The sequence below is a fragment of the Hyperoodon ampullatus genome (genome assembly GCF_949752795.1).
Source record: "Hyperoodon ampullatus genome assembly, chromosome: 5".
NCBI lineage: Eukaryota > Metazoa > Chordata > Mammalia > Artiodactyla > Ziphiidae > Hyperoodon > Hyperoodon ampullatus.
Window position 1 is genome coordinate 43,344,951 of NC_136918.1, and position 144,179 is coordinate 43,489,129.

Below are 144,179 nucleotides of genomic sequence, written 5' to 3' on the forward strand. Positions count from 1 at the left end.
TTTTCTCCCTGGTTGGACCAATTTCCGGGATCACTAGACAACTTTCATTAGTAACATCTGGTAACAGTGAACAGACAGTTTTAATTTCCAATGCCTGCTTTGAGTTTCTAGGTCTTCTTCATTTTTAAAAATGGATGTCAGGTAGCATGTTATATTTGTCACCCGCTTTGTGATCATGACAGTATTGCCACTTTTGTGTGTCATTGCATTCATTTTTCAAGGGAGGAAACTTTGGCAGGGTCAAATTGACTCTATAGAGGTGGTTCTGGCACTTCTGGTTACCCTAAGTGGTATAATTGATTAATTCTGGAATTCAAGAAACATCTACTATGTGACAGAAACTGAGCTAGGGTCAGCAAGAATGAAACACTGGCACTTCCTGCAAGCCATTCCTAAACTCTTAATATGTAGTGAAGTCACTCTGATTCAAAGTAGACTGGGATAAGGGTCAGGGAGGCATGCAAACTAAGGGCTGATGGTGGGAGCCTGGGGAAAGGAGGTTAATTACAAGTCAAGGATGCAAGGAGAAGTCAGAGATTGTTAAGGATGTGTTAGGTAAATATACATAGGCAGGACATGGTATTCTAGACAGAAGAAACAGCTTGAGCAAAGACCTGGCGTTGTACAAAATCAAGTGTGCTGTGGCACCAGCGAGTAAACCAGGGTGGTTGGAGACCAGGGGAGGAGGTGTTGAATGAGAGAAGGAGAGATGAGCAGAACACAGTAAACCTCAAAAAGGGCTATGGCAGACTTCGAGTGACAGACTGAAGGATTTGATCAATACCTAGTAGGTAAGAGAGAGCCACCTAAAGCTTCTGAGCAAAGGCATGACAGACACTGCTGTTTTTGGAAGATAATTTGAGCTGCGGTGTCACAGGGCCTGGGCCCCCGGAAGTGGTTGTCAGAATGGCGTGGAGGACTGACACACTCTACTGACCCCGCACGTTCGGCCACCCTGTTAAGTGGGGGACACTAGGGACAGAGATGCAAATCACATTGTCTCGTTTCAAGAAGTTCACAGTGGACTAAAGGCCATGTCTAACCTGCCTTTCTTTCAGGGACTTCTTATATAACTGATGACTGTTTCTCTATAGCTAAGAACTAATCCTCAGAGAAAAAGTGAAAAATTCTGACAGTCACCCAGAATTGGAAATTCTGGATAGATTGACATTTTGGAAAGCACCAAAAGAGACTATGATTTTTCTTCTTTTCAAATATTCGCTAAAAACAAACATCAAAACCCATTTTTAAAGAGGGGATATCACCTTTATCGCCAATAATTTGGATTCAGGAAATCTGGGTTCTAATCCTGTGATTTATCTGCTCTGGACTTCATTTTCCTTACTTGTAAGGGATAATATACAGTCTTCCCTCTTCAAATGAGATGATGGATATTAAAGTATTGTGTCAACAATGGATATTAAAGAATTATTGTAAATGGTTAAATTTTTGGTAAAATCAAAGCTGCACTGGAAGATGCCTGTAGCAGGTGATGAATTGAGTTCTCCCATTCCCTTGCCACACTGTTCAGAAGCTCAGAACTTGATACTTGTGACCACCCTATATATTTTCAACAATTTGTATCTCCCCAAACAGATTGTAAGTTCCACACTGATAAAGGAACCATGCCTGTTATTCATCAGTATATCACAAGATACCTAGAACATTTCCTGGCACAGAGTAGGTACTCAATAGAGAGTGGCTGAATGAAATAAAATAATTAATGATTATGAGTGCCTTTCCTTTCCTATTAGATGGAGTCCTTTCATTTCTGGCCACTTAATTATCAGCCTACATTTACAATATCTTTTTTTCCACTAAAAAATTTGCTAAATATCTACTATGTGCTGGATATTATTTTAAGCCCTGAAGATAAAATGGTGAGGAAAAAAATGACTGGGTGCCTGCTTTTATGGCGTTTGTAATGAATGCATTTTTATTACAATCAGCTTCACAAATCCTATCTTTTCCAAACTATTTCTATACATTATTATTTCTATTAAAATTATTTAAAGTTAAATAATTTTATGTCCTTGGGATCATTTGAAACATCTTAGAGTATCTCAAGTCCAAGCAAAAGAGAACTTTGTCATAAGGAATGATAACTGAGTTTTAAAAAAATTATATAGTACAACAATAATCAATTTCCACACTACTGATATTTAAAAAATAATTATATCAAAGTTTTTTTTGGAGTGAATTTCAATTACTGAAAGAGTCTTTTTTTTTTTTTTTTTGCGATACGTGGGCCTCTCACTGTTGTGGACTCTCCCGTTGCGGAGCACAGGCTCCGGATGCACAGGCTCAGCAGCCATGGCTCACAGGCCCAGCCACTCCATGGCATGTGGGATCTTCCCGGACCGGGGCATGAACCTGTGTCCCCTGCATTGGCAGGTGGACTCTCAACCACTGCGCCACCAGGGAAGCCCCTGACAGAGTCTTTAATGTCTGGGCTGGCATAGAGGACTGAATTTTTTAAATTCAGCTTGTTTTTAAAATTTAATTATGTCAAACAACCAAAGAGTAAGCACATACACTTACATGCACATGTGTGTAAGACATGACACTAGAGAACCAATATACAGACTGTTCATGCTTCAACCAAATATTTTGTACATTAAAGAAAAAAACCAGACGGAGGATTCCAGAAAATGATGAGATATTAATTTATCAAAATTGTCAAGCAGCAAAGCCTAAAAGAAAATAAATTAATTTAAAATTGAAGTATGGTTGGTTTACAATGTTTCAGGTGTACAGCAAAGTGATTCAGTTTCATATATATATATATATATATATATATATATATATATATATATTCTTTTTCAGATTCTTTCCATTATAGGTTATTACAAGATATTGAATATAGTTCCCTGTGCTATACAGTAGGTCCTTGTTGTTTACCTATTTTATATATAGTAGTGTGTATATGTGAATCCCAAACATCTAATTTATCCCTCCCTCCGCCTTTCCCCTTTGATAACCATATGTTTGTTTTCTGTATCTGTGAGTCTATTTCTGTTTTGGAAATAAGTACATTTATATCATTTGTTTAGATTCCACATATAAGTGATATCTTTTAATATTTGTCTTTGTCGGACTTACTTCACTTAGTATGATAATATCTAGGTTCATCCATGTTGCTTCAAATGACATTATTTCATTCTTTTTTATGGCTGAGTAGTACTCCATTGTGTATATATACCACATCTTCTTTATCCATTCATCTGTTGATGGACATTTCGGTTGCTTCCATGTCTTGGATATTGTAAATAGTGCTGCTATGAACATTGGGGTGCATGTATCTTTTTGAGTTAGAATTTTCATCTTTTCCAGATATATACCCAGGAGTGAAATTGCTGGATCATATGGTAACTCTGTTTTTAGTTTCTAAAAGAAAAATTTGAGATAAACTTGTCATTGAAAGAGTTCTTGCCTCCATTGATCTATATTTGCCTCTTTCTTTTTTAAAATACTTTGTTCCCCTTAAAACTTATTGGAAATTCTCTGGTCCAACTTGAGGCTACTTTTCTGCAAAGATTCCATGTGGGCTCAAAAATGGTATGTATTCTCCTATTGCTGGATGCTGTATGTATGTTGGCAAGTTTAGAATTATTTCCTTAGAGAATTAAAGCTTTATTAATATTTACTAATCGTCTTTATCTCTAGCAGTACTTTTAATACTGTCTCCCCTGTTTGACTTTTTCCTAGAATTTCTTTTTCCATGAGTTTATCCTAACATCTTTCTGCCTTTATGCTTTAGTTGTATCTTTTTGTATATACCATATAGGCTGAGTTTGTTTCTAAATCCATCTAAAAACCCCATCTTCTAACTGGAGTTTAGTTCATCTGCATTGACTGAGATAAACAATATGTTTGAAATCATTTCTTTTATCTTATTTCATTTTTTTACCATTTTTGTGCCTTTTCAGTGTTCTTTTTTTTATTTTTATTTATTTTTTATTTTTTTATTTTTTGGTATGCGGGCCTCTCACTGTTGTGGCCTCTCCCGTTGCGGAGCACAGGCTCCAGACGCACAGGCTCAGCGGCCATGGCTCACAGGCCCAGCCGCTCCGCGGTATGTGGGATCTTCCCAGACTGGGGCACGAACCCGCGTCCCCTGCATCGGCAGGCGGACTCTCAACCACTGCGCCACCAGGGAAGCCCCCTCAGTGTTCTTTTTTAATTCCCTTTTCTTTCCATCTTTTGGATCGACTCTGCTCCCTACGCACACCCCAATCAGTTTATTTTCCTCCACCAGTTTGGAAGTTTTACATTCCACTTTTTTGGCTACGTTTAAAATTTTAACATGCCCGTTTAACTTAACAAAGTCCAAAGCAAACTGACATATTTATCTTCCTTCTCAACAAAAAGATAAAATTAAAATGCTTGAGACCAGTCACTAACTTCACCCCACATGTCATTGTTTTCCAAGATATAAATTTTATCTTTATTTTTTAACACCACAAATTGAATTATATTGTTAATTTGTTTTACAGTCAATATTTGTTTAGTTTTACCCATAAGTCCACACTGTCCTTTATTTGGTAGTTTTATTTCTCAGCTCTTCCTTCTGGGATTCTTTTCTTTTTCTGAAGAACATCACCCAGACATTCTTTTAGTTAAGAGTTTGTTGGAAGTGAAGTGGTTTTTTGTTTTTGTTTTTGTCTAAAAATGTCTCTAATTCACTGTTGTTCTTGATAGATGGTTTCACTATGTATGCTATACTATTTTGACAATTATTTTCTCTTAGCACTTTAAAGATGTGTCTTCTAACTTTGATTGTTGCAGTTGAGAAGTAAATTATCAGTTGTGTAAATCTTTCTTTTCAACTGCTTTTAAGATTTCTTTTTGCTGTTCAGAGTTCTACAGTTCCTCTACAATGTTCCTCAGTGTGGATTTCTTTTCCTTTATTCTGCTTGGGATTCACTGGGCATTCTGAACCCAAGTGCTGGTGTCTTTCATCAATTCCATTAGCTCCTCAAGTGTTTTCTCTCTTCCATTCTCTCCTTCTGAAATTCTGACGAGCACATTAGAGATTTGTACTCTGTCATCTGTGTGTCTAAATTTTTTAACATGTCCATCCTTTTCTGTCTTTCTATTCTATTTTCCATATAATTTCTTCAAATATATCTCAGAGTTTAATAACTCTAATTTCTGCTGTGCCTATTATACTATTTAACCCATCCATTAATTTTCTAATGTCAATTTATATATTTTTAATAAATAAACATTCTATAGTTAGGTTTTCCTTCAATTCTGCCTGGTTAAATTTTACAGTCTTTTTTAAAATTTTATTTCAATACCCTCTTTGATTACTTTAGACATTTTAATAATATTTGTTTTATATTCCATTTCTAGTAATTTCAGTCAGCCACATGGATAAAACTCAGTAATTTGTTGTTTTTGCTGTTTCTCATATACAGGCTAACTGTGTGTATACTAGTTTTTGCATGTGAGTTCATGTTCCTTGAGTGTTCTGGGTGGAAATCCTTTGAGGCCTGGCTTTGAAGTGTGTTTTTCGGGAGAAGACTTGTGTTTGCTCCTTATAGCCATCAAGAGGCACTGCCACCCAAGACCACTTTAAACTTAATTTTTAGCTTGGGTTTTTTTGGTGCCATGCAAGCAAGATAGATTCTGGCTTCAAATCCTCAAACACTGCCTGGGTTTAGGAATTCTCAGAGGAAACTTTTGTTTTTCTTTCTTTCTTTTCTTTTTTTTTTTTCCTGCTCCACCCAGAGTCAAAATCAAATCAAGTATATTGTCCATTTTCTTCCTCTACCAGTTGTGGGTGTTCCTCCTTAGAGGAATCCAGCTTTATATAGTCTCTAATCTTAACCCCACGCTGCCCAGGCTCACACTTTGTCTCTAGTTAGAAGCCAGACGCTAGACCACCCACGATCAGAGCTCACACAAGCGCAAACTATCCCCAGGGATCCATACTTTCTTTTATGTCTGGTTTCTTTTACTTTCCCAGCAGTTCATCCATGCAGGGACAAAAAATACGATTTTTACATTTTAAGTGGGTTATATATCATGAGAGGTTTATCTAAGCATCTTTTTACCATCTTGCTGCTCAGTCTTTTCCTTAAAACCTTCTTCTCCTTTTGTTCCCCTCTCTTCAAAAAGCCACTATAAAGGAAAAACAAAATATTAAATAATTGTGTTTATTATAACACTGTTAATCTGTTTGCCATTTGTTGGACAAAAAATGTCTATTTTATGGATGTTTTTAAATTGATGTTCTATCCAAGGTTAAGACTACATTTAGAGTGTCCACTGACATGTGTTTACCCTGCAAGCTATTTTCTTTGGCTAACCTCAATAAGTAAGTCTATGGTGTAATGCCATGTACGTAAAAGGCATTGTCATTTAAGACAAACAATAGTGTTTCTTGGTAAATATGCAGCCTTAGGATATATAAAGCCATTCTTAATCCCAGTTCTATCACTACTCTAATATTTCTATTTGTTAGAAGATTTCAAATACTAATTAGGTGCTGTAGAATGAGTTGGGGACCTAAAGAAGGAACAAACAAGAATTTGTGGAAAGGCTGCTCTTAGCAAGAAGTCATGCTTTGTGTTGTGAGCATCAGGAATGAGTGATAAACAGTCTCTGCTCTTAAGTAACTTACAGACATGAGAGCTAGAAAACATGGTTTTTAAAACCTCTTGGATCCATATTTACTCACCTCTCAGGTCCTATAGGAGGGAGTATGTGAGGGATGGATATTGGTTATAAAATCAACAGTGTCTACTACCAGGGATTGCAGCTGGGCTATCTGGTATATCAGAGGAGGCTCTGGCAAAAGCCAGATTGCAATGAAGGATGGTGGGGTCATGAGTACAGAAAAATCACTGCTAAATAGAGCCGAGCATGGAGGCTCACACTCAGTAGCAAGTACAAAAGGGAAGAAATCAGATATCTGACAAAAATTCATGATGCTGTCTGTACTTTACACCCTTGTTCAAAATGTGGTCACACCCCAGAACCATTGATTCCAAATCTGCATGTTAACAAGATCCCCAGGGAATTTGCATGCCCATTAAAGTTTGAGATGCTGTCATAGAGTAGCCAGCTGGCCTGATTTACTCTGGACTGAGCTGGGGGGATTTCAGTGCTAAAACTAGACCGTCTCAGGCAAACAGGGGTTCTGGTCACCCTAGAAGCACTACATTAAATGGTCCCAAGTAGTTTCCTCAGGGGTCCTATGCACTGGGTAAGAGAGAACTACAAGTGAAAATATAGAGAATTCTATTCCTGGGGGTCCGAGTGGCACACTGGAAGGAGAAAGTGTATCCCTATTTATAGAAGAGAGCTTTGGATATGGGAGGTAAGCAGGGAGGCAATGGCAGAGCTCTAGGTGGTAGGAGTGGAGAGAGCAGCTTTCTCAAGCACCGTTTGTCACCAGAGTGTTACTCATGGCTACATTGTGGAAAGCTCGAGTGGCATGAGGACATGGTGGGCGCAGAACCACAACAGGCAACCAGCAGTGGTGCAGGGCCCCAGCCCCTGGTCTGGAGAACAACAGGAGCACCTGTGTGCGGCAGAGGGGTCAGAGGTTCAGGGGTGGTCAGCAGGGAGGCAGTTCATACAGACAGATGATGGCCCAGAGAGGGTAGCAGCATTCAGAGCAGAAATATCCAGAAGAACAAGGGGAATGTGACTGATAGGTGAGAGTTGACATCCCCTTTTTGGTTACTAGGAGGTTGTAATATCAGAGAAAGGCTGAGGACTTGATGCATGAAAGGTAGGAATTCAGGGCTTCTCTCGGGCTCCAAAGCCAATCATGAAGGGAAGAGTTGTTACCCAGATTTTCTACCACCCAGAAGTCACCGTTGGGAATAAGGTGTGCTTATACCTTCCATCTGTTCCCTCAAATGTAATTTTTCTACTGAAAAAGCTTGGGGTTTTTGTAAGAGCAAATACAAATTAAAAATTAAAGTCTTGGTTCTTCCTGTTGAAAATAAAGATTTCCCTCCCTTCCTTTTTCGTAGAGCATTTACCTTAGAAAATTTGTACTTTTTCATCCCTCTGACATGCACCTCTCATCAGTTTTATGACCCAAGGATGTCTTTTTGGAAACCATCTTTTTGAAATGTGAACATCAAGGGAGATGGCGCTCCTATTTCCCAGTTCCCAGGGGAGGGTAAAGCCTAATTTCAATGGGTGCCTTGCTCCAATTTGCAAAACTATCTCTTGTCATAAAGAGAGAAGTTTGTTTCTCTTCTGGATAAAGCCAATTAGCTAACAACATGGGTGGTCTCCCCAGTTCCCATGGTAAAGTTAGAATGAACTATTTGTGACAAAGGTGCTGTTAAGAGCTCTTACTTGAGGATTAGTGATTGTTTATCCATGTGTCTAATGACTTGTATCCGCCTGGCCCCGCCTGTATAAGGGAGTGAGAATCCTTTCTGCCTTTGCAATCACTTAGCAAATTGCCTGTGAAGCACATCACATGGTTTAATGCTTCTTCAATAATAAAAGTGTTTTCCTTCTTTTCTACCTTTGTGGAAAGATTTTCTGGGCTGGGAAAAGGTTTTGTTTTTAATTCTATTCTCCCAACACTTTTCAGTAGAATGATACCCAACTAAAGTTCTTAAACATGTCTGGACCTGTTGGTTTCCTCCACTGAGCTCCAGTGTCCTGGTATTACGTCCTCAACAGTAATGCCCTGTGTTAACAACGCCCTTGCCTTCCAGGGGCATAAGCACTACCCCTGAGATGCCATTCACAGGCTAAAGCGGACAAGGTAGAGTTTGAGCTGATATATGGCTTGCATCCCATCACTCTTGCAGGTAGGTTTCATTCAACAAAAGATGTATTGTCATGGACTACCCCGGTGGCGCAGTGGTTAAGAATCCGCCTGCCAATGCAGGGGATACAGGTTCGAGCCCTGGTCCAGGAAGATTCCACATGCCCTGGAGCAACTAAGCCCGTGCACCACAACTACTGAGCCTGCGCTCTAGAGCCCACAAGCCACAACAACTGAGCCTACGCGGTCGCAACTACTGAAGCCCACATGCCTAGAGCCCGTGCTCCGCAACAAGAGAAGCCACTGTATTGAGGAGCCCATGCACCGCAACGAAGAGTAGCCCCTGCTCGCCGCAACTAGAGAAAGCCCGCGTGCAGCAATGAAGACCCAACACAGCCAAAAATAAATTAAATAAATAAATAAATAAAGATGTATTGTCATATGTGTACCTGACAGTGCTAAAACTCAAATATGGTCCAGTCTACAGGTTTGCTAATTCTTAATCCTAAGGTATTTTTTTTCTTTTGCTATTTAACAAAGACAGTATCTCTAAATATTTGTGTCCATGTGGCCTACATAAGCAATACAAGTTAAACAGATTGGCCATCAGCTCTATTTATTTCTCTATATTTATATAGTGATTTTTTTCCTTTTATCACATTTATTTCCATGCATTATCTCATTTGAGTTTTACAAACATCCTGTAGTCAGGGTGGGTGCTATTATCCCTATATTTCAAGTAAATACACAGCTTCAAAGAGAATAACTTTCTCACGGGTAAACAGTGAGTTCAAAGTCCATCATGCAGGTTTACTGATTCTGGTTCCAGGGCTCATTCCACATAGCCAACAGCACCTAAATTTTCAAGCGTGTTTCAGGAGCAACACTTTAAAAGTTAGGAGCAGCTCACTAATGAATGTGTTGTGTCTCCATAATGACAGATCAGAAGGATGGAAAATCCCAGGGCATTTGAGCTGTTGACAAGGTGGAGCTTTGGTCTGCTGGCAAGCAGTGATAGGTTTCTCAGGCTTTTCAGCGGTGGTGAGATAGCATCCAAGGTGATGCTTCTATGTTTCTTTTATCTTGGCTGAGACCTTGGGAAGAAGTTAAAAAGCTGGAGGAAGATTTGTTATTCGAAGAGGAGACTTTTCTCAAGAATCTGGCATCCAACTTTGTTTTGCTAAGCTTTCAGGAAATTAATAGTCAGGCTGTACTGCAGCCTTTGGAACTGGGCTGGTAGCCGCTATTGGATATTTAGTCTGTCGATTAAAAACACTACTGTTTGAAACCTTTTGCAAATTAAGACAAGCACCATGTTTGTTTCTGCTCTGCTGAAGGAAACACATTTGCCTTTTCAGCTAGAGCTAATTAACCACACCTGAGAAAATTGCTCTTCCTGATCATGATCTGCCTGCCTCTGTGAACGGCCTTCTAGAACTTTCTGTTCTTAGGTGTCTTTATACCTGGGAAAACTCAAAGAACTTTTACATTGAATGGAAGACCAAGATGTGAAAGAACAACTTTCCTTTTTATGTGTGGCTCATAACTCATCCACTGGGTTGCTGTATTGTGTTCTACTGATGATCTATCCCAGAGCTTTTGTAAAATTGCTTCTCTAGGTGATGGGTTGGAACCTCACTGCACTGGACAGATATGGTGGGCAGAGCTGATCCTCTGAATCAAGGAGGTTTGTTTTGCTTCATTAAAAACTATTCTAGAACTGAACCTTAAAATAAGAATTGACAGAGTTGGATGGTCCAAGGATGTCATAAAAGTTTGAACCAGAAGAAAATTTGTTTCCTAAAAATAAAGGCTGTTTTGGTTCACTGAGTGCTTTTTTTTTTTTTTTGGGGTGGTATGTGGGCCTCTCACTGTTGTGGCCTCTCCCGTTGCGGAGCACAGGCTCCGGACGCGCAGGCTCAACGGCCATGGCTCACGGGCCCAGCCGCTCCGCGACATGTGGGATCTTCCCGGACTGTCCCCTGCATCAGCAGGCGGACTCTCAACCACTGTGCCACCAGGGAAGCCCCACTGAGTGCTTCTTGAGTGCAGGATCTAGGTTCTATTTATCTCTGTATGCCTAGCCCTGGCACACAGTATACCTCAATATGTATTCCTTGTTGAACGTTTACTGACCTGGGAATGTGTTCATGGAAGCTGGTTTTGGATGACACAGTAGAGAGAGAGAACCCCTTGGTAAGACTAGGACCACTGTAATGTTCTTAGAAAAATGCATTGGAATTCCATTCACAGTTTGACTGTTACTTTATAGAGTGAGTGGTTGATGTCCAGGGATCAGGCTTGATGGTAAGTGGAGAATCAGAATGATAGAGCACACAATGGAGCAGATGTTAGGCGTAGGATGGAAGCTAATATTGATGTTCCCCCCAACTTGCAATAATTTCTGAAAACTTTTGTTCAGACACTGGAGGTAAGGCAGTCTATTTTAGCAATGATGGCTATTCACATCCTTATGTGAAAACTTGGAGACCTTCTGCTTATTTACTCTTTTAGCTAGTTTGACCAGATAACTGTGTTAACAATGCAAGACTCACTGGATTGCACAGAAGGCTTTGCTCAGGGGGATACTTGATTTCCTGGCAAAGCTGCCTGGAGCCCTCTCCAGCAGCCCTGACAGTCTGTAACCTTGGGTCTCAAAGAGGTACTGCATAAGAATGCACGGAACACAAGGGAACCCATGACTACCTCTGAAAACAGTGCACCTATTCAGAGCCAAGGGCTTGAGCAGCCCTTAGGTGGCAGGTCCTGGGAGAGGGTAGGGATCAGAGAGATGGGCAAGGAGGTTATAGCCTAGTAGGGAGTACTGTATAAGACAGGGAGTATAATAAACACAAGACACGTAGAAAGCAATGAGTGCCATGAGAAATATACAAGCAAAATTACTGTGAAATGGTAGCAGAGGGAGAGAGTACTTCTGAGGATTCTTAGGGAATGTCATATTTTAGAGAGGCTTTAAACGATGTGTAGAATTTGGACAAATAGCTTTGGGAGTAAGAAGCGAGGAGATTCCAGATGGAGGAAAGAGACTGAGTGCAATTACTGAAGTGAGAAAGCACTGACTGTGCTTGGGGATAAGTGAGTGGTTCCATTTGGCTGGAACATATGTAGGATGAGAGAGGGTATTGAGAGATAAAATTAGAGGGCTTTAAACACCAGATGAAGGCAGTGAGGCATTATTTGGAGTCAAAATGAAAGGTATATATGGGAATAGTGGCAGGACAGCATTTTTATCCATAGATAGAGGATTATTGGAGCTTCTAAGGAACTCACAGCACTTTACCAATCAGATTTTCACCAGCCTCCCTGATTCTTTGCAAAGAGCAGAGACTGTGATTAAACTTTTCTCATTTCAGATATAAAAGAAGTAAGGTAGTATTGGAGCATGAAACATTAGATCCCAGTTAATTGTCAAAGCAGAGCTTAGCAGTCAAACTTCACAGCCCCCTTCCAAATTATATCCTATTCTTAAGGGAAGCGTAGCCCTGATATCAGATATCCAGGCCACACAAACAACCACTTTGTTCCTAGAGTAACACTAGCACTGAAATTCAAATCTGATGTCTGACTATTTTTAGGGCAAGGTTTTGGGCAATGGAACTAAGGCAGCCTGTCCTAGGACCATGGCAGTGAAATTGGAGAAAAGGAAGTAACTTCAAAACAGAGTTTGAGGATACACTCAATGAAACTTGGGGACTAAAGTGATGGGAAGAGAGTGCCAGGGGTACCTGTCAATTCAGGTTCTCCGGGAACCAAATGTCAAGACAGAGTTAGAAGTGCAAGAGATGTATTGAGAGGAATGCCTATAAAAATAAAGAGAGCAGAAGTGGGTTGGGAAAGCCTTCAGACCATGATGCATGTCTGATACCCATGAAAGAAAGAAGAAGGATGATTAGAAAGAAGAGCCTCATTTTGGTGAAGCTTTGTGAACATTTTGACCAATGCTTTGGACACCTCTAATCCCAGGATTGCCTGGTGGGAATCCCTCATTGGACAGAAACAGTGAGGCTCATTCACTGACTAGGAGATGCAAGAGAATGGATTTAGCTCAAATGATGTGATGGATCTAAAAACAGTGCAGGCAGAGGCTGTCAGCTGACTCTAGGCCTTGCAGCATGCTGTCTCTTCAGGGGAGATCTGGAAGGGTCTCTTCCATGGCTGCCACAAGGAGTGAGGGGAGAGAGGAGTCAAAGATGAATCCAAGGCTCTTGGATGGTGGCTAGACATTTCCTGATATTATGAACACAGTTTAGAGAAATGGACTGTGGAACAGCTATCTTCTCCAAACATTTCTACACAAACTTTGCTTGGAGGCAGAGCATGTGACAAGGTGACACTTTTAAGCCTGTAATTTAATATTCTTTCTTCTAATACTCTGCTCAAGAATCATGTGTCATATTGCAGCCTACACTCTAAAACCACTGCTTTAAGCCTCTTTTCAGATTATCTCTTCCATAAAGCCAGTCTGGATCAACCTGGGCTTAAAATGTGGTTGATAGAATGCTGTCAACTCAGAGTCCATTTCCTAATATATTATTGCTTTTTCTTGCATTTTCGTTCCACCAGTTCCTCAATGTCTTTTCCTCTTCTATGCTTTTCTCACTGAAGATTCTGTCAAGCTCCCTGTGATAAAATTTTTGTCTTTCTTCCTTTCCTCTTTTCTTTAAAAAATTATTTGCAACTTTGTTGAGGTATGGTAGGTGTACAACAAACTGTAACCACACCATGTATCTTCATGTGGATCTAATTCTGTACTCCATTCTGTTACATTGATAGATTTCTCTATCTTTATCCCAATTCTGTACTGTCTTGATTGTTATAGATTTATAAATTTGAAATCAGTAAGTATGAGTTCAGCAACTTTGTTCTTTTCAAACTATTTTGACCACTGTAGGTCCTTTGTATTGTCATGTATATTTTGCAAACAGCTTGAAAATTTATATTTGTATAAAAATTGAATTTTAATTGAAATTGCACTGAATCTATAGATCAATTTAGGAAGAATTAGCTTCTCAAAAATATGGAGTCTTCCAATCTATGAATGTGGTATATCCCATTTCTTTAGGTGTTCTTTCACATCTCTCATTAATATTTTGTAGTTTTCAATGTATAAGCTTTACACATCTTTTGGCAAATTCATCACTAATTATCTCATAGTTTGATGACATTATAAGTTGTTTTTAATTCTATTTATGATAGTTTATTGCTTGTATAAAATATTTTTATTGCTTATAAATAATTTTTATGTATTCACCATGTATTCTGCAAACTTGATAAGCTCATTTATTCGTTCTTGTAGCTGGTTTAGAGGCTTCTTAGGATTTTCTACAAATATATTATGCCATCATCTGATAATAACAATTTCATTTCTTATTTTTCAATTTGTATTAAAATTTTTCTTGCTTTATTGCAGTGGCTAAAACTTCTAGTACAATGCTGAAAAGAGCGTTGAGAACAGGTGTTCATGACTTCTTACCCAATCTAACAGGGAAAACAGTCAATCTTTATTGTTAAGTATAATATGAGCTGTAAGTTTTTAATAGATGCTTTTTATCAGGTTAAACAAGTTCCTTCTATTTCTAGATTGCTGGGAGTTTTTAATCATGAATAGACATTGAATTCTATCAAATGTTTTTTCTGTATCTATTGAGATGATCATGTGGGTTTTCTCTTTTGGTCTTTTAATGTGGTAAATTCCACTGACTGATTTTCAAATGTTAAAGGAAACATATTTCCATGATAAACCTCACTTATTCATGATGTGCTAACCTCTTTCTATATTATTAAATTTCTTAAATTTTGTTAGGAATTTTTGCATCAGGAGGGATAATTACTTTTTGTTTCCTTTTTTATGCAATATATTTGTCTAGTTTGGGTATCAAGTACAATGCTGTCCTCAGAGAATGAGATAAAAAGTGTTCCTTCTGCTTTTATTTTCTGGAAGAGATTATGGAGAATTAGTATCATTTCTTCTTTCAGTGCTTGGTAGAATCCACCAGTGAAACTATCTAGGTATGGTGATTTCTCTTTTTCTGAAAGGTTATTAATTATTTATTTAATTTCTATAATAAATATGGGCATATTAGGGTTATCTTTTTTTTTTAGTGAACTTGGGAATTTGTGTTCTTCAAGGCACTTGTCTATTTCAAATAATGTGTAGAATTTATTGGCATAAAGTTCGTAATATTCACTTTTTATCTTTTTAATACCAGTGAAATCTATAACGATGCCTTTTTTTCATTCCCAATATTGGTAATTTCTGTCTTCTTTCTTTTTTGTTTCCTGATCAGTATGGCTACAGGTTTACCAATTTTAGTAATCTCCTCAAATCATTGATTTTCTCTATTATTATTCTGTTTTCTATTTCAAATGTTGCTATTTTGATCTTTATTATTTTCTTTCTTTGGCTTATTTTGTCTTTTTTTTTTTTTTTTTTTTTTGCGGTATGTGGGCCTCTCACTGTTGTGGCCTCTCCCGTTGCGGAGCACAGGCTCCGGACACGCAGGCTCAATGGCCATGGCTCATGGGCCAAGCCGCTCCGCGGCATGTGGGATCCTCCCAGACCGGGGCACGAACCCGTGTCCCCTGCATCGGCAGGCGGACTCTCAACCACTGCGCCACCAGGGAAGCCCCTTTATTTTGTCTTTTTTTCTTAAGTTGTGTGAGATGGAAGGGCAACTAAGTCCTATGACTCCGTCATGGCCCCAAACAAAAGATTCCGTGTTCAAATTTGCACTGAAATCATCCTCCCTTCTCCCACCTCTTTTGCAATTACTGAAGAGTTGATCAGTAATAACACTCTAATTTGAAAGTGTGAGATACGTTGGGTGTGGGCAGAGGAATGAGGGAGTTGAAAGCAGGTCCAAACAAAGAACCAGAGAGGTGATTGGAAATTTAGAGAAGATTCTCAGAATAAGGGTCATAAAAGCCAATCCTCCCTTATCTATAGAACTATTTTCTAGAATACATGTTACACTTCTTGTTGGTCTTGCAACATTATTGGATCAATGAGTACAAGCTATACTCTGTCAGTTTTATTCTGTCACAATCAGAGTATCCCCAACTGGTGTCATCTCTGTGGAGATGGATGTGAAGTCTTAGTCCCTGGAAGAACTGGACAGTACTACTATTTGAACATTTGTTGACCTTGTAATTTCCATCTTTGAAGTCAGACCGGGAGATGTTCAGATCCCACTGTCACCAGTGTCACAACTGACACACCAATTGTGTGACTCTGAGCTAGTTACTTAACCTGAGTTCCAGCTTTCTCATATGCAAAGGGCAGTGACAAACATGCCTACTTTATAGGGCTGTAAAGATTGAATGAGATACCTCGTGGGGAAAAGAAAAAGTTTTGCATAGCATCTGGTATATAGTATGCACTCCATACATTTATTTATTTATTCATTTATTCATTTATTTGATATTAGCATTTACTGAAATCGTAGCTATATAGCTTTGGTACTAGGAGGAGTCTTACAGGTCATTCAGTCTAAACCCGTTATTTCACGGATGGGGGAGGTGAAGCAAGGAAAAGTGACTTGCCCAAATTTGCACAGATGGCAGTTTGATAAAATCTGAAGGTCAGGTATTCAGACTCTCTGATCCACTGACCTTCCCCCTCTCCACATCACCCAGGAGACAGGAAACTTAATTCTAGATTCTGGCTTTTCCATTTGTGTGCTGTGTGATTTGGGGGTCAGTCGTTATTCCTCTCCGGGTCTCAGTTTCCTTGTCCATAAATTGGGAATGTGGCAATATTTCTAACGGCCTTTCTAGGTTCAGTGTTTTATGTCTTAAACAGGTCATTTAAGCTAATGTGGAAGGAACTGGTGTGTTGGAATTGTTTTCCTTCACAGGCACTTCCATTGCTTTGCCCGTAGTGACAACAACAATAAAAAAAAGCTTTTGTTTCGTGTTCTATTTTAAAAGGAAATCAATCATTCATTTCTAATCTTGTTTGTTTGCAGCTGTGTTGAGTTAAATAGCACACCAGGCTTAAGGCAAGCAAGCCGGCTTCCCTGGAAAGCAGAGAGAGTTGCTACTTTGTTTTCTTTATCTCCCTTGGGGTGCTGATCACAGAGCTTGCCACCTGCCCCATCCCTGTCATGGGCTTAGGGATTTGCAGAGATCACACTGCTCCTCCCACTCCTGGGACCCTCGCCACCAACTTAGGATAATTACTCATTCTGCCTATTCTCAAGTTGGTGGGGAGCGGGCTCCACTTGTCTGCCTCACGAATGCCGGCGTTCATCCACAAAAGAGAAGTAATATTCTGAAAAGATATGTCAATTAACAAACCTTGTTAACAATTAACAAGCCTGCCTCCCAACTTCCTTTGACTACAGTGAAAGAGGAAAGTATTTCCTTTTCTTGTCATGCTCATTTTGCAAGGTTTTCTTTGTTGTCACTTTGAATGGATATGCAGCCCGTCAGAGACATGTGTCTTCCTTCCAGAATGTACTCACTGAGCACCCACTCTGCCCAGTGCTCTGCTGAGACCTGGTGCCTGCCCTCAAGGAATGCATAAACTACTAGGGGTGATGGGGAAATGAGCGACTCGTGGGCTTAAGTCAGTATTTTAATTAATATAAACTCAGTGCTTGGAGAATACTATGTAAGGGAGATATGAACTCTGCCTGGGACTCAGGAAAGCCCCCCTGGAAGTGGTAGAATTTAGGACTGAAAGATAGGTAGAATGTAGAAGAGCAGAAAGGACAGCTTGAGCAACTAATTTCTTTAACGAACTTTAAAACTAGTATTAATTTAATGTCAACTCAGCAGCATGTCCTATGCTAATTAGATGTTGGAAATTTACTTTCGAGAGAGAAAAGATGTATCTGGTGGTCAAAGACAGCATATTTCTTGGATGGAAAGTGACTACTTGTTTGACAGAGAAACTGAGGCCATCTAGGAAAACTGGCTTATGTAAGGTTTTCCAGTGGCCCAGAGGAAGAGTAAAGAAAGCAGGAGGAGTAACCTTCCTTTGCAAGTGCTACTAGAGGGTTTCGACTTCAGCACTCTTGACATCTTCGGCCAGATAATTCTTTGTTGTGGGAGATTGTCCTGTGTATTGTAGGATGTTTAGCAGCATCCCTGGCTTGTACTTACTGCCAGTAGCAATCTCTCCACAGTTAAGACAACTAAAAATCTCTCCAGACATTGTCAAATGTCCCCTGGTGGGCAAAATCACCTTGGTTGACAACCACTTGGAGATGCTGGAAAGATCATAAAAGTGGGGATCAGGAGAACAGAACAGTCTCCTCTTTGTAATTTTGGACAAGTCACTTTCAATTTGTGACTTCAGTGTCTTCATTTTATAAAGAAAGAAGTTGTGCTAGATTCCTTCATTCTTTCACTCCTTAAATCACTCAGTAAATTTTTTATAAGCTCCTGTTATGTGCCAGGCACTCTTGTAGGTATAGCTAGGGGTTAGCAGGAACCAAGAAAAGCAAGGTCCCTGCCCTCATGATGCTTGCATGCAAGTTGTGAGAGGCAGGCAATAAACAAATAGACATTAAAAATGTTATAAAATCCCAAGAAATAATAATTTCTATGAAGAAAATAAAGGAGAGCTGCCTTGTAGAAAGCATCTGAAGGTAGGAGGCTGCTCTGAAGAATTAATCTGAGATGACATTTGAGCTGAAACCCAAATGATGAAGGAGCCATCTATGTGAAACTCGGAGGAAATAAGGTTCCAGGCAGAGAGGACAGGAAATACAAAGGCTCTGAGGTGGGAATGAGGTAGGCCTGTCTAGAAGGTGGTGAATAATGGGGGGAGAACCAAGAAATGAGGTCTGAGGGGTAGACGAGCCAGTTCCCGTATGGCCATGTCAACTGTATAAAGGACTTTGAATTCTACTTGCTACAGGATGTCACTGGAGGGTTTGAAGCAGGAGAGTGGTGTGAAACAATCTGAATTACTTTCATAAAGGTCATTCTGACTACTTTGGGAATAATGAATTTTAAGGGAGCAAGAATGGAAGCAGGAAACCAAGGGATGAAGTGGGTACAGTAGACCAGGAAAGAGATGGCAATGGCTTAGCCTAGAGATATGGCAATGGAGATAGAAAAGGATAGAGTTAGGATAGCTTTTGGAGGTAGAGCCACCTGGATTTGCTGATGGATTGGATATGAGAGCTAAGGGAGAGAGGGTGATCAAGGATGATGCCTAGGCTTTTGGCCAGAAGAATCGGGCAGATCATTTTACCATTTACTTATATGAGAAAAGTAGATTTGGGAGTGAAAGGCAATAGTTCAAGATGAGTCTAAAGTAATTTCCAACCAGAAAATTCAGTTCTATAATAGAATTCAGTATTGCTCTTTTTGAAATTTTCTCCAGAGACCTCAGTCTGCCCTCTTCCACCTCCACAACACATGTACACAACAGATGCACACACAAAAAGCTATAACAAAAACAAATGTATGAGATAATGGCACAGCAGGAAACCACTGTGGTTTCCAAACTACCTCATGCATGTGGAGATGGTGTTGTGCCTGACAAGCAACAAGACATTTGGAAAATCATGTTGGATGAGATCTTGTCCATGGGAGGTTTTGCTATCAAGAAATCTAATGAGGCTTAAAGAAAACAGATAATTCATTAGCATTCTTGAACATGCCCCCACTTTGCTGTGTGGTAATTATTGAGTAGCTACAGAGCGACTCAGTAATATAGTGACAAGACAGACTGCTCCGTCCATCAAATCCCAACAGCTATAATCATCTAATGAATGCTACATGAATCAAACAGTGGAAAATAATAATAATATCTCTGCTTCCCCCTGAGTCCTTCAGCAAGGTTTCCAGAGCCTATGGCAAATAGATTTACTGAAAAGTGTAGCTCCCTCTAGGGTGCAAGGCCACAGTTGTCTAACAGCTACAGGACAACGGTACTCCTTAGTACTCCTTAGACACAAGGCAGAAAGTGGGAGAGATGATCCTTTAGCCTAGGAGAAAGTAATCCTTCCACTTGGATCCTAGTAGGATAGTAAGAAACTGAGAGAAGGCCTGGCTCTAACATGAATCTTGGGATTGTCAGGACTCTAAAACATGAAGGAACTTCTCTCTAGGGCTGGCATCAGGGAGATAGCCCAGGAAGCCTGAGATCCAGCCCACCTAGCACTGAAATGGAGAGCCCACATGCAATGGCAGCAGGTGAAAACTGCACAACTCTTGGCACAAACGACTTCATCTACTTCCCCTGCCCACCCACTAGGAGACTTGAACAAACTCTAGCATGACTTCTATCAGCTCGAGGTTGTGTCCCTAGGGTGACGACTCCAAGCCTCCTTGAAGAGCCTGCCTGAGAAAGCTTAATGCTACCAAAGGAAGGTAATGTTTGTTCCAGCTAAAACCTGACTATAAGCCTCTGACTTCCCTTTTCTTAGAGCGTATACTTAGAAAAGTTACAGTGGTAAATCCTTTTTCAGTGCTTTTGAAACATATCTCCTACAACCCAGGCATTTCTTTTTCAAGGACTTGGGAGCCATCCCTTTGAAATGTAATCGCCAAGAAAGAGTCAAGGTCTCCCAGTCTCTGAGGGAGAGTGGGAGCCTAACTTTGAAAAGCACCAATTAACAAACACAGATGGCCTAATCACACTGACTGACTGCCCACCCCTTAACAGCCCTCAGTACTTTTCCTTCAGCATCCTCCAGAATTTAAAAAGCCTCCTGCTTGTTCAGTGAAGTTGAGCTCAGTTGATACACTGAAGTCTCTTCCCTACTGCAGTTATCTCAAATAAAATCAGTCTTGTCATTTTTAACAAGTGTCTGGAACAAAATTTTTCTTTTACACAAGCCCAGGGTCTGAGACTCAGAAGATACAGGAGCAAGTCTGGGCTCAAACTCTTCTACTGACAACTGATAACTCTGGACAGTGACTCCATTGTCTGAAGTTAACTGTAACTGTCAAATGGGGATACTAAAATATACTCTGTATCTCTAAATTTGTGATCATAAAACTGCATAATGCTTCCAAAATATTCAAGTGCTAGAAAATTTGAGAAGTTTCCATAATGGTTACTTTTTAGATCAGGAAAATCTTTGAGAAGGATGTAAGGCTGACTCACAACTAGCCCACAACACAAAAATCCCCAAACCTATCCCCCAATTTATTTTCTTCCCTCTTCTTCCTTATAAGCCAAGCATCAGAGCCCAAAATTTATACCATCCTAGAAAATATACTGATGTTAGGTTTAGGAACTACATTTTTTTGACCTTGGATATGTCTTTATTAAGTACAAATATGTTACTTAGTGGGGGCAACACACTGACCTGATTGCAGCCATCTCACTCAAAAGAGGTGAGTTTCTTAGTACCTGACAGGTCCGCTAATTGGAGGTGATGGAAAGAGGCCCAGACATCAAGGCAGAAGAATGGTACCTGCGTTCTCTGTCTGCCAGAAATTAACTACATGTCCTTCTATGATGCTATAGCTACAGTGTAGATGAGCAGTGGCCTCCAAAGCACAAGCGCCAGTCGCTGACTTCCAGACTTTGTGTGGTGTTGGGCATCGAGGCCTCTACCTCTCTTCCCCAAGTCAAGCTTGGAGACCTGGAGTACACTTGAGCACATCTACCAGGAGAGGCCTAGGGTAGTTTCTGCTTCTTGGGCTTGGAAGTCACTACACCGAGTTGGGCTCTGGCCTGGCATGCTCCCTCATCCAAGCTACAGGCTTCATCTACTTCCTGCTATGTTTGGTCAGTCAATATGAATAGTCGTTTCTTCCACATTTTCCTGCTGAGACTGTAGTGTTTATAAATACTAGACATTTAACCAGGCCCAGGTGCTCTACCTGTGTGTGGCCATTCTCTTCTTGGGCACTGGATCCTATTTCTCCTTCCCAACTCCCAGTGAGTCCTGGGGTCCTGCTCAAAAAAGCAGTTCATCTGGACTATGCCGCCGTGTTGTTGCACTTATCTGTGTCCACGTCACCTTTGCCTGGGCACTCCTGCCTTACGTCCCACCTGTCAGACTGGATCTCCCTTCTGGCTCTACCAGCTCACATGAGCTGAGTTCCCACACTCCTGTGGATGATGCAGTTTGAATTGATGGCCACCACACTCAGAGTCAGCTTGTAAGTCAGAGACGTTCCCAGAGTCTTGGTCCTGACTGTGTCCTCCACCACTAGCTTCTCACAGGGACCTCTGTGTGGGATCTCAAAATATCTTACTCAAAATCTGGCTTTGGGAATCATTCTGACTCTTGGAAATTTTCTGAAACTCTACTCTGAGAATTGCCATGCAAATAAATTATTCTTGCTGCTCTTCTATGATGGAGAAGAAGTGTCTTTGTTTTGTCAGCCCACATCTCCCTTTTGCACTTTTCTCATAAGCATGGGAGAACTTGAATTTGAAGGGCAATTCAATACATGATCAATTCTGAGACATTCTGTCATCATTGTTGAACAAGCTTGAATTGTATTTAAAATAGCTAACTAAATGCTAATTTGATCTTGGTCAATCCTTTTTTTGGATGGAACTGAACAACTTCAGTAAGTTTAACACTGTTAAATATATTCTTCAAAATACTGATAATAACAAAGTCATAAGCTGTGATTGCAAAGAACTATAGTGTCATCTGCATTAATGCCCTGGAGATGAAGGGGTTTCCTGCAGAACATTCAGCTGGAAGATGTACCCAGTGGGTGTAGAAGCAAAGACTGCTCACGTCTTCACAGAGAGCAGGTGATGTTGCAATTCAGATTTCAGTTCTTCTTTTGTGTGGAATGCAGTAATTCAGGAAAACCCATCAACCATCAAGCTTTGTGACATGAAGTTTTCTTAATTATAACACAGGATGGTAATAACCATATGGGGTATTTTCACCAAAAGTATCTTTGTTGGGCATCTTTGCTGCAAGCATTCTTGCTGCAAACATTTTCATGGCATAACTGATTGGTCATAATGCAATTTTGCCATAAAAGATAAAATCATGAAAAATGAAAGAGGGACATTAAGAAGGACATAATAAGACATGAAAAATGAATAACAAAAATACTTTATTACAAAATACAAAATATTTGAATACATTTAAATGTGTGTAGAATCATAGCAATCCTGTGCAGATAAATGATATTTTGTGGTTTGTACCTAAGCGTTTGTCTTCCAAGTCTTTTATTCATAGTGTTTATACATTTTTTTTTTTTGCTTGTTGATTAGTCTCTTGGTTCGACATTGCAATTTTTCTTTTTTGCTAAAATTTCTTCCTTCATTAAGAGGTATCAGCTTCCAAATACAGTACTAGGATGCATATTTGTAACCGAGCTTTGTATCGCATTGTGAAAGCCTCTATACTTTTGTTTGTTCTTGGCATCTTGTCACATGTTCACTGATAGACATTCCAAAGTTCTATGGGAAATGTGGATTCAACTCTGCACCATCAGGGCCCTCAGACTCTTTCTCCTCCAATGTAGTGTGTTTCCAAATATACCAACTCTTGATGTAAATCATTGTCCACTCCATAAAGCCATCAATAACATCTCTGACTGGAAGAACCACTAATGCATTTCAACCAGTTGAATCCAAACTGGCAAACCAAAAACTGTCAACCAGTTATTTTACCTTCCAAGACAGAATTGCCTTAAAGCCAGTTAGTTGTGTGGTCAAAATGTTTGCAGTAAAAATTCTTACAGCAGAGATATTTATAGCAAAGAAACTCACCGTAAAAATACCTACAACAGCTCACAGTACTGTCCTGTGACTGAGTTACCATGCAACTGGACCCTCTCCCAGCCTGAGTTCACTCATGCAAAATGAAGACATTGGGTAATATGATATCCCATGTCCTTCCCACTTTAAGATTTTTTCTTTTTTTCAAGGGGTAGGGGAGGGGGTGGGGGTGAGGGGCATTCCATTGGCCTGATCACTGAGCATCCTCAAAACTGGCTTAACTCCAAATCAGAGCTAGTCTCTAAGTTAGATGAAGACATGCCTTCAGGTTTCTCTTGTCTACAAGTTTCCCAAACTCTAAACTTTCCATTTTTTCCTAAAAATTATTAGGCTCCTAATATATACAAGACACTAAATTTGCTGCAGTTGTAAGAGAGTTACTGTGGGACTGAATATAATTTGCTTCAAGCCTCCAAGATTGCGCCAGCCCCCTCCTTCATAGGACACCCCTCAGACTTGAACGCAGTGCCGCTGCCTCTCCAGAGAGAACCACAGAAAGCAGAAGTCAAGGGAGACAAGAGTCTTATTAAACTCTGATCTGTCCTGCTGGATACACACTCTTCTCAAGCTGAAGCAGATTTTTGAAGTCCTGTGATCTATCTCACCCCCTTATTTTACAGTAAGGAAAACAAGACTCAGAAGGAAGAAGTGAAGAAGGAAAAATATTGGTTGTTAGAAATCAGCTTTAGGGGCAGACAGACCTGGGTTTGAGAACTGGTTCCTCCACTTGTTGTGTGACCATCAAATTGTTTAATTTTTCACGCCTCAGTTTCCTCACTTGTAAAATAGTTGTAATTGCCAATTTCATAGAGCTTTCTAAGGATGGATAAGAAAATGAATATAAGCATGTAGTAGGAGCCTAGCATATCTTAAACTGTCAAAAAATGTCAAATATATTTATGACAGTGTTTTGGGACCAAACCCTTCTGCTCCCTTTGATTATACAGTCAGAGCCTTTGTTTCATGGATCTAGAAGAAAAAGCTAAGTGAAAAATGCCAGTGTCTTAAGTGTCAGGAATGGTTCATTTTCTTGAGACAAAACGTGGAAAAAAAAAAAAAAAAGGTGAGACCATTGGCTAGACTTTGATATAAACAAACAGTCCGAGTGTGAAGATTGCTGACAAATTACTGGTAATTGCAGAGGTTGCTGGAGGAGACATCGGGATAACCTTGCAGAAACAGTTGCAGAGGACAGGAGAGGGCTGTGGTAAATGCAGCAGAGGATGTACAGGGTGTGGAGAGAGATGGTGGCCCTGGCATGTGATTGGGGAAGGGGAGTGGTAAGGGAGGTGTCTGGGAGAGGCAAGCAATTGTGGTGACATTGGTCAGCAGTCTCAGGACCTTGGATGTAGAAATGGAGAGAGGACTGGAGAGAGAAGGCAGAGCTTCAGTCCTAAAGGCATGCAAGACCTCAAGGGCTTGTTTAGAAGTTCCAGTGGGAAAACACCCACTGGCCATTGACTGAGAAGAGGCCCTCTCCCATAGAGGAGGTCATCTTCTATGTCCAAGCATTGGAGGGACATACTCAAAGTAGTGAGAGGGGAAGAGTACCTGGAAGAGTGCATTGAGCCTTGGTCTTGGATGAGAACTGAAATATTACAGCCAGATCCCTTTCTCATCCACCAGAAACAGAGAGAAATTAGTGTACTTTCCAAAGAGCCCAAGCAGGGGCCAAGGCAGAAGTGGAATTTACTGGACCAGTGATATGACATGGAGTTGGTCAGAAGATTAAGGCAGAAGACACCCATTTAGAGAGCAGGGGCCTAAGCAGGACCAGAAACCAGACTGTCCTCATGCCAGTGCCCTGCCCTCCTGGCATAGGAAGCTTGGAATCCCCCCTCACAGTGATAAGGTTGGTCTCTGAGTCAGATATAGGACTAGGTCAGTAGGAAGCTAGTGAGAATAGGGTGCGAGGAGGTCAGGGTTACAGCTGGCAGGACAGAAGTGCTGGGCAGTTCAGCTTGTTTAAATTTCCATAGTACTTTGCACATGTCTCTATTACAACAGTCATGCTCTATCATGTCTATATGTTGGTCTGGCCCTCTGGATTACAGTTTATTTAGGGCAGAGATTTTGAAGGACAGTGGTTACAAACATTTACTCGGAAATTATGGAGCATGGATTCAAATTCCAGTTCTAATGGTCACTAGCTATGTGACCTCAGGCAAGTTTCTTGACTTTTCTATGTTTCAATGTTCTTATCTGTGAAATGGAGATGATAATATCCTTCTTATTGTTGGAGTGAGGATTAAATTAGTAATAAAGCAGTTAGACCAGTGCCTAGTATATAGTGAATGTTATATAAGTTAATATATAAATTAATTTATAATAAGTTAAATAAAATATAAAATAAGTTATAATAAATGGGAGTCTACTTCTGTTCCCAGCTCTTGGTATGGTGCTCATTTTCAGTGGACGATAAATGATTGTTAAAGATAAAAATTAAATGACAAGGCTGGGCATTCTTGCCAACTGGTGGTTAGAACCCTAAAGTCCTGACCCACAATCTGTGACCTCACCTTGCCCCAAGATACCAGCACCATAGGGTGCAGGATTGAGTGAGATGGCTCCAGCACCCAGGCATGGATGTGGCAGAGCTGTCACTGTGACTTAAGAGGATACCTGCATGTTTTACCCACACCTTTCAGGCTGTGCATCCTGTGAATTATTCCACCCTATCAGGCTGCTACGGGAGACAATGGCCATTGCTCTCTCAGCTCCCACACCATCCGCCCTCTTTCCTTATCAGGCCCCAGAGTGTGGATGCAGATAGAATTACAATGTCCCTGTGAGGAGACTGTCTGCGTGCACAGCCTCTTGAGCACATAAAGGGTTCACAGTGAAGAAGTATAAATCTGGAAAGTGAGAAGGACGGATGTCAGTGAAGCCTGAAGCACAAAGCAAAAGAAAGCCTCATCTTGATCCCGGGGCCACTCAAAGCGAGCTTTCTCCTTGCTTCGAGGACTTTGCCCTCTGAGCCACTCTTCACCCCTTGCGTTTTTCTTCCACCCCACTCCCTACCCTTTATGTTTTTCCTTCCCACTTCCCTTCCAGCATGTACCACCCACCAGCACTAACAGCATGGCTTCTTGTCAAAAGATGGCTAATGTGACTTAGTCCCAGGAGACAGAGCCTCAGCTTCCCTGCTGTGTCAAATGCAGATCTGGTGAGGATCAAAAGAGACTGTAGGGGAGAAAGCATTCTGAAGAGTGTTTAGTGTTGTACAAATGCAGCACAAACCGTTTAAAATTGCACCCTGCCAACGGTTAACTTTTTTTTTGTAATGAACATCCACCCATACACACCATGAATTATATTTTGGTGGGTTTATATGAAAAGGTCAATTGCATTTTGAATCAGAGTATGTACATCTAGACATTAAGTGAGTCAACATAAAGCACTTTTAATGGTTTCTTCTGCTGGTAAACACTATGTAAGTGAAGGTTAATGGGTATGTGGAAATGACAGTGTAGGGGAAGTTCTGGAGTCAAGGCTCCTAAACAAGACGCTAGATCTGAACCTATCTTTCTGTTTTCTCATTTTAAAAATGCTGCTATTTGTACTTATTCTGCCTACTTCATACATGGGGTAGTGTTGAGAGTCACAGTAGAGATATTCATGGGTGAAAGCGCTTTATAAGTTATAGTATACTTTATACAGTTGAGAGATTATTTATGTTGTGTATGTGTCTGTTGATATGCCACTCTACCTGTTCATGTCTTTTCAAATATCTCTATTCCCCATTCTCCTTTTTTTGCAACTGGAACACAGGATATCAATCAGGATTATTAACCAATTTCTAGACAACTTTTATAATATTTACTTTAAAACTTATCTTGTAATTACTAGGGCTTGGAAACAGTGTACATGCACACACACACACACACACACACAAACACACACATTTGGAAGCTCTAATACTTGCTGTCCAAAAGGAATAAAATATTTAGCCTGAGCAAAAGCAAAACAGTGACATATTTGACCTAGAGTGTTTATTCTGACTGGCAGTGTAATTGAACTTTATCAGCTGAGTTGGGAATAGGAGTTAGCCCTTAATAGGATTAGAAAGATTATCTAAGACTCTTTGCTTAGTAACCTGAATGTTGAAATCTATATTGGATTTTCAGACACTGAACCTACCATGACTTTTTACTGCCCACCAGAATGGCTTCCTCAAGTTTATCTTTTCAGAGTAGAGTCAGATTATATTTAAAAACAGCAGTTTGTACCTAACCTGGTTTCTTTTTCTAGGAGAAATGAATAAGATTCAAGGTTTAAGGATTCAGGGTTGAATGATAAAATGTGACTGTGATCACAGGATGTTGGCATGAGTCAGTCCTTAATGCACAGCATGATATTGAACTGGACAACAGAGTACACAGGTGTCATCCCAGTGACAGCATTATTTAGCTGTGTGAACTTGGATAATTCAAGTATACTCTCTGAGCCTCAGTTTCTTCATCTGTGAAATGGAAAAAATAGTATCAGCCCAGCCAACTCCAGGTTTGCTATGTGTCTTATGAGTAATCCTTTTCTTTGTTAATCAGGCCCTGTAGGCAAATCCAAAGGTCTGTGAAAACACCCTGACTTTCTAATAAAGAAAGTGATGGCTTTGAAAAACTATCCTACTTGTGGAGGGAATATTCATAATGTGTAATTCAGTTTTCAGAGAAATTGAGGTCAGTTATTGATCAGCTTTGGTCTTGTTATCAGCTAGAATTATTGCCTGAAAAGAGAAGCATGCTTCCACTTTTCTTAAACTTTGCCTAAGGATCAAAAAAATAAAGGTTCTGTTTGAGATTTTCCATGCATTTCATGATTTGAAAGTAGCTACAGGTTAACAGATGTTTCTTGACACAATTATGAGCAACAAGGAAAGTTTCCTGAAGCTTGAAAGATACAGTAGTCATTGCCCCCAGACTTTGATGGAGCTGCTGAAAGTCCCATAGAGGTATTTTCTTGACTCTGCCTAGATTAGAAAAGGGAGGATGCTATGCAGATTTTATCCTGAGACGGATTCGGGTTGGCACAGCTACCAGGTAGACTGGGATTCTGGGTGGGTCCTTCCCTGTTTTCTGCCCTCTGAGTCAGATGCCCTGGCCATGCCCTCTGGTAAACCCAAAAAGGAAGCTGCTTTCCTGCAGGACCCACAAAGATTCCTTCCCTGAACTTCCATCTGTATGGCACTGCCCTCAAGGCACCTCCTCTCTACACTGCGTTTGCTCCTCTGGGTCTGGATGCTTCACTGAGTGTATGTGCCCAGTGTGTACCCTCTCGGAGCTCACATCACATGAGGAGGAACTGGCCAACAGCCAAGTGTGGCGTTCCAGCTACAGTGACAAATGTTTATATAGGCACAGTGGCGGTCACAGGAAGGGTTGACAGGCGGTGAGCATGATGAATAATAAACCACAGTCACTCTTCCCTTTCAACTTGTCTCAAAGTCCTTTCTTAATCACTCTCTCTGCTCCCCTGCTTTGGCCCCAAAACAACTCCCTAGAAGAGAAGCAACATAATGGATGGTAACTCACTTTGGGAATCAAAAGAAGCGCATTTGAATCCTGGCTCTACACATTGCCAGCTCTGTAACCACAAACAATTCCCCCCAAGTCCTCTGTCTCAAATTCTTCAGCCACAAAATGTCAGGCATAAAGATTAAATATGAACACGTAGTAAAACTCCTGGCTCATGGTAGGAACTCAGTAAAGCTTAAAACAACAATAATAAAGCGGTCCTCCAGAATCCCATCATTGGAGTCTAACAACCCTTTCCACATGCAGAAATAATAGGAGCAGCTCACCCATCGTCTATACAAGGTGGATTGATGCTTGCATCAGCCCTTCGCAAATAGACTGATCGATGGAGCCAGTGATCAGGAAAATTGAATTCCACTGAATACACATTGCTGTCTGCCTGGCATCATCATATTTCAATGAAGTGAAACTGTAAATAGTGGCTGGCATTTCTGATGAGCTATGTGTTTGGGAATAGGGGATTTTGAAATGTCATTTTGAGCTCGAATTAATCAAATTTTGAGTAACAGTGTTTAGAGAAAGAAGTTCAATAGTGTTTAAATGGTGAATGAAAGTAAATTCAGTCTTAGCCACAAAATAGCCACAGACAGAAGACTAGTGCTTCCTTTGATCTTAGGATAAAGTCTATATTAATGCTGCCTGTATTGTTCATATTCCAAACACTTATTTAGAGCATCTCATGTGCCAAGAATTGGGCTGGGCACTAGGAGAACTCGGATATAGTGGAGATAGGCCCTACCATTAGAAAACTCACAGTTCAGTGGGCATAGAGAATGTTCGAATGTAATGCAGATATCCTTTGAGACCTCTGTGTTCCTTGGATGTCTGGTTAAACCTAGCCTTAATCTGCAACCCACATCCTGTGATATTCCAAATCTCTCTCTAAGATTTCTGTTAGAGCTCTCTGTTTACTGTTTGTCTCTAAGCCGGTGTCCATGTGACCTGTCTTTCCTTACAATACCCTGGACTCAGACCCTTTAGCAGTGCCCCGAGAAATCTACCTTTATCGAATATTTTGTAATGCATATACAGCTTACTCAGGATTTTGAAGAAATCATGGTGTGCATCACATCACAGAGTGGTTGTCCTCTTATATTCCTCCTGGAGTAATAAATAATCCTTCATGGACTTTGAGCAAAGTAGTACTGATCTGTTTTACATCCCTCTTGGTATAAACTTCTACCCCAAACGCTCATAATTTTTCCCAACATGTACAGTTCCTTTCCCACAAGAAGTTCTGGTGGTTACCGTTACCTTAGCACCTTCCCCTCTCAATATATAGATATAATGTCATAACACATGATGTAGATGCTTATTAGTGAAGTCAAGAGTAGGGATCGTTCTACCTTGGCATGGGATAGGTAGAGGTGGCTTCACAGAGGAGGAGAACTTGGCATGAGTTCTCACAGGACAAGTAGGCAAGAGTGGGGAAAACACTCTATTGGGAGGAAATGGCAAAAAATGTTTGAAAGATGGTTGCATGTTTCCATCTGATCCCCTCTGAAGGTAGAGCTTTCCTAGAGCAACAGTGTTGTGTCTGGCGAGTGTGAACAGAGTGGTGAATAGAACATCAATGCCAAATGCAGCCAGGTTAAGAGGCATCAGTGGATCAGGAAAAACAACAATAAAATGAGGAAACTTGTTGAGTGAACATAGACAAAAGCTTTGAAAAAGAGGAAATACCCTAATATCAGGCATGCGGTGGAAACTAGGTGAGGGAGAAGATTTGAAGGGAAGATGGGAAAGTGGATCTACAGCAGTGATTCTCAACTTAGATATACATTGAAATCACCTGGCAAGCTTCCAAAACCTTTATGCCTAAGGCCACCCAGAGATCCTCATTAATTGGTCTGGGGTGTGGCCCGGGCATCGGGATGGTTGCAAGCTCTCCAACTGATTATTGTATGCTGCCAATGTTGAGTGCTGCTGCACTTGGAAATACCCAAAGGTGATGCTAATAACAGTAACAGCTTGTTTTAAACACCTTCTACCTCCTTTGTGCTTGGGGTTGGAGGGGAGGGTAAGGAAGAAGAGTTGGAAATCTTAAGGATATAAGCCTAACCTGGACAGATTTGAGCCATGAACCCAGAGTAGTCATATTTTAAACTTAAAATATAACTCTATGGCAATATTTTTCAAAGGGTGGTCAGAAGCACCTGGGGATGCATGTTTCAGAGCTCCATCTCAGAATCTCTCGGAGTGGGATGGGACTGAGAATCCACACTTTTAACAAACTCCATAGATGATTCTTAAGCACATTTGAGTTTAGGAATCACTGTTCTATAGCAGGTAATTAGTATATTTTATAGCAGGTAATTAGTATATTTTATAATATGTAGGATAACAAATGGCACCAGGAGTAATGGCACTTTTCACTGAGCACATACTATGTCCGAATGTTGTTTATTTTATCTTACCCTTAGATGAACACTTGGAGGTAGGTATTGTTTATCTCTGCTTTACAGATGAGGAAACTGAGGGTCAGAGAAGTGAGATAACTTTCCTGGAACCATGGAACTAGTAAGGGGCTAACCCAGCCTTCAAACCATCATCTCACTTTGAAGCCACAGTGTTACATGTGTGGTCATATTCAAATCTCTGTCAATAAGACCCTGATAAAAACTTTAGGTCCCGGGGATTAAGGTAAGCTTCCTGGTTGGTGAACACATTGATGTTTCAGGAAGGTGATTGTCCCGATTCCTCTTTTATGGATACTTTGCCTATAATAACCCCACATTCCCACCAGTATATGAGACACGTTTATGTCCACTCTCAAATGCGGTGTGAGCAGATCAGACACTTATGGAGTGCCTGCTGAAGGTGTAGGGATGCAGAAACTCCCATATCATTTGGATTTTCTGAAAGAGCCTGTTTCTCCCTCCAGGTAAGGAGAGCTGGAGGTCTGTTTTCAATTCAGGGCAATATCTTTCATATAGCAACCCAGAGCACACCAGTAGATTCCCTGAAGCCTTGGTGGATTAGCTGGAGAAGGCAGCCCCAGGTGGGTTAGCTGCCAGAGCCCTCTGACATTGTCACACTGGCTCAGGGGCTGCTTCTGCATTGTCTGCAATCAAACCCCACCTTGGCCTCATCTCCTGACCTCTGTCTCTGGGCCTTCTTAGAAAATCAACCTGGTCCCCTTCTCTCTGCTTAGGCCCTTGCTGTGCTCTTTCCATTTCCCTCTGTCCTGCCCTCTCCTGAAAGACAGGGATTTCATCTTTTATGCTCCGCCTTTTCCCAGGTGTTCTGCCCACCTGCTATGACCCATCACACAGGTGCCTATTACCCTGGCAGCTGTGGTGAAATGTGAAGAACCCCAGACTTGGAGTCAGAAGCTCTATTTGGGCCTTAGATCTACAGTGTGGCATTGGGTGAGCCACTTTGCTCATTTGAGCACTTACTCAGAAATCAGAATATAATTCACCGTATTCTCCAGATACAGTTCTTTGCCCACTTTCATGAACTTGCTCACATAACCTGAAGTGCGGTTGAGTGCACTCCTCCATCCTGAATTTGTCATTAGCAATGTCTTTTATCCAGGACCCTGTTAGAGGAGGGAGTGCTTTTGCTCTTCCCATAAACTCATGTAAGCTACATCAGGTCAGTACCTCCTCCTGAACTGATGGGGAGTGGGGGTAGTAGGGAGCATTCCCTCTCCAGCTACTCCCCCTTCAAAGGCAGAAGAATTTACTAATTGTCCAGAGCCAGGACATTCAGTAAGCCCAGTTTACTTGTGGCCTGGCTTACTGTACCTTATACAAGCATACAAGCAGCATGCTGTGCTATGTTCTCTCTTGCTTTTTTGCCTGAAACCCAGGTAAAGCCTGGCCCCAGGCCAGATTGGTTATCCTTTTGGCCTTTGACTTCCATTCATGGCTGAGTAAGCACGTTCAAGGTCCCTCTGGGGCCAATTCTCTTTCTTTCCCTTTGCACGGATATGCCTGAATGTATGAATCCCAAGATAGAGATTTGGTGCTTAGAAAGGCAGTTAATAGGCTTAACTCATGTTTTCTAAACCAGCTTTTAACAGACAGCCCTTTATCAGGGATTATCAGGCTGGGCCTCAGTGCCAAGGTGGCAGTTTTCTCTGCTGCTGCAGTTTACTGTGTATTCAGTAACACCCAAGAACTCTTTCCTAAGGCAAGAGTCAGGCATTCCCGGGTCTTGGGCCAAAATACCACTGTTATGCCTCCAAAGCTTCCTTCTTTACTTTTAACCATGCCGACATGCTCTCACCCACCAAGCACCCAAATCCCATTCCAACTACAGACACTAGAAATTGCTCCCTTTTTTCTCTCTTCCATCTCCATCTACCCAGCCAATGCTGGTACACAGCAGGTGTTCAGTGCTACTTAATGAGTTAAATAATGCCCAATCCCACTAACAACTTTGGCAAATACCACACACACACACACACACACACACACGCACTCACACACACCATCAAAAGCAAAACAAAAGATTTGATGCTAGGGGAATTTGTTTTTCATGCTGTCATTTCCTAAATGGCTGATCTGGGATGATTAAAATCATGAGGAGTCCAAAAGTGGAAGAATTCGTCATGTTTGACGTTGGTACATTTTAACCAATTTAAAAAATTGCTTCCGCATCAGCAACATGGCCAATTTACATGTGCTTAGGTAATGAGGAAGAAAATATGCAGACACTGAACGTGAGAAGGAGAATAACCATGAGGGAGGGGAGGAGCCATCCCAAAAGAAGGAGGAGACAGAAACGAGAAAAAGAGAAAAGGAAAATAATTTAAGACATGAAAACAAGAATGAGTAATGAAAGAGAAGACAACAGCATAGATAAACATCCTCCTTATTCAAATCTAGAATGTTAGAGCAGCCAGGGAATTTTAGAGTCCTGATGTGTGGGAGAAGAAACCAAAGCTGAAGGGGAAACAGATGACTCAATGTCACTACTGATGTCAGGGCTGGACCGCAGGTCACCTGGTGAACAGTGTGCCACTCCTTCCCAGAAATCAGGCTGATTCCATGGCTATGTCATGTTTTTCTTTTCAGTGTGATCAATCCCCCATATTTAATAGTTTGTGGAAGGGAGAATACAATGCAACATGTTGACAGAGCCTGAAACCATTTGTATTGCTGTTGGGTTATTGGTTTTCGTTTTTCACAGTGAAGAATTTTGAAGTGTGTATGATTTAATGCCCCTCCATTGAGCCTCCCTACAGTTTGCCTTACCAGGCACCCTTACCCTTATCCATATCACAGCCTTCCTAGCTTCCCAAAGCCCTTATTTTTTTCTTCTTTTATATCTTGTGGTGGTCACTTTTTACGCTGTAGTACTGTCCCCCCATTTTTTGGTCTGTCTTGTCTTCCTTACTAGATTATAAGCACTTTGAGATCGGAGATCTCATCTTGTCTGTGATATGGAGTCAATTGCATTGAATTAGGAGACTGGGTTGAGAGCCAACTCTGACCCTGTTAAACCTGAGGGTCAGTCTCCTCATCTGTAAAATGCTGATAAGTAGTTTCCAGACTCTTCACCTCAGAGGATGCCTATGAGACTCACTTGCACTGTTGTGAACTGTTACAAGAGTTCAGTTGGGCATTATACAAACGTCAGGGGTGTGGCTGCTGTTGATGTCTGTCTCCCTCACAGCACGTGGCATCTAGCCTTGTACAGGGTACTACCCTGCAGACACTTGTCTGTTGAATGAACAACATAGCAATCACATTAGCATTTTCTATTTTAAACTAGCCCTTTCTCCTTCCAAAATTAACAAAATCTTCAGTTTTCCAGATCTTTGGTGATAGAAAACCTTCATTTTATGTTTCTTTTTAAGTCTTCAAAACTTCTTATAAATATTTTTGAGTCCCTCAATTCTCTCTTCACATAATTCTTGGACAAGAATCCTGGGTCAAGACTCTCCAGAGACCATGGGTCTATCTGCAAAGCTAAGGCATATATATATACACACACACACACACACACACACACACACACACACAGGCATTTGACATTCAGCACCTAAAAAATGGAGGCTCACCAACCATAATTCTGTGACAGTAGCATCTTTATTCCTTCCATTTACAGATGAGAAAATTGAGGTGTAGAATTTAATTTACTCGGGGGTGGCCAGAACTGCGGGGGTTTCTGGGAAGCGCCTGAGGCAAACCCCACTGGGCTGCTGGGCTCGGTCTGCATCCCGGAAGCCAAGCCCTCAGGGCTCTCCGGGGTCCAGTGGTCCTGCAACTGCTGTCCCCGTGAGTCAACAATTCTGCAAACATTTGTTCCACCAGTGATTTCTTCCCAAGCTGCCCAGCCCACGTAGCCATCCAAGTGGCTGGAAAGGGCTTTTTCAACCAGGGCTTTCTCTACCTGCCTGCCTGGAACTTTCACTCGAACTGTGAAGAGAGAAGCAGAGCAAACAGATGGATGCCAGATCTGCCATTTGTCTGGATTCGTGTTCTGAAGCCCTTTAGATAAGACCTTCTTATCACCCATCTCAGAAGCATAAAAGTGTGATGGGATTTTCAGTGGACCAACCAAAGAACCCAGGAGGGTAGAGGAAAAAGTCTTCTTCCCCTCCAATATGAAGAAATATCAGGGAAAGATCCCCATCTGCACCCCAAGGAGAGAGGCCTGAAACAAATCCTTCCCTCACAGCTTCAGAAGGAACCAAACCTCCCAGTACCTTGACCTTGAACTTCTAGCCCCCAGAACTATTTCTATTTATAATTCTTTCATATGAGAGTTCAGACAGTTCCACAGTTTCCAAAATTAAGTCCCCAGCTTGCCAACTACAGCTCTTGGGGCTTCTCAGTCTCCATAATCATATTATAGGAGGGACCTTCAAGATGGCAGAGGAGTAAGACATGGAGATCACCTTCTTCCCCACAAATACATCAAAAATACATCTACATGCAGAACAACTCCTACAGAACACCTACTGAATGCTGGCAGAAGACCTCGGACTTCCCAAAAGGCAAGAAACTCCCCACGTACCTGGGTAGGGCAAAAGAAAAAGACAAAAGAATAGGGATGGGACCTGCACCTCTGGGAGGGAGCTGTGAAGAAGGAAAAGTTTCCACACACTAGGAAGCCCCTTCACTGGTGGAGATGTTGGGTGGACGAGGGGGGAAGCTTTGGAGCCACGGAGGAGAGCACAGCAACAGGTGTACAAAGGGCAAAGTGGAGAGATTCCCATACAGGGGATCACTGCCAACCAGCACTCACCAGCCTGAGAAGCTTGTCTGCTCACCAACCAGGGCGGGTGGGGGTTGGGAGCTGAGGCTTGGGCTTCGGAGGTCAGATCTCAGGGAGAGGACTGGGGTTGGCTGTGTGGACACAGCCTGAAGGGGGCTAATGTGCCACAGCTAGCCGTGAGGGAGTCTGGGAAAAAGTCTGAAACTGCCTGAGAAGCAAGAGACCATTGTTTCGGGGTGTGCGAGGAGAGGGGATTCAGAGAACCACCTAAACAAGCTCTAGAAATGGATGCGAGCCACGGCTATCAGTGCGGACACCAGAGACGGGCATGAAACGCTAACACTGCTACTGTAGCCACCAAGAAGCCTGTGTGCAAGCACAGGTCACTATCCACACCTCCCCTCCCAGGAGCCTGTGCAGCCCGCCACTGCCAGGGTCCCGTGATCCGAGAGAACTTCCCCAGGAGAATACACAGGGTACCTCAGGCTGTTGCAGCCTCACACTGGCCTCTGCCACCGGAGGCTCACCCCACATTCTGTACCCCTCTCTCCCCCTGGCCTGAGTGAGCCAGAGCCCCCTAATCAGCCGCTTCTTTAATCCCCTCCTGTCTGGGTGAAGAACAGACGCGCTCAGGTGACCTACATGCAGAGGCGGAACCAAATATAAAGCTGAACCCCAGGAGCTGTGCGAACAAAGAAGAGAAAGGGAAATTTCTCCCAGAAGCCTCGGGAGCAGCGGATTAAATCTCCACAATCAACTTGATATACCCTGCATCTATGGAATACCTGAATAGACAATGAATCATCCCAAAATTGAGGTGGTGGACTTTGGGAGCAACTGTAGACTTGGGGTTGCTTTCTGCATATAATTTGTTTAAGGTTTTATGTTTATTTTAGTTTAGTACTGAGAGCTTATAATCATTGGTAGATATGTTTATTGATTTCATTGCTCTATTCCTCCCTCCCTCCCTCTCTCTGTCTCTGTCTCTCTCTCTATATATATATATATATATTTTTTTTCCTTTTTCTCTTTTTGTGAATGTATATGTGTATGCCTCTTTGTGTGATTTTGTCTGTATAGCTTTGCTTTTGTCCTAGGGTTCTGTCTTTCCTTCTGTTGTTGTTGTTGTTGTTGTTTTGTATAGTTTATAATGCTTATTATCATTGGTAGATTTGTTTTTGGTTTGGTTGCTCTCTTCTTTCTTCCTTTTTTAAATTATTTTTTATTCTTAACATTTTTTTTTTTTACTTTTTATTTTAATAATTATATTTAATTCTATTTTCTTTCTTTCTTTCCTTTTTTTCTCCCTTTTCTTCTGAGCCGAGTAGTGACAGGGTCTTGGTGCTCCAGCCAGGTGTCAGGGCTGAGGCTCTGAGGTGGGAGAGCAGAGTTCAGGACACTGGTGCACCAGAGACCGCCTAGCCCTACATAATATCAAATGGCAAAAGCTCTCCCAGAGATCTCCATCTCAACGCTGAGACCCAGCTCCACTCAACAACCAGCAAGCTATAGTGCCGGACAACCTATGCCAAACAACTAGCAAGACAGGAACACAACCCCACCCATTAGGAGAGAGGCTACCTAAAATCATAGTAAATTCACAGACACCCCAAAACACACCACCGGACAGAGTCCTGTCCACCAGAAAGACAAGATCCAGCCTCATCCACCAGAAAAAATACACCAGTCCCCTCTACCAGGAAGCCTACACAAGCCACTGAACAAACCTTAGCCACTGGGGGCAGACACAAAAGACAATGGGAACTACGAACCTGCAGCCTGTGAAAAGGAGACCCCATACACAGTAAGTTAAACAAAATGAGAAAACAGAGAAATATGCTGCAGATGAAGGAGCAAGGTAAAAACACAACACACCAAACCAGTGAAGAGGAAATAGGAAGTCTACCTGAAAAACAATTCAGAGTAATGATAGTAAAGATGATCCAAGATCTTAGAAATAGAATGGAGAAAATACAAGAAACATTTAACAAGGATCTAGAGGAACTAAAGAGCAAAAAAAAAAAATGATGAACAACACAATAAATGAAATTTAAAATTCTCTAGAAAGAATCAATAGCAGAATAGCTGAGGCAGAAGAACGGATAAGTGACCTGGAAGATGAAATAATGGAAATAACTACCTCCGAGCAGAATAAAGAAAAAGAATGAAAAGAATTGAGGACAGTCTCAGAGACCTCGGGGATAATATTAAATGCACGAATATTTGAATTATAGTGGTCCCAGAAGAAGAAGAGGAAAAGAAAGGGACTGAGAAAATATTTGAAGAGATTATAGTTGAAAACTTCCCTAGTATGGGAAAGGAAATAGTCAATCAAGTCCAGGAAGTGCAGAGAGTCCCATACAGGATAAATCCAAGGAGAAACACACCAAGAGACATATTTATCAAACTATCGAAAATTAAATACAAAGAATATTAAAAGCAGCAAGGGAAAAGCAACAAATAACATACAAGGGAATCCCTATAAGGTTAACAGCTGAGCTTTCAGCAGAAACTGTGCAAGCAAGAAGGGAGTGGCAGGACATACTTAAAGTGATGAAAGGGAAAAATCTACAACCAAGATTACTCTACCCAGCAAGGATCTCATTCAGGTTCAACGGAGAGATTAAAACCTCTACAGACAAGCAAGAGCTAAGAGAATTCAGCACGACCAAACCAGCTTTACAACAAATGCTAAAGGAACTTCTCTAGGCAGGAAACACAAGAGAAGGAAAACACCTAAAATAACAAGCCCAAAATGATTAAGAAAATGGTAATAGAAACATACATATTGATAACTAGCTTAAATGTAAATGGATTAAATGCTCCAACCAAAAGACATAGACTGGCTGAATGGATACAAAACCAAGACCCGAATATATGCTGTCTACAAGAGACCCACTCAGACCTAGGGACACATACAGACTGAAAGTGAGGGGATGAGAAAAGATATTCCATGCAAATGGAAATGAAAGCTGCAGTAGCAGTTCTTATATCAGACAAAATAGACTTTAAAATAAAGACTATTACAAGAAACAAAGAAGAACACTACATAATGATCAAGGGATCAATCCAAGAAGAAGATATAACAACTGTAAATATTTATGCACCCAACATAGGAGCACCTCAATACATAAGGCAAATGCTAACAGCCATAAAGGGTAAATCGACAGTGACACAATAATTGTAGAGGGCTTTAACACCCCAGTTTCACCAATGGACAGATCATCCAAAATGAAAATAAATAAGGAAACACAAGCTTTAAATGATACATTCAACAAGATGGTTATTATTAACTGATATTCATAGGACATTCCATCCAAGACCAACAGAATTCACTTTCTTCTCAAGTGCTCATGGAACATTCTCCAGGATAGATCATATGTTGGGTCACAAATGAAGCCTTGGTAAATTTAAGAAAATTCAAATCATATGAAGTATCTTTCCCGAGCACAACACTATCAGACTAGATATCAATTACAGGAAAAAATCTGTAAAAAATACAAACATATAGGCAGCTAAACAATACACTACTAAGTAACCAAGTGATCACTGAAGAAATCAAAGAGGAAATAAAAAAATACCTAGAAAAAAATGACAATGAAAACATGATGATCCAAAACCTATGGGATGCAGCAAAAGCAGTTCTAGAGGGAAGTTTATAGCAATACAGTCCTACCTCAAGAAAAAAGAGACATCACAAATAAACAACCTAACCTTACACCTAAAGCAATTAGAGAAAGAACCAAACCCCCCCCAAAAAAATTAGCAGAAAGAAAGAAAGATCAGATCAGAAATAAATGAAAAAGAAATGAATGAAACAGTAGCAAAGATCAATAAAACGAAAAGCTGGTTATTTGAGAAGATAAACAAAATTGATAAACCATTGGCCAGACTCATCAAGAGAAAAAGGGAGAAGACTCAAATCAACAGATTTAGAAATGAAAAGGGGGAAGTAACAACTGACACTGCAGAAATAGAAAGGATCATGAGAGATTACTACAAGCAACTCTATGCCAATCAAATGGACACCCTGGAAGAAATGGACAAATTCTTAGAAAAGCACAACCTTCCAAGACTGAACCAGGAAGAAATAGAAAATATAAACAGACAAATCACAGGCACTGAAATTGAAACTGTGATTTAAAATCTTCCAACGAACAAAAGCCAGGGCCAGATGGTTTCACAGGTGAATTCTATCAAACATTTAGAGAAGAGCTAATACCTATCCTTATCAAACTCTTCCAAAATATAGCAGAGGGAGGAATATTCCCAAACTCATTCTACGAGGCCACCATCACCCTGATACTAAAACCAGACAGTGATGTCACCATAAAAGAAAACTACAGGCCAACATCACTGATGAACATAGATGCAAAAATCCTCAACAAAATACTAGCAAACAGAATCCAACAACACATTAAAAGGATCATACAGGGCTTCCCTGGTGATGCAGTGGTTGAGAGTCCACCTGCCGATGCAGGGGACACGGGCTCGTGCCCCAGTCCGGGAAGATCCCACATGCCGCGGAGCGACTGGGCCCGTGAGCCATGGCCGCTGAGCCTGCACGTCCAGAGCCTGTGCTCCGCAACGGGAGAGGCCACAACAGTGAGAGGCCTGCATACCACAAAAAAAAAAAAAAAAAGGATCATACACCATGATCAAGTGGGGTTTATCCCAGAATGCAAGGATTCTTCAATCTACGCAAATCAATCAATGTGATACACCGTATTAACAAACTGAAGGATAAAAACCATATGCTAATCTCAATAGATGCAGAAAAAGCTTTTGAAAAAACTCAACACATATTTATGATAAAAACTCTCCAAAAGCAGGCATAGAGGGAACTTACCTCAACATAATATAGACCATAAATGACAAACCCACAGCCAACATCGTTCTCAATGGTGAAAAACTAAAATCATTTTCTCTAAGATCAGGAACATGACGAGGTTGCCCACTCTCACCACTGTTATTCAACATAGTTTTGGAAGTTTTTGCCACAGCAATCAGAGCAAAATAAAAGGAATCCAAATTGGAAAAGAAGAAGTAAAATTGTCACTCCTTGCAGATGACATGATACTATACCTAGAGAATCCTAAAGATGCTACCAGAAAACTACTAGAACTCATCAATGAATTTTGTAAATTAGCAGGATACAAAATTAATGCACAGAAATCTCTGGCATTCCTATATACTAATGATGAAAATTCTGAAAGAGAAATTAAGGAAATACTCCCATTTACCATTGCAACTTAAAGAATAAAATACCTAGGAATAAACCTATCTAAGGAAACAAAAGACCTGTATGCAGAAAACAATGACACTGATGAAAGAAATTAAAGACGATACAAAGAGATGGAGAGATGTACCATGTTCTTAGGTTAAAAGAATCAACATTGTGAAAATGACTATACTACCCAAAACAATCTACAGATTCAGTGCAGTCCCTATCACACTACCAATGGCATTTTTCACAGAACTAGAAGAAAACATTTCACAGTTTGTATGGAAACAAGACCCCGAATAGACAAAGCAGTCATGAGAAAGAAAAATGGAGCTGGAGGAATTAGGCTCCCCGACTTCAGACTATACTACAAAGCTACAGTAATCAAGACAGTATGGAACTAGCACAAAAACAGAAACATAGATCAATAGAACAGGATAGAAAGCCCACAGATAAACCCACACACATATGGTCACCTTATCTTTGATAAAGGAGGCAAGAATATACAATGGAGAAAAGACAGCCTCTTCAATAAGTGGTGCTGGGAAAACTGGACAGCTACATGTAAAAGAATGAAATTAGAACACTTCCTAACACTGTATACAAAAATAAACTCAAAATGGATTAAAGCCCGAAATTTAAGGCCAGACACTGTAAAACTCTCAGAGGAAAACATAGGAAAAACACTGTATGGTATAAATCACAGGAAGATCCTTTTTGACCCCCCTCCTAGAGAAATGAAAATAAAAACAAAAATAAATGGCGCCTAATGAAACTTAAAAGCTTTTGCACAGCAGAAGAAACCATAAAAAAGACGAAAAGTCAACCCTCACGTGGGTAGAAAATATTTGTAAATGAAGCAACTGACAAAGGATTGATCTCCAAATGATACAAGGAGGTCATGCAACTCACTATCAGAAAAACAAGCCAATCCAAAAATGGGCAGAAGACCTAAATAGACATTTCTCCAAAGAAGATATACAGATTGCCAACAAACACATGAAAGAATGCTCAACATCACTAATCATTAGAGAAATGCAGATCAAAACCACAATGAGGTATCACCTCACACCAGTCAGAATGTCCATCATCAAAAAATCTACAAACAATAAATGCTGTAGAGGGTGTGGAGAAAAAGGAACCCTCTTGCACTGTTGGTGGGAATGTAAATTGATATAGTCACTGTGGAGAACAGCATGGACGTTCCTTAAAAAACTAAAAATAGAACTACCATACGACCCAGCAATCCCACTACTGGGCATATACCCTGAGAAAACCATAATTCAAAAACAGTCATGTACCCCAGTGTTCATTGCAGCACTATTTACAATAGCCAGGACATGGAATTAACCTAAGTGTCCATTGACAGATGAATGGATAAAGAAGGTGTGGCACATATATATAGTGGAAAATTACTCAGCCATAAAAAGAAACGAGTTCTTTGTAGTGAGGTGGATGGACCTAGAGTTTGTCATACAGAGTGAAATAAGTCAGAAAGAGAAAAACAAATACTGTGTGCTAACACATATATACATGGAATCTAAAAAAAAAAAAAAAGTCATGAAGAACCTAGGGGCAACATGGGAATAAAGACACAGACCTACTAGAGAATGGACTTGAGGACACGGGGAGGGGTAAGGGTAAGCTGGGACAAAGTGAGAGAGTGGCATGGACATATATACACTACCAAATGTAAAATAGATAGCTAGTGGGAAGTAGCTGCATAGCACAGGGAGATCAGCTCAGTGCTTTGTGATCACCTAGAGGGGTGGGATAGGGAGGGTGGGAGGGAGACGCAAGAGGGAGGAGAAATGGGGATATATGTATACATATAGCTGATTCACTTTGTTATATGGCAGAAACTAACACACCATTGTAAAGCAATTATACTTCAATAAAGATGTTTTTAAAAAGTTATTATAAAAAAAGAATTTAATTTACCCAACATGCTTTTTCTGTCCATGTGGCAATTTATAAAACACATAGAGTGCAAACCCACTTTCTATCCCCACTACCCTTGACAACTATGATATATCCTCTAGAGTCATTGATTTGGCTTGTAAAAAACGCTCAGAATCATGGAATCATGTCTTTTTTTCCCTGTCTCAAGAATGATTTTCAATCACAGGAGTTATGGAATCTTGTCATTTGACGTCTTCCCAGCCTGACTTGGTGGAAGTGACAACCTCCTAGTTACCAGCCTTTATGGAAAATCCAGTCAAGTTTTCCTGTAGAGACTTTTGAATTACTGCACTCTTAGCCAAAGAGGACTAGAAAAACTCTGCTTACCAGCTATATTCGTTTCCTGTTACTCCTGTAAAAAATTACCACACTTAGTGGCTTGAAAATAACACACATTTATCCTCTTACATTTCTGGAGGTCATTGTCTAAAATCAAGGTGTTGGCAGGGCCATGTTTTCTCCTGAGACTCTAGAGAACAATTCATTTTCTTGCCTTTTCTAGCTTGTAGTTCTGCATTTCTTGAATTCCTTGGTTCATGGCCCTTTCCTTTTTTTTCAAAGAACATCAATCCAGTGTGTGCTTCCATTCTCACATTGACTTCTTTCATCTGTAGTCAAATCTCCCTCTGTCTCCCTCTTATAAGGACACTTGTAATTACATTTAGGGTCCAGTTGGATAATCTAGGATAATCTTCCAATCTCAAAATCCTTAAACCCATTTGCAAAATCCTTCTTGCCATATAAATTAACATTCACAAGTTCCAGGGATTAGGACTTGAATATCTTTGGCAATCATTATTCAGCCTACAACATCAACCCAGGGAGATTATAAAGAGGCTTGTCTCTGTTGGGATTCTGTGTTGAAAAAAAGCCTCCATATGTACATACTATGCAGTGATTTAGAGTAAAAGTATTTCACCTATGTGTTGTAGGAATCCCTATGTGTTCAAGATTTACATTAAAATGTTTCTGAAAAGAAACTCAACATGAAAAGATGTTCAACATCATTATTCATTAGGGCAATGCAAATCAAAACCACAATGAGATCATCTCACCCCTGTCAGAATGGCTATTATCAAATGGACAAGAAATAACAAGTGTTGGTGAGGATGTGGAGAAAAGGGAACTCTTGTGCACTGTTGGTGGGAACATGAATTGGTGCAGCCACTATGGAAAACAGTATGGAGCTTCCTCAAAAAAATTAAAAATAGAACTACCATACGATCAGGACTTCCCTGGTGGTGCAGTGGTTAAGAATCCACCTGCCAATGCATGGGACATGGGTTCGAGCCCTGGTCCGTGAAGATCCCACATGCCATGGAGCAACTATGCCCATGCGCCACAACTACTGAGCCTGTGCTCTAGAGCCCACGAACCACAGCTACTGAGCCTGAGCACCATAACTACTGAATTCCGTGTGCCTAGAGCCCGTGCTCCGCAGCAAGAGAAGCCACCACAATGAGAAGCCCGCACATCGCAATGAAGAGTAGCCCCCACTCACCACAACTAGGGAAAGCCTGCATGCAGCAATGAAGACCCAACACAGCCAAAAAAAAAAAAAAGAAGCAAATGGTACTTCTAGAAATGGAAAAACCAAAATAATTGAAATTGAAAACTTGATGGACAGCTTAGACAGCAGATTAGACATTTGCAGACGGATCTAGTGCCTGGAAGACAGATTTCAGGATATTAACTAGAATGCAGACAGCTCTTTTAATAGGAGTTCATAGGGAAAGAAGGGAGAATGGGAGAGTCAATATTCAATGAGATGACTGAGGATTTTCCACAGTTGAAGAAAGAAATGAACCTTTGGATTGGAGATTTATAATGCATCCAGAGCAGCAAAAAGAAAAATATGAATCCACACCTAACACACTTTGAAGTAAAAATGCAGAATACCAAAACAGGGAGAAGATCTTTAAAGTTACTAAAGAGAAAAGAGAAATTATCCTTAGGACTAAATCGGATTAAAACAACTTACTAGCAGCAAATCTAGAAACCTGAAGACAATGGAATATCATCTTCCATGTGTTAAAGTAGGGATATACAACGAACAATGATGAGAAAACATATGTAAGTAACGTGCCTAAATCTAAATAAGAACAAACTATCCAAAAAAAAAATTAGTGACTGAAAATGTTTAAGGCAGGCAGAACAAAATTGTTGATAACCAGTTACATGGGATTTAGGGTAAGGATTATTTGTGGTTCTGCTTAGGAGGAGGGCAGAAAATCTGATCAATGGAGATCATTTTGAAAAACAAGTAGGCATATTAAAAATGTAAAGGTAATACCTAAAAGACAAGAGATAGAAGGTATGTTTCCAAACCAATAGAGGGGAAAAATAAAATTCAATAAATCCAATAGACAATGAGTACTTCATATGTAATAAAAATATTAACAACAACATAGGAATAATACACACAAACCTCAGGATGGTAGTTATTTATGAGGATGGTCATTTGAGGATTTGGAATTGAGCTGGATTTTAACGTTATATTGATAGAAAGGAAAATAGAATAATATGGCCAAAGATTAACATTTATACTAATTAGGTGGAAGTTTTATGGGAGTCTGATAATTTGTTATATTATGTACTCTATTTTAAAACTATGGTACAACTAAAGGAAAAGAAGCAAATGGGACCAGTTCAGGAATTACAAAGTCTGCATTTGGGTTCAGGCTCTGACTCTAACCTGCTATCTGACCTTGGACATCACTAACCTGCTTTGGGTCTCTTTGTCCTCTATTGAAGAATTAATGTATCGGGGTAGATGATCTCTTAGTCACAACTTTACATTTCTATGACTCTCCAGTTATCTCTCCATTTTGATTTGATTTGCTCTCTGAGCCATAGAACTGAAAGGAAATGGGGATCATCCCATCTAAACCCCTTATTTCACAGCTGGGAAATTGAGGCCCAGAGAGGAGGCATGGCTTTCCCAGAGACATGGCAAACTAAGCCCCAATTCAGGCTGTTTCCATAAACTCTGAGGCTTTATCTGCCTCTCCGTGGTGGTCTGAGGACAAAGGAGAGAATGTCCACAGTTGGGGAAGTCACCAAAATAGATAAGAACAACCTATTAGCATTACACATTGACTAAATGAGACCCAATATTACTCTTTATTAAGTCGAGCCGGGAAGTTGGATGCAGGGGGCATTTTATATGTCAGCACCGTAGCAATTATGAATGACTGATTAATAAGTAAACAAATACTAGGAAATCGGGCCTGCTTTAATGCTTCAAATTCACAGTAACACCCTGTTAACACAAATTTCAAGTGTAAACACTAATAACCACACTGATCACAAAGATGAAAACTCTAATTCAAATGATGCTCACTGCATCCTCACTGCCTGTTCCTTTCCTATCTGTTCAGACCTCCATGCAGTAATTAAATCTATTAAAATGTAAAACCAGCTTTTGTTCTCAAGGGGAAAAATGAAAAGGAAGCTGAATAACATCCTTGGTGATGAAACTTACTTCTCAGAACTTCCATTACATCCAAATTCTTGGCCCTTCTTTTCTGAAACAGCAGCTCTCCTGCACTGGGATCCAGCTGCCAGGCTGGGTCTACAGCATTTCTCGTGGAGAAAGAAGACGTGACTTAAAGACGAGGATGAGCATAGGCCTTAGAGACAGGAGACTTACGCTGAGGTCACGGCTCTGCCTCCTATAGCTCGACGATCTTGGTTTTATAAAACATGTTTCTTCCTCTGGCCTTCATTTTGCTCATTTGCAAAAAGGGAATGATACCTGCTCTCACAGGCTGATTGTTGGAATCAAATGAGATGAAAATGAAAGCAACATTAAAGAACTTTACAAAATGAGATATTACTCTCCATGATGTTCAGAAGCTCAGGAGCTTCAATTTATTCTTTGAGGGAGGTGTGGGAACATAGTGTAGTGTGGGACAATAGGGTCTGAATATTGTTTACACTAAGACCTATTAAAGGATACATTTGAAAGAGGATATAATCATGATTCTCATACACATATAAAATGAATACATGCCAAAGATTTTTTTAACTCATTAATTAATGAGGCAACCAGATGTTAGAGTGAATTCAAGAGCAAACTCACAGTGTCACATGTTTTTAGCCAAATAGGGAATGCTGAAATGAATTTTGCACCCTTACAAAATGGTCCAAAAGTGGTCACTATCTAAAGGGTAATAATAATTGCATTCCATTAGACACAATTCGCATTTCTCTGGACAGGAATTATTTGCATTACTATCAATTTTCTACAACTTAATTTCTATCTGTACTGAGTTGTAAAATAGCTCAGTCAAAGACAAGGAGAGGCAGAGATAACCCAGGTGGAGGAGCTAATCAGGACAACCACTAAAATATCAAGGTCTTTCACAGTTTTTCCCTTACCAGACCCTGGATACAGAGTGAAGTAAGTCAGAAAGAGAAAAACAAATACTGTATGCTAACACATATGTATATATGGAATCTAAAAAAAAATTGGTTCTGAAGAACCTAGGGGAAGGACAGGAATAAAGACGCAGATGTAGAGAATGGACTTGAGGACACGGGGAGGGGGGAAGGGTAAGCTGGGATGAAGTGAGAGAGTGGCATGGACATATATGCACTACCAAATGTAAAATAGATAGCTAGTGGGAAGCAGCCACGTAGCACAGGGAGATCAGCTCTGTGCTTTGTGACCACCTAGCGGGGTGGGATAGGGAGGGTGGGAGGGAGACGCAAGAGGGAGGGGATATGGGGATATATGTATACGTATAGCTGATTCACTTTGTTATACAGCAGAAACTAACACAACATTGTAAAGCAATTATACTCCAGTAAAGGTGTAAAAAAAAAGAATCCCAAACCTACTCAAAGAAGCTGCTTGAATTTTAGTTTCATTACTTGCCAATTAATACAAACTTTAAGTAAGAAGTGGGGAAACCTTGGGCTGGGCTCTGGGCTCAGCTGTCCTAGTTTCCCAACAACTTTATCATGTGGGATTACCTTGGCCGAGCCTCTTCTCCCCTCCAGGTCTTAGTTTCCTTATCTGAAAAATGGGTGCTTTGGACTAGCTGACTTGTCCTCTGTGAGAAACCAGTGAGAGTGTGGACTGAAAAATGCTTTATACAGTTGAGACTATTTTACCCCACTCCCCTCAAGAGGGTATATTACTATTATTCAACCACTCTGGAAAGAGAAACATCATGTGGCTCTCCAACTGCTTTACCTCCTAAAATACACTAGTTTAGAATGTCAGACAAAATTGGAATTGTCAGAGAAAGATAGAGTATTTATACATGCTATCTGTGATGGTTAATTTTATGTCAATTTGGAAGGGTTTTTTTGATGAGATTAACATTTAATCAGCAAACTTTGAATAAGCAGATTACCCTCCATAATGTGAGTGGGTCTCACCCAGTCAGCTGAAAGGCATGAATAGAACCAAAAAACTAGTCTCCTGGAGCAAGAGGGAATTCTCTAGCAGACTGCCTTCAGAATTCATCTGCACCATCAGCCTGTCTGGGTCTCCAGGCTGCCAGCCTTTGGACTGGACTTGCACCATCAGGTCTCCTAGGTCTTAAACCTGTTAGTCCACACTATTTTTCAGACTCACCAGCCTTCATGATTGTGTGAGCCAATTCCTTATAATAAATCTGTTTTTCTATATATACATATCCTATTAGTTCTGTTTCTCTGGAGCACTCTAATATACTACGTATTACCCAAATGGGAGTCTCCAGAGAAGTAGTAGTAGGTGGTTTCAGCTCCATTTGCAGGCACTCCATGCAGCCTTAGGAAGGTACTTTCTAGTGAGAACCCGGGAACCCTGGTTTGTGGCCCCATGGAGGGACCATGGAGGGCACCTGGCATTACCCTCGAGGGGCCTCAGCTCGGGTCCAGAACCAACACCCCCTCTCCAGGGCAGAAGTCATATCAACAGACGTTCCTGGCTTTCGTGACAAGTGAGCTATGAGGAAATGTCAGGGAACTTGGGAACTGGAGGGCAAGGATAGAGGGAAAGTTTTGCCCAAGTCATAAATCTCCTGGGAGAAGAAATAGACTCCTGGGATGAGGTTTAGTACCTACCTTTATTGAGGCTCAAAACAAAGACACAGTAGTACCACTGTAGTATCACTTATTGAGTCCAGCTGATATGCCAGGCACTCTGCTAAGTGCACTTTGCATAAATTATCACATGTGATTATATCAACTATGCTGGGAGTAGAGTTATCATCCCAATTCAGTATATGAAGACGCTGAGCTCAGTGAGGGTAAGTAACTTACCCTAAGTCACTGGAAAAGATGAGATAGATCCCTAGGGAAAGAGTGTGTCTAAAACCAAGGGCCAATGAGGGAGAAACTAAGAACAGCCAGTGAGCACCCACCACAGGAGCTCGGGAGAAGGGGGAAGACAGCAGGAGATTAGGAAGGGGGGTGGGGCAGGCCCTGAGAATGGCTTGGACGGGGGCCAGAATCTCCATCTGTGCTTCCCAAAGACTAGCTGCTGCTCATATGAACATTTTGCTGGTAATCCGTGGTCACCAGCAACACATGACCTCTCCCTAATTAAACTATATCAGAGTCAGCCAAGGAAGGAGTTATGGCTGGCAGGATGCAGCCCTTGTGGACTCAGTTAGCTCCAGCACCACCCAAGAGCAGAGGCCATTTACCAGTTATTGATAACTTTCATTTGCTAACAATTACACCCCATTTCAGAGAGACTGGGGAGCCACTGATGCAAGGTTACATTTCCTCATGCCCAGATTTCTGGATGGAGCTCCTTGGAGACACTAAGTGAGGCATGTGATAGAGAATGGATATTAAGGCAAAAGAGTTTCCTCCATGTTGGCTGGCTTAAAGAGTAATGCAGGTTTATGTGTGGTCAGGAGAGTGGGCTGGAGACTACCAGCTCTGCCATCTGGAAGCTGTGATGTCTTGGACAAGTGGCTTCACTTTTCTGAGCTCCTGAAAATGGAGATGTTACAATAGGCCTATAACGGGAACCAAATGAATGTGCAAATGTGAAGGGGGTTTTATACTTTAAAGCAAGGGTCAGTAAACTTTCTCTATGAAGGGCCAGATAGTAAATAATTCAAACTTTATGGATCATACAGTGACTGTTGCAGCTAATCAATTCTGCCATTGTAGTGTGCAGGCAATTGTAAACAATGAATAACAATGGGTGTGGTTGTGTCATGATAAAACTTTATTTATGGATGCTGAAGTTTAAACTTCATATAATTTTCATATGTCATGAAATATTATTCGTCTTTTGATTTTTTTCAACCATTTAAAATACAAAATCCATTCTTATCTCTAGGCCAGACAAAATGAGAAAGCAAACCAGATTTGGCCACTGGGCCACTTATTGTCAATCTTTGCCCTAAAGAGCTGTATAAATGTAGAAAAGAGTAGGGGAAAAGGTTTTGCAAAAAGGTAGAGATTGTATTTTTTCTATATTAAAGTGAGGCTTTAAAAAAGCAATTACTAAGCTTTGTGGTGCTAAGACAAAGGGACGAGAAGTCTGGGCAAAGAGGCCAGTGTAGACTGGTGCAACCAGAGGAGGAATTCTGGAAGGTGGGGCACTTGGTTTGAGCTGGAAGAAGGGGTGGGATTTTAATAGGTGAGGCCAAGGAGGTGGGTGTTTTTTTAAGGTATTTAAGGAGGGAAGGAAGAGTGAGGGCACAGAGGAGATAAAAGGACACCTAATGGTAGACAACCAGGGAGAGGGATGGGCAGGGCCAGGGCTCCAGCCTGAGGCTTCTGACTCCCACACAAGTGCTCGTGCCACATTCTAGCTGCCTGGTAAATTGTATGGAAAATAGGAAAATCTAGAAGTGCCCTGCTCTAGGAGAACTTATCAGATTGGGAGACATTCTGGAGAAAGTTACTAAAAAAACTAACAGTTGATATGACAGAAACAATAATGAAATAATAGCAACCTTTAATTGAGCACCGACTCAATTGAGCATTACGTATTCTGCAGATATTATCTAATTTGAGACTCATAACAAACCTCTGGTTATTCCCATTATCCCCACTTTACAGACACTGAGAAAAGGTGAGAGAATGTCCCACTGAGCTCAGTGACCACACTTAACAACAATAAACACTTGCATATTATTTTCCAAAGACTCTCAGTGGAGATTGAGAGACACATGGTGAGCAATAACCCAAGGGCTGTGGTCACCTAGCCTTGAAGGTAGATAGGTGGAAACGTACATGGGGCAGCCAGAGTGTTTCAAGGGAGTAGCACAGAGGTGGTCCATGTACATGACTCAATACCAGCCTGACTGTTTGGAGTGGCTGCAGACTTCTTACATCTATTAGCAAGCCTGGAGCTGTTCATAAGTATGTTTACAGATGCCTTGCTGGGGACGGCATGCTCTAGAAGGAGTCATTGTAGCAGCATTGTGGGGGTTAGGAATAATTAAATAACATTTTCAGCTCCCCCAAGAGCCATTAGACTAAAACAGAGAAGCAGGTGAGAAGAGGAAGTTGAGAGTTATTTGCGCTTTGTTAAATGGGCCTTTAATCAACAGACCTCCACTCCGCCACCAGCAGCAGCCGGTCCCTGCAATCTGGGGAGACTGTATTCTCACAAAGCTCCCATTCAAGTGCCATGGAGGCTGGCACAATGCAGCAATCAGACGAGCCCGAGCTTCTCCAAGGCGCTACACCTGCACCTGTTATCACAACAGGAACTTCTTTATCAGCCCTTAGAAACTTACAAAATGGAGGAGGTTGCCTATAATAAGTTCACTTCCAGCCTTTGAGTATAGAGATATATAAGCCAACATCAAGGGCTAATTGGCCTCTTTCTCTGGAGAACCATGAACCCCGGGTGGGTCGGGGCAGCCACAGGTCTACCATAGTAGTGTCAACATGACAGAGTCCATTGGACTGTGAACCAACTCCAGCGGTGAGGGTGGAAGTTGGGTGGGATTGATGGCTATAGCTGGAACCAGGGGGATGGGAGCTGCATTAGCTTCCATCCCACCACTGTTGGAGAGAATGCATGAGCTGGCTTGTCAGGTGCGGAAGGAGGCTGAATGCTTTTTTGATTGCTATAATTGCAGCAAATTGGATGCTTGAGAGTGCCTCTTTAATGAGAAGAATCTCATGGATGAGGCTTAGGGAAGAGGCCCCTCTTCAGATCCCTCTCCTTTGTCCCATGTGTATGAGATAATTCCCCAGCCATTATGGATTGTGAATGGGCTGCTAATTTTAGTTGTGCAAGCCAAATAAAGACCATGGTTGGTAGATCCGGAAGGTGATTCATCTGATATGAGGTTTGTATGGTGAAAGCTAAAGGTCTTGATAAGCACTCCTGATTATTTCAAACTTTTCAACCAAAGAGCTGGAGAATTTTTTAAGTGGTAGTCTCAGCACCGGAAACCAAACATGGCCTCCACTACCTTCTTTTCTGTTCAAGGTCCTTCTGTCTTGGCAGTCCTGGGTGCTTTGAGTATGGGTGTCCTCCTCTAGGTCTTCTTATTTGGGAAGAATCAGAAAGGCAACAGCAAAGCCAAAGTCAGTGAAAAAGCCAAAGTAAAATCCACAGGGACCTAACACAAAACCAAGTCCAATGGGCTTAATACACTGGGGGAAAACAGACAAGAGTTAAAAAGATTTCAGAATCCAAGTGGGAATAGAAGTTCAGGAAGTTCTGAGGAAAGTTGAGGGTAGCTGGAAAGTCTTGATTCCTTTTATTGGCTTGCTAATTGCTTATGAGAGGTTCTTGGGCTTGTTGAGCTTAGAGTTACAGGGTCATAATAGCCAAGAGAAGATTGTACTATACTTGATTCCAAAGCTAGTTTTGCTACTTACCTGTTGTTTCCCTTGGGTAAGTCACTCTTTTGTTGGGCCTTAAGGTGACCAACTCATCCCAGTTTGCTGGAGACTTTCCAGTTTTAGCACTGCATCCTGGAAGCCCCTCAGTTCCAACAAACCATATGTCCTGCTTCACCAGGGCAGAGTATTGAGGGATAAGAGAGTGGAGAAGTAGGAGCTAGACTTTGAACTTTGGATATTAAGCAAAAATCTCTGATGTTATCTTGATATCCCATTTTTCATCAAGCTCCATCCCAAAACACTACCATTGTTTCTCTCTTGAAGCATGTGTCTCTTCAGCCATCTATTGTCTTTACTGATGCTGTTGTCTTCTCTGTGAGCAGTTTGAGGGTAAGGACTCCTCCCTGCCTAGGGACAGAGTACCAGGCACCTAGCAGGCCCTCAGTAAATATATTATTGAATTGGATCCATTACCCCCTTGAGCCTTCTGTCTATAGGTCCAAAGGACATTCAGATGGACATGCTTTTAAGATCTTTGCAGTAACCAGGAGGCTTGAAGGACAGAAGTAGAAAAGAATAGGCCCAGGCCCTTGTCAATCTTCTCCTACAGATTTGCTGTGTGACCTTAAGTTACTTTCTTTCTCTGTCTTCAGTTTTCTGATGAGTAGTAAGATAAATTGATAATGTGATTTGTGTTGTATCAGTTTCTCTAAGTTGAAACTACAAATCATAGAATTCTCATCTCTATATGGTTCCAAGTTAGGGTTAGAATTCCGAGTTACAGTTGGAATTCCCTTCTCTATATGATTCCAAGTTGGAGTTGACCACAAGTTAGTGTTCCAAGTTAGGGTCATGTGAGTTTTGGAAGGGGGACATAAAGGAGGACTTTATTTTTCCCATTCTGAAGGTCAATAAGGCAGGCACTGTTGGAACTCATGCACATTGTCACTGGTCTGCCCGCTTACTTGATTGGTATGGGATACAGTCAGGCCTTCATCCCCTCCAGCTTCTGCCGGATCCCTGCCTTCAGCTTCCCTGAGTCCTGGGCCAAACCCAGGTGTTACTCTGTGATGCCGGGTGCCAGCTCATCATGTAGGTCAACAGCATCATAGGGATTGAAGGAGATGAGAGACAGATGATGTTCCAGCTAATTCTTACAGGTTCTAGTCTGTTCTTGGTATCTCTACTTTATGTCTATCTTTCCTTCTACATTTCTAGCCCTGCTGACTTCAGACCCAGCACCAAATTCAGAAACTGCAGCTTTAAATAACCAACATAATCAGCTCCCACAATTGCGTGTGGCCTAATCTTCGTAATATATTCCTCATTCTATACCGCTTGAAGTGGTTCTGTTTCTCTGAATTGTGAATGATATAAATAACATCCATTGAATGTTTACTACGGGCCAGGCACTTTCTCAATATTTTGCCTATATTAATTTTTTAATCCTCCAGAATCTCTTGTGAGGTATGTAATTATCCCCATTTTATATTATCTCCATTTTATATATGAGAAAATTGAAGCTCAGAGAGTTAAAGTAACTTGCTCCAAATCATAACTGCGTGTAAGAGGCCAAGCCAGGAATTTAACCTGGCAGTTTGGTAGAGTCTGTGCTTTTATCTGTGACATGATGCTGTCTCATTTGTAGAGCAAGAGGTTGTTCTAGCTATCCTTGAAGTCTCTTACAGTTTTAACACCCCATGAAATAGTTTCTGTGTTCAGAATAGTGTATTTCAGAGTGTGGTCTAAGAGCCATCTACATCAGAATCACCTGGGAAACTGGTTAAAACTCAGATCCCCTGATGTCTATAGGTTTGCAGGGTGCAATGGAGGTAGGGGCCCTGCTGTTTATAGTGTTTTCAGGTGATTTTGATGTACACTAAGCTTTGAGAACCAATCTCTACCCTAGAAGAGTAATGATAGTTGGAATAATGAATAAATACAAATGGCGTTTTGGTTTTTGGTTTTCTTTTGAGAAAGGAAAAGAGGAAATGAATGCATTCAGAGATGGCTTCTCCTCCGAGCCTACATTTAAGTGGAGGTTTGTAATGTAGCCTCAGGTCTATAGTCGAGAAAACACACGTGATGGAGTTGGTATCAGAAAGCTCTGTAAGGATTTACCTCTGCTCCTCCTGAAAGCGCCCCTGGAGACAGCTTCCGCGAGGCCTACCCGTGACAGGGCCAGGAAGTGGTGAGAGTGGCAGCAGCCGCAAGGCCGCCCCGTCTGCATCCTGCTTTTCTGCTCAGCCCTGGGTCGTCCGCCCCAAGTTGTTAATGAGAAGTGTCTCTCCTCGCTTGGGAAGGGATTATCGTCATTTACGTTCTCTGGGGCAGTCAGCCACGCTGGCTGGAGGTGGGCAGAGTTTCACTGGGTGACTTTGGCTATTAAGGGCCTCTGGAGCCTGGGCTCCCCGAAGCAGAGCAGCGTAGGCTGCACAAATTGGAGTCAGAAGAAGGCCGTACAGTGGAAATCCTCTTCATGGCTGCTTGCGGTCCTCATTAGCAGGCATCCCGGCCGGATAACGAGGGCCTCCTCCACCCAGTGACGCTGGCCTTCGGGACACCGGCATTCCTGTGCAAAGGGAGGCACCAGGCCCCTCAGGCCTAAGCTGGTCCCTCAGGTGTGGAGGGTACTTAATAGTTGGCAAGGGGCTTTCTTCCTATGCGCCACCTCCTTTGAGCTTCCCACCAATCCTGGGATGAGTAATTTCAGGAACTTCAAACCTGACTGAGGAAAATGTTAATAATAATTTCCTATGTTTTTTGCTAAACTTCTCTCACAAATTGTGAGGAGGAAAAAAAACCCCAGACTTTTAAAAAAAGTATTCTACGTTTCCTAGACGTGATGGTATGAGGCAAGTATTAGGTTCCAGTCAGGTGCCAGGTACTATGTTTGGCAAATTGCTTATGAGGTATCATTTCAATCTTACAGTGCCCTTCAAAAATATCATAGTTTTAGAAATGGGGAAACTGAGGCTCAGAAAGTTTACATAGCAACATGTTAAATTATCTCACAAATAATATCACGAGATTTTGAGAAGGGACTGGTACAATTACATGATGAGGATGGAGGCATAAACTGAAGAAATAAGCTGATTACTGCAAGTGCACCTTGTACTACCATCCTCCTGGTGGTGAACTTCTTTAACATCATTTCTCCTTGTCTGAGTCAGTTACATCACCACGCCTAGTACAAAAAGATACCAGTCTCAACTCTGCTCAATATTATGTAACAACCTAAATGGGAAAAAAATTTGAAGAAGAATAGATACATGTATATGTATAACTGAATCATTTTGCTGTACACCTGAAACTAACACAACATTGCTAATCAACTATACTCCAATATAAAATAAAAATAATAATAAAAAGAAACCAGTCTCATGCTTGCTTGACTTTGCAATCAGGTTAAACCTAAAGGGTGACTTTTTGTTTGTTTGTTTGTTTTTTGGTGAAAGAACTATCACGGTGCTTTGTATTCCTCAGTATTCCTGAGAGGACTTGGCCTATGGTTGCTCTATCCCACATTGTTTTTGCTCCAGAAGAAGGAAGAAAAATATCTCCCTACTTTCTTTTTTGATTCCTTTCAATACCAATCCCAGTAAAAAGTCTCAGGTTCATATGCACACACCTATAAACGTGAATTCTAGATTCTTATGTTTTAGTAGAAATTTGTCAAACTCCTACTAGGTGCAGAACTTGTCTCTAGGTTCAAGGAGATCACTATGTAGTCAAGTATCTTCATCCTTTGCTGGATGTCTTGAATTCTGTAATATCCCATCACCCTAAAATACTGAAATACTGGATAACAACATTAGGATGATTAGTTTAGAAAAGACACTGTAAGTTATTTGAGTACAGGAATTATGTCTGTTTTGTTCACCCCTGGTTTTCAGAGCTTTAACCCACTCAACGCCTAGCACATGGGTGGGCTTTCTCTACATATTTGTTGAGTGAATAAACAAGTAACTGAATGAGGAAAGGGATGAATGAATTTTTCAGATTTTCTGGACAACCTGCCCACTACTTGCGAGAACTAGTGAAATGTCTCCCACTTGGTCTCCCTCCCTCCTGGGTCTCTCTGAGCCATGCTGAGCCATGAGGCCAAGGTTAACACTCTCTCATACCGCTTATCTTCAAGTGACAATTCTGCTAAAAATATTCACTGGCTCCCTCTTGTTGGACTTAGGATGAAAGAAAGATTAAGAATTAAATGTCTGGGCTACAGAATCCAGCATCTTTGAATTCTGTTGCTAAACATTTCTAGGGACTCCCAAGGAAAGTATATGCTAAGCACCATGTGGAGAACTGATTTTTTCCCAGTTCTAGTGGCAAGTAAGCAGGTCAAAGGAGCTAGTCTCTTTTTATATTCTCAATCCCAAATCTAAGTCTCCAGTTTACCATTGCAGTGGTGAGGAAAGGCCAGGCCAGAACTTGTCTAACATCAACAGGAAGAAAGAATTTTCCCTGAACAGGCTTCTCTACATCTCTGGAAATATGGCCCATCAGTGCTCTTGGCCTTGGCCAATCCATAGTAAAAAGCCTTCTTAATTTGTTATTCAAGGCTCTCCATGGTCCAACTCCATCAAAAACTATAGTCAAACTAACACGGAATTCCAAACCAACTTCCACAGCCCCCCAAAATGAGTCCTCCCTCATCTGGCCAGAGTGGTCCTCTCAGTACCTGCTGAGCACACAGCACATTGCTCTCTCCTTATCTTGGTTCTTAAGTCCCTCCCTGTCAGTGTCCCTTCCTGTGCCTCCTTTGCCACTGTTTTTCCAGGACCAGCTCAGTGCTCCCTTCCTCCTTGAATTGAGCCCTGGCTTCTCCTCCTCACATGCAGAAGGTGAGAACAAAGGAGGAAGCTCATGTAATGTTTCTACCCCATATCCCCAGTGCCCAGGACAGGCATGCACTGAGTCGAATGAGAAGAAGAACCTGGGCTCTATCCTTCTTAATTGTAAGAATTTGGCACACTCACTTAACCTCCCCAAATTCCAATTTCCTCATCTAGAAAATGGGGATAATTTTTACTTTGCAGAGTGATATCAATTAAGTGATCCCTTTACTTCACCCAACAGGCATTTACCAAGGGTTTTCTAGATGTCAGATGTGCAGTGACTGATATATAGTAAGTGATTAATAAATATTACTAAATATTATTAAATACTTATTAAATGTATTTGTAGGACTTGTTAGTGAAAATAATTATTAGATTAAATATAGGATCTTTTCCACAGTCTTCTTTCATTCCTGTCTTTTCTGAGTAGGTGCTGGACACAGAAGAAGAGAAATAGAAACAGAATTAGTGATTCAACACTTTATGTTCAGTATCTCATCCACTATCCATATCCTGTGTCTAACATTTTGGATTTCTGCTAAATGCATGACAAATATCTACAATAGAAATAACAGGTGTGAGTTTTTCTCATAAATATATTTTCTTATATTTTTTGGATCAATAAAGTGACATTTGTCAGATAACAATTTATTAAGCCAGCCTCAGTATTTAGCTAAGAGAATAGACTTGTGAAGGACATGGTAATTATCTTTAAATACATGAAAACCTCTCATAAAAATGAACTGTCTGAAACCACTTCTGCCCTCTGGGCCGCATGCCAAGTGTTGCTGTATCTAAGCTGAACCCAGTCACCTCTTTTGAGTAAAGAGCTCTGGGATGTGAAGAAGAGGTGACAACAGTCATACACACAGCCATGTGGCTGACAGGGTCTTGGTGCTCCAGTCTGGTGTCAGGCCTGAGTTTCTGAGGTGGGAGAGCCGAGTTCAGGACATTGGACCACCAGAGACCTCCCAGCCCCACGTAATATCAATTGGCTAGAGCTCTCCCAGAGATCTCTGTCTTAACGCTAAGGCCCAGCTCCACCTAGTGGCCAGCAAGATCCAGTGCTGGACACCACATGCGAAACAACTAGCAAGACAGTAACACAACACCACCCATTAGCAGAGAGGCTGCCTAAAATCATTCAAAGTTCACAGACACCCCAAACACACCACCGGACACAGTCCTGCCACCAGAAAGACAAGATCCAGCCCCACCCACCAGAACACAGGCACCAGTCCCCTCCACCAGGAAACCTACACAACCCACTGAACCAACCTCACCCACTAGGGGCAGACACCAAAAACAATGGGAACTACGAACCCACAACCTGTGTAAAGGAGACCCCAGTCACAGTAAGTTAAACAAAATGAAAAGACAGAGAAATATGCTGTAGATGAAGGAGTAAGGTAAAAATCTACCAGACCAAACAAATGAAAAGGAAATAGGCAGTCTACCTGAAAAAGAATTCAGAGTAATGATAGTAAAGATGATCCAATATCTTGGAAATAGAATGGAGAAAATGCAAGAAATGTTGAACAAGGATCTAGAAGAACTAAAGAGCAAAAAAATAAAAAAATGATGAACAACACAATAAATGAAAGTAAAAATTCTGTAGAAGGAATCAATAGCAGAATAACTGAGGCAGAAGAACGGATAAGTGACCTGGAAGGTGAAATAGTGGAAATAACTACCTCAGAGCAGAATAAAGAAAAAAGAATGAAAAGAATTGAGTACAGTCTCAGAGACCTAGGGGACAACATTAAATGCACCAACATTTGAATTATTGGGATTCCAGAAGAAGAAGAGAAAAAGAAAGGGACTGAGAAAATATTTGTAGAGATTATAGTTGAAAACTTCCCTAATATGGGAAAGGAAATAGTCAATCAAGTCCAGGAAGTACAGACAGTCCCATACAGGGTAAATCCAAGGAGAAACACATATTAATCAAACTATCAAAAAATAAATACAAAGAAAAAATAGTAAAAGTAGCAAGGATAAAGCAACAAATAACATACAAAGGGAATCCCCATAAGGTTAACAGCTGATCTTTCAACAGAATCTCTGCAAGCCAGAAGGGAGTGGCAGGACATATTTAAAGTGATGAAAGGGAAAAACCTACAACGAAGATTACTCTACCCAGCAAGGATCTCATTGAGATTCAACAGAGAAATTAAAACTTTACAGACAAGCAAGAGCTAAGAGAATTCAGCAACATCAAACCAGCTTTACAACAAATGCTAAAGGAACTTCTCCAGGCAGGAAACACAAGAGAAGGAAAACACCTAAAATAACAAACCCAAAACAATTAAGAAAATGGTAATAGGAACATACATATTGATAACTACCTTAAATGTAAATGGATTAAATGCTCCAACCAAAAGACACAGACTGGCTGAATGGATACAAAAGCAAGACCCAAATATATGCTGTCTACAAGAGACCAACTTCAAACCTAGGGACACATACAGACTGAAAGTGAGGGGATGGAAAAATATATTCCATGCAAATGGAAATGAAAAGAAAGCTGGAGTAGCAATTCTTACATCAGACAAAATAGACTTTAAAATAAAGACTATTACAGGAGACAAAGAAGGACACTAAATAATGTTCAAGGGATCAATCCAAGAAGAAGATATAACAATTGTAAATATTTATGCACCCAACATAGGAGCACCTTAATACATAAGGCAAATGCTAACAGCCATAAATGGGGAAATCGACAGTAACACAGTCAAAGTAGGGGAATTTAACACCCCACTTTCACCAATGGACAGATCATCCAAAATGAAAATAAATAAGGAAACACAAGCTTTAAGTGACACATTAAACAAGATGGACTTAATTGATTTTTAAAGGACATTCCATCCAAAAACAACAGAATACACTTTCTTCTCAAGAGCTCATGGAAGGGCTTTCCTGGTGGCGCAGTGGTTGGGGGTCCGCCTGCCGATGCAGAGGACACGGGTTTGTGCCCCGGTCTGGGAGGATCCCACATGCCGTGGAGCGGCTAGGCCTGTGAGCCATGGCCGCTGGGCCTGAGCGTCCGGAGCCTGTGCTCCGCAATGGGAGAGGCCACAACAGTGAGAGGCCCGTGTACTGAAAAAAAAAAAAAACAAAAACTCATGGAACATTCTCCAGGATAGATCATATCTTGGATCACAAATCAAGCCTTGGTAAATTTAAGAAACTTGAAATTGTATCAAATATCTTTTCTGACCATAACGCTATGAGACTAGATATCAATTACAGGAAAAATACTGTAAAACTACAAACACATGGAGGCTAAAGAATACTAAGTAACCAAGAGATCACTGAAGATATCAATGAGGAAATCAAAAAATACCTAGAAACAAACGACAATGAAAACCCAATGACCCAAAACCTATGGGATGCAGCAAAAGCAGTTCTAAGAGGGAAGTTTATAGCAATACAATCCTACCTCAAGAAACAAGAAACATCTCAAATAAACAGCCAAACCTTACACCTAAAGCAATTAGAGAAAGAAGAAAAACAACAACAACAACAAAAAGAACCCCAAAGTTAGCAGAAGGAAAGAAATCATAAAGATCAGATCAGAAATAAAAGAAAAAGAAATGAAGGAAATAGTAGCAAAGATTAATAAAACTAAAATCTGATTCGTTGAGAAGATAAACAAAATTGATAAACCACTAGCCAGACTCATCAAGAAAGAAAGGGAGAAGAATCAAATCAATGGAATTAGAAATGAAGAAGGAAAAGTAACAACTGACACTGCAGAAATAGAAAGGATCATGAGAAATTACTACAAGCAACTATATGCCAATAAAATGGACAACCTGGAAGAAATGGACAAATTCTTAGAAAAGCACAACCTTCCAAGACTGAACCAGGAAGAAATAGAAAATATAAAAAAAATAGACCAAATACAAGCACTGAAATTGAAACTATGATTAAAAATCTTCCAAAAAACAAAAGCCCAGGACTACATGGCTTCACAGGCAAATTCTATCCAACATTTAGAGAAGAGCTAGCACCTATCCTTCTCAAACTCTTCCAAAATATAGCAGAGGGAGGAACGCTCCCAAACTCATTCTACGAGATCACCATCACCCTGATACCAAAACCAGACAAAGATGTCACAATAAAAGAAAACTACAGGCCAATATCACTGATGAACATAGATGCAAAAATCCTCAACAAACTACTAGCAAACAGAATCCAACAAGACATTAAAAGGATCATACACCATGATCAAATGGGGTTTACCCCAGGACTGCAAGGACTCTTCAATATATGCAAATCAATCAATGTGGTACATCATATTAACAAATTGAAGGATAAACACCATATGATAATCTCAATAGATGCAGAAAAAGCTTTTGATAAAATTCTAGACCAATTTATGATAAAAACTCTCCAGAAAGTAGGCATAGAGAGAACCTACATCAACATAATAAAGCTCATATATGACAAACACACAGCCAACATTGTTCCCAATGGTGAAAAACTGAAATCATTTTCTCTACGATCAGGAACAAGACAAGGTTACCCACTCTCACAACTATTATTCAACATAGTTTTGGAAGTTTTAGACATGGAAATCTGAGAAGAAAAAGAAATAAAAGGAATCCAAATTGGAATGAAGAAGTAAAACTGTCACTGTGTGCAGATGACATGATACTATACATAGAGAATCCTAAAGAGGCTACCAGAAAACTACTAGCGCTCATCAATGAATTTTGTAAAGTAGCAGGATACAAAATTAATGCACAGAAATCTCTTGCATTCCTATGCAGTAATGATGAAAAATCTCTTAGAGAAATTAAGGAAACACTCCCATTTACCATTGCAACATAAAGAATAAAATACCTAGGAATAAACCTAACTAAGGAGGCAAAAGACCTATATACAGAAAACTATAAGACACTGATGAAAGAAATTAAAGACGATACAAAGAGATGGAGAGATGTACCATGTTCTTGGATTGAAAGAATCAACATTGAGAAAATGAGTATACTACCCAAAGCAATCTACAGATTCAATGAAATCCCTATCACACTGCCAATGACATTTTTCACAGAACTAGAACAAAACATTTCACAATTTGTATGGAAACACAAAAGACCCCGAATAGCCAAAGCAATCTGGAGAAAGAAAAACAGAGCTGGAGGAATCTGGCTCCCTGACTTCAGACTATACTACAAAGCTACAGTAACCAAGTCAGTATGGTACTGGCACAAAAACAGAAATATAGATCAATGGAACAGGATAGAAAGCCCAGAGATAAACCCACACTCTCTTCACAAGTCACCTTACCTTTGATAAAGGAGGCAAGAATATACAATGGAGAAAAGACAGCCTCTTCAATAAGTGGTGCTGGGAAAGCTGGACAGCTACATGTAAAAGAATGAAATTAGAACACTTTCTAACACCATACATAAAAATAAACTCAAAATGGATTAAAGACCTAAAAGTAAGGCCAGACACTATAAACCTCTCAGAGGAAACATAGGAAGAACACTCTTTGACATAAATCACAGCAAGATCCTTTTTGACCCACCTCCTAGAGAAATGGAAATAAAAACAAAAATAAACAGATGGGGCCTAATGAAACTTAAAATCTTTTGCACAGCAAAGGAGACCATAAACAAGATGGAAAGACAGCCCTCAGAATGGGAGAAAATATTTGCAAATGAAGCAACTGACAAAGGATTAATGTCCAAAATATACAAGCAGCTCATGCAGCTCAATATAACAAAAACAAACAACCCAATCCAAAAGTGGGCAGAAGACCTAAATAGACATTTCTCCACAGAAGATATACAGACTGCCAACAAACAGATGAAAGGATGCTCAACATCACTAATCATTAGAGAAATGCAAATCAAAACTACAAACAGGTATCACCTCACACCATTCAGAATGGCCATCATCAAAAAATCTACAAGCAATAAATGCTGGAGAGGGTGTGGAGAAAAGGGAACCCTCTTACGCTGTTGGTGGGAATGTAAATTGATACAGCCACTGTGGAGAACAGTATGGACGTTCCTTAAAAAACTGAAAATAGAACTACCATATGACCCAGCAATCCCACTACTGGGTATATGCCCTGAGAAAACCATAACTTAAAAAGAAGCATGTGTCACAGTGTTCATTGCAACACTATTTACAATAGCCAGGACATGGAAGCAACCTAAGTGTCCATTGACAGATGAGTGGATAAAGAAGATATGGCACGTATGTACAATGGAAGGTTACCCAGCCATAAAAAGAAACGAGTTATTTGTAGTGAGGTAGATGGACCTAGAGTCTGTCATACAGAGTGAAGTAAGTCAGAAAGAGAAAAACAAATACCGTATGCTAACACATATATATGGACTCTAAAAAAAAATTAAAAGGTTCTGATGAACCTAGGCACAGGACAGGAATAAAGATGCAGACGTAGAAAATGGACTGGAGGACATGCGGAGGGGGAAGGGTAATCTGTGACGAAGTGAGAGAGTAAAATTGACATATATACACTACCAAATGTAAAATAGATAGTGGGAAGCAGCCGCATAGCACAGGGAGATCAGCTCGGTGCTTTGTGACCACCTAAAGGGGTGGGTTAGGTAGGGTGGGAGGGAGATGCAAGAGGGAGGAGATATGGGGATATATGTATATATATAGCTGATTCACTTTGTTATACAGCAGAAACTAACACAACATTGTAAAGCAATTATACTCCAATAAAGGTGTTAAAAAATAATGAATTTTCTGTGTGTCCTCAGGAGAAAAGAAGGTGGATTTCTTCCAATATATAGTAAGAGGGGTCACACATCCCTTCAGAGGTGTGTTTGTGTGCATGTGTGGATGGGGGTAGGGACCACTGAATTAAGAGTCTGGGGCATAGCTATTACGATTCTGGCAGGGACCAAGACTGAGCAGGAGAGAAACCAAATACTTCTCATTTAGTAATGGAGGTTCCACTGATTCCATTTTTTTGTTGTTGTAGTTTTGATTTGTTTTTTGTTGTTGTTGTTGGTTTACCAGTGGTAGATTATTTTTTCAGTATACTTAATGGTGTTTTTTTTTTAATTGAAGTATAGTTGATTTATAGTGTTTTGCTAGTTTCTGGTGTACAGCAAAGTGATTCAGTTTTATATACATATTTAACTGAATATATATGTATATATATATTCTTTTTCATATTCTTTTACATTATGGTTTATTACAGAATACTGAATTAGTTTCCTGTGTTATAGAGAACTCCATTTTTAATTGAGAAAAGACCACTCTACTCAAACCATCCCCAGTCTCCCCACAAACACACTCACGCATGCGTGCGCACGCACACACACACACACACACACACAACTGATGTTTGTTCTTGGGATCTGATCTTATTTCAATAGACCCCTGTCAACAGGAACTGCCAGCCTCAGCCTTCACAAGGGGATGTAAAAAAGGAAACTCCAAAAGGCTACTCCACACTCAACTTCCCCAGGGAACCAGCATCCATCATGTGACTGCCTGTCTATGAAATTTGGCTGATGACCAACTGTAGTGAGGGTTTGGGGTGCTAAGACCATAGGATTAAAGCTTAAGTCATTTTATACGAGGAAAGGGCAAAGAATCTAGGGGGGGAGATCTCTTCCTTCAAAAAGAAGTAAGGTTTCCTAAAAGGAAGTGAAGTGAAGGTGGAAATTTTGGGGTATCGACCTTGGAACCATGAGATACTTGATATGAGGGAAGAGGAAACTCTTGAACCTGAAATAAAGGATCCAGAATGAAAGTCTGAAAAGTGACCACAGGAAATCTCTTCACAAGTCTTTAAGATCCTTCATTTTTGAGATTTAAGGCAATATTCAAATTTGCTGCAATTATACTTTGTTCCTTTCTCTATACTAATTATCTTCCCAAATCATTGAAACCCTTTATAAAATAAATTTTTGTGTATCCATATACCCAGAGATACTGGTCTTGAGAAAATGATGGAACAGAGTGTCAAGAGAGAAAGGGAAAGCACTCGTGCTCCATCTTTCCTTTCTACCTTCTGTACATATACCTTCTGTGTGTTCCAGCAGAAAGAGGGCTGGTAGACTGAAGAACATGCCACAGCCTATCAAGAGGTGGAGGCTGTTTGCCCGTCCTGCATCTGGGCTGCCTTTGTGATTTGCTCTGACCAATAGAAATGTGGCAGAAATAATGTGCTGTTTTCAAGATTAGGCCTTTCACCCCCTGGAAGACTGTCTGAGACCACCACTTAAGAACCCAGTTTATCCTAGTGAAAAAAGAGTGGCCATGTGGAGAACTGAGGAGTCCCAGGCCACTGACAGCACCAACGGTCAGACACAAGAGTTATGCCAACTTGCCCCTTCCAGCCCAGCCATGGGAGCCCAGGAGGTGCCAGCAGAGCAACTCCCCAGCCAACACTCAGAATCATAACAAATAATGATTCTATCTTGTTTTAAGCCACTAAGCTTTGGGGAGACGTATTAAGCGTCAGCCTGTTTACTGGAGCATGAACTCCAGATGACACCCAGGGGAACTGAAGGACAACCATAGAGAAGCCAGAAGCAGTAAGAGAGCTCCCCAGTGCTAGGGAGCCCTCCAGAGAGGGCGGAGCCATGAGCAAAGAGAAGGAGAAACCTCTGCTTTCCTGTACAGAGAATGCTGCTCTCTGAAGGGAGAAAGAAAGTGACTAGCAGATGCCTAATGCTGGGAGGAACTTTCTATCAGAATTCTCTAAGACAGTAATGGACTGCTTTAAGAGGTGCTGAGTTCTCCAACATCAGGAGTGTTCAAGAATGGGCAAGAGATTGAAGGGCAGAATTCGAGCACTATGTGGTTTTCTCTCTGAGGTCACTTCCAACACCAGGCATCTTATTATGTTCTCTAAATCCTATTTGAGAAGACAGCAGTATATGCATGATTATGTCAATAAATCTCATTATCTTAAAAAGAGGCTCTGGTTTATGAAAAGCAGCAGTAAAGTGTATGTGAGCTACACAGTTCCTCTGTGTGCATAGTTTATCAACATGAATCTAGCCAGGCTGGTCAGAGCACGCAGACACATATCCACAACAGGCACCAGAGGACTGTGAGAATGGATTACCGGAAAAATATCTGGCTCAAAAATGAGGCTTCTGGGCAGAGATTACATCTTTTTAGAATCTCTTTTTGGGGCCAGACCCTGTTGTTACCATTAAGTGAATTTGCAACATGATCATAATAATGACAACAACAATACTAATAACAGTAGTAAGCACCATTCCAACTCCCCATTGGTCTCTTACTGCCCGAAGCAGATCTGTTGCTGAGATGAGCTGTCTCTCCCCTCCCTTCAGAAAGGATTCTTGAAATGCCAAGAGGTGTGTTTGGCCACATAGCAAAGTGCTGCTTCCTTCCAGAAGCTGGTAGACCCTCTTGAAATTTCCTTATAAGAAAGGCCACAGGCTTTATGTATGCTCATTACACTGACTTTCTCTGACATTCTAAGGGGAAATTAAACCTTGGGACATGCTTGTCAAAGGTTGTGCTGATTTTCTTTTTTAAAGAAATGCAGTGAAGCTCCCAAGACTGAGTTTGCTCCTTCTAAATTTCCTGTCACCACCCTTATTGGAGTGAAGAGGGCTCTGAAGCAGAAAACACTTGGAAAAGATCAATTAGAAATTGTATCAGCACATTCTTTAGGGTTTAGCTGCATATGTGAGAACCACATTTCAAGCAAATATAAAGGAACACAGCAAATATATTTCCAAGGGAAAACAATGGGTGGCTGGTGAGAAGCATGCAATGAGACCTCCTCAAAGGAATGAAACCTCAGGAGTACATAAATGTAGGGTCTTCTCTTGGGAAATAGAGCCTGTTCAACCAGAGGGCAGCAAATTCTCTCCTCTTTCAATCCGAACTTTATCTAAGAGAAAATCTCTTAACCAGAATCATTGCATCCTCATCTTGGAACTTACCTGAGAAAGGAGAGACACTATGGGAGCAATTGAAAGAGTCTTTGTCCTAGTCCTGCTGCCAGCTCACTGGGTGACCATCTACAAGCTACCTTCTCTCTCAGAATCTTGGATTATGTGTCTGTAAGTGAAAAGTTTCCTTCCAGATTTATGAATTGATAAAATCTGTGCATCACACCCTCTCAACTTCATTCTGTCCTGAAAAGCATTCTAGGGGACACATACTGAGTGAATCCAATTTTGTGATTGGTGATGGAGCATTTAGAGGTTGAGACTAGACAAAGGAAGATGCTCCTTTCCCACAGAAAACATGTGAGGAGTTTAACTATGATCTGCTGTTACTAACTTTACTGTCACTCTTATAGGAAATTTTCTGTTTCATGCTGGAAGCTGGGACATGGAGGAGCCAATGAGAGGATGGCCAAGCTTTCATGTGGGAGGACTGTTGGCTTACAGTGGCCCAAGCTTGGTGTATGACATAGAATTTGGGGTATGTCAGAATCAGATGAACCACTGAAGGAGGCAGCTGAGCTATGATTAAGAAACCATGGTTTCACATTTTTGTTTCTTGCCTGCGAAGGGCTAAAGGGATCATTCTGGCTCCTCAGAGTCCAGAGCTGTAACATAGAATTGGGAAGGCAGGAAACTAGGAGTTGGAATTTGGCAAGGAATGGGGATTATTGTTGTGTCATGGCTGTTTTAATTAGAAGGCAAACCCAGAAAGTCAGCCCACAGGGAGAGGCATATCAGAGATCAACCCAAGTGAGGTATACAGTCAGTGTGATGGCAATGATGATAAAATGGGTACCTTGAAGACCAGGATTTAGTTCTAGCTCTGTTGGGCAAATTCACATCTCTGAGCCTACTTTCTACATCTGTAAAATTAGAAGAATAATCCTAATCCTGTTTGTCTCATAGGGTAATGTTGTAAAGCTTACATGAAAGCATGAGTGGGAAAGTACATTGTCAACTAAAAAATGTTATGAAATAATAGTTATAAGACATGACTGTTGTTCCAATTTTCTCTGGTTTGAATTATTTCTGATGAGACACAAGTGGTAATTCTTATAGTTGTTCCTTTGTCTGTTGGTAATATGTTCCCCATCTCAACTCCATCCAGCTGCTTTTAAGATGTTTTTCTTTATCATTTATTTAACACATAATCAGTTTATAATGATTTGATTACAGTACACTCTGACTGTGGTGTGGGGTGTGTGTGTGTTTATCTTGCTTGAAGTACACTGAGCTTCTTATATCTGTAGGCTTATATTTTTCATGTCACTTAAATTTACAATAGATCCCTTGATATTGTATCACAGGACAATTGTCCCTGAGGCTTTTCTTTCCTCCAGCATTTTATCTCTATGTGCTTCCTTGTACATAATCTCTATTGTTCTGTCTTCAAGTTTATTAGTGTTGTTTGTTTTGGGTTTTTTTGGCTGCATTACATAACTTGTGGGATCTTAGTTTCCTGACCAGATGCCAAACCCACACCCTTGGCAGTGAAAGCACAGAGTCCTAACCTCTGGACCACCAGGGTATTCCCTATTAGCCTTTCTTATGCATTGCCTAATTGATGTTAATCTCATAATTTTAAAATTTCAAATCATGTAACTTTTAATTCTAGAACTTCCATTTTGTTCTAGAATTAAACTTGTCTTAACCTTCTCTTTCTGAAGATTTCCTATTCTTTACTCATTGTGTTAATATTTCCTCTAAATTCTTGAATATAATTATAATAGCTATACTTCACTCATTATGTTAATATTTCCTTTAAATTCTTGAATATAATTATAATAGCTGTTTTAAAGTTCTTGTTTGCAAATTTTATCATCTTTCCCATTTCTTGGTTGTATTCTATTTTTCTGATTTTTATTTGATTATACATCAGGTATTTATGCTCATTTATATACTTAGTAAATTGCATTTTATGGTTGACATTATGGGTACTATATTTTTGAAGGATTTTATCTTTATTCATAACAGAGTTTAGTGCTTTGTTGCAGCAGGCATTTAATTTGCTCATGGACCAACATAGTCCTTTCAGGTTTTCTTTAGAGACTTTTAAATAGTTGGTCTAGAATGACTATTACCCTAGGGTTAGGCTAGTTCTATTCCTAACATGTTGCCTTTATATGGGTTTTATTGAATTTGTGGGATTTTCAGAAAGTCTGTACTGTGACTAGTCAGAATGCAAACATCTTTCAGCCTTATGCAAAATCTAGTATTTGTTTAACTCGCAGTTCCAAGTAGTTGGTTTCCTCTGATAGATATTTTCACTCTAGCTTCATGCAGTTTTTCTCTGCACATACACAGGTTAGTATTCAGCCAAAGACTCAAGGGGATCTTTAAGCACATTTTTAGAGCTCCTTCTGTACATAGCTTCCTTCTCCCTCTTACCCTGTCCCAGAAATTCTAGATGCTTCAGTAACCCCAAATTCTAATCTCTCTCATTTTAGCTCTGCTAAGCAACTGTGCTCTGTTTTGCCTCCCCTTCTCTGTACTAGAGTCTGGAAAGTGCCTTAAAACAGAAAGCCATTACAATATTGGGGATTATCTTGTTTGTTTCCTACCTCTCAGATATCACAGTCCTGCACTGCCTTTGGTGCAACATCAGAAAACAGTTATTTTATATAATTAGTCTAGGTTTATACTAACTTACCAAAAGAGGGCTAAAGTAGTATCTGTTCCACCATCAGGGCAGGAAGTTGAAGTTCCAACATACAGAATATGTGACTACTTGGTACAAAGTTCTGTGTTAGTCTTTGAGACTTCACAGATAAACAGCACACCCTAGGCCTCATTACCTTCTGGAAAAGATAGACAAATAAGTTCAATGACATCAGGGGAGTTTTAGCAGAGAAAAGTACTGAGTGTCATAATAATTCAGAGGAGGGGACATTTAACTGAAGAAATCAGGAAAGACTTCCTAGAGAAGATGGCATTTAAGCAGGAAATTTCTATTTTGCTGGTTGGAGAGTAGAAAGACACATTAAGCAAATGAACAAAGAAAAAAAGTGTGTGTATAGTTAGGAATACTAGATGACTGTTGTATAAGTTGTATGGGTGTGAAAGAAAACTGTTACCATGTGAAACTAGAAAAATAAGGTCCAGCTCTGGAAAGTCCATGAATGTTATGTTAAATAGATCAGCCTATCCTGTACAGGAACCCATAGCATCATAATGATGAAAAGCAAGATCTTTGTGAGAACTTGTCTGTAATTTACTAACTGAGATTTGGGGTAAGTTTATTATAAACTTCAGGGTTTTTTTCTTTTAATTTAAAAAATAAGATAATGTCAGAACTGCCTTATTATATCAATGATGGTTAATTTAGTTAATGTCTGTAAAGCACTCAGCTCAGTGTCTGGCATTTAAGTGTTCAGAATTGTAGCTCCTTATGTTATTGTTGTTATTTCTGTAGGCAAATCGAGGCAGAGTTAGTTTGTGAAGTGGGTTACTTTGTGAGTAGGTATGTATTTTTATATTTAAAAAATGCTGTTGGCTGAATGAGGAATAAACTACACATAGGAGAATGATTACATGAAGACCAGAATGAACAGAATATGGAGTGGGCTGGAAGGTATGCACAGTAGAGACCAAGGAGTTTCGTCCTCCATGGATGGAAACATAGCATAGTCAGGGTCTCAAGCTATGGCCAACTGCTTTGACCCCATTAGTGTGTGTTTTACATGTATCTGTTCTGGAGCAGAGGTGCCCAATTAAGAAATCCCTAGACCCTGAGGCATCATTGCCAGGGGTGATAGGCTCATGCGTTCATTTAAAAGCATTACTGAAATTGTGAGCATTTTGCCCTTTGTGGAGGCTCATATTTTTCCAAATGGCTACAACAATATCTCTGATCCATACATTCTTCCTCGAATGTAGTGTTGACACCGTACCCATTAAGTTTGGGTGGGCTTGTTACTGGAGCAGAAATGAGCTGTGTGACTTTTGAGCCAAGGTCCTAAAAGGTAATACAGGTGACACCTGGTCCTCTTGGGACACTTTCTTTTGTAATTCAATCACCATGCCATGAGAAAGCAAAGAGACCACAGGTGGAGGCCACGTATAGGTTTTGTGGATGACGACCCCAGCTGAGGTCCTATAGTCACTATGGACCTCTGGTCGTGTGAGTTTCTGTGGCCTCCAGTGATTCTGACCCCCAGTCTGTAAGCTGCCTCAGCTCCCCGTGCAGAGCAGAGGTAAGCTGTCCCTTCCAATCCCTGCCCAAATGCCAATTTATGAGCCAAACAAACCAATGTTATTTTAAGCCACTAGATTTGAGGTGGTTTGTTAAGTAGCAATAGATAACTGGAATATTGTTGTATATTTTCTCCCTTTAACAGTTACTAAAAGTACAACTTCCAGTTTTTAAGGTTCTCAATTTTAAAAAATGTATTAAACAGGGTCCTCATATTCACAAAAAAGGTGAAGACACACCGAACTAGAAACTTTAACTGATAAAGAGAAAGTAGAGCAGAAGCCACTGTACCAATGATATTGGTTGGTTTGTTCTAATAAGACTATTCTCTGCCTGTAAGAAACTGAAAAGTGTTTCCTGAAACCGGATTCTATCTCCCACAGCAATTATTTTGACAATATATTTTCCTTTTACCCATGATAACACATTTACTTTCTACTGAGGCATAATTTGTTTTTTAAAAACTAGAAAATTACACCTCTCTTGATGTCGACAAAACCAGGTAAACTTAAGTAACTGGGAAAACAGGCATCTTTTAAAATAATTCCTGCCAATTTGTCTTCTCTCCGCCTCCCCATACTTCTCCACACAGCTCCTTGCACACATTCTCAAATGTGGTCACAACAGTTGTCAATAACAACCAAAGATTAAGCTCTACAAGGAGACAAACATTCAGAAAATTGGAGCCAGAAACACTTCTAGTGGTTGGTTCCATTCTCCCTGCGGTTGACTCATCTCAGAGAGAGCACACAACTCATGGTTTGAGATGACAGCAAATCTCCCAACAGCCTGGATAACCTTTGCTAAGGCCTTACAAATGGGAAAGGACCGTGCAAGTTATTGAGGAATCACAGATAGATACAATAAGCACCTTTCCCAGGACACATTAATCCAATGAATGGTCTGATGGTGAGCAAAACATTTGAATCCAAGACCTGTGATCTGCCTGTTGCTCTGACAAAGGAGAGTGGAGGGGAAATATTCAACAGTAGCCCAATCCATTTAGGGACTATCCCACCCCATTCTAACATACAGCATATATCCATCAAACTAGCCAGAATTTTTAAAAAAATTGTTTCTATTCAAATACAAATACAGTTCCCAGTGGAACCCAGGATTTTTTAAAATCCATTGGTTTTTTTGTTATATCAACTGAATTCTCAAATTTGTATATCACTTACACATTTTGAATTCATATCTCAGAAATTTTAATGAGATACCACTGCACAAAGACTTGGGGTGTTCCCCTAAAAGAGAGATAAGATGATTAATAGGTGTTTGTTGTTTGATCATTAAAACTAGGAAGTAATGATTTCCTTCTATGTTTTAAAACAACTGATAAGACCAGATGTTTAAGACAACATGGCTTAAGGCTTAATCTTTTAGAGAGTCTAAAAATCCAATTAAATCTAAGAGATTCACCCCAGAAAAAGGCACAGGAGCACAGAGTGTACAATTTTTATTACAATTTCAGAGAGTACATGAACTTCAGGTTAAGAATCACTGCCTACTGATGATGTATTCTATATGAGCATGAGCTAACTGCTTTGGATTTGAAATCAATCACCATTTTTTGTACACCTGTGATGTGTCAGACACTTAGCCAGGCACTCCACGTCCACTTCAGCATCATCCTGGGAAGTAGATAGAGACTGCTGTGTATAACAGAGCAGGAATCTTCTTTCCTCTTTCACCTTTTCCCCATAACAATGATTAACATTCCAAAAATGGAATGTTCTTCCAATGAACACATTCTGGGAAATGTTAATGTAGTCAAAATCCTTTAAGTTAAAGGTAAGGTAACTGAAGCAGAGAGAGAGAGTTAAAATGCCTGAAGTAAGATGGTGAGTTGGTACAGGTTGGGCTTAGACACAGGCCTGTCTCCTGGGTCTGTGCTCTTTGACTACATCCATCAACTACAAGAGGTCCCCAGTGCAATAGATAACAAGTTGTTTTGGTTTGGGTTTCCCAGAAGCTGACACTCAGACAAGAATATGATAGCAAAGTAGTTTGATGGGGAGGGAAAATAAACACCAGGAGAGGAAGAAGGAAATACACCATAAAAGGTAGTCAATGTGGTGTGTGTTATCAAGTCAGTTACAACTGTGGGTGACTGGAACTTTATCCTATTGGGGAAACTGGGGGGTCAACATAGGACACACACCTTAGAGTTACTGCACAAAAGGGGCTGAGTAGCTGGGTTATTTATACACCAACTGCAGCCAGTTATTGTTTGAGGGCTGTTGAGGGAATAGGGAGATGCGTTCATTCTAGCCCTTCCAACCTCCTTTATTGGGCAAAACAGGCTTCAGTGGCCAAAGAAGCCTCTTAATCAAAGAAATGCAAGTGATGACAGTTGCAAGTCATTCAGCAGATACAGAAGATGAAGGAATATTTTCAGGCTACTGACAGTGTCTGCTGCATGTGTGTATTAATGTCCATGGTCAGATCTGTGAGCTAGTACATGGCTTATTTGTTTGGGGGTTGGGAGTCTTGGCTCCTCATTTCAATATACTTTAGCTTCTTTTGGCGATATAGAACTGAATACCATTTTGAGACTCAGGGAAGTGATTCTGGAGACAGCAACCAAGATAATGCAAGGTTTGTGAAGCAGGCCAAGTTGGATGATGGCTCTGGGTTTATTTAGTTTATTTACCCTGCAGAAGAGAAAGTTGAAACAGAACTTAATTTTAATCCACTGAATCAAATCATTTTCCAAATTCTGTTAGTTCTATATTCATAGTGACTTTCTTTTTCCCACAGGGCTTTGCCTAGGCTCTCAATATTTATCATCTAAACCAGTCATTTTCAACACTGTTAGATCTAATGCTTTCTTTCCTAAAAAATAAATAAAAGTAAAAAATATTCACGATGACTGTTTAGTATATGGAAATTAAAATTATAGATAATATAATCTATCAAAATAGATCATTCCACAAACAACAAAATAATACCCTGACTTTAATACACAGAGAAATAAACGAAAGTAGTTTATAACAAAATAATAACATATTTCAGTAAACTAGTGTGTGTGATCAAGCAGTCAAATGCTTGCACCTCTTCATAATTTGAGCATAATAGTTATAAATGCAGACCAGTACAGGTGTGTTGTATTAGGGCTCGAATATCATTAGTAGTGTGTATATTGGTAAAACAGTGTTAAATGCCAGGTCCAGACTATTATAGAAAGGAATATTCCATTTTTTATGTGGAATTCAGAACAATTTTTAGTTGTTTGGCCTAAACTGCCTAGATGCCTATCATTCTTGGCTCCTGTTCACTAAACACTAGTAACAAATCATAAGATCCCACAAAATTTCAAAACATGTCTCAGGAACAGTATCACCCCTATTGAGAACCACTGACTCATTAAAGAAAAATCTCAGTTGTTCTCCAGCCTCTAATCTTTATTCTCTCTCATCTGCCCTCCACAGAGCCACCGAGCCAGCTTCCTAGAATGTGGGGCAGACCTTCCTCCCAAACCTTCCATGGCCCTTCAGTCCAAATTTCTTTCTCCTGGTAGGAGACCTAGAGGGTAGCCTAGCTGGCAAAGGTTTCAGAGAGCTGGAGCCAGAGCCGTCACACATAGCCACACTCAATTCCAGGGGTATCTTCTCATACAGAGAACATGTGATGTTTAAAACAAAGAAGTGTGCACAGCCCAGAGTCTATATGTAAAACCTCTGTCTATAAAGCAGGGCCGATGTTCCATTAGCTGTTCTGAGAAGCCCTCGGTAAGCTCCAAGTTGCACAGAAGTATGGGAAGGCTGTCAAGGCCTTATCCCATATCCATTCTCTCTTGGTGACCTAGGCACTGAAGCCAGTGCTGGCATCAGTAAGAACTTGGAAGTTCCTTGTCTACATGTTTATGGACATCCTCTCTGTGGTCCCCGGGTCTGAGTTGTAGGGTATGCAGTGGACCATGGGCTGTTTGTGGGCCTGGTGTGGACAGAAGTGGTGGCAGATGGATAGGATGATGTGAAGGATGGTAAATGAAAGTGTCAAACCACAAGGCTGACAAATTCTGATGGGAAGGGCCCTAAGCAACAGTCCTCCAGGTTCCTCAGGGATAGATGGTGCCCAGAAGTCAAAGAGATTCCAGCGCTGGAAATCACCTCCTGATTCTTGGCACCTGTAGGCACATGCCTTCTCTCAGCCTATCAAACTTATTCATCCAAATGTCCCCATGGCTGAGGAGAATGAATATAGACACCCCACACATGAGTGGGAATAAGTGTGGAGTCGAGGGCAGGAGTTGAAGGAGGCCTAGAAATTTAAAGTAACATGATGCAAACATAAAATTTCTTTGAAATCTCATGCTTTATATTTAAAAAATCTATTACTTTTATATTCTGTAGTACACCATAGTGTTTGTTTTTTACACATATTTAGGTGTCTATACATGTCTCTAGGTGTGTGTATGTATGTGTGTGTGATATAAGTTTAGGCCTAGGAATGTCAGCTTGGATGTCAAGACACCTCTGTCCCTGGTTAGAGTATTTAATGTGGGTCATGGCAGTTGATCAGGGTGAGGACACACCAAAGTGGCGGTCTGCAGCTATGGACTTCTTCAGCCAATATATATTCCACTGAGCAGACTTCTTTACAAGCTACTCCCCACTCTGGCTTCTAGATGAAGGCATCTGCCTGTGGCCCATTCAGCTTCCAGAACTCTACTGAAACTGCATTCTCAAAGGTTACCATAAGCCCCGTACCCCCAAATGTTAGTCTTCATTTTACTTAACTTAGCTGAATTTAACACTGCTAACCATTTCTCAGCTCCTTACCTTGGCTTGGATGGATGACAAAATACCATCCTGTTTTTCCTCCTGCCTCTCTGGTTCTTACTTTTCACTTTCTCCTACTTACCCATTCTCTTCTAGTTGACCTTTAAAATTAACATGCCTGAGGTAAAATTCTAGGCATCTCTTCTTTCCCCTCTATATTTTTTCCCTAATTGTATCCACATACCTGGATTTTATTAACATCTGTTCACTGATGACTACACTTTTTCCCTATATTTCTAGAAAGAACCCCTCGATTGATACAGTTTCTTGCTTCACATATTTGTTTTGAAGATTCATAGGCAGTGGCTTGCTGGAGCTGGCTCCTTCTGGGTCACAAAAGATTGTTAAATTTCCAAGATTTTTTAAGCTGGTTATTAAACAGTTGGTAGCTTGAAATCAGATGTGATAGAAGTATCTACACCATGAAGATCAGAAAATGCTACAAGTCAGGGCTCTCCATCTATTCCCTCTCCCCCTGAAAAATGACTTATAGAACACCACTACCACAGGCACCTTTAACTCAACATTTCAGTACTGTTCTATTAACACTCCTTCCCTCAAACCTGGTTCTGTTCCAGCATTTCTTTCCACAATACTGAGGGGAACCACCATCCATAAAGTTGCTCTGATTGAAACATGAGAGACAACCTTGATAACATTCTCCCTAATGTCTTCATCTCTACCTATTTCTCTGACATTATTTTCAATTCAATTCTATTGAGATATAATTTTTGTGTGATAAAATGTAGCCATTTTAACCATATAGTTTGATGAGTTTTTGACAGTAGTATATACATTTGAAACTTTACCGCTATTAAGAAATAGACTATTTCCACCACCAAGTAAGTTCCTTCATCCACCTTCACAACTGGCCTCAGGTAACCATTGACATGCTTTTTACAATTATTGATTAGTTTTACATATTCAAAAGTTTTATAAAAAATAGAATATACAAATATACTCTTTTGTGTCTGGCTCCTTTTACTCAGTATAATTTTTTTGGATTAATCCATGTTGTTGCATCTATCTGTAATTTATTGCTTTTTATTTCTGAGTAATATTCCACCATGTGTGTGTATCACAATTTGTTTATTCTCTTCTCTTGCTAATGTATATCTAGATTGTTACCAGTTTTTATTTGGTATAAATAAATATCCTTTAAAGATCTGTATACATTTTTATGGCACATGTTTAAGCATTTTTATGAGTAAATGATTTTTATTGCTCTTGGAATTGAAGATACCATAAGGCTCTGTTAAGCAGGCAGGATCCGAACAATGCCGCTGGTGTTTTCTTTTAATGTCTTTGTTTGGTGGAAGAGCGATGTATTATTGCCTTCCCTATTTTCTGAAATATATTGTATAGAACTGTTCTTTTTTCTTCCTTAGATGTTTGAAAGAATTCACCAGAGAAGTCACCTGGGTTGAGATTCTTCTTTGTGGAATATCATTTATAAGAAATCCAATGGTTTTTAATAGATATGGGACTATTTAGAATTTCTATCTTCTCTTAAGTCATTTTTGGTCATTTGTTGTTGTTGTTTTTTTCCAAAGGATTCTTCCATTTCATATCAGATGTTGAATTTATTGGCAGTAGGTTGTTCTTAATAGTCCTTATTATCCTTTTAGTGACTGTAGACTCTGTAATAATGTCCCTTGTTTCATTCTTGATGGTAATTTGTGTCTTTTCCCTTGTTTCTTTGATGAGTTTAGATAGAAGTTATTAGTTTTATTGAAATGTTGGTCACAACAAGCTATTCAAGACGATAACACACCAAAGTGGCACCTCTGCAGTCAGTATATATTCCGTTGAGCAGACCTCCTTTATAAGCTATTCCCACCTCTGGGCTTCTACCTGTAGCCCATGGTGTGACATTTAAAGAATCTTCTTTTTGGTTTAATTTATTTTCTCCATTATTTGTATACTCTTTATTTGATTGATTTTTGCTTTTATTTCTATTTTTTCATTCTTTCACTTACTTTAGGTTTAATTGTCTCAACTTTTTATAGCTTTTTAGTATGCAAGTTTAAATTATTGATTTGATTTTTTTCTAATATAATCATTTGAAGTTATACATCTTCCCTTAGCATTGCTTCAACTGCATCTCACAAGTTTTGATATGTTGTGTTTCTGTTTTCATTCAGTTCATTAAATATTTTTAAATTTCCCTTGGGATTTCTTTTATTACCCAAGACTTACTTAAAACTAAGCTGTTTATTTTTCAGATCTCTTTCTATTTTTATTTCCAATTTAATTCTGTACAATTAGAGAACATACTCTTTCAATCTTTAAAAACTTACTGATTTTAACCAACTGAAGGACTCACCTTGTTTGTTTTCCTACTCCCAGTGATTATGATCTTGTGATGTCTGCTGTTCAATGTCTGAAAGTGGGTTTTTTTCACATATTTTTCTTACTTTTCTACATGTTTACAGTGGTAGTGCAAGTCCAGCATCTGTTACTTTATCATGACCTAAAGCCTCCCTGATTCACTGAATCAGGCTCATAATGATTAACTTCCCTTAGTGTTTTCTATTGTACTTCAGGTTTCAACATTTCCTCCTAGAAGTCTCCCCTTACTGCTCTCCTTCACTGAAAACTTGGTTAGAACACTCTTTTGTGTGTGTGTGTTTTTTTCCCAGAGTGCACAATACTTACTCCTTATGTAGTACATATCCCACTCTACTGTATTTGCCTGTTACTTTTTTACTTACTTCCCTTAAAGTACATATATTTTATAAATTAGGTTGAACCATATGAAAGTTCTGCTATTTGACAATTTTTTGATCTACAAAACTAGCAGTTTCCCCTAGTTCAAAGTAATATGTATTTAAAATGTTATTTATACATCCATAGAGAGGTTGTGGGGATCCAAAATAGCTTTGGTCTCTTATGAAATGTCATTAATGGGAGAGTCCTCAGGTATAATAATCCTTTCCCAAAACTTTTGAAAGTGGCCCTACCACATTTTCTAAATTCTTGTTATAAGGCTGCTGTGAGGATCAAATGAGATAATGTACATAGAATAATTAGAGAAGAGTCTGGTATGAGAGAAGTGCTCTATGAAGTTTGGTTGCCGTTGTTGCTGTTTAGGTTGTCGTGTTGGTTCAGCTTTGTCTTTGCTAGACGCCAGGCAGTTCCCTCAGACCATTGCTCACTCTGTAATATCCCTGCCTTACAGCGGCCCTTTAGGACTCCTTCCCAGCCTTTCCTCCAGCTCCTTGCTTTTAGTTAACCTTCAGGAAAGGCAGTCTTGATCTCTTCCTCTCTCCCCAAAGTTTCTCAGGTCCCTAGAATCAGCTTTTTGACCTTGACCAGCTTCTCTCAGTCCTGAGGTGGAGAGAGGGGACTCATCTCAGGCACATTCAGTATCTCTTTTAGAGTTTTATCTTGTTTGTTTATCTCTTCAGCAAGTTTGGCTTTCTTGGCCAGAGTTTCTTGACTGCACTCTGGACTGGGGTGTCCTAGTAATAAGATGTTACCAGTGTCAGGAACCACTATCCCAGGGACCTGGTGTTTCTATATCTTCCTCTGTCAGAAGCTCCCAGGAGACTGAAGGTAGAAGTGACATCACTCCTCTCCTTCAACCCTCAGTTTAACCAAAGTGAAGAAGGTCCTTGTCTAGAAGTCTTAAGATTTGGCTCTTGCCATCCACTTGCTGGGTGACTTGGCCAAGTCCTATTCCCTCTTTGGATCCCAATTCTCCCATCTGAACAAGGCCCTTTTAGTTCACAGGTTCTGTGACCTACTTGAGTTCTTCTGAAATGAATTTCAGGGATTCCTCTACAGAAGAAATTGGAGGAATCCTTTATTTCTGAACTACTTTTTTCTTGGACAGTACAAGTTGGTAGTTTATTAGCTGAAGTTTTTGCCATAAGTGGCGGCTTAATTTATTCTCTAGGAAAGAACCTTGTGCCCTTAGCATTAAGGAAAGAAATGGATCTCAGTACCAGAGGGACTCATCTTTGCATCCTCCCTCAAACGTCCAAGTGAATGTGTCAACTCCCACCTTGAAGGTATCATTTCTCAAATACTAATGCGGGGGATAGTGATTCTTGGCCACCTACCCACATCAGAATGTTGTCACTACGCATTACTTAAAAGGCACTCTAGCATAGCACTTCTCCTGGGATAACTAAAGTGGGAAATGGCAGTAATCACAGGTGTGTGTACCTCTGTGGACTGCATTAGCCATGGTCCCTTGGAGGCAGTGGGGGCTGCTTAGCTGATAGAGAAATTGTAGGCGTGTGGGCTCAGGTTCTGTGAGGAGCAATTATAGCCCAGAATACAGAGCAATTGTGGGAAGAAGTTGACAGCTGTAATTGAAGAGCATTATATGATGTCAGTGGAGTGAAAAGGAGAGAAAAAAGTGAAATCCACAACAGCAGGATAGCAATGAAGGCCTTGTGTTTGATCATTTTGGTGTCCTGTATCTCCACCTAAAAAGAAGGACTCCATAGAAAGCAGATTAGGATTGAATCCTGATCTTGCCCTTTACTAATGGTACCATCTTGGGCAAATCACCTACTCTCTTAGGCTTAGTTCCTTCCTCTGTGGAAACTAAGGTGGTAATGTTTTACAAAATTGTCCCAAGGAGTAAATGAATTGCATAAGGAAAAGAAGGTGGAGATAACACTCCAAGACAGCAAAAATATTTTCTGAGTTCTCATTGTGTAACAGGCACTGTACTAGCCATAGAGGAGATAGAAATGAGACAATTCCTGATCTTCAGGAGAATAGAGGCTACGGGATGACACAGACATACACACAACTATTCGAGGTCAGAAGGCAAACCATTGATTTACCCTAAGAGAATCCAACTCATTTCAAAAGATTTCTTTCAAGCAGTTTAAAGATCTGTCTGATCCCCTTTCATTATTGAAAAAGACCATTTCCATAATTAAGTAAAAGTGGATTTATGTGCATATTTCATTATTATCAAAATTATCATAAGTACATTGATTCTTTAATAACAACTATCATAACCACAAACCACTGTATTTGCAATGCCTTCCCAAATTCTAAGGATCTGGAAAAATCACTTTTTAAAATTCAGTAGTTAAACTGAATTGTCAAGTAAAGCCAGTATTCTAAATTGTATCATACATAAGCACTAGTCATCTAAAATGAAATTTGGCCCCAAGAAAATCTAAGACCTGATTTAAGCATCTAAGGAACATGTCATTGGGGCCTTACCTGGCTGGACCTGGGCCATTTACAGAACTTGAGACTTAGGACACAAGGTAAGCTCTTCCAAATAAGTGTGGCCCTTGAATTCCCAGCCAGAGATAAATTCTTTCCAAGACCATGATGCAGCCCATGCTGGTGTCAGCTCACTCTTTGACCTCCTGGTTCTCCCAAGAATTGTCATGAAGATCAGCTTCTTCATGCCCTACTTTCCTCATCCTTACCTTTTCATTGTGCTATTCTCTTCTGCCTTAAGTTGCACCTGTTGCCACAGCCATTCCAAGCCAAACCCTACTAGTTTAGTAGGCTCATGTCTTTGTGAAAGTATTGGAGTATGAGGCTAAGATAGATATCAAAGTTTGCCCCAGATGTAAAGAAAAAAGATACTACCCATAGGGCCTCAGAAAAGAAGGCTGCTTGGAGGAGATGGAATTTGAGCAGAGCTTTGAAGAAACATTTTGATTTCAGAAGATGTAAATGGCAAGGACTGGACAAGGTTCTCAAGTAATTTCCCTGGACCCACAGCTATAGGTGCAGTGAGGCCCTCTTCCTTAGTGCTTTGCAAATGGGAGAAATTCTACTCCTGTTTTACTCTCCAAGGAATTCTATGCTTTCCACCACCTAGGGAAAGGGCTTTGGCTCTTTCTTTGCTTTTAGAGGAAAGCAGAATGCAGAATAGGTATCCACCATTGGGATGAGGGGGACCAGTGTCTGACCTACTGCTTCAAAGCCCATATCTTTCCCTACTCACTCCAAATCGTTTCAGTGTCTAAAATCGTTTCAGTGTCTCTCTAGAGAGAGATTTCTTTGCATTTAAAAGCCTTTCTGGGGCTTCCCTGGTGGCTCAGTGGTTAAGAATCCACCTGCCAATGCAGGAGACACGGGTTCGAGCCCTGCTCCGGGGAGATCCCACATGCTGTGGGGCAACTAAGTCCTTGCACCACAACTACTGAGCACACGCTCTAGACCCTGTGAGCCACAACTACTGAAGCCCCACGGGCTTAGAGCCTGAGCTCCACAACAAGAGAAACCACTGCAATGAGAAGCCTGCGCACCGCAACAAACACCCAAAGCAGACAAAAAATTTAAAAAAAAAAAAAGCCTTTCTGTATTCTATAGAACACACTGATGTTCAAAAATATTTAGGGAATAAATATTAATACATGGCTGAATACCTTATAGAAGAGTGTACCTTAAACCTTGACAGGTACTGCTTCATTGATATTAATTTCACAAATAACTGAAAATAAGCTCATGTGGAAATTTAAAAAACTAAGGGTAATAAATTTTTCTGAGTAGGTTACAGTTTCAAAGAAATTTCCACATCCCTTATTTTATTTGATTGACATAACAACCCTGTATATATTAGCTTTTGCTACCTAAGAAACCACCCAGAATCTTAGTGGCTTAAAGACACAATCATTTATTTTCACAGACCAGGGCTCAGTTGGGTGGCTCTGCTCATCTAAGCTGGGCTTGCTCATTGGTCTAGGGGTTGACTATGGGTCAGGGGATGTCAAATGACTCAGCTGGGACAGGTAGGCTCTGCTCCAGCTTGTGGAACCCATGAGCTAGCTTGGGCATGATTTCCTCAGGGTGATGGTGGAAGCTCATGAAAGCAAGTAGAAACACACAAGGCCTCTTGAGAGCTAAGCTCAGAACTGTCATACTGTCACTTTTCTTTTTCATTTTTTTGACCAAAGTAAGTTATATGGCTGAACTCAGAGTCATGGGATGGGGGAATATCCTCTTCCCCTTTTGAGAGAAAAACTACAAATCACATGGCAAAGGGCATAGATTTAGGAATGGATAAAAAATTAGGGACCCTAGTACAATCTTTTCCAAACCCTACAAAATAAAAGAGCAAGAATTACTATCTTTATGCTCATTCTGTGTGCAGAGAACATGTCTCAGAAGTGAAGTGATTTTTCCATGGGATAGAACTAGGTCTTTTGATACCAAATGTTTTTTGTACTACAGACATAGTTGCCTAGAGTTAGATGGAGGGGACTCTAGAAGACTAGCCCTTGAAAGACTGAATATGCAAATGGTCAGTGGGCTGACCACATATAAAAATAGAACTCTGACCCACAACCTTGTCAACAACCAGCCTGGGAAGCCAAACCACACCCTCTGCAGCAATTGGACGCAAAACCGTCAGGACCTGGTCAATAACTTCCAGCTTCCCTAATTTTCCCCCATTGTCATTTTGGGTCCTGTGAGTCTTAAGCAATCAAACACTGACTAAATGTAACCATTAATGCAATCCAAAGGTGGAACCAGTCCATATGGATTGGCTCATCAACTGGTGAATATATTTTTTAAAATGTGATATATCATACAATGGCATACTCTGTGGCAATTGAAAGTAACAAACTACTGATGCATGCTAAGTAAAAGAAGCCAGACACAGCATGCCACATATCACATGCTTCCATTTATATGACATTGTTAGAAAAGGCAAACTTGTAGAGACAGAAGCAGATCAGTGGTTGCTGGGGGCTAGCTGTTGGAATGGGGACTGACCACAATCTGGCATGAGAGACCTTTTTAGGAAGTGTTCATCTGGAACATTTAGAACATTTGGAAATGTTCTAAAATGGGTTGTGGTGATGGTTGCACAACTGTGTAAATTTACTGGAAATCACTTAACTGTGCACTTATAATGGGTGAATTTTATGGTATGTGTTTTATACCTCAATAAAGCTGTTTAAAAAGAAAACATAATGCCTTGGAAGAGAATAAAAACATATCATGGATGAAAAAGAAATGTTGTCAGGCAAATTGCCAGGGAACAAATGTTTGGCACAGCATTAGTTGCTCTGCTTTGTGGAAGCTGGGTACTAAAAAATTCCCTCTTGCATATAACTCCACTAGGGCTGGGAGTATGATTTTCTCAGGAGCCTCCTGCTTGATCCATCGTCTCTTAGCTTTGGCAGCTTTCCGCACACAGAATGTCAACGCTAGTAGGCATGTCAGGTACCTGGCCTTTGGAGTCTGCTAGACTCAGGTTTGAACTCTGGCTCTGCCATTTATCAGAGGTGTAACATGGGTATGTAATTTGGTTTCTTCAAACTTTGGTTCTCTACACATAGATTGGGACTAATAATTCTCATCTCACTGGGCAGTGATGAGGAGTATATGCTACTATTCCAATTATCTATTGCTACATAAAAAACTACCCCAAACTTGATGGATAAAAAACAACCATTTTATTACATCTGATTCTGTGGGTCAGAAATTCTGGAAGGGCTTGATTGGGTGGTCTGTGTCTTAATCTACATGGTATCAGCAGAGCAACTGGGGCTGAAGGATCTACTGCCAAGATGGCTCTTTCACTCACATGTCTGGTACCTCCATGATCCTTATTTTCTCTCTCCACATGGCATGTCATCTGTGAGGGCCTCTCTGTGAGATTTGAGCTTCTCACAACATAGTGGTCTCAGGTAGCTGCACTTCTTACATGGTGGCTGGCTTCCATAGGCAGGAAGCAGAAGCTGCCAGGCAACTTGGGGCCCTACCTGCAATGGCACAGCATCAATTCCATTCTATGTTATTGGTCAAAGCAGCCACTTGACCCACCCACTCAGATACAAGTAGACCCCGCCCCTTGGTGGGGGTGGGATAAGAAGATCACATTTTTTACCAGAGCATGTGGGTTGGGCAGTACCCTTATATTTGTGGGTATATTTGGAAAATACAGTGTACCACAGAGCCAATGACTACATAGTACAGAAGTCGGCAAACTTTTACTCTAACGGCCAGATAGTAATTATTTTAGACTTTACAAGCCATGTGGTGTCTGTCATGATTACTCAACCCTGCTGTGCAACCATGCTGCACAAAGATAAACATAGACAGCACCTAAATGTATAGTTGTAGCTGTTTTCCAATAAAACTTTATTTATAAACCAGAGGGCAGGCAGAGTGGTCCATGGGCCATCATTTGTGACCTCTGTTGTAATGCATGATATGCAGTAAGTGCTCAGTTATAGTAGAGACTATTACTGTGATTGTTATTAAGAGGCTTTGGAAATCACCCAATTCGCTCCTCACCTCTCCTATTGATAAATATAACCTGACTTAGCCAACATTCTCAGTTTGGTGCCGCCAGCCAACTAGATGATCCCTCTTTTCACTTTACTCCATAACTTGCACCTACACTTCAGTAAGTACCATCCTTCAGCCTCTCCCTATCTCACTGCTAGAGGACCACAGGTTTGGTAGGGAGGACCTGAAGCCCGTAAAATATGGTCAGGCCCTCTTTAAGAAAAAGGATACAAAATTAGGAGCAAAAGTGAATATTTATTTGGATGAAAAAAGAAATCGCAACAAATAACAGATTGTAAAATGCTGACAGATACCACAAAATCCAGAAAAATGACATAGCCTCATGTCTCTAAAATACTTTTCCCTAAAACTTTTTTTTTTTTTTTTTTGGCTGAGTCGGGTCTTCGTTACTACGCGTGGGCTTTCTCTAGTTGCTGCAAGTGGGGATACACTTCGTTGCGGTGGCAGACTTCTCGTTGCAGTTGCGGTGGCTTCTCTTGTTGCAGAGCATGGGTTCTAGGTGCACGGGCTTCAGTAGTTGTGGCTCTTGGGCTCTAGAGCACAGGCTCAGTTGTGGCACACGGGCTTAGTTGCCCTGCCGCATGTGGGATCTTCCTGCACCAGGGCTCGAAGCCATGTCCCCTGCATTGGCAGGTGGATTCTTAACCACTCTGCCACGAAAGAAGTCCCTCTCTTCTTCTTAATGAATTACTTCCTTTGGTAATTTTTGTTGTTGTTACAATTTTCCTTTCAATATGAGAAAATTTCTGGCGATTTCCTTGCTTGTCTTTTTTTTTTTTGGTAATTTCCTTGCTTGTCTTGATCACTGTTATTCTGTGTTCCCTTAATTTTTTAAAAGTCCTTGAATTTTTATTATGAAAACTTTCAAACAATCAAAAAAGTTGAAAAGCTGTTGCAATAAATATCCACCAATTTTTATCTGAATTTTCCTTCAATTCTTCAATAAATAATTTTCAAAGGAAAATAAAGTACCCTTCATGTATGTCCAAATCAGTAGTCAGTAAATTCTCATTTGACTTACTGAAATGTTCCAATGTATTTTTCAAATTGCAATTAATATGGTGTATTTAAATGTTACCAACTCTACATAAAATTGTGCATTTTATCCATGTTCAAGATGTGAAATACATCAGTGTGGTCCATTCAGTCCAGGCTAAATATATCTCCAATTCAACTTCCTCATAGCTGGACCTCCAAAAAGCCTACAGCCTATCTGATGCCATCTGACACTAGTAAATTTGAGATGAACACAGATTTAGAGTGGAAAAAGATTGTGATCTTAACTCAATGTAATTAAATTACCTTAATTTGGAAAATTAACAAGAACAAATGAATACACTGCTAACTTCTATCCCCATGCCCAGTTTTTGTTTTGTTTTGATTTGTTTTTTAAGAGAGAGCAGGAAAGACAAACAATGTAATACAGCAAAAATTGTGGGCTGGGGATCAGCAGTCTCTTCTACTAACTGGACTATGAGACTCTGTACATCTCTTCTCCTCTCTGAGCCTGGCTCTGTCTCCAACTCAGTAAGGATTTACCTTAGCCCAGTTATGAGTGTAAAAATATAAGGACTGAAGAGGAATACAAATACCCAGGCCAAAATTATGAGAAATATTTGATTGAAGTGGTTCCCTTGGGTTTTCATTCTTTGGGATGGTTTTTCTCCAAACTTCATCTTTCTTCAAAGCAAAGGACCAGAAGATCTTTACACAGTCTCCATTTTCTGGATCATAAATATACTCAAAACATACCCTTTAGCTAGAAATATACTATCCCAGAAGTTAAAAAAAAATTCACATAATTTCCTACACAATGTCTCAAGAGAATCTTTTGCAGAAAGACAATTGATTTCCACCAACACACTCATTAATTTTTATGACACCCTCCCTAAGTTTTGCAAACAAATGAAGTTATTAATATTTGAAGACAGTAGGCAGTATTTTCTGGGCCATTTCATTAAAAAGGCTCCACTATCAACCAAAGACAAGGAAGGGGGGTCTAGACCCAAAATCTAGCATTAGAGCTAGGCTGATAAAAAGCCAGGGCTCTGCCACTGTGAAGGGTAATTGAGGTTTGGAAACATTGGAGGCATCAAACTGGTTTTCAAAATTCATGTTTCTCAATCCCATGTGAACAGAAAGGAATACACACAGGAGTAGGCAAAAGAGATGGAATTCCAGGCCTGAATCTGAAGTATGACCTGGGTGGGGTGAGATTGGTTTCTACATTTCTAAAATAGAAACAACAATCTCTCCTTCCAGAAAACAATTGTAAGAAAGACCAAGCTATAAAAAAAAATTTTTTTTAACTATAGAGCTGTATCGAAATATGAGTAATTATTGCTTTTAAAATGGCCATTTCTTTAGACACCTTTTTTAGTTACTATCAAATTGCCCAGCTTTTTAGTGAAAAGGAAACCTAAGTAATAAACAAGCAGTTGTCTTTAAGAAAATGATGGGCCGAGTTGCTCAGCTTTCCCCATACACTCAATGGTGATTGTTTAAAGATCACTTTAATAGTAGAACCCTAGGCTGGTTCCTTCTACCTTCTGCCTCAGTTTCCCCTGCTGAAAAAGGAAAATGTGCCTCTCTGAACTTTAATCTTCATTTCAGCTCAGGTATTCCACAATTCCAAGTTAAACAAGGTCAAAGTGATTTCTTCACCTCTCTCACCATTTCTGGGAACTTCTCTGAGAGCCAGGGCTATGGTCTTTCTCAGCACAGCCTGAGAATGGAAGAGGGGGTCCCCCCCTGAACTCAGCTGTGGGGCAGCCCTGTATGACCAAGCACCCAGGGAAGGATAACACTCAGAAGCCATGCTGACAAAGGATTTCATTATGAACACTGAGATGCCCTCACTAATAAACTTCAGCACACTATTCTGCAAACACATTCACTTTCTTGTGATTTCTGGGAATAACTCTGGGCTCAGCTCTGTGGAAGAAGAAACAAAGAAACATACTAGTTCATTTGGCCTTAAGGGACAAGACTCTCACCCAGGATACTTCGAGGTTCTGCATGACAGACATTCTGTGGAGAAGAGAGATCCCAAGGAAGTCTCAGCTGGGGGCAGTAAACAAGGCCCAATGCAAATGGAAAGACTCCCCGTGGGAGGTAAGCTTTGAGCTAGAGCTTGAAAGCTGGGTGGTATTTGGACTCAGACAAGAAAGAGATCCAGGAGTCACAATAAGGCAATAACCAACAGATCAGTTGTCCAGCACACAACCCCAGAAACAATGCCCCAGATTCTCAGGAATCTCTTTAAGTTTTGCCCCAGACTCTTGATTCATGGCATCCTCCTTTGTGTTGGTACCTTTGTTCCTCTCCCATTGCTTCATAACACATTCTGCTACCTTAGCCAGCTCTTTCAGATAACGTTTCCATTGGATTGTCTGCCTAACTCATGATTCAGTCTTCATCCCTGGATTTTGTGTGGCTTAAACAAATGGGAAATTTATTGGCTCCTCTAAGAAAGTCCAGCAGTAAGGCAAACCTTAGAGTGCATATAAGCCTGTGGCCCTGGCTCTCCCTTCCTCTGAGTTTTCATCCTCAACCTACTAGTGAGGCAGCTGTGGACATTCCAGACTTCAAACATGGGCATGGTTTGTCCAGAGAATATACGAGGGTCACTTTTTGGAAATTTTATTTAAAAAGTGAGGAAGGATTTCCCAGAAGCCCTCTGCAAACTTCTCCTTGCATCATATTGACCAACTTTGTGTCGACGTTCTTTTATGAATCAATCACTGTCCAGGGTATGTGATTTCCCTTGGATAAATCAGGCCTTGGGGTTGGGGGTGAAGCAGGTGAGCTTTGCAAGAGAAAGGTAAATACCTGAAAAAAACTGGTGCTCTTTAAGATAGAAAGGAGCTCCGAGGACCTGTACAAAATCAAAGACTTTTAAAGACAGAAGGGAGCAGGACATGGAAGTTAAACTAGCAAAGAATGAATTGGCTGTGGTGAGGTCACCTTCCTTTAGGAGCCAGCAGGGGTCTATCAGGCAGATTTCTTCACTGGTACTGACCAAGTGATTCCAGATTGACTAGTTTAAGATTCCATTCCTGGGAAAGGCTGAAACTGTAATTAAGTTAGGTATTAGGTCTTGGTTTGTTGATCTGGGGCCTAGCACAAGTGACTCCATTCTGGGCTTGTGGTCCTTTTTTTTTTTTTAACACTAACCATAAGAAATTCATTCTTAAAATTTTTTTCTTTTTATCTAGAGGATAAAAAGAATACAAAAGCAAGCCTCAAAATCAGGGCCTTGGGGTAGATGATTCATCCCCATCATGTTATCTTTTGAATGGTTAATAGCTACCCCTTATCTACCTGAATTCCATTTCAGACAAACAAAGTAATTTTGAAAAAGGCAATCTTAAAGAGACACTGGCAAGTCTGATGAACTCTGGTAATGAAATTATTCCAATCTCTGCCACCCACAAAGATCTGGCAGGAACAAAAGGATGGATGTTTGTGTAGATGACTTGTCATTGTTGGTGAGCAGCTCAGTGTTACTTGTCTCAGGCTCCCAAATCTTTTGGCAAATAATAACTCACTTATCCTCGGAGCCCTCCCAAAAGGAAGGACATTAGCATTCACTCTAATGAAGAGCCAAGAAATTAGAGTTATCCTAAAGCCAAAAAATCAATGCCACCTTTGCAAATCCACCTGAGGCTTCCTAGGTTCTATATGCAAGTTCTCAGTCCTATCTTGGGAAAAAAACTATTACAGAATCCTTGAATTTAAGAACTGGGGCGACTTTAATGGATACCTGTGCCAAGTGAGTACATTTAGTCTTAAATCCCTTTAGGTAACATCTCCACCAAGATGTCACTGAGCCTCACTGGAACGCATCTAATGAAGTTTCCAATAGAGGATATGCAGAAAAGGATCCTAGAGACAGTCAAGTATAAGGACTGAGTGTGTGGGTGGGTGGGGGAGGGTGATTAAGGATTCCTGTAGGACACTGGAGGGAAAGAGAGTACTGAGATCATACTTTGTGTTTGGGAAATATGGGGACAAGGAACTAGTCTGGGCGTCCTCACAGGTCAGTGTTTCTTACGCAACACCTTAAGTGAGTGGATAGGTGGGGCAGACCAGAGTAGGGAATATACTACTTCTTCCATTCACAGTTTCGCTCTTGTACATCTGGGTCTTTCTGGATTGTGTGGCAAGGACAACAAAATTGGGTTGAGTATAAAGAGACTTCAAATGTCATCCTACATCTGCTAGCAAACACCAGTGTTATTTTGGACAGGTTTTTAAAAATTTCCTGAAACTTGGAAATAGGCAAAAGAAATCATTGGGTGTTCTTTCAATGCAGACTTTCAATTTATTGGATGACTTTACTTCACTATAAGACAAAAGTTCATTAGGAAAATTTTGTTCAGTGAAGATGCAAATTATTTCTTCCCAGTGGAACTAATAGCCTGAAAGTTTACAGTTTATGATCTGGTTAAACATAAGCCAGTTTTTGGATAGCTTGTAACTCAGCAAGCCATTAAATTGCTTATACATACCTAGCTTCTCAAATGTTCTCTGTGCCGGTTTTAAATCTTGCTTTCCTCATTAATTAATGAGCTCAATAAAATCTTTGAAACCTGTTCATTTAACACCTATATGAGAGACATGATTTTACCTTTTCAAAAATTATACTCTAACAGGCAATCTTATGCCTCTAAAGATTTGGTTTTCTTCTCTGTTAAAAAAAATACATTAGGACTAGAGGGTTTCTAAGAGCCCACTCTAAGGTATCTGAGCCACTAAGCCATCTGAGACCCTCTTTCCCAGCTTCCCAGGGTCTCTGGAGAAAGAACCACACTAACTCTCTAGAGCTGAGAATCAGTGCCTGCCAGCACTGCTCCCAGACATTCAGCCCCCAGAGAGGTGGTCAGATCACACCAGAATGCTGCTTGCCTGCAGCAATTCTAAGATTATTTGGAAGTTTCCAGGACCCAAACTGTGTTGTTTCACCCAATTTACTCTGTTCCCCTGCCTTTGTCTCCTCCAACCATTCCCTACTTCCCACTATAAACCTCAGAAATTCCTAGTTCCACACTGCAGGCTTTTAGTTTAATCCCAAGGGTAAGGCTTCACCCCTGAGTATTCATCTCTTTGACGTCCCTAAGTGGAAATTGATGACATTTGGCCTCTGCTGAGGGACCAGGAGTCAAACAGCTACTCCCTTCCCTCCCACTGCTGCAAAGAGGTGGGTCAGGATTCCTCTCTAAACCCACTTCTGGCTCTGACATCTGATGAATCTGTCCTTCCAAACCTCCAGAGTCTTCCCTCCCTGTGACTTCTTGGCCTGAGGATGTTCAGACATAATGCACAAGCTGAAAGTGCCTTGAATTAACCAGGGGTGAAGACGTAAAGGATAGATGGTAGCACAGAACAAGAAAAGCAGGTCAAGAAAGGTCAGTGGATGCATTTAGCATTCCTTGAAATCCATAGCTTTTGGCTCTGGACTCTCATTAATGAAAAACTTTTCCATTTTAGGGGATGACTGATTTTGTTAACAGGAGTTTTTTGCTGAGTCCTCTCATGTCAGATCTCTGTTTGGCTGAGAATTATCTCTGTGCTTACAGTGTTCATAAAATAAATATATATATATATATTTTGTTTCTGATCCCAGTTTGGCTGCCTGGCCTGACTGATAATACTTCCTCATGGCTTGGTTAGGTGCTGCTGAATTTCTCTCCATTTCTTTCTTCCCTCCAGTAACATCCCAATCCATTATTTCATAATTCAAGTTAATTACCAAGCATGGAGGTAGAATAATGCTTCCTGGGCTGTATAGGAGTGGAAAGATTTCCCTTTCTTTCCTTCTAGGTTCTTTGGCTGGTCTAATAATTAAATTGATATAAGACAGATTAACAAGAGAATGTCAAATAAAAGTATAACATGTATACCTTCATGTATACGTGGGAGAGACCCAGGGAAACCGAGTAACTCCCCAAGGTGGTCAGAATCATCATGTTAGATATTCAGCTAAAGACAAAAGAAGATGTTGAGGGTGAGGAGTCAGTCATGGAAGGTGACCAGGAAAACATAGTAAATAAGAGTAAGGTTGTTATACAGATTTAAGTCCTTACCTTCTCCATTGCAAAGAGTTTCTAGAGATTTAGAATCATCCTTCTCTTCCTGATACAGAGAGGGAGACACTCTCACGCATGGAGATTTCCCTTATAAATGTCTCTTACAAAAGGGTAACTTCTACTCAGTTCTCAGAGCTTCTCCTCTGTCTGCTGTTTCTTAAAAATAGCCAGCTTAAAATAATCCTTATGCTGAAGAGGCATGTTTTAGGATAACAAATTCTGCTCCTCTTCAGTCCTGCCTTTGAAACTTCAAACAAGAAGTTTCACAACCCAGAAGCTAAGTTGATAGATTGCTTCATATCTCATTAAACCAATCTCCATCTTGAGAATAGGTCAGTTCAGTTAAATGGTCGTGTCTCATTTCAGGAGGTTGTCTTGTATTTGAGCTCCCCAAATTAGGCCTATATTGTGTGAGAAATCAGGTATTTAATAAGGCATTTCTATGGAAACAAAAGAAAAACAAAGCTTAATGATTGCAGCAGACTGAAAACCCAGTCTGAGTTCTGAGGGCAGTCAGTCAAGAAGATTTCTAGAGAATTCTCTAGATTTTGGGGTCAAAGCATCTTCTGTAGTTTGAATGTCTCTAATGAGGTCATCATGTGTTCAAGTAAACTTTCTGAGTGGTGCACACAGCAGCAGACACAAAGATGGCCTACACATAAGCTGTTGTGGTGATTTCTCTGAAGTTCGTATCAAGTCGTTCACATTCAGTTTGAAGGGTTTCAGGGAATAGTGCAGCGTTTGTTCTTAGTGATTCCAAGTCAAGAGGGTAAGAGAAAATTGGAAACATTAGTTTGGGGTGTTATAGCCAGATATTGGAGGAAACTAGAAGAATTCAGGATTCAGTTCAGTTTACAGGTAAATAAAAAAACCTCAAAGACAATTAACAGCACTAGAATCTAATATCCACAAAGCTGTGTTATAGAAACATACTTTATCTCTCTAAAATGACCCTCATTTCTATAAAAGAGAGCCAAATTAAGTCTAATATTTTTGCAAAATACATCTAGTTCCAAAAAATTGACCTGATTATTTACATAAGTGCAGCAAGAATAGTGATTGATCACAGAGGCTCTTTTAAATCTGTTTGCTGGAACTTTTCTTAAGAAATATCAGTTTGAACTTTTAAAAGCCTCTTAAGGCCAGGAAGCCAAACCAAGGACTTACCATCAGAAATTTCCTGCAATACATATAGATTTGGGTGAGTTCGTCTCTTCTCAAGGTCCCCAAAGTATCTTGAGGCTCTTGTACCTACCAGGAAGTGACCTTCCTTAGTCACCTGATTAGGTTGCTGGGAACCTTGTAAGCAAGGGCAGGCCGGTATTTCCAAGGGGTTTTATTGGCTTCATAAAGTCAACCTTAGTTCCTTTAAGTTTTCTGGTTATATCTGAGTCTATGCACGTTCTCAAACCTGACATCCTAGTCAAAGCCTTGATAGTATAACCAGTGTTTCCAACTGTGTCCTGTTATAAGAACAGATTCTTATTGAACTTATGCAAATAAATATATTACCATGAAAATAAGAATACTCACTGAGAGTTTATGAATTATAGAAGGATCAAGAAGGGAGAAAAAGATAAATAAGTCATCTTTGTTGATAGTGTAAGAGAAAAGAGGGAGGGTTTCCCTCAAATCTGGAAAAACTAAAACAGTTTTAAAAATCAGCAATGTTTCAAATAAAAATCATAAAATTATAATCATCCTCATCAGTTCATTCAGTCCCATGTTATTCTTGTTCTGCTTGAATCCAGTTTTTCCATGAGTTCTGGAAATTCCTACCCAGTTCAGTTTTATGATCTTAAAGTTATCAGAAACCTGTACTCTAGAGTACTTGTTTGAGCTTGCTCCATGAATCTCTCTGAAAATGAAACATATTTTCAAAAGCATAAAAGTAAAAGAGTAACTCTCTGTAAATGACAAAGACTTTAAAATGGCCATGGTTAAAGATCTCATGACAGTTCATTATAATGCAGTTGGCAAAGAAATTTGCTTATTTCTGTAACACACAACACTTCAAGATAATAATTAGAATTAAAAGTGATAACATACCAGGACATATCAGATTTTATACAATTTCTAGAACACATATAAATAACATGTAGCCACACAAATATAATCTAAGAAGGTTTAGCATCATTTATTTGGCAATGCTTCTCACATAATCCAACATATCAAACAAACCTAATTAGTTCATCATCTCTCCTCTATAAAGAGAGAGAACAAATATGGTAGCACGTATATGTGGAATCTAAAAAATTAATACAAATGAATCTGTATACAAAACAGAAACAGAGTAACAGAGATAGAAAACAAACTTATGGTTACCAAAGGGGAGAGGGGGTGATGGAGGGATAAGTTAGGTATTTGGGATTAGCAGATACAAACTATTATATATAAAATAGATGAACAACAAGGTCCCACTGTATAGCACAGGGAACTATAGTCAACATCCTGTAATAAACCATAATGGAAAAAATATGAAAAAGTATATATATATATAATTAAATCACTCTTCTGTTCACCAGAAACTAACAAAACATTGTAAAACAATTATACTTCAATTTTTTTTTTTTTAAAAAGGAGAGAGAACAAATCTTTTGAGATGTTCCAGGGACCCTCTGGGAAATCCCCAAATTAGTTCGAGGTCAAAAAGACTTTATTTAGAATTTAATTTTGGGAGGTTTGTGAAAAATATCAAAAGGTTTGGATACTTGACTAAATAGGATCCCAGATTATTAATAAACAATACTTAATAATCTGTGTGACAAAGTGACAGTAAAGTGTTTCAAAGGCAAATATAGAATGTTCCATAGTTGTTAATAAAACTTCACTCTTAATATTAAGAAGATTCAGTTTTCTTAAGTTATCAAAGACCTGATTAAGATGACATGAAGCACAGGAAATTATTTTGATAAAGCACAGAACTTCTGTTTTTTAGGAAGGTTATTTAATAGGTAAAGAAAAACCTTTCACAGTCTCTTATCAGGAGCAGACCAACAGTCCAGTAAAACTTTGTCTTTTCAGTATATGAAAAAAAAATCAAGTTTTAGTTTTATGTAAGTACAATATTAATATTAAGGCTTATTTAAAAAACACTTTTAATAATAATTCAATTTTAGCCAGCTTGATTAGACAAGGTAAAATTTCCCATGCTCATGCTTTATCTCCCTCTCTATAGTTACAGATATAGATATGTCCATAATTTGTCCTCTATTTTTCTGTTTTCCTCTTTTCAATTCTGAAATAATCAGTATTACTTTAGGACAAATTTACTTTCTTTTCCATTAACAAAAATGCATCTCCATATCTCATACCTTTTCTTAGCCAAAAACACATCTTACTTTCCTTGCATACAGAATTTTTCCCCTTATTATTTCTAGTAGTTTACATATACAGTTGACACTTGAACAACATGGGTTTGAACAGCATGGGTCCACTTATACACAGATTTTTTTTCAATAAATATGTACTACAGTACTATATGATCTGAGTTGGTCATTTCATTGGAGGAACCCCCTTCCCCGATTTCAGTATATGTATTTTTTTCTCTCTCTTGAGCTGATCAGTTTTCCCAATGAGGAACTGTCCATTCTTTGTGTATTTGAGGGAAGGGTTAGTAGGATATAATGCTGGCTCCTAGATTTGGTAGTGGGCTAAGGGAGTGCCTCTAGTCAGTATGTAGACTTTCACCATCTTTCTGATTGCTGGTTGGTACCCCCTCCCTTAACTATGCCCAAGTTCCTAAGCCCAGAGTCCCTCTGGGTCAATGTCTTCAGAGAATAAACATCCATTCCTCACCCTGGAATGAGTTAAGAGTGGGTACAAGGCTGCATCGAAGTGGGGAAAAGGAACTTTTTCTAAAGGCTTTCAACCAATCCTTCCACTTCAGGCTTCCTAACACCCACATTCAGAGCTACTCGTTGCCTACAGTTTTTGAACTTTTATGAAATTGCGCCACATCAATTGCCTTGCACCTTGGTTTTCCTTTGCCTAACTTGTATTCCAGATCTCTCTGCTAAGTCAGTAACCCATCACTAATCTATCCGTTTTGTAGCTTCCACCCATGCTCTTTGCCTTGTGAATTGATGCCTTTTTCCCCCCTTTTACTGTCATGCAGTGGGATTTCAAGAGTGATCAGAAGGAAATGTATGTGTTCAATCCTCTATGTTTAATTAGAAGTCATTAACCTATTTTACAGATGGAGAAACTGAGGTTCAGGGAGGGATAATGACCTGCACCAGTCATATCTCATAACCAAGCCAGAAATAAAGTCTCTAGTCCTCATGTGTATGTTCTTTATGAAAGAAGCAAAAAGGTATGAAAACAGGAGGAATGCAGACATTTAGTAAAGTGGTTTGAGGATGGGGGCATGTATAAATGGAGAGTGCTGATGGGAGGCAATGAAAAGAGATGGCCAGAAAAAAAAGGAAGTGTTTTCATCCTTGGGTTTTCTGCCATCTTGCATTTCATTGTCTTCAAATTCCTTCAAGATATTTATTGTCTGCAAGAACCCCTCTCTGTGTTTACCACTCTCCTATTTCAAGCCAGAATCCTAACTGGTTCTATCCTATACTCCATTCTTTTCCAGAAAGATATAATATTTTTAAACTGTTATTCTACTCAAATTGCCCATATTCTCAAATGCTTGCAATGACTCCCCACTGTCTATGAGGTAAAATCCAAATCCCCTCATTATTTCAATAATCCAAGTCCCTGAACTGGTTGGGGAGAGGGGTTGATAGGAAAACTTAGTGGCAAGAGATGGGAGCAACTTGACAAAAGAAGGGACAATAAGCATTGGTGAAAAGGAGAAGTTAAAAATGACTCTAAGGTGATAAGCTTGAGTGACTAGGGCAAATTTGAACAAGAAAGTCAGAGATGTTGATGAGCTTGATTTTGAATGTGGGAAGGTAGAGATGGTAGTACGAGAACCATGTAGAAATGCCTAGCAGACAGATGGAAAGAGAGAGTGAAAGATGTAGCTATGCATCACAAGATCTCAGGATTGGCATGTTCTTACATGATTCCCAATCCAATGCTAGAAGGAGTGAGAGAATATGATAGCTCCAAGGGTCACCAAACTACTTAAGCCCACCCAAATACCTCCATTTTAAACAGATTCCCTTTGATTTGATAAAGCTTTAGAAAATCTCTTTAGGATGGGGATATTTGGGTGGGTTTATGTAGGAGAGAAAAAAGAAAAAGAGGGGATGTGTATGTCAATATTTCTAATCTATACTCTTTTTTGTTGTTGTTGTTAAAGCTAAAGCATACCCAAAACATAACTGCCTGATCCCTTCAGTGATACTGATAACTGTATTAATTTCCTTTTGCTGCTGTAACAAATTACCATGGATTTAGTGCCTTAAAACAACACAAATTTACTTTCTCATGGTTTTGGAGGTTAGAAGTCAAATAGCCTCACTTGGCTAAAGTCACGTGTCAGCAGAGCTGGTTCCTTCTGGAGGCTCTAGGGGAGAATATATTTCTTTGCCATTATGAGCTTCTAAAGGCTGCTTGCATTCCTTGGCTCATGACCCCTTCCTCCACCTTCAGAGCACATCACTTCAACCTCTGGTTCTATAGTTAACTTTCCTTTTTCTGACAGTGACCCTCTTGCCTCCCTCCTATAAAAACCCATGTGATTACATTTGGCCATTTGGATAACACAGGATAATCTCCTCATCTCAAGATCCTTAAATTAGTTACATCTGAAAAGTCCCTTTAGCCATGTAAAGTAACATATTAGGACATGGGCATTTTGGGGGAACCATTATTCAGCCTACTACAATAACTTTCTGATGAAACTCAGGACCCTCAGTTCTTGTCAAGATATGGTCTATATATATTGATATCAATGAATGAGTGAATGCATGAGTAAAAATCTTTTAATGATTTAACAAATATTTATTATTGAGTCCATTATCTGCTAGGTCATTTTTTTTTTTTGCGGTATGCGGGCCTCTCACCACTGTGGCCTCTCCTGTTGCGGAGCACAGGCTCCGGACGCGCAGGCTCAGCGGCCATGGCTCATGAGCCCAGCTGCTCCGCGGCATGTGGGATCTTCCTGGACCGGGGCACGAACCCGTGTCCCCTGCATCGGCAGGCGGTCTCAACCACTGCGCCACCAGGGAAGCCCTAGGTCATGTTTTAAACTATCTGCAAAGGAGGTCCAGGAACCAGTTCTTATTCTATAAATTTGCATTGGTCCCAAAGCAAATTCTTTCATATTAAAATGGCAGCCAGTTCATTGATTACCATGGAATTAAGACAAGAGAAGACAAGTCTTGTTTCATCGTTCTACTTATAGGCATTTAGATACCAAAAAAAAGGTAAACAGAGCAACAACATAGACATAGCCCCAACTGAACTGCTGCTCTTGGTTAAGGGAATTTTTTGGTGGCCTACATGTAGTCATGGGGCCTGTTCCCCGTGTGGGCTGTGAGTTTGACCCCAGTGGTGAGGGGCCTGCCCTCCTTGTAGCCTGAGTGTCTGACCTTGATGTGGCCCTTGGGATTGTCCCCCGTGTGGGCTGTGGATCTGTCACCTTTGTGGCCTGACGACCTGCCCCTTGGGTGGCTTGTGCGTCCTGTGTCAACTGCTGGCCTGACATCTTTATAGCCTGAGAATATGTCAACCGGGGGGTCTGTGGTCCTGTCCCCAGTGTGGATTGTGAATGTGCCAACCCTTTAGGTAATGGACCTATTGCTTGTCTGGGCTTTGGGTCTGTCCACCCTGGGGGGAGTGATCCTGCTACTCGGATGGGCTGTGCGCCTGTTCCCTGTGCAGCCTGCCGGTCTGCCCCTGGTGTGAGCAGTCGGCCTGTCTCCCATTTGAGCTGAGGGCCTGCCCCAGGCACTTGGATCCCAGCAGTGGCATGGCTGGGCCCTGGGCCTCTATGGGTGCAGGAATACCCACTTCCCTGAGTCTCCTGTGCCTCAGCTGACTGGTTCCTAGCTTGGTTTTGGCCACACACGTCACCAAGGTGAGGAGAGGAGCTCCCAGTCTTCATGTAGGAGAGAGAGGATCTGGCCGGCTCTGTCATGCAGTTATATAAGTTCTGTATACAGAAACCCAGAGCACATGCCTCACAATTGACCACATCATGGTGCCCATCCAAAGGCACCTCCTGGATCACTGGCTTCTCCAAAACCTTCCTGATGCCATTTCTGTAGAATCTCTCCAGAATACGCTGCACCAGGTTGTTCAGAATCCTCTTGGTGCTATCCAGGGAGAACTCAGGCTTCTCAAATTGAGACTGGGAACACTTCCGGCACCTCTGACCAAAGAGCCGCACAAGTACCTTTCCCTGGGACTTCTGTTGCTCCAGGTACATGTGAAATAGGATCTGCACTTGGGCGGAAGCCCAGCTTCGACGGCATGAGGAACACCGGAACCTACAGAGAGAAGATCATCGTGCCCTCAGCTGATTGTTGACCAAGGCCAGGGAAATGGGCCTGGCTTCAGTCTCTAAGAACCCCTTCAACTTGAAAAAGTGTATGTGATATTGCCAATTTGACAAGAATGAGAGGGACTGCATTTCTAATAAAGCTTTCTCCTGTGGCCCATTGAACTCCCACCTATATGTGGTACCAAGTCTGCCTCTTTGCCAGTAAAACACCTCTGGATGTCTCAGAGGGAAAAACATTTCTGCCATTTGCCAGTGAAATTTGGTCTTCACAAGGTCATAGAAAACTCTTATAAAGTACCTATTTTGAGGCAATGTTTTATAATGTTATCCCATTTTATCTTTAAAGCACTCTTCTGAGGTAGGCATTATTGAGCCCAATATGCAGATAAGGAAACTGAATCATAAAACAATACACAACTTGCTTAAGGACACACAAAGTTAAGTGGTAGAGCCATGTTTCCAATCCCAACATTATCTACCTACTATACCACATCAAATCTATTGAGCAATGTGGTTAGTTTTGTACCTGACTTAGGACCTGGAACCATAATACATGGGCTGGAGACTCAAGTCCATAGTTTACAACAGGGGGAGTTTGGGAAAAACACTACTCTAAGCCTCAACTTTTACATCCATAAAATATTCAAGGGAAAAATATTCAAGGGTTATATTGTCAACATTAAATGAGATAATATATGTGAAAGCATTTTGTAAACTACAAAGTGCTTTTCAAAAGCTGGTTGATATTTTTCTAAAACTATGCTGATCCGTTGCTTTTCCCAACTCAGAATGATTATCAGGTCAATTCATCTGAACAAGAAAAACACCTGTCCATTTGTGGCAGTGCCAAACTGATAGAAGACATCATGAGTCCCTCAAAGAGCTCTGGCTGGTGCAAAGAGAGACTCTTACATAGTTCACCAGGTTCCAAGCAGAACAGAATGACTGCTATGTGGGCTGTGGCCAATGGCTTGAAAACTGTGTAGAGCCCCGGGAAGCTTCATGTAAACAATGGATTCTGCAGCTAAAATTAATTATATATAAATATATATGTTCTGTAGTATGTAATATATGAACATATGTTATTTATAAATGTATTAGAAACATATATATATATATATATATATATAGAGAGAGAGAGAGAGAGAGAGAGAGAGAACCATTCACTATCTTATGGGAATGGAGAAGGAAGAAAGAACACTTACTCTCCCTAGGAAGACCAGGGTACTTGAGTTAGTCCTTGAGGGACAAGTAGGGAGAGAGGGAGGGAGGAAGAAAGGGCCTGCTGAACAGGCAGAACATCATAGACAAGGGTATAGAAGTCTGAAAATTTATGGCATGGCTAATAACCCATAAGGAATGGAACAGAGGACACCTGAGGCAGGATGGGGGCAGGCAGGGAAGCAGGATAACAGGTGAGGTGGAAAGTGAAGCAAAAGTCCCTGCATGCCATATAAAAAGAGAAGACTTGATTGTCCAAGTCTTGTCCAAGTCAGCATTTCTCACCCTTCTGCATGGGCAAGGAAGCTGGTTCCTGCAACTTAGAGGCTCATTGGAAGTTAAAGAGGGAGACAGACAATAAGGGAGGGGCAGTATTTAGGGACGCCAAGAACCAGGTTTTAATTTCTTGCAGCATCAATCCCTCCGATTATCTTCAGGCCTTCAGTAAAGTAATGTTCAAAGCCATTGCTTGGCCTTAATCAATTCTTGGGGCTATAAAGGAAGGCCCCAGTCCTAGGCTGGTACTGACCAGGACAGGGCTCTTAGGGCTCCTGCAGCCGGGGGAAGCCAGACAGGACTGATGGGGGAGAGCAGGTCTCTATATAGAAGCAGTCTAGAATAAATTGTGGTGAGCAAATAGGAGGGCAGATTTATGGTATTCCCTGGGGATTTCCAGAAATACTTAGGGAGGAAGCCTAGTAAAAGAAAAAATTTCCTACCATTAAGCAAAATAGAGGCTTAGAGCCTTATCATTTCCATCTTAAAGAACACTGTGATTACAAAAGCATGAAGAGCCTGTTGACACATATTCTTTTAACAAGCTCTCAGAAGAATCATCAGTGCTTAGCTGAACCTCTTGGCTCAGAAAGGCCCATGGCTGGACAGACTCTCACATACCTGCCAAATGCTCTCTGCTTGTATTGCTTCCACCCTAGGGCTGCGCAGTCTGGCCGAAGGTTCTCATCCATCTTCAGGGTCCATCTTGCCTGGGGTTTCTCCTGCCAGATCAGTCCTTGAAATGTCTGCTCCCATGTCCCAACATCCAAAACCATTCTCTTGCTCTGAAGCCTGGCGTCCATACTGACAATAACTTTCAGTTTCCAGCAGGAAGAAAAAACAGTTTCAGTTTCCCCGTCAGGACACACGTCAACTGCTTTTTTTTTTTTTTTCAACATCTTTATTGGAGTATAATTGCTTTACAATGGTGTGTTAGTTTCTGCTTTATAACAAAGTGAATCAGTTATACATTTACATATACCCCCATATCTCTTCCCTCTTGCGTCTCCCTCCCTCCCACCCTCCCTATCCCACCCCTCCAGGCGGTCACCAAGCCCCGAGCTGATCTCCCTGTGCTATGCAGCTGCTTCCCACTAGCTGTCTACCTTAGGTTTGGTAGTGTATATATGTCCATGCCACTCTCTCACTTTGTCACAGCTTACCCTTCCCCCTCCCCATATCCTCAAGTCCATTCTCTAGTAGGTCTGTGTCTTTATTCCTGTCTTACCCCTAGGTTCTTCATGACCTTTTTTTTTTTCTTAGATTCCATATATATGTGTTAGCATACGGTATTTGTTTTTCTCCTTCTGACTTACTTCACTCTATATGACAGACTCCAGGTTTGACTTTTGTTTCAGACTGTTTGAGTACACAGAGCAAGTTTTTGTTCTGAGGACAGGGGGCAGCAGGGATTTGCTAGTTTGTGAACAGGTTTTGCTAAGGGATGTCTGAGTACAAAACTCTGGTCTGGATTCTGGAGGCACCTATAAGTTAGTTTTTATTTTATTTTTCTCTTATTTTTACACTAGGCAAAGCACTATGCTCGGCATTGGGACAAGTAACATCGACTAAGAATAAGTTACTGCGCCCATAGATGCTCACGCCCTCGTGCAGACACTGGGTGGGGGGGGGTCGGTGCGGAGGAGCACGTGTCCAAGGTTCCTTTCGTGCACCTGATGAGACCTCACCACAGTCCCTTAGGGGGGATTATTCCTGGTATTTTTCAGGTGAGTGGCACAGAGAGTGGAGGTACCTTGTTCAAAGCCACCTGGTTGGTAAGCAGCTAAGTGAGACTTGAACCCCATCCTGTGAGATTCTAAACCTGTGATGTCTCCAGCCACCTCCCTCCCTGAGGAGAGCTCAGAGGGAGCTCAGAATGGTGTTTTGGGTTCCAGGTTGGCACTCTGGAGCCAGTGGGAAGAACCATTGTGAAACCCTGACCTAGTGATTTGGTCTAGTGAGATATCCTGGGTCATGAGGCAGGACTCTAGGCCAAATGAAAGGATTACTTAACTCTGCCTTTCGCTGTGTAAATTATCATGTAACGCAGTATACGAGCAGGTGTGAGAGCCATCTTTGGATGTCACGATAGAGTTCCCATTCCTGGGGTGAGGGATTGGAGCTAGATGGCCTATAAAGTCACTTCTAACTCAAAAGAGTCTGAGATTCTAGAAAGTAAGCTCTGTCCCTCTGGAGTTCAAATTCAAATGGGGGAGGTAAGACAAGCAGGATGCTTATGTCCTTAGAAGCCCCTACAGTTATTGTGTCCCAGACAGGATAAGCCTAAGTCTTCTCGTGCTTTCTGGATTTTAACGTGTTCTATTTGGGAGGCAGAAACCCCCTCCCCTGTCCCCCCACCCCAGGATACTCTGTTCTGTACAAACTCTCTCTGCTTTTATAACTTTACACATTGAGGGTGCTTATGTCTGCATAGACAATATAGGAAACTCTTGTCTGCACAGATAGTTGGAGGAACTTAGAATTAAACCCATGGGATATTAGAACTGGAAATCCCTTAGGAATCAACTTGTCCTCTTTTCTCTCTGATTATTATACATAAGAAAATAGCGACAAAGAGGAAAGAAGTCTCCTGCCCAAGGTCACACAGAAAATTATTGCCAATAGAGGGCCAGAACCCAGACATCCCATGTCCTAGCTCTGAGCTCTGCTCACCTGCTCCAACCATGCCTAGGCTCTTTCCCCACCCTTCCTCTCCTACTTTATGCTGGGTTGAAGAACCCAAGCCCACTCTTTTTGTCCTGTATCTTCAGAGCATCCCTGTCTCCTGACTCCTCAAATGGTCTTTTTTCCCAAAATGTAGCCTTGACTGATCCATTGCACTCCCTGCCATTTCCCTCTGCCTCTGCTTCATGTGCTTCCTTTGACACACACAACTGCTCCAGGCCAGCCTGGTCCAATGGACAAGGGCATGGGGAGACCAGGGGTATGTATTGAGATTTGAGGGCTGGAGGAAGCCCACTACCTTCCTCACCACCATGACGAAAAAAAGAAGAAAGAGAAAGAAATTACAGCCCTTTAAAAACCCCATGGATCGGGCTTCCCTGGTGGCGCGGTGGTTGAGAGTCCGCCTGCCGATGCAGGGGACACGGGTTCATGCCCCGGTCCGGGAAGATCCCACATGCCGCGGAGCGGCTGGGCCCGTGAGCCATGGCCGCTGAGCCTGTGCGTCCGGAGCCTGTGCTCTGCAAGGGGAGAGGCCACAACAGTGAGAGGCCCGCGTAACGCAAAAAAAAAAAAACAAACAAACAAACCCATGGACCCACTCACTGTAAGCCACTTGTTTCCTCGTACCAAGGCATCGTGACTTTAGGATAATCAAATCATGGAACTTGTAGTTGGAAGAACTATATATCATATATCATCTTGTGACCTCCCCCTCCCATGTCATTGATAGCCAAGGTGTCAAAACGACTTACCCAAGTCACGCAGGGTGGTGACCTCTAGGCTTTCGTCAACAGTTGGTGCCTTATCATAGATTGGCTGAAGAGTTCCTGAGAGACAGAAAAGAGGAAGGATCCTCAAAGGACACAAAGCACAGGTCAGTTCTGAAAAAGGAAAATTTAGATTCTCAGCAGTTTTGAGCTGGAATGAAGCTACAGGGTCATCTAATCCTTGGATGATGCATCATGTCACTCTCCTATTCTTTTTCAAGGCAGACATTGCTAATCGATGATTGCACTCTTCTCTCTGGGTCTGGGCATAACTTCAAAATCTCTTTCATCAATGATCTAGGCAGCCACTGCCAACTGATTGATAGATGACAGTTTTTTTGCCATTCCTGCAATAGTCCAGCCTCCTTATTTTACAAGTTGCAGAAACCAAAGCCAAGATAGATTTAATTTAACTAATTTAATTTAAAGTACAGTTTTTGTAATCTTAGGCATGTACCCATTTTCAGAATATCACATGACCTATTACAAATAGGTCTAGCACAAAGTTTAACACAAAGAGATGTATTCTTCTTGGGAACATTTTAGGCAGAGGAAGAAAGGAGGTTAGACATTAGTGATAGGGATTGAGGGGGTGGGACTGAAAAAGGAGATGGAGACCCTATCTATGGAAGTAATCCATTTGATACTTTATTTCCATAATTACTCTAGCTTGCGAGTGGATGGGATGGAGGGATTGGCTTCGTTAAAGGAGAGAAACAAGAAACAAGAGATGTAGTCCTTAATGTGGTAATAATTTTACATTTTAAACATCTCTTTTCTGGAGAAAACTCTAATTCTGAAAGATATATGCACCCCAATGTTCATAGTAGCACTTTTTACAGTAGCCAAGACATGTTAGCAACCTAAATGTCCACTGACAGATGAATGTATAAAGAAGATGTGGTACATATACACAATGGAATATTAGCCGTAAAAAAGAATGCAATAATGCCACTTGTAGCAACATTGATGGACTTAGAGATTATGATATTAAGTAAGTCAGAGAGAGAAAGACAAATATCATATGATATCATTTATATGTGGAATCTAAAAAAAAACAAAATACAAATGGACTTATTTACAAACCAGAAATAGACTCACAAATAGAAAACAAATTTATGGCTACCAAAGGGAAAAGGGAGGGGAGGGATAAATTAGGAGTTTGAGATTAACATATACACATTACTCTATATAAAACAGATAAACAACAAGGACCTATTGTGTAGCACAGAGAACTATATTCATTATTTTGTAATAACTTAAAAAATATCTCTTTGATTAGTTAGCACAAATACTATAGGTATATGGAACATAGATACAAAAAAATTTTAAGGTGATTGATCTGGGGAACAATGAGGCTGGATGATCCCTAACCTAAATCCGTGTCTCCTGCCTCAGTGCTTCAGAGTAGGGAGAGGTGAATTCTGGACTAGGAGTCCCTGCTGTGTTGGTGATGCCAGACAAATATCTTCATCTCTTGGACCCTGGCATGACTTGTCCAGTAAGTTGCAGGACCAGGCCTCAAATTTCTCTGATGCCACACTAAGTCCCATGAAAGAATGGGCATGTCTAAAGAAAGAATGGGTTGCTAATGGTTGAAGAACAGGCAGAAGGTGTGGAGAGCTATTTGGGGGAATCTAAGTGGGGTCTTCATGCTGCTCCTCTAAGGGTTGTGCTCTCTGAGCTGGGGCCCCTGGGCACATCCTAGGAAGAACTGCCATTCCAGTTAGGATGACTTCTCAGCAAAAGGTCAGCCTGAAGGGGAAGGGAGGTGTTGAACTCACATTGCCTGGAATGTAATGGAAGGGGCTGTTTCTACTCTCATCATTGCCCCTTCGCTGCATGTATGGATAGTCACAAACACAACAGGGAACCAGCAAGCTCAAGGGAAAGCAGAATTAGATCATTGCCTTGAAAAGATCAAATAACACATTTATCAAATACCTATAACCTGCTGGTCCTTATCCTCAGGCAGGGAACAGCCCAGCAGGAAAGACAGGTATGTATATAAAAGAGCATCTAGCCTTACTTTACCCTGTCTCACTTTTCTCAGCTTATCCTTCTAGTTAAGAGCGTAGAAGTAGAGCCAGCCTCCCTGTGTTGAGTGCTAGTTCCACCATGTACACCTTGGTGGCCTGGGCAAGTCCCTTTAACTTCTCTGTGCCTCAGTTTCTCCATCAAAAGAAGTAGGGATAATAACACTACCTACCTTATAGGGCTGTTGTGAGGCTTGAATGAGTATAAAAATAGTTATTGTCATTTAGTAAGCAAATAGAAGTGTTCGCTAGTTTTCTATTGTTGCTATGTTGCATGTTTCTTTGTAAGTTACCATAAAGTCTTTCACCTCTCTATCTATCTATCATCTATCTATCTATCTATCTATCTATCTATCTATCTATAGTAGTACAGGGTGAAAAAAACTGCAAATAATTGTGTATATAAGGCCTCCAAGAGCACAGCAGTCACTTAGGAATCCAGTCTGAGCAGAGATATGTATTCCTATCATATCTTATTATCTATCCCCAGCCCCACTCTGTTCCATGCAACTCCCTGGGCGGGGCCAGTGCTCCCCCAGGACTCATGTCCAGCCCCTGTCTGGATAGTCAACTCCCCTGTAAAAGTGAAGTAAGAGTTGTGAAAGGAGCAGGAAGACCAGAGCCTGCTGCCGCTCAGGCCCAGGGCTAGGCCTCCTGGGAACACCATTCCAGACAGCAAAGATCACGTTCAAAGGACAATAAAGTAAACCTTTTAGAAAGAACAAGAAGTAATGTGTAAAATCAAAAGAACTGAAACAAAAGCTCACAAATTTTCAAAGAGGCAGTTTGTTTCACAGTTTCTGTGAAAACCTGTTTGGTGTCAGGCCTCGCACAGTCCATCTGGGAAACTGGGGTTTGCCTTGATAGACAACCATTTGGATATTTTGGGGTGAAAAGACCTTCTGTGAACTTGAAGAAAGCTGACCCCAGAGAGGAGAGTGGCCAACCCCAGGCTGCTCAGCCTACAAATAGAGCCCCAGACTCCCATTCTTGCCATCCACCTTCTCTTTTTCAGCACAGGTTGTTTTAAAACCAGAGTCAGAAATATTTGGACTCTGTCCCAAAGCTGTGGTGAAGACGTGATAAAGCAGAGTCTTTAGACCCCCTTCCCCTGCCACCGCAGGCCAGGCCAGGAAACCAGGAGGCGGAAGCTATACCCACTCATTGGCTTTTCTTTTCTGACTCACTTTACCTAATTCCTCCCTCCTGCCCCCAGGGATCACCCCTCACATTAACCACCTGCACTAAGTTCTTGTCTTGGGCTGTGCTTCTAGAAGAACCCCAGCCAAGACAAAGAGCAACTTAATTTTCCTTCACTTCCTGCCCATGTGTAAAAAAGGCATTTTCCAGTCTGACATGGAAGGAGCCTAGAAGTCATCACTTCCATCCCTACAACAAGAAAAAAGCTGAACAAACTGAAAGTCAACAACCCTTCTTAGATTCATGAGAGAATTTGGGGTCACAGGACAAACCACTGCCCTGAAAACTGGAGGGACAGATGGGTGGATACAGAGGATCACAGCTTACCACAGTCAAATGCTCAGAAGCAGAAGCCCCCACGGGAACCAGTACCAGCAGGAACAGTTTACACTGTCAATGGCCAATTGCTGGAAGCTCAGTGGACAAGCTTGAGAATTAAAAAATCCAGGGGACCCAGTCTTAGGGGGGTTTCCCACCTTTTTGTGAGTTTTACCTCCAGGAAAATCTCACTACAAAGATGGAGAAAAATCTTCCTGTGCTTCTGACGGGGGAAGGAGGAAAAAAAGATTTTTTAAAACACCCAGAACTCTCTCTTCTTAAAGTCTGCCTTTAAGGAAAACTGTTTCACTGGAGCATAACACAGCTGGGTTTTACAGAAGCCTAACTGACCTGGGGGAAAGGAAATACCCAAATGCCAGCCCCTTCTACCCTTCACTGTGAGGGATGGGAATGACTTCACTCCTTTTCTGATCGATAATGAGTACAAAGCCCACCAAACTTGCAGTGACAAGAATGCAGAGCCTGGCATACACTTAAGGGGGCAGGGCTACCCCTGTGCTGCTTTCTGGGAGAGGTGCCAGGTCCCACACAGGTCAAACTAATTCTCAGCTCATCTCATAATATTTGGGGGAGGAATAAAGAATTTAGCTATCAAGATTTCTAAATATACAACTAGAATCATTAAACCACCAAGACTTGGAAGAGATTTTAGAGGCCCTCTAAGTCCTATTCTTTACTTGCTTGCTTTGTAATGGTTACCATTTGAATTATGAGTAAAAATTCAGATACTGTTTCTAGACTGACTCAGGGAGAAATGCATTGGATTTAAAATTAGAAGACAAGGTTATATGTTCCAACTCCAACACTTACTGAGTTACTTAAGATCTTTGAATCTTAATGTCTTCATCTACCAAATGGAAATAATAATACCCATACCATTAGATTTAATGGTATATGTACTAATATGGTATAGATATGAACCATAACTACAAAACATCAGTATTATTTCAAAAAAAGAAAGAATATGTAGAGGCTTGAAATAGTAGCTCTTGGATGGAAAAGAATATTTGAACCAGATATTTAAAGGGTAAAAAAGAGATAAGGACCCTTATATGTAAAGGAGAGAGATATGTAAGACCAAGATCCTAGAAAGCGTTTGTGTCTGTATGTTATGGAGAAGAGAAGCGGAAGATAAAATGCATAACTAAATTTTAGAGCACTTTGTCTCTTAGATATGTTTATCACCATATCTTTGTTGTTCCTACAATAGCCCAAAGGCTTATGACCCTTAATAAACAAGGTTTCAGAACAGATGCATATAATGGAGCTTTGGAAAATACAGAAGTCCAGGCCTACCTTTGGAAATTCTGATTCTACATGTCTGGGGGTAGAGAGGCATGTATTTTTAGAAAACTCCAAGAATGATGCCAAAATACACTCCTGCATAAAAATCACTATAAATTAAAAATCTGAGGCTCAGGAAGCTTGAGCAAATTCTAAGATCTAACATATGAGTGGCAGAGATAGGAGATGAATCCCAGTGCTTTAAATCCCACTTGTGTGCTTTTTTCCACCATGCAGATCTGGAAGGCAAGGTCAGCCTTCATTAGTCTAGTCATTATGGCTGAGTTGACCTGGCACCAGAAAGCAGCTTGCTCTCTGATGGAAGGAGGCCACGAGATGGCCACAGTCCTAATGTACGAATTGAATTAACAGCAGCACACATTGAAACCCAGGGAGGGGAGCTATTGAAAAATGAAGGCAGCTCATCCAGGGCCAAGGCGACGTGAAGCTGGGAGTTGCTGCACAGCCTGCTGATGTTCACACCAATAAGCCAAACTTGGCTTTTCACCTCTGCAGCTTCAGTCTGTCCATGAAAGTGCAGCTTGGGCCTCGGTGAGAGCCCTGTGGCCCCTCCTGATGTCAGTGAGAACTTTCGACTGTGCAAAGAGCAACCAGGGCCCCAGGCCAGTAACAGGAAACAAGCAGGCTCAAAACCACAGACTCACCCAGGGGTGGTTTGGTGAGTGCATTAAAGGTCACTGATCTTGACCTCAATGTAGGTGTTTTGCAAAAATTCAGGATTAACCCCCTAAAGGATAGTTCATGAGATTTATGCTGGAGTTGTTTTACAGTCTGACCTAGAGTCTTGCATTGAAGTTATTGACTTCTCCCGAGTTCATTCTGACAGGCCATTGTGATAGCCTGTTTTGTGTATCTCTCTGTGGGGCATTCTTCATTCTCAGCCACAGACTGAAGATTAGGTTTTCCATTGTTCTTGGGGAAAAAGAGGTCAATGCTATCTCTCTCCCTGCCAACTCTTCAGAGATATTTTTTTTCCATTTTGTTTTAAAAAATCCAGGTACATTATAACCCTGATTCAATGAGGAGGAGCCTGTCTGGCCCTGTGATCACCTTTAATTACTGGGAATCAGTTGAACGTGTCAGGTCTGCAGAGAGAGATCAGTAAGGGCTACTGCTTCAGACCAAAACCTACTGTGCACATGACCTGCTCAGAAAATGGAAAGGCTGGGAGATTATAGGTGATGAATGCTGCTTGAGGCATCAGCACTATTGTACTCTTTTCTCTCCCTGTTCTTCCCTTACAGTCCCATGATTTATAATGCTCTGTCATGTCCAATTTTGGTAGTGGCCTGATGATTGTCATAAGGCTGTAAACACGCTGAGGGTTTACTTTCTTGTGTGTTTTCTCCCACTTTGTATTTGTTATAATCCATGTCACCCAATAATGGATTAATTTTTTTGATCCATTTTTCTGTTCTTGTTAAGCTCCTGAGGTTTGGGAAATGAATATTCAGAGTGTCAATATGTGGAACTGAGCTGAAAAATTATTCTGCCATAGATATTTAGGGAGAAGAAAGTGAGATACTGTTCCAGAGAATTTGATAAGCATAAAGAGGATCAGATTAGGGGCGAGAGGATCTGGATTTGAATCCAGGCTGTGCCACTAGCTGATTGCCATGATCTGGACACGTTGCTTCAACTCCCTGCCTCAGCTTCCCCTTCTGCATAATAAAGCATTGGACTAGACGATCTCCAAGTTCAGTTGCAATTCTGGCATTCTGTGGATGGATCAGGACTCTGGATCTACATTAGGGGATGTGAAAGAGTCCTCCTGTGTCCCATGTTAGTACTATTGACAGCATTAGGTTGTCCCAATGTCCCAAGTGTGCAGTAGAGTAGTGAACTTGAGTGCCATCCTCCAGAAGGTTGTATCTCCTGGTAGGCTTTTCCCTCAGAGAAAACTGGGGAGTCTGTAAGCTAAGGAGGAGATCTGGAATGTACCTGCTGGAAGAGGAGAAAGACAGCATGTATGTACTAGTCAGTGTCTGAGAAGAGGGAAGAAATGGTGAAGTAAATGGGACTACTTACCTTGAGGAAGGGAAGATGCACTAGACAGGTGGCTACCTGGAATGACCAAAGATTTTTCATGTGCAAGAGGAAGCAACCTTCAAGTCATTTAGCACATCACGGGCCATATTCATTTGTAGCCTTCTGAAACATTTCCATTCTTCTCTGCATGATTTCCTTAAGTGTAAGTGCTAGAGAGATTTGAAGTGTAACAAGTACTATTGAGTCTAGATTTAAGGATAAAATCCAATTGAGAACCAAAAACAAAACATTACTTAGAATCTGCACATACCCCAAGAGGCATGATATAGTTTTATTCTGCCAAGACAAGTCAGCTTCAATGAAGAAATTCCATCTTAAGTCCCTGACGCCATTCATTTTCAATGACCTTCACGTCCATTTATTTGTCACCCGATCCCATGGCCATGTACTTGACCTTGTCATGTTCCAGATTATCCATCTGCTTCCTTCTCTTTGACTCTACTATAGCTATTTCAAACTGTGTCCACTCTCCACAAAATTCTAACCCTGCCATTTCACTGGCTCACCCTCAGGAGATGACCTTACCTCATCCATGGGGAAATTTGAAAACTTCAGATGAAAATATCCTCAATTTTCTGCCACCAAAATTATAAACTCTCTTTTGTCTGCATCGATACTTTTGTCCTTCTCTAGTGCTTTGATAGCAGAGACGTCCTTCAACCAAAGTTAAGCAATGACTTCAGTCCTTCCCCCAAGCCTTGACATTTTAATTTCTCTATTCTATATCTCTAATCTTTTTGTCTGCCAACCCCTTCCACTCAGCTTTTAAAGTGTTGAAGTCTTGGGTTTCCCTGGTGGCGCAGTGGTTGAGAGTCTGCCTGCTGATGTAGGGGACGCGGGTTCGTGCCCCGGTCCAGGAAGATCCCACATGCCGCTGAGCAGCTGGGCCCGTGAGCCATGGCCGCTGAGCCTGCGCGTCTGGAGCCTGTGCTCCGCAACGGGAGAGGCCACAACAGTGAGAGGCCCGCATACCGCAAAAAAAAAAAAAGTGTTGAAGTTTTTTTTCTCAAAAAGCCCCCAGTTTGATCCCCACATTCCCTTCCAGCTACCACTGATCTCTCTCTGCCCTGCCATGGCCGAGTCACTTACACTTACTGCACCGACTTCCTTACCTCCCACTTACTCTCCAACCCACTACATCTGACTTCTATCCCCGACACACCACTGAAACTGGTCTCACCATGGTCTCCCTCAAACTCCTGTTGCTAAAGCCATTGGGTAATTCTCAGTCTTCATATTATTTGATCTCTGTGCAAAATTTTCTACTCTTGGCCTCTTTGAAACAATCTTCCTTTGACTTCTATGTTACCACACAGTCCTGTTTTGTGTTGTTTTGTTTTTCTCCTCAACTTTCTGGCTACTCTCTTAGTCTCCTTTGCAAATTCCTTTTTCTATGCCTGTTAGTATCCCTCAGAGTTCTTCCTTCTCATCTCAAGCCTCTCTCCTTAGGTTATCCCAGGAATTCCCATGTACAATTGCCTTATATACTCTGATATCCATCTACAGTTCCAATCTCTCCCGAGTTGCATAACTTTATCTTCAATTATCCCCTGAACATCTCCACTTTGATTTCCACAGGACATTCCATGCATCTAGAATATAATCTCTTATTTTATTTCACAAACCAACTCCCTTACCTTTGTTTCCTACTTCAGTCAATGGCATTACCACCATCCAGCTTCTAGCACAAGCTGGAAGTCTAGATGCCAACCTGCCCCTCTTTCTCCATATTTTCCTGAACTCTGAATCAAACAAATCATCACATTCTGCCAATTGTTCCTCCTAAGTTAATATCTTTCAAATCCCTCCATTTCTTCTCCTGCCATCCTAGTTGGGTCATTGTTATCTCTATCCCCCTGCCTCTTCAATCCTTTTTCTAGGCTGCACCGTAAGTGATCTATCTAAAATTCAGATCTCACCATGCCAATCCCCCATCATGGTTCCTTACTACTCTTAAGAGGAAGGCCAAACTCCTTGACTTGTCCCCATAACCCTTCATGACCTGAACTCTGCTTGCCTCTTTAGGCCAGGATTTCTCAACGTCAGCACTACTGACATTTTGGGTTAAATAATTCTTTGTTATAGGAAGCTTTCCTGTGCATTCTAGGATATTTAGCAGCATCCCTGGCCTCCACTCCCTAGATACCAGTCATATCACCTCCCCAGTTGTGATAACCAGAAATGTCTGCAGACATTGCCAAATGTACCCTGGAGGGCAAAGTCAACCCTGGTGGAGAACCATTGCTTGAGACTAATCTGTCACTACACCCTACACCCTATATGTTTGAACTTCTAGCCATAGTAGCTTTTCCTTATTCCTCTACTGAACCATTTTTAATTTATTTTATATTTGTGACAGTTTTTTAAACATGTAATTCACATAGCATACAATTTATCCAAAGTATACCAATTCAAAGGTTTTTAGTATATTCACAGAGCTGTAAAACCCTCATCACAATCAATTTTAGAACCTTTTCATCACCCAAAAAGAAGCGTCATACCCATAGACAGTTACTCCCCATTTTCCTTCAACCCCCTGAGCTCTAGGCAGTCACTAGTCTATTTTATGTCTCTATTAAGTTGCTTTTCCTGGACATTTCATATAAATGGAGTCATGCAATTTTATGGTATTTTATGACTTAGCATAAATGTTTTCAAGGTCCATCCATGTTGTAGCATGCATGTATCAGTACTTCATTCCCTTTTTTTGTTGAATAGTTTTCTATAGGATGATATTTTTGAGGTTTGTTTTCTTCACATTTTATGGATACTCTGCTTTTTTTTCCTCTTTCATTCAGACACTGTCATTCCTTACCTTCATTATATGATTCTGTCCTTGCACACTTCAACTCCTTTCTAGAAAGAGTGATGTTATGGAGTAGCTTCAACAGGCCACTCTGGAAGCCATCTTGCTTTGATTTTATATTAATACTTGTGTTTCTTCTCAGTGAAGACTCTAAATACATTTTCTCTATCTCTATTTTCTCTATGCCCCCTTTCCTTGCCTCTCTCCTCACCCTTACAACTGGACTTGGTAAGGTCAGAATTTTGGGATCATTACCATGGTGCCCTGTGAATAGTTTTATCAAAACACTACATTATTTAGTCTATCCTCTCACTAGTCTCACTAATTTAAATCTTTTGAAGACAAAGACATTGTCTTATTACTAATACTTCCAGTACCTCGTGTGTTTTCTGGCACATGTTAAGCATTTTAATAATTTTTTTTGTGGAATCAATGAAAGGAGGAATCATTGCTTTGATAACTTGCCTGGCATTATGGTTTCCCTGGATCTGGACCTGGCTTTGTCCTGGTCAGGCTTCCCAGAGATGGAGTCTTGCCTCTGTATGGGGTCTGGAAGCATTGACAAGGACCTGCTGTCAGTCTCTCTGACAACCTGCCCAGATGGCTGACTGCTGCTTTGCCCCTGCTTTCACCTTCAACATATACAACCATCTCTCCTGGATTCCTCATTGACCTTCCTTGCATTTACTTGCTGCCCTAGCTGTCAACTCCCACTCTCACTGTTCTCTTGTGATCTCACACTTTAGCCTCTCTTGAATGGACAAGGGGTTCAGTCCAAGGGGACTGAGTGGACAGTCTTTTTCACGCAGCTGGACCCACTATTGTGGAGGTTAGAGAAAAAGCATGGCTCTCTTGAACAGAAGACACCAAAAAGTAACTTCTTTCTTACTCATTGTTGACTGAAGCAGTGTGGAAAGATGTGTTTTATGGTTTATGTAAGATTTATTTTGTTTCCTATGTAACAAACGGAGCACTGTTCTTAGTGCTTTACAAATATTAATTTATTCAGTCTTCATAATGGTATGAGGTCACTCCCATTCTTATCTGTTTCTCAGATGGAAACTTAAATGTTCACTATCACACAGCTGCTAAGTGGCAGAGCCAGGAATCAAACCCATGTGCTCTACCTCTAGAATTGCTCTGCTACCTCTCTCACTTCTGGGCCTTTCTACATACTAACCCTCTAACTAGAAGGCTCCTTCATCTCCTCTTCATCTGGCCATCTCTTACCCATCACTTAAGTTTTAGCTCAGATGACTTTTTTCTCTGATAAGTAAGCTTTGACTGCTTCCTCAAGCCTGGATTTGGCACCCACCCTGTGTGGTCTCATAGCAGCTGGTATTTTTCCTTTTATTTCACAAATCTATTGACTTTGCTATCATCTTTTTTATGACTTAAGCTCTTTGAGAACAGGAGCATTTTCTAGCTGGTATACCACTGTATCCCCACATTTAGGAATGAAATGCCTGGCAATTAGTAGGTGCTCAAAAGTATTTCTTATATATATAAATGAATCCAAATGTCCAAAATATAGTATTATTTTGTGAGATTCTGCTAGTCCAGTTTCCTTTCTCCCCTCTGATGGATTTTGGATTGACAGAGTATCAAAGTGAAATAAAACCAAAATAACAGCTAAGGGGCTTTCCCAAACTCTCATTCTCAAAATTGGATTTTAATAAACTGAGTAATTAATATTATAGACTTACATAGTCAAAGAAATTTATCCCTGCATTGTTTAGACCAATTCTGGAACTTGTCTCCAACTCTGAGAACACACTAAAAGGAACACTAAAAATCTGAATATATTATGGGTGACTCCTCACCACCCATTGTTTCACCCTTTCCCCTGGGTAGCAGCCGTGTGGTGGGGTAGGGAACAGTGAATTGCCCATCCCAGCCATGGGGGCAGGAGTGCCAATATTGGTCTAAGCTAATTAGTGAAAATGCATTACCCTTCAGAAGTCACATGAAGTTCAGGTGCCCTCTTCTGAGCTAGTCAGCTTCATCACCTGCTGTGCCATGTGGTCTGGAACTGCTGCAGCTACCTTGTCTCCTTAAGGAAGTTCAGCCTAGGAGTGGAGCTGACACTTCAGAGGCAGAGAAGGGAGATCAAAAAGAAACTTGGTCCTTGACAACATCACTGGGCCGTGGCAAAAAAAACCCCAAAAGCCAAAAAACCCTTGTGGAGTTCACCTTATCTCAGTTAACTGAGCACATCATTCTCCTTTATAGCCTGGAACTATTTGAATTAGGTTTCCTGGGCCTTTTAACATAAAGGTATACTGGTAACTGGTGCATGTCCAAGGACCTATGAGCCAGGTGCCATGGGACCCTGAAGGTGGGCAGATGAGGCTACTGCTAACTCCCAGGTCATGCAGAATACAAGAAAGGAAAGGAGCCCTGCAAAGAATGCAAAGATCCCAACCATCACTGCCCCTGGACTTCTGCCTCCCCTTCCCAGGCTTCAGGAATGCAGAACCAGAAAGGAAAAGTACTGCAAATCTAACCTTTTCTGGTCTCTCCTTGTCTAGACCTAAATGTCTAAAAGGTCAGCATATAATTGTTCATAGATTCAGGCTCAACATCTGATATTGAGAAAGCATGGACTTCTGGAATCAGAGCATCATCTTTCTATTAAATAAAATTGCTAGGGAAAGAAAGAGAGGATACTGTATTTAATTTATATTCCGAGAATGTTTAACTAAGTAGATATTTCTTCTAACAACATCATGCAGTTTTATAAAGGAAGGCCTATCTTCCCTATGTTAGCCTCACAAAGAATAACACCAACAAAATACAAACAGCAGGGATACCAAGGAAAATCAAAGTAGGAGAAAGTTTCAAAAATGTCTCCACAAATCCAAAGAAAGGGAGAACAAGGTGAACAATTGAAGATAAAGACATAGGGAAAAACTTTAGAAGATGCATTTAGTTATTAAATAAAACCTGGAGGAGAAAAGTGCAAATTGAGTAGAAACAATAAAAGGAAAAGAAGAAGAAGCATTTCTTGAGTCAAAGAAAGACAATGTTTCAGTGTGAAAGGATTTCAAAAAGAACAATCAAATTAATTGAGTCCTGTAGAATTCTTAATTAACTGAGTGGGAGGAAATGGCTTACGTACAAAGAAACAAAAATTAGGTTGGCTTCAGATAATTCCTCATTAATATTAAATGCCAAAAGGAAAAGAAACAACATTTGCAGAGTTTAAAGGGAAAATATTCAAGACTGAGAAATCTTGCAAGTTATTTTTACTTGCAAGGGCAGGAAAAGATATTCTTAGCAAGTAAGAATCCAGATAATATATACATTGCCTCTTTCCAGAAATCTTATTAAAATTGTGCTCTGAAAGATAAGTAAAATAGAAATCCTAGGATGAGAATATCTTTTTTTTTTTACAACTTTATTGGAGTATAATTGCTTCACAATGGTGTATTAGTTTCTGCTTTATAACAAAGTGAATCAGTTATACATATACATCTGTTCCCATATCCCTTCCCTCTTGCGTCTCCCTCCCTCCCACCCTCCTTATCCCACCCCTCCAGGCGGTCACCAAGCCCCGAGCTGATCTCCCTGTGCTATGCGGCTGCTTCCCACTAGCTATCTACCTTAGGTTTGGTAGTGTATATATGTCCATGCCTCTCTCTCGCTTTGTCACGTCTTACCCTTCCCCCTCCCCATATCCTCAAGTCCATTCTGAAGTAGGTCTGTGTCTTTATTCCTGTTTTACCCCTAGGTTCTTCATGACATTCTTTTTTCTTAAATTCCATATATATGTGTTAGCATACGGTATTTGTCTTTCTCTTTCTGACTTACTTCACTCTGTATGACAGACTCTAGGTCTACCCACCTCATTACAAATAGCTCAATTCCGTTTCTTTTTATGGCTGAATAATATTCCATTGTATATATGTGCCACATCTTCTTTACCCATTCATCCGATGATGGACACTTAGGTTGTTTCCATCTCCAGGCTATTGTAAATAGAGCTGCAATGAACATTTTGGTACATGACTCTTTTTGAATTATGGTTTTCTCAGGGTATACGCCCAGTAGTGGGATTGCTGGGTCATATGGTAGTTCTATTTTTAGTTTTTTAAGGAACCTCCATACTGTTCTCCATAGTGGCTGTACCAATTCACATTCCCACCAGCAGTGCAAGAGTGTTCCCTTTTCTCCACGCCCTCTCCAGCATTTATTGTTTCTAGATTTTTTGATGATGGCCATTCTGACTGGTGTGATTTGATATCTCACTGTAGTTTTGATTTGCATTTCTCTAATGATTAATGATGTTGAGCATTCTTTCATGTGTTTGTTGGGAGTCTGTATATCTTTTTTGGAGAAATGTCTATTTAGGTCTTCTGCACATTTTTGGATTGGGTTGTTTGGTTTTTTTTTTTTTTTTTGCTATTGAGCTGCATGAGCTGCTTATAAATTTTGGAAATTAATCCTTTGTCAGTTGCTTCATTTGCAAATATTTTCTCCCATTCTGAGGGTTGTCTTTTGGTCTTCTTTATGGTTTTATTTGCTGTGCAAAAGCTTTGAAGTTTCATTAGGTCCCATTTGTTTATTTTTGTTTTTATTTCCATTTCTCTAGGAGGTGGGTCAAAAAGGATCTTGCTGTGATTTATGTCATAGAGTGTCTTCAATATTTGATGTAAATTTTGCTGTTAGCATGTGTCAGATACTTTTTACCATATTTAAGATGGTTCATATTCTTACTATTTTGTATAGAGTTTTAATCACTAATATGTAGCTTCCATAAGGCAGGGAGTTGTGCCCATTTTGCTCACTCCTATATCCAATGACTAGAAAGAGTGTTTAGTTCATAGTTGGTGTTCAGGAAATACTTGTTGGAGGAATGAATCAATTACCCAGAAATAGATTCTGAATCAAGTCCAATGCCTTTCCTCCATATTTTTTTTAAATAATTAATGTTATGATTTGCATTCATGGACTTCTTAATACTGAACCATCCTGCACTCCTGGAATAAACTCTTCTTATTGACAATATACTATTCCTTGAATATGTAACTGCATTTGATTTGCTAAGATTTTATAAGTAATCTTAAATTAGATGTTGTTTTATATTTTTTGTCTGTTGTGTGTGTATGTCTTTTTTTTCTTTTCCTTTTCTTTCTTCTTTTTTGGCTTACCCTGAATCCATTCTCCCATTCTCCCTTCTCTTAGAAAGAGGTTCAGTTTTCCTTTGGAGAATTACTGCTTTCTCACTCCCAGACCAAGAGGATCAGATCAAGCTAACTCTATCCCTGCTCTAGGAGTGGACACATAATCCACTCTTGGTCAAGCTGGAGTACCAATCTCCTGGCCACAATGAACAGTTCAGTGATGGGCACTGAAGCCAAGCCAGACCAATGAGACTCCTTATCAGGAGTTGTGCTGGAATTGTGAGGAGAGAGGTTCTCTTATTCTGCTGCAGTTCCAAGCTGATAGAATGTTAGCTTGTACAACTGGTAAGCACCTTGCCACAGCCAGGTGGAAGTGTGATTGGGAATGAAACCAGCACAAAGGGAAGCTTTACGCACTTGTTCTAGTGTGCCAAAAGACATCCTCCCATATTTTTTGGTAACATGGACATAAACATAAGCTCCCCTTTTCCCTTAAGTCAGTTGATACAATGTAACATTCATAAACTAGAATTGTCTGTATTTTAATTTTTTTGTGCTCTCTTTAGCAAATGTTGGTGTCAGGTCTTTGTTGGTCTCATAAAAAGATTTGAGAAATTTTTCATTTCATTTACACTCTAAATATGTTGGAAAGCTAATTACTCACACTTCCTTCTATTCATATTCAGAATGCATTGAAAAATAGACACTGGACCTAGGAGGGAATGAAAACACAGTATACCCTTTATTACTGGCAAAGCTGGACTGAAGAACATAGGGAGCTCTGCAGCTCTAATGGTGAACTGAACTTCCCAGTCACTGAAAGGTACTGGAGAGCAAAGGTCTCTTGCCCCGATACCCCTGTGCCCACATAGCCAACATAGGAGAGCCAGAGAGCCCTGTTGCAAGTCAATTTTGGTTATTTCAACTTTCCTAAAGAATTATATGTTTCACTTAGCTTCTTAATGTAGTTATACCTTTCTCATTCCTAATGCTTTATATTTTTATTTTCTCCCTTTATTCAAAGCCCAGATTCCTAGGGACTTGCTTATTTTATCTTCTTGAAGAATCACTTCCTTTTTTCATTAATTCTGTTTTATTAATTCTTTTATTTTTAGTATTCTAGGTTATTAATTTCTGCTTTTATTAATTATAATATATAATTTTATATATTTGGCTTATTTTATTAATTTTTCTGTTGTCTTGAGTTGAAAGCTTGGTTGTTATCTTTGGCCTTTTTTGATTAATAGTAAAATAATTTAAATCTATAGTAGTTCTTGTTAACACCAACCCATAGTTTTGCTATGCACTGTTCTTATTTTTGTTGATATTTAGATGATCTCAGAGTATGATTTTGACTTAATTTACAATTACTTTAAAGAAATTGTGGATTTTATTTGTTTGGTTTTTGTTTTGTTTTGATCTACCATTCATGTGGCTCTAGTTTGATTGTGTGATAGTCCCAAAATGTGGTAAGATTTTTACATTTTGAAAAGTATTATTCAGGATTTTCTTTATGACTAAACACATCTTTCTTCTACTTCTATGGGCATGTGAGAATATATATTCTCTATAAAGTATCAAGTACTAGATTATCTAGTATGTTTATCCTACTAATTATAGGCTTAAACTCATTTATATCCTTTTTATATTTTTTTTTGTCTATTTGGTCAATCAAATTCTGAGACAATGATGTTTAAAAAAAAACTCTTCAATTCTGTTTTTATCAAATTTTGTTTTTGTCTCTAAGAGTTGTGTTTTGTATATCTTGCAAAGTACTGTTTAGTGTAGAGTACATGAAAGTTTATGACAAATATATAATCTTGGTGGGGTTTTATTTTTTTTGTTTTTTGGCCACACCGCACAGCTTGTGGGATCCTAGTTCCCCAACCAGGGATTGAACTCGAGTCACAGAAGTGAAAGCACCAAGTCCTCACCACTGGACTGCCAGGGAGTTCTAGTCTTGCTGTTTTTAATCAAACGGGAAATACTCTCTTTTTCCATTTTTACTCTGGGACTCAAATTTTACTACATCTGATATTAACATTGCCACTCTTAGGTGTTTCTTTTTTCTTTTTGTATTTTAAGGATATACATTAAATTTTTACTATGAAATATACAGAAAAAGATGCATAGAACACAAATGTATGGCCTAAAGAATTGCTCATCTAACCACTACCCAGTTCAAGTAACTGAATGTAGATCATTGACAGAACTCTAAAAGCCAACAGTTATTCTCAACCTTCCCCTTGAACGTTATCATTATCCTGATTTGTGTAGGAATTTCCTCCTTTCTCTTCATATTTTAACCACCAAGCTGTATATTCAGTACTTTAGCATTTAGATTTGCCTGTTTCTGAAATGTACATAAATAAAATTATTCTGTATAAATCTTTCATGTCTTACTTCCTTTGCTCAGTATTACATTTTAAAGATTTATTCATCTTGTTATGTGTAGCTATAGCTTTTGGTTGTTGGTGGCGATGCTGTATAGTATCCCATCATATAAATACACAACAATTTATTTTTCTTTTCCACCATTGTCTGACATTTGGGTTAGTTCCAGCAGCTTGGGCTATTTTATAATGTGGCTATGAACATTCTTTTTTGGTTTTTTTTTTTTTTTTTTTTTTTTTTTGCAGTACGTGGGCCTCTCACCGCTGTGGCCTCTCCCGTTGCGGAGCATAGGCTCCGGACATGCAGGCTCAGCGGCCATGGCTCACAGGCCCAGCCGCTCTGTGGCATGTGGGATCTTCCCGGACCAGGGCACGAACCCGTGTCCCCCACATCGGCAGGTGGACTCTCAACCACTGCGCCACCAGGGAAGCCCGGCTATGAACATTCTTGAACAAGTTTCTTGTGCACACATTTCCATTGGCTATGTAACAATAAATAGAATTTTTTGAGCATGGTGAGTATCTTTAAATTTAGTAGAGATTGCCTAACTTATATAAAGGGATTGTGCCTGTTTATAACTCCCACACATATGAGTTCCTATTGCTTTACATTCTCCCTGATATGAGATATGGTTAGTCTTTTTAATTATAATCATTCTGGTGAATATGTAGTGATATCTTCCAGTGATTTTAATTTTTTATCTCTGGGATTACTATTGAAAGTGGGTGATTTTTCATATATTAATTTCCTACAATTTTTTGTCTTTTGTGAAATGCCTGTTCCAGACTCTTGCTAACTCTTGAATTGTCTGCCATTTTCTTACTGATTTGTTTCTTAATTATATTTTTGGATATGAACTCCTTGAAAAAATATTCTCCCACTCTATGGCTTGTATTTTCACTCACTCAGTGGTGTCTTTTGATGAACGTAATTTCTTCATTCTAATATACTCAAATTTTTCATTCTTTTATTATATGATCATTGCTTTCATGTCCATTTAATTAATTTATTTATTTATTTATTTACTTTTGGCCATGCCGCGCAGCTTGTGGGATCTTAGTTCCCCAACCAGGGATTGAACCTGTGCCCCATGCCGTGGAGGCGCAGAGTCCTAACTTCTGGACTGCCAGGGAATTCCCCTTTCATGCCCTCTATAAGAAAAATTTACTTTCCCTGAAGTATAGAGAAATTTGCCTGTTTTATCTTGTAAAATATTTTTTGTTTGTCTTTTGCATTTAGATCTCAAATCCCCTTGGAATTAATTTTTGCATATGTTGTAATGTAGGGGTCAAGCTAGCACCATTTACTGAAAAAACTGTCTTTCTCTACTGCTCTGCATTGTCACCTATATCACATATCAGACGTCCATATATACTGGAGTCTGCCTCTATGCTCTCTATTCTAGTCCCTTGGTTTATATTCCTGTGCTAAGTTTACACTGTTTTAATAACTGTAACCTCATAATAAGGCTTCTTTTTTTTACATCATGTCTTCCTACCTTGGTTTCTTTTTCAAAAGTATCTTGGCTATGCTTGACTCTTCATATTTCATATACATTTTATAATCAGCTTATCAAGATAAGTTTTAAGATTATCATAATCATAAACATGATCATAATACTTTAAGATTTTGATTGGGATTGTATTGCATATTTAGATCAATTTGGAAGAAAAGTCATGTTTACAATAAGTCTTCAGTCCATGAGTATACTGTATCTCTCCATTTAGTTTGGTCTTCCTTAACCTCTCAACAATTTTATGCTTACCTGCAGAGAGGTTTTGAACATCTTTTATTAGATTTTATCCTAGATATTTCATATTGTTATGCCCTTATAAATGACATACTTTTAGAATTTTATGTTTTAACTGCTTGTTGCAGGTATGTATGAATGCATTTGATTTTTGTACACTGTATATGCTTATAGTCCCTCAAGAAGAGACTTTTAGAATGCTTTCCCTCACTCTATCCTCTTTCTGCCTGTTAAGATGATTGGAAGTTTTACTCTGAGTTGTTAAAACATTTATTTCAGTATTCTATTCTAAGAAACCTGATTTATTCTTAAAAATGAATTCATTGGAAATCAGTATTTTTCTTACATATTTTATCTTCCCCAATCTGATATTTTTTTTCTAATTACATTTTAATGAAGAAGGCATATTTCTTCAAGTCCTTTGTAAGAAGTCCATGACTGCATGCTTTTTGAGTCCTTGCAGTTCTTGGTTGGCAAACCAAAGAATCACAATCCTTTCCCAGTGATATTCTTTAAATATTTCTCAACGTCTTCTAGCTTCCAGTGTTGTGATAAGAACTCTAGTGTCAAAATAATTATCTTGCCCTTGTAAGTAAGCTGTTCTGTCTTTCTAAAAGCTTGTAATATATGCTTTCTATTTCTGGAAATTACATTTTCCCAAGAAAATGTTTGTTTATATTATTTTTATTAATCTTGTGACTCTGTGACTTTTAATCCAAAAATGGTCTTTTTTTAGCTCCAGAAAATTTTTTTACTTTTATTTTTTAGTATTGTTTCCCCATTTTTTACTTTGTCTCTTCCTGAGCTGCTTGTCTTTGTCAGTTATGTATCCTGAGTCTCTCCTCCATTTCTCTCATTTTTACTAATAATTTTCATTCATTTGTCCTTTTTGCTCTGTATTCTGGAGTATATTTTTAGGTCTGTTTTTCAGATCAGTAATTCAGTTTTCTGTCCCTCCATATATTTTCACTCCTTCTACATTGTTTTAATTTCAGAAATTGTTTTTTAAATTACTTTTCCTAATTTTTGAGAGTTTTCTTATTATCAGCTTTCTCTTTGGTAATATCTTCTTGAATCTCATTGAAAATTTGTATCAGAGAATTCTCTTTCTTGCTCTCTTGCCTCTATTCTATTTAAACAGCCTCCACTTTATTTATTTATTTATTTTGAAGTCCATGGGCCTCTCACTGTTGTGGCCTCTCCTGTTGCGGAGCACAGGCTCCGGATGAGCAGGCTCAGCAGCCATGGCTCACGGGCCCAGCCTCTCTGCGGCATGTGGGATCTTCCCGGACCGGGGCATGAACCCATGTCCCCTGCATCGGCAGGCGGACTCTCAACCACTTCACCACCAGGGTAGCCCAGCCTCCACTTTATTTTGATTTCTCAATGTTATAGCTCTCCCTTTAGGCTTTTCATTCTTTCAAATTTCCAGTCTTTCTTTCTCTTCTTCTTCTTATCATTCTTTTTCCTTCTGCTTCCTCCTCTTCCTCCTCCTCTTTTTCTCCTTCTTAGCCTTCTCCTTCCCATCCTCCTCCTCCTCTCCTTCCTCTTCTCCTTCTCCTTCTTCTTCTGTATGTGTGTATTTTTATTTCTTATGAAGACAGGCCTAGATGTACCAGCACCATCAGCCAGTGTAGGTTCGTTCAACACTATTGAGGTCAGGCTGTTGGTGACTTGAAGTTGTTGGACCCTTTCCAGGTAGATCAACAGCAAAGGGTAGACAGGCTAGGATTCCTGAATTTAGGAAAAGGAAAGGCCACTGGGTCCATGAAGTTGTCCAGGTTCATGAGAAGAAAAAGGGGGCACTGAAAAAGATCGATGCCCCTCAACAGGACTGACCCACCTAGGACAGCTGGTGCCAGGATGTTCAGCTCCTCCTGGCACTGTCAACAGCACACTAACTGGAAGGCTGGCTTTTCCTGGGCTTTACCCCTTGCCCTCTGAGATGAAAGCCATTATCCACTGCAAGCAAATCCCAGGTGGTTGCCTGAATCATCTCCATGGAAACTGATACTGTACTGAGGCCAGTGGGGCCTCTTCCAGGCTTCCTTGCTTCCCTGGACTTTGGTCATAGGGGTTAAGCCATCTCAAAAGAGTACTGAGCTGGGAGTGAGTTCAAAACATGCAGTTAGAGTATTTTATTTTCCCTCTACATCTGCAGAAAATATATTTCATTATTTTAAAATTGAAGGTAAAAATAACTTTTATTTGTTAAAAAGGGAATTCATGGCATAGTGGAATCACCTCATGTGTGGACTCCAATACCCTGCACAAGATCCATGACTTAGAGCCATCCAACCCTAGGTTCCTCCTCAGTGAAGTAGGGGTGATGGAACCAATGGGTCCAGGCCTCTTCCAAACAACCTTGTGAAAATCAAACATTAGGAATGTGAAGATACTTTCTTGGAAGTAAATCACCATGAAAATGCAAGCTGATGTTACATCAATAAGAATTCAAGTTATAATAAAAAAGAAATGGGCTATCTCATGTAACAGTAAAACTCCCTATCACTGGAAACATGTATGAGAAAGTTGCTCAGCGCTTAGAGACATTTGGAGAGATGGATGCATCAGACATTAGAATCATTAATTTATGAGACCCTTTTCAATTTTCTAAAAGTCTATGATTCATCCAGCACTTGGAAGTATCATAGGCCTGGGAACCAAAATTTCTCTGAAGTTAAACTCAACTCCATAAATGTGAAATCAAGTAGGACCAAATATATATTCCAAATTGGGGTAAAGTATGGCCTCGATATGTGGCTAATGCACACAGACTTCTCTCTCACTAATAACAGAAAAAAATTACAGTGGGAATTCTTTAGTAAAATGACTAGCTGCAGTCCATTGTCATCATCCTGGCAGGCTGAGGGAGAGATGGATCCCAGGCTTAATTAGCAAAACTTGACAAATTCTCTCTCGAGCCCTAGGCTCTAAGCCCACCTGCTCCTGCTGCCTCATAGGCATAGAATTCCAGTCTCCAGTCTGCCTAGATGTGGTATAAATGGATGAGTTCATAGGGTACAAGTTATCAAGAAAAACCATCCACCCATACTCAAATGAAACCTGAGTGAGAATCACATCTCTGTCAGTTATCATATCCAGTATATTCTGAAAACTAATGAGCCTGTTGTTAAACTTCTACTGGAAACTGACAGTAGAGTCACATCCTCATGAAACCAAGTATCACAATGCAAAATGAAAGGGAAAATAAAAGCTGGCTGTTGAGACTTTTCTTGATTTACTTGATTCATTAATTCAACCAACACTTACCAAGAATCCTTTATGTGCTGAGGTACTTTGCTCAGCATCATGGAGGGGATCCAGAAAAGAACTGGTGACACGTTCTGTCCCCAAGATATTTATAGTAATAGGTGCCAAAAAACTATGACAAAGTAGAAAATTACCATGAGAAGTAGAGAGAGATCAAGGTATGAGAAGGTTATTTGTCCCATCAAGGACATGGGAAGCTTATTTCTTACCAAGGGGTTCAGGGAACTCTTCCTGGCCAATCAGTATTTGAGCTCAGTCCTGAACAATGGGAAGAATACAGATGGGCCAGGATGAAGGTGAGCCAAGGCCCAGAGGCAGGTAAATATGAGGGATGTTCATGGACAAAGAGATACGAATGGCACATGTCAAGTGCTTACTGTATGCCAGGTACTATGCAAACTCTTTAAAACTAATTATTTCATTAGACTGAGAAAACTGAGGCATAGAGAGGTTGAATAGCTTCTTTGAAGTCACAGAGCTTAGAAGTGTTGGAATTGATACAACGTCTGGTGGTGGTTACAGGAGGGTATGTAAAAGCCACTGATGACAAATCAAGAGGATATTGGATGCCAAACTTAGGAGACCAGTGTGTCCAGCTCTTGATATATTCTTCCCAGATGTTGTTATTGAAAAGATTCAACACATCTGTTACTAACTAAATTTTCCACTCGTCATAATGGTTTGGGAAATCTTGAAAACCTAGACTTCTTTGACAGAGTGAAAATGGTCAACTGTTACTACCTGCTTCACCACAAGGTTCTTAGCTCTGAATTCAGCAGAACTCTGAGATGATCTAAGCAAAGGCTTACTGTAAGTTGGAATCACTTTACTCTGGCAGAGGAGGAGTAAGGAGCTTTGGTGAGAGTCTCTTCATGAGATAGGCAACTGAGTGGTATAGAATGGAGTCCCCCCACTCAGTTCAGACAGAATAAGAAAGTCCTACTATGTGGAGAATAGATAGACTAGACTAGAACAATAGTCCACAAACCTGGGGTCAGCAAACCAGATTCAGCTTACCACCTGTTTTTGTAAATGATGTCTTATTGAGACAAAGCTGCTCATTCATTCATGTATTGCTACTTTCATGCAATAATGGCAGCACCGAATAGCTGCTACAGAGACTGTGTGGTGTGTGGACACTAAAATATTTGGCCCTTTACAGGAAAACTTTGCCAACCTCTAAAGCAGAAAAATCGGAATCCTAGCACATTCATGTTGGAAGGAAGAATGAAGGTCATTTAATCCATACTCTTCTCCCCTCTCCACTCTGCAGCCCCTGCAACATACTCCACACACACAGATAAAGAGGCTGAGCCCCACAGAGAGGAAGAGATTTACCTAAAATCACCGAACTGGAAGGGACCATGATTGGGTCACTAACCATTAGACTCGTGTTTCTTCTACCACACCAGTTCTGAAAGACTAAAGTAACTTCTAAACAACTACTCAATAACTAGGTGCCCAGCACCATGCTCTCTCAGGGTTCTAAGATGAGAATAGTAGAAGATCTGGGGCCTGCCCATCCTGTGGTCCACACCAGACATGGTGATAGACCTTGCACAGTGGAGTTGTACCTTGATACCCTCTAAAGTCGGCATATGAGGGAAAAATCAAACAGTACCTAAATTCCCTTTAAACTCCCGCTGGAAGACCTCACAACAGAAACAGACTTCATGTCTCTCACAGGGTTCAGCACCACCAGTCAGTCCTTTGAGGCTGGAACTGATTTCTGCTTTTTGGTGATGCCTCAGCTGCAGTAGCTGGCTTGTGTTCAGCAGCCCTATATTCAAGATACCTCCCAACTCTGAGTGGCACACAGGGAATGAGACACAGTGAGGATACGGTGGCAGGTGCTCACTTCCCATCGTACCTCCGCTTGGCCTGGGGCCTCTGCTTATTGAGTGGAAGACCAGGAGTCACCCCCATGTTATTCAAATTATGTTCCTGCTCTCCTTCCCCCTCTAGCTTTTATAGATGAATGAGTGTAAGATGTGCCTCCACCAGATATTTGAAGCATTTGACGCAGTGTGTGGTAACATTCTCTGTGTCTCGTAGAGATTTCCATGTCAGGGGCGTGTGTGGAGTGTGTGTGTATGTGCATGAACGGGATTCAGACACAAATGTGCAGAGAGGTGAGAGAATTTCCCAAACAGGAAAGTCTCTGTGGAAGCAGCAAGACTTGATGTGGCTTTTGTATCCGAGATTTACAGAATCTTGGAATTAGAATGTTATTTGAGGGCCAAAGACTCCCAGACCATGCCCAGTGCAGGAATTGCACCTGTGGCATCTTGACAGACAGCCTCTGCCCGAATCCTCCAGGTGATACACTCACTATTTCCTGGGGGAGCCCACTTTGTGCTCAAATAACTTCAGTGGTTATGACACCGCAGAATGCATTTTGGGACTCAGTAGAGCATAGGTCTGTCTCGGTGCAGAAAGAAAGCAGCGAGAGGCAGAGTGATAGGTGAGGAAAAATTTACTAGTATAGGACGCTTGTGAGAAATACAAGCGGTAGGCAAGGGGTGTCACCCGAGAGCTTAGTGGGCTACAGTTTTTTGCTTTTGTTTTTTTCTGTCTATACATATTACACTTTATTTAGATGACACCACAAGGAAGCTAATAACAACCTGTTTCTTTCCAGAAAAGCTAATTGGACTAAATGGGCCAACAGAATCTATCATCGCTGACTAAATTCATTCTGATGGGAGTCACAAGGCATCCTGAGCTGCAGGCCCCACTTTTCGGGGTCTTCCTCATTAGCTACACAGTCACAGTGGTGGGAAGTCTGGGAATGATCATCTTGATCCAAGTGGATTCCCACCTACACACACCTATGTACTTTTTTATCAAACACCTGGCTTTCACTGATCTTGGTAATTCTACTGTCATTTGTCCTGAGATGCTGGTAAATTTTGTTGTGGACCAAAATACCATTTCCTATTATGCATGTGCCACACAGTTGCCTTTCTTCCTTATGTTCATTATCTTGTCAGCCATGGCCTATGACTGCTATTTGGCCATCTGTAACCCTCTGCTCTACAATGTTGTCATGTCCCAGAGACTTTGTCATGTGCTGGTAGGCACTCCATACCTCTACAGTACCTTTCAAGCACTAATGTTCACTATCAAGATTTTTACATTGACTTTTTGCGGCTCTAATATCATCAGTCATTTCTACTGTGATGATGTTCCCTTGTTACTTATGCTGTGCTCAAGTGCACAAGAAATAGAATTGTTGGTCATACTATACAGTTTTATAATCAAAGGAAAAGGGAGGAGGGAGAAAAGACCACCTTCCTCATTTTTGAATAGACATCAAACTTCCATCATCAGCTCCTCCTCCACGTTGGGCTGGGGGAGTTTTCTTGTTCCTACTTGGTCATACTGGGACTGTCATGGTGCTATGGAAATGGTCCAAAAGGTGGTAACATACTAAAATATGGTAAATCATCTCAGGTTTCAGTATAATGTCACCTTTTCCCTATATTTTTGTTTTTAGTTCGTGCATAGAAGCATGTCCTAGGAATCGATAACTTACTGACCTCACTGGGCAGGATGTGGACCTCATTCCACCATTGTTTTATTGTTTGAGGAGCATGCCTCATGCTTTTGTTGCATGGTTTTCTTGCTACAAAAGTGTACTTTCTTGAGTGATGATTAACTTACAGGGGTCTCCCATACTTTTTTTCTCTATTTACAATCCCCTCGTGAGATTAACTATTTAATCACGTACTTTGTCCCTTTACTCTGTCCCTATCAGTTAAATATCTATTCTGAATATTAAAATGAACTTAATAGTTTCTAGTCCCATCTTCCAAAGTCATAGAGAATGAGTCCCTTCTCACTTTCCTAATGATTGTTCTTAGGGTGCTTGCCCAAGTCAATCAGATCCCTTTCCTGCCCTGTCTTCTGTTCTCCTGCTCATGGAGCAGCATGGATGGATGGAGTGCATGTGTGTGTGTGCATGCACACACACATGTACATATGTATTGGGACGTGTAAGGGAGGGAGGAGAGGAGAAATTTACAGCAGTTCTGAATTTAAGACCATGTAAAAACCATGTGAAAGAGGGAGTAGAAAATTAGGCAGACCACACTGCCCAGGACATTATGTGCCAAGCTAAAAAGGTTGGGCTTTTAGGTAGGAGAATCATACAGCCTGATTGGCAATTTAGAAAGATTATTCTTCCTATATTGCAGAGGAGACATTTGCAGGACCAGGACAGGAAGGCCCATTAAGAAAATACTGTAGGAGTCCAAATGAAGGATGATGAGGTCTGATCAAATCAGAGCCACAAAGATGGAAAAGCAAAGACACGTTCAAGAAGTGTTCAGGTGAGAACTAAAGACTTGGTGATGGATGTAGACTTTGAGGTGGGAGGGAGCAGAGATGATGCCAAGGGGTGGTGGGACAGGCGGCAGATGGAACATCTCCAAAATCCTGCCACTGCCAGAAATGTTCATTCCAGGGCCTCAGAACCCTCCCAAAGGAGTCTCTGCAGAGAGAGAAATGATACATTAACTGCAGGAGCTGGCAAGGAGTGAGGAATAGGAAACACTAATTACAGGCCAGGATAATGAACCAGCAGGTCTGGGATCAGCTGCATGTAACCTCAACTCATCTGCTGCTGCAAATGGCCAAGGGAGGATGCGAGGGGAAGAGTGTGGGCAGGACAGTTTGCAAATGCTAAGGGAGCAGCTCAGCGCAGAACTTGGTGACATGAGTCTGATATGCTTGGCACTTCGGCTCTGGTTTCTGGGGCCCTTGGGGTGCCAAATGCACTGTAGCCAGCTGGCCAGTTGTCCAAATGTCACTTATGCCTCTAGGCCTCTAATTACGAGGCTCCCCTTTAGCCTTATAGCTACACTCCATTAGGGGCTTGCTGGCCACATGCACAGGAAATGGATTAGAGGCCATTAGACCATCCAGGATGAAAAAGGTCAGGTCTTGCCTCCTGGGAGAAAAGACTAAACTCCAGCTTTGTAATGTGCTGCTTGAAGCCAGAGAAAGATCTCAGGACTAGGAAAGAGTCCCAGCCCAGCTATATGGGCTTGAGCAAGCAAATTGTTTCACTTCGCACAGTCTTGGTTTGCTTATGGGGCATAAATAAGCAATGTTCCCTAACTGAGAACATCGGATATGATATCGGAGCCAAGGGGGTATGCATCTCAAGAGCTGTTGCTACTGTTGCTGATGTTAACTGCTAACCTGAATGTATAGGTGGTGGACTGGGAGTGAAGAAACCAAGGTTTTAGTCCTATTTCTGCTAGTGTGCTGTAGGACCTTGGGCAAGTCACTTCTCTCTAGGCCTCAGGTTCTTCATCTGAAAACTGAAGGGACTGGTCTAGCTCAGTGATTTTTAACCAGAAATATACACTAGAATTGCCTGTGGAGCTTCTTAAAAATGCAGGTACCCACATCCCACCCTGTTATGTTGAAGCAGATTCTCAGTGGATATTAGATGCTCACTGAGAACCACTGGAATGGATGGTCAGGTGCCACCTGCCTCCCACCTCTGCCTACCTGCTCCCCCCACACCTGGAACGACTTGATCCTTGCCCTTGAGATAAGCCTCCCCACAGCCTCCAGCACTGATCCTGTCCTCAAGCTCTGGATCTCGGCATCAAGCCCCCGGTGCCGAACTGTCTCTGACCTCCTGATTTAGTCTCAACCCTGAGCCCGAGCCAGCTGCTGAGATGTGGTCTCACCTCGTTTCCTGAGGGAGCTGCACTGCTGGGCTTGTCCAGCACTGATTGGCAGAGCATTGTTTTGCTTTTCTCAGCATCTGGGGTCCCATCCCCCAAATCCAGACTAAGGGGAGGAGACCTGCTATTGGCTGAAAATTGCCTTGCTCTGGACCACCTGCTAGGAGCATCAAAATATCCCCTGCTGTTGGACCCCTCCTGTGGTCGTGCCACACCAGTCTCCATCTGCCTCACAGAGAACCCCACTCCCATCCAAGATCCGTGTTGGACCCTGTGATGTGGCTTCCTTCCCAGGACTGCTTGTGGCCTGTTGCCTGACCAGGCAGGTGGCATTTTCTGCCTTTAGTGTGCCTTAGGCCTATGGCTTCATTCCTTTCCTATTTCAGCCTGATTTCTGCTCTGTCCAGCTGCAGCTGTGGTCATTTTAATGAGCTCTGTCCCACCATGTGATTTCTGGTATCCCTCCCAGCTGAAAAGTCAGAACCAGGGAGGTTGTTTGGGACCTAGTCTCTCTGGGACTGGGTTTCTCCTCTGGACAACATGAGTGCCAACATCTGCCTTGTAGAAGCACTATATCTCTTACTCGAATGCTGCTCGCCATCTACGGACTGAACTAAGTCCTACTCATCCTCAGGCCTCCGACCTTAGACGTTGCTTCTAAAGCAGGTCTCTCTTACCAACACTGCCCCACCACTGTTATGTGCTCTGATGCAACCTGTACTTTTCCTTTCAACTCCTTAAACTCATGTAATTGTTAATTACACACTTTGAAGTCTCTCTCCCCTACTAGGTCATAAGGTCTGTGAGGGCAGAAACTGCCTTACTCACCAACATTAAACCCCCCATGCCTGGCACATAGAAGACAGGGGACGTGTCTAATGACTGACAGATGAGACATTGGATGTGCCTCGTCACAGAGCAGGTGCTCAGTGAACATTATCCCTCCTCCCTGCTCCTAGAGAATACCACTGAGCCAATCCCAGGATGTGAGCACCCACCCAGCACAGGGGAGCACCAGGGCATGGCTGACCTGGTTCTTGGGGTCTGTGCTGGCCTTCCTTCTGGGCCCTGTGCAAGCTGCCACCCTGGCAGGAGCCACAAACACCTAGAAGTCTGGTGAGAATGATACCCATATAATTCCGAACATCAAAAGAATCCCACCTGAGGATCTTTTTAAAAATACCTGTACCTACACCCAACCCATAGATACTTTGTTGTAATTCATCTGGAATGCAGCCTGGGCTTTGGTATTGTTCAATAATCCCCCAGGTTTTCCCTGTATACAGCCATGGATGAGAATGATTGGTTGGGTTCCATCACCATTTTCCAGATACAAAGGTGAAGCACAGGAGGGCAGGGAACTGGCCCAAGAACACACAGTAGCTATGGCATAGCTGGATGGAGCTAGAACTTAGAAGACCTAACTTTCCACCACGGCTCCTCCCACTGTACCAAGTAACAAACTGAAATTCCCTTTATCAATTGCAGAGGCAGCTTTCCTGTCATCAAACAAGGCTGGGGGCAGAGAGCTTGTTTTTTTCTACCCTGGAAAATCTGTTATTAAAAGCTTGTTTATGCAAGAAGGGTATAATTAAAAGTGAATGAGTGTAATTCCTTTATCACAATGAATATTAATTAAAGGTGAACACAGCATCAATATTCATTTAGAGGAAGACAGAGGCTGAAAAGAACACTGCTCGTAGTAGGGTTGTCCATCACCTCAGAAAGTAACAGATGACAGGACCCCAATAGCAGAATGTTGCTCTATTTTTCTCACATCCTCTCAGATTTAGAAGTTAGCCAAAATACAAACCTTTTGTCAGGTTGGGCTCCATGACCAGGCACAATTGCATGGGCACAGCCCTGTCTTGTTCAAGACACAGCTCTCAGAAAGTTGTGGGTTCTTTTTTTTTTTTTCTTCCTGCGGTACGCGGGCCTCTCACTGCTGTGGCCTCTCCTGTTGCGGAGCACAGGCTCCGGACGCGCAGGCTCAGCAGCCATGGCCCACGGGCCCAGCTGCTCCGCGGCACGCGGTATCTTCCCGGACCGGGGCACGAACCCGTGTTCCCTGCATCGGCAGGCGGACTCTCAACCACTGCGCCACCAGGGAAGCCCGTGTTTTTTGTTTTTTTTTATACATCTTTATTGGAGTATAATTGCTTTACAATGTTGTGTTAGTTTCTCCTGTATAACAAAGTGAATCAGCTATATGCATACATATATCCCCATATCTCCTCCCTCTTGAGCCTCCCTCCCACCCTCCCTATCCCACCCCTCTAGATGGTCACAAAGTACCGGAGCTGATCTCCCTGTGCTATGCGGCTGCTTCCCACTAGCTATCTATTTTACATTTGGTAGTGTATATATGTCAATTCTACTCTCTCACTTCATCCCAGATTACCCTTCCCCCTCCCCATGTCCTCAAGTCTATTCTCTACATCTGAATCTTTATTCCTGTCCTGCCCCTAGGTTCATCAGAACCATTTTTTTTTAAGATTCCATATATATGTGTTAGCACAAGGTATTTGTCTTTCTCTTTCTGACTTACTTCACTCTGTATGACAGACTCTAGGTCCATCCACCTCACTACAAAGAACTTGTTTATTTTTATGACTGAGTAATCTTCCATTGTATATATGTGCCACATCTTGTTTATCCATTCATCTGTTGATGGACACTTAGGTTGCTTCCATGTCCTGGCTATTGTAAATAGTGCTGCAATGAGCATTGTGGTACATGACTCTTTTTGAATTATGGTTTGCTCAGGGTGTATGCCCAGTAGTGGGATTGCTGGGTCATATGATAGTTCTATTTTTAGTTTTTTAAGGAACCTCCATACTGTTCTCCATAGTGGCTGTATCAATTTACATTCCCACCAACAGTGCAAGAGTGTCCCCTTTTCTCCAGACCCTCTCTAACATTTATTGTTTGTAGATTTTTTGATGATGGCCATTCTGATTTGTGTGAGGTGATACCTCATTGTGGTTTTGATTTGCATTTCTCTAACGATTAGTGATGTTGAGCATTCTTTCATGTGTTTGTTGGCAATCTGTATATCTTCTTTGGAGAAATGTCTATTTAGGTCTTCTGCCCATTTTTGGATTGGGTTGGTTTTGTTTGTTTGTTTTTGTTTTTTGCAGTACTCGGGCCTCTCACTGCTGTGGCCTCTCCCATTGTGGAGCACAGGCTCCGGATGCACAGGCTTAGCGGCCATGGCTCATGGGCCCAGCCGCTCCGTGTCATGTGGGATCTTCCCAGACTGGGGCATGAACCCGTGTCCCCTGCATCGGCAGGCAGACTCTCAACCACTGCGCCACCAGGGAAGCCCCGGGTTGTTTGTTCTTAAGCTGTAAAGACTATTCGTTATGTGGGGTCAGCATACTGGAGGGGCAACTGGCCTCATCGGCCCTCTTGGAAAGAGAAGAGCCAAACAGACTGATAACCAGCTGTGTTGTTCTGGCCCCTGAGCACTGGGACAGTGGCAAAAGTACATCATTTCCCAAGGAAGAATTCCCAAAGCCATGGCAGGTCCCCAGATCTTACAAATCAGACTCAGTGCAGGGTGGGGGAGGACAGGACTTTTGAAAATACAGATTGCCAGGTCTCACCCTGGTCCTACTAAATCAAAATCATTTTGGACTGAAGCTTAGGAATAAGCATTTTAACAAATTTTCGTGTTAATGCTGATTGCTAGAATTTCTAGCCAAGCTGAAGAGCTTTTTTTTTTTTTTTCTCTTTAGCCAGGTCAGTTAGGGTCTTATATCATTTCATTTATTGATTCATTCATTCATCTGATAAATATTTATTAACCACAAGGCACTGTGCTAGGCATGGTGAAGACAGAGACCAGTACTCTGTTGTCTAGTTCCTTCTGGTCTATCAAGAAAAACTACACATTAGAATTGTAATTATAATACACAGTGATGACTGCTGTCACAGAGGGAGGAATATAATAGCATAGGAGCACAGAGACAGGTGAACTCAGCTCTGAATGGGGAGTCCAGGAACACTTCACAGAGAACATTAATGGAGCACTCATGTGAGTAGCATGTTCTCACAGCAGAGATGGTGTGGAATCTTGGTGAGACTGCTGGAGAATGGACTTAACTGGAAGGCAGAGAAAGTGATGTTCCGTGAGGTTGATGAGTACTAGGTTGTGAAGAGTGTGAATGCCACGCAAAGGCATTTGGATTTCATCATGTCAAAGGGGGAAAGACATTCAAGAGACTGACCTACACATTGGTGGGTTATGGTGAGAATTCATTGAAGCACTGCAGGCTTAAATGCCTCTTCATTGCATCAGACTTAGGCTCAAACAAGCATTTGGAGGATTTTAAAAAGAAATATCAAATAGGAGGTTGACATCTACTTAGGAGCCAAGATAGTGTTTACCAGGAGTTGAGAGAAAGAAACCATGTCTTCCTAGAGAAACCGAGTGTGTCCTAAATAGGCAGGGAGGAGAGAGAAGGTATTTCAGGCTGGGCAAGGCTTGGCACTGGGTCCAGCAGCACTTCTCAGCAAGGGCACTAACCGTTATCATAGACCGAGAAGGTCTTGATAGGTTTTTTTAGCTGTGGGCAAGCTCCTAATGAGAAGGGGTCATGTTTGGCCACAACAGTGCAAATGGAGCAACAGTGTGGTGCCAGCTCTGAGGACCAGGTGGGCGTGAGCCCTATACTCATACTGGTCCCATGTGGTAAATTTTAAAAGGGAGGAAACACATTCTCTTCTTTCTGAGACTCGTCTTACAGAATCAGAGTTCCTCAGCTCTGGAGGGCCCATAGAGCTCCTGCATACCAACTCTTACAGCTCAGAGAATGTCTGAGGGTACAGGGACCTGCCCACAGTCACTCTGCCATCTAATCCCACCTGAAGCGTGACCTTTTCCCTAACAGTACCCTCCTCTATTCCCTGGTTAGCACACTCAGCGGCACATTGGAGTAACCTGGAAAGTTTTAAAAATATTTATGCCTGGGTCCCACCCCCAGTGATACTGACTCAATTAATGTGGAATGGGGCCTGGGTGTTGAGAGTTATCAACACTACCCAGGTAATTCTAATGTGCAGCAAAGCGTGAGACTCACAGCTCCATTCTTAGCTTTAAACAGTCAACCAATAAGTATTAGAAGGAAATTAGTGACTCAGTAATTGAGGTGTTAGCTAAGAATGCTATTCTCATTTTGATGAAGGATTCTTATTTTTCTTTTATACATATCTTGCTGATTTTCCTTTCAAACTCTGAAAGCAATCCACTTATTGCTGCAGTCCAAACAACACAATAAATATATTTTTCTATGATATAAAACTAAACCATGTCTATATTTTCCCCTATTTATAACGATAAAAATGGTAACCTCCTCTTCGCCACATCATACATAGGAATCATTTTGCATTTGGGATCTAGCATAATATTGATTTATTTTTTATAGTCAACAGTTATTAGGATTTAATTAAAAATTGTCTCTCTGCAATAATTTTCTCTTGTATTCATTTTGCATTTTGATGGACTATAGCTTTCAGAAATTCTTACAATAAGAGTTGTTGTACAGACTTTGTATTCTAAAATCCTTTTATTTTGACCTTACATTTTAATGTTTATTTGGGTTGTTAAAGAATTCTAGGCTCAAAATTATTTCCTCTCCTAATATTGAAGATATTATTCCATTATCTCTTATAGCCATTATTGGTCATCAGAAACTTGTTGTTTATTTGATTCTTCCTTCTTTGTAGGTAATATCTTCTGAAGCTTTCAGATTGTTTTTCTGTTCGTTGTCCAAAATTTCATTAGGATGTGTCTAAGGTTGAATTTTTGTTTTGTTTCGTTTACTCAGAAGCAAGGTGTCCTTTTTTGAATCTAAAAACATCTTTCTCCAGGACTGGGGTATTTTTTTCTACTATATTTTTGATTTTCTCTCTTTTGTTTTGTCTGTTCTCTCCATCTTCAACTCATATTCAATAAATAGATAGTGGACTTTTGACTCTGTCTTCCACATGTCTTAACTTTCTCTGCATGTTTTGTCTCTTGGTCCTTCTGTTCTAAAAACTGGTGGAATTGCTCATCTCCAGCTTACAACACACTCATTTTCTCTTTAGCTATGTCCAATGTGCTCTGCACTCATTGATGTACTTTTTCTTTCCAACAAGCATATTTTATCATTTCTGAAATCTCTAATTGGTACTTTTTCATAACATCTTGTTCTTGTTTCATAAATGTAAATATTAATTACATTTTCCCCCATTTTTATCTATTCCACTTTCTCTTTCCTAGGGAGCTAATTTTTCTGTTTGTTGGGTTTTATTCCCTTCTTATACAATGTTTGTTATCCTTAAATCTTTAGCAATTCTTAGTAATGTGCTCAACTTTTATTAGAGGTTGCCTTTAATGCCACCTGAGGTTGCATTTTCTTTACCAAAATCTGACTCTAGCCCTGTGGTGGAGTGGCGGGATGTGCTGTAGACAATGAGTTGTGCCTGTGGCCAGACTTCTGGATGTGGGAGCTCCCAATTGCTCCTGGTTGTCGCAGGTACTGCCCTTCTTTGCAGCCCCAGCACTCAGAGGCTCCATCCTGATCTAAGGGCACTCACCCATGCAGCTTGCTGTTGGCTCACTGAAGGGAGGAAGTGGGGATGGATAGCACTAGCAGTGGGTCTTGAGACCGTCGGGACCTGGGGAAGTATACAGCTGATGCTCACATAAAGAGGAAGTGTCTCTCTTTGAATTTTATTAGAACTGGGCTCAGAGACAGATGAGGAATATATAGACCCAGCCAGAACTTAACTCCAAGTCAAAAGGACCCCAAACACTTCACTGTATTTCTTCTCCTTATTCTAGGAATATATCTATATCTATATATAGATATCTAGATAGATAGATAGATAGATAGATAGATAGATAGATATAGATATAGATATCTGAATATCTATATAAGGTATATGCTATGTCTACAGATATATAGATAGCTAGACATATATACTAAATATTTCTACGTATATATTTAAATATGTACATAAAGTGTTTTACATAAGACTTGGCACTCAATAAATGAGAGCTACTATAAAGAAGCATCATCAACATAATGTATTACTGCCACCAAAAGTCAATACTATCTGCTTATTTTCTCTATCTCTACTCTTCCTTTAAAATCCGATTTTGAGCTGGAATTGGTCTCAGAAGCCATTTACTTCAATCTCTTCATTTTTAAAGGTTAATAAATACATTAACATTTTCAGGTTAATTAAAACATTCTCATTGCAGAAAATATAGAAAATGCAGAAAAAGTAAAATAATTTAAAGAAAAAACTTTTATCCATAAGCCCATCACAGTTAGCACTGTCAGCTCCATAATTTATGAACTGTGGCCCACAGAGGAGAAATGGTCAGCCAACAATCTGACCTGTCAACAGGTCATTGGCCAAGTGTCCTCCATACCATCCTCTGTCCTTCTCTCTGAGACAGGAAGGCTGTGCTTTGTTCTATTGGTTAGAGGAACACATGACTGACTACAAGCCTGGGTAGAGTTACTGTCCCTGCCTGCCCATGCCCTCTTTCCTGCCCATAATCACGTTGGTCACAGCAATGTCTTCCTCTTGAATTCCATGACCTCGAGGAGCTGAAGAAATCATTCGGCTCTTCGCTTGTCTTAAACTATTAGTGTGGCATGTGTTTTGTTAGTACAGGTGTAGAGGTCATGCTAAAACCAGTCTGGGGGAGAGGAATGGAGAGAGCTGCGGGACTGTGCAGTTTTTCCCCTGCACCACCTGGAAAACTCCTCTAAGAAGCTCCATTGTCACCCCCAACTTGAAGTCCTTCTTCCTCTGCCCAGGCAATTGGTCAGTCTCAGCTCTGTGCTCCTTAGCAGTTAGTGCATTTCTCCCTACAGCATTTATAGGGTGTGTGTCTATAGGTCTGTATCACCTGTTGGATTATGAATTTCCTAAAGACAAGGATCCAACACCTAGCACAATTCCAGGCTCATAGCAAGGGCTTAATAAAAGTCTGATGAATGAATGATTGAATGTTTGAGTGAATAAACTTCACTGAGGAGCTTTAGCAAATATTCCAGAAGCATTTTGAAATATGTACCATAACTAAACCATTTAACTAGCCTTCCTTCTATTAACATAGGCGTTTATTCCCTGACTTACCACCGAGTCAGGGGTGGAAAATGTGAGTGGCATGTATTCTAACACCATAATTTTTGCTTGAATTTGTTCTACAGAATCCTAGAAGAGTACTAATCTATGTTCCTGAACTTCTCCAGTGTCAGGGATACACCTGCCCTCCAATTCACCCTATTTCAAAATCAGAAAAATCATCATTTTTAAAGAAAGTATCCTAGGAGATAGAAAGAGATTTGAATTTTAAATTAAAGGTTTAGATTTGAGGCCCAGGTCTACTATTAACTGGCTGTTGTGTTCATCTCTTTACTATTCGAAGCCTCATTTCCTTATCTTGAAAATAATAATAACTGCCAGAGCAGGGTAGCGGTGAACACAAAGTGTGAAATGAATACAAAAGTATTTTGTGAACAATGAAACAGTGTACATATTTAAGGGTGGAAAGGAAGGGAGGATGGGAAGTTAGTAGGGACACAGATATCTGTTTTAAATGAAAGAGAATATCTGTCAGAACAAAAGAGAAAAGATTCTTCTCCAAAGAGGAGGAAATCACTGGAATCATGGAATGCTGTGTCACAGGGGATTAGAATGCCTTGCTTACAGTCACATGGGGTCAGTGGAGAGAACAGTTTCATAACTACTGATGCCCCGTCCTTCCTGCCTCCTTCCTCCCACCTTTCTGGTCTTGTCTCGAAGAACACAGGCTCTGAGATGCACTGCCTAGATTTGGGTTCTGATTCTGCCACTGACTGAACCCCCAAAAGTACTTCACTTCTCTGTCACTTTCTTCATCTGTGAAATCAGAGTGATAATAATATCTCCACATAGGATCCTCCCTTCCGTTATCCAATTTTATTTCCACAGTCTATCATTGCAACTTCCTTGGATTTACTCTCATCTCCTTTGCTGCTCCTTCTCCTCTGTGTGCTGTACTCACTTTGCAAGATCACACCCTAGTGAATCATAACTCTCCCCACACCCTCTGCCTGCCCTTCTGCAGCTGAGTGGAGCTTGAGAAAAATTCAGGACCACACTGACTGACCTGCCTTAGATGCAGGACCAAGGACCACAGGTGTGCCCTTAAGAACACCCAGCTGCTGTATTGTATCCCCTTAGAACACCCACTCTCCCACCCTGCTAGAAACAACTTCACAACATCCTCCTCCTCAATCTGCCTTTACCCACACTCTCAGCTAATGGCCTTGCTTTTCACATCACTGAGAAAATAGAAGCAATCAGAAGAGTATTTGCATGGACTCCCACAAATCTATCTATAAATCTGCCAGCATTTTCAGTGTTCTACCTTCCATTCTGTTACTAAAGATAAATTGTCCACCTCTTATTGAAAGCTATTATGGTTGAACTGTGCCCTCCAAAACTGTATATTGAAATCTTAACCCTCAGCACCTCAGTGAGCTTATTTAGAAATAGGGTCATTGCAGATGTAATTAGTTAAGATGAGGTCATACTGGAGTAGGTTGAGCCTCTAATTCAATACCACTGGCTGGTGTCATGTGAAGGGGAAATTTATTCACAGACACACACAGGAAGAATGCCAAGTGAAAAGAAAGGTAAGACCAGGGTGATGTGCCTACAAGCCAAGAAATGACAGATTTCCAGCAAACCACCAGAAGCTAGGGGAGAAGTTGCAAACAGATCCTCCTTCATAGACCTCAGAAGGAACCAACCCTGCTGACACCTTAACCTTGGGTTTCTAGCCTCCAGGACTGTGAGAAAATTAATTTCCACTGTTGAAGCCACTCAGCTTGTGGTACTTTGTTCTGGCAGCTCTAGAAAACTACAACAAAAGCCAACCCTTCAGTCACCTAAAGTGACTAGATTCTACCCCGTTTAGACTACCCTGAGACATTGGTCCAACAGCATTTTACTCCTATAGCATTAGTATCATTAGTATCATTCTCATCGGCTCCACACAGGCTGTTATTTGTCCGATCTCAAAAAAAAAAAAATTGTTTTTAACTTCCCTTGACCGTGCTTTCCCTGCCTTCTACCATTCTTTTCTCTGCAACACTTTGCAGCAAAACTTCTTATGTTGATATACTCATTGTCTCCGATTCCTCTCTTATCTTTTCTTAAACACACACAAACAAGGCTCTCATGCCCTTTACTCCACATAAAGTGTTCTTGTCAAGGTCACCAATGGCTTCCACATTGCTACGCCCACTGACCAACTCAGTCCTGCTCCTACCTGAGCCACCAGTGACATTGGACACAGCAGATCATTGCTGCCCCCTCAAGACACTTCTTCCATTGGCTTCTGGGACTACACACTCTTGGCTTTGTCCTCCCTTTCTGACTGTTCCTGTTCATTCTCCCTGGATGGTTCCTCATCTTCTCCCAGACTCAGGGTCCTGTCCTTGGTCCTCCTCTCTATCTACCTACAACATACAGCCCCTCAGTGAGCTCATCCAAGCTCAAGGTTTAATTACCATCTATGTACCAAAGACTCTTAAATGTATACTTCCAGCTGAGCCGC

At 40.8% G+C, this 144,179-nt stretch overlaps 2 protein-coding genes across 2 annotated transcripts in view; one reads left to right on the top strand and one right to left on the bottom strand.

Moving 5' to 3' along the window:
• Positions 1–11,303: 11,303 nt before the first annotated feature.
• RTP4 (receptor transporter protein 4) lies at positions 11,304–102,932 on the bottom strand (the record flags this gene model as incomplete). Its single annotated transcript, XM_079705215.1, has 8 exons — positions 11,304–11,417; positions 32,403–32,485; positions 35,074–35,352; positions 46,825–46,947; positions 55,432–55,542; positions 55,575–55,683; positions 99,544–100,618; positions 102,751–102,932. The coding sequence occupies 8 exons, from the start codon at positions 102,930–102,932 to the stop codon at positions 11,304–11,306; spliced, it is 2,076 nt and encodes a 691-aa protein (XP_079561341.1).
• Positions 102,933–130,518: 27,586 nt separating this feature from the next.
• Positions 130,519–144,179, top strand: part of LOC307053723 (olfactory receptor 8K5-like) — a gene marked incomplete at both ends in the record, with an annotated part of 25,289 nt that continues 11,628 nt past the window's right edge. Inside the window, one exon of the mRNA XM_079705216.1 lies at positions 130,519–131,283. Coding sequence (XP_079561342.1) covers positions 130,519–131,283 — 765 coding nt within the window. The remainder of the gene's footprint in view (positions 131,284–144,179) is intronic.